Source organism: Ambystoma mexicanum, chromosome 2p (assembly GCF_040938575.1).
Source record: "Ambystoma mexicanum isolate Mex_15411 chromosome 2p, UKY_AmexF1_1, whole genome shotgun sequence".
Classification (NCBI taxonomy): domain Eukaryota; kingdom Metazoa; phylum Chordata; class Amphibia; order Caudata; family Ambystomatidae; genus Ambystoma; species Ambystoma mexicanum.
Genome location: NC_090923.1, coordinates 891,147,998 through 891,292,176, shown reverse-complemented (window position 1 = coordinate 891,292,176; position 144,179 = coordinate 891,147,998).

The following is a 144,179-nucleotide window of genomic DNA, read 5'->3' as shown; positions in this document are numbered from 1 at the left end:
AAATGGGTAATTTTGATGTCGCCCAGACCTTCGACTTGGGATGCTAGTGCTGCATCTGAGCGTGCAAGACGCAGGATTTCTTCCAAGTTGCACGGCTTCTTTAGGAGTCTCTTTCTGAAATCCGCACACTCGCAGCCAGCTATGAGTTGTGAGCGCAGCCCCTCTTCGTTCGAGTAGTTATTGAAATTGCAGTGCTTCATCTTTAGCCTCAGTTGCATGCCAAAGGCATCCATAGATTCCCCTTTGATTTGTTTGGTCGTGTGAAATATGTGTCTCTCATAGTCAACGTTTGTGTGTGGGGTGAAATAGTCCGTTAGGGTGGATTTGAGGCTTGCATTTGTGTCTGTCGTGTCCATGGGGAGCTCATCCACAATGTGTCTGACATTGGGGCCTATGGACAGCGTGAGGAGGCTGTGTTTCTTTTCGTCGTCCAAAGGACCAATTGCCTGGATGCATACTTCAAAATCCCTTATCCATCTCTTGAAGCGATGCCCGAGGCTGCTGGATTCTGTTAAGTCAATTGTGTAGGTATCTGAGTGATAAGGCTATCCTGCATTCCGGTTGGTAAGGTTGGTGCAGGTGTGAGGGGAACGGTGAGTGTGTCATCCCTGACATTTACTTGGTTTAATGTGCACACTCTCTCCTCTTCCTGTGCTCTTTTTAAATGACTAGGTACCCAGAGTCCAGTAATGTGCTTAACCCATTGGGTTGACTGACCTCGGTAAGGAGTTGCTCCACAATTGCTGTTGCGAGGGCTTCATGTGCGTGCTCTTTTCTTGGTGCAGCCACTTTCTCCTCAGGCCACGTGGTCGAGTGCTTTAGCGCACGTGCATTAATGATTTCTGTGAATTGTTCCGGACCGGCCTGGTCCTGGCTCCTCACCCAATGCAGGTCACTGCAGGCCGCTGCAGGTGGAGCGCTGGTCGGGCGCTGCATTGCTCACTAGAGCCTTTGAGTGTCCTGTGCAAACTGTTTTCGATCTGCCAATGACGCCGCCTCTGCTGCGTAATACTGTATACGGTCCCTTTGACCATTCTGGTGCAGCCCGCTCGCACGGGCGGAAGCTATGCTCCATGCCGCGGTGCTGGATTGGGGAGACTGGGCAGGATTGGATGCCTGCTCCACACACCTCTGACGGGCAGAGGTAAGCTCCATGCGGGCCTCTGCTGCCCGGGCTCTTCACTTGCCGTATTTCAGAGGCAGGCCGACGCTCCCGCCCTCCAAAAATGTTCATGCTGTCCTTCACCACAACTCGCGCCGCCGCGAGGAAGGAACACCGGCACCGTAGATTCTATGAGACTCGTCGCCAGTGTAGAATCTGGATCAGGTGCGGTTACCATGCACGCCCACACGGCCTCATTCATGCATTAAGGATGAGACAGAGACAGGAGGATAAATGCTCACCTCTTTATTCATTAACTCTTAAACTGTAACTTTACTTCCTGCCACCCGCCCCCCCCCCTTTACCATGGCTCTGTGTCCCTCAGCACGTGATGTGGTAGACCTCAGGAGGTGAAGACGTCACAGTGACTGTGTACAGGAGCAGGTTGTGGAGGCCGTGCTCCACACCTAGCAGGGGCTGCATTTTGGGTGCTCTCACCATGCTACACTTTTGTTGCATGTGACTATGTACAGGAGCAGGTTGTGGAGGCTGCGCTCCACACCAAGTAGTGGCTGCATTTTGCTAGGACATGTGCTTGGGGACAGTTTGGCCTTAAATACCCATTAGCGACTAATTGGTTGCACCTAAGCCTGGATTCATTTTTTCCCGCCTCTTGGGTAGTGGTAACTACACTGGCTTTTTGGAGCTAATTCCATTTTTTGTGGCTGTATTTCAGCAGTATTTCAATTTGAAATACAGTGGAAATATATTTTGTTTTTTTAGTGCTATTTCTGGCAGAGGATTTGGCACCAGAGGAATATACGGCATTGCTTGGCAGTTATTCCCTCTGGCGCTAATTAAGGGACTTGGAGTTTGGCAGAACAGTTAACCCTTTTTTACATTATCTCCAAACTCCTTATGAGGCCCAGTATTTGTTTACTAATGTATTTAAGACTACAAACATATACAACCCCATTCTCATTGTTTTGGTCAACTATAAGTGTGTTTGTTTCTCTACTGTTCCATCACAGCAGTAGGATTGTAGTAAAAAGGTCATTACTTCATTTGAATTCGTCTTGTCCTATTCATAACTACCCTCTCGGAATGCTTTGCCTTACTTAATGCATTGTTTTTAAGCTGATTTTCTGTTTTTCTTCCTTAATGATGACTTGATTGCACATATCTGCGAAACCCATGCGTGTTCTCTGGCCTGTTTGATCTTTTTGAGGGGAAACAATTTAAAACTCGCTTGCAAGTTTGCCCAGAATTTCCTCGGTAGTCTGCAAATAATTGCCAACAGCTGTTTCATATTTTGCAAGGTTCTTGTTCTCCTTCCGCGGATAGTTGCAATGTTTTCTGACTGCATTATATTAGCAATATTTGAATAAAGTATTTGTTTTGGTGCATAGAAGTAGAGTGTCTTGTGGGGAGTGGAATTCATTTCACCCAACTATAATAGAGTTGAAATAAAACGACTATATATTTCAACTATTCCTTAAATCTTGCCAGGATCTGGATTTTCGTGAAGATACGTTGTTTTCTGTAAAGTCTTTGGCTACTATCCTTGTGACTCATGGACCGTCCAGGGAACTGTTCTCCATTCCAATGCGCTTTCTCTCTGCGAAATTCTCTCTCTCGCTCTCATTCATGAAATGATTTGTAACCTCAATTCCCAGAATGCAGCGTTGGATGCGTGTTTCCAAACTCATTGGGCCTCATTACGACCCTGGCGGAATGGGTTAACGGGTGCCGCAAAAGGATGCTGACCCGTTAAACCCGTTCTGCCACATTATGAGGTCCCCTCGCAGACACGGTAAGCACGCCTGGTAAGATAAGGATAAGGATCCAATGTTGATAAGGGCACAGTTAAGTGGTTTGTTTTGGGCAGTGGGGGTGGAGTTGGTAGGTGAACTCATGGTAGGAGGACTCGTGGTAGAGGGAAGGTGCTCAGGGGTGGGGGTTGTGATGTCCGGCTGGATAGCTTGTTCAGTCTGAGGTAGGGTATAGGAGTTGTTGGAGGTCTGGGGAGTGTCTGAAAGTCCTGGTGCAGGTTGGGTAGTATTTGAACTCCTAGGGTAAAACCAGGCGTGCTTACCAGGACCCGTGAGGGGAAGAGGGAGCAAACAACGGGCCAGCTCGTAAATGGCCTGTTGTTTGCTCCCTCTCCCATTCCCATTCAGCCCTATGCGGCTGAAATGGGAATGGGGAAGGTCCGGGTCCTTGGAGGGAGGAATTACCGGGCCCTCCGAACTCGGAATGGCCCGGTAATTCCTCATTCTGGGAACCCGGACCCGGAGGCGATTTCGGCGGCAGCCACCACCAAGGTCGTAATGAGGCCCATTCTCTTTTACAGGATATTGTGTGCCTCCAGTTACCAGAAACCAGTGTCTTTCTCATTCACGGACCTCTGTGGGACACCGATTCCGATAATACAGCATTTGCTGACAGTGTGCCTTGGGACTCCAGTTCCCAGATATCGGCATTGTAGGTTTCTTTGCAGTGTTGTCCTCCTCTTTCACAGAAGGCTTTGACACTCCACTTCTCACTCAGAATGCAAGCTGGATTATTTTTTGCAATCTCTTTCACATTCCCAGAATGCTGAGGGACGCGTCTTCAGGATGCAGTTTCATAAGCTCTTTCTCATATGCAGAACTCTTTAATACCGCACTCGCCTGAATGGAGATTTTTTATGCTGAGTGTGCCTACCTGTATTGGAAATCTGCAGGTAAATTTATGACATTTTCATGGTTTTATGTAATTCGTCTGGTCAACCATCTCGGGGTTCCGTTTCTGTTTTCTTTCCGCTCCCTGAATTTCGCAGTGCTACTGCCCATTGGTGTGTCAGACTTGCAGTGTTCTCTCCATTCTCTATCTTGTTGGACTGGTCACATTAACTTGCACCAGAGAAAAGAGCAGCCCAATTCAAAAAGGGCATCTGAATGAGCGGACCTTGGACGCACACATTCAGATGCCACTACCCCTCCACCTCCCACCCCCTTTGTGCCTGGTGCAAATAAGGGGGCGTTTAGGGCATTTTAAAAGCACATCCCAAGTTCACAAACAGGATGAGCTTTCAAATGCCCTGAAATGAGGGCCATCCTCCTGCACCTTGGAACAGGCACAGGGGAGGCGCAAATCGTTACAGGGTCATTTCTGACCCTCCTTGTGATTTTTTTGTGTGTTTGTGACAGTCGCGTTTCTAACTCCTAAACATTGATGGACGTGATTTTATTGTTCAGCTCCTCCTGAACTGTCTAGGGCAGTGTAGAGGAGGAGCCAACTACCCCCACCTCAACAACTTCACCTATATTGCCTATGTTGCCTGTGGAGTGGAAACCAGAGTATGAGACCTACACAGAGCAGTTGAACCGACAGAAAGTAGAGTATGGACTCTGTGCTGGACCAGTAAGAATCCAAATACCTAAGAGAATTCTAGAAGCAATATTCCCATTGAGGAAGCCATACCTGCACACGAGAAAGTATGACAGTTGTTTAAATGAGATTCCTGAAAAAGCAGAGCAGATACACGGCAAAGATGAATGGTGATGTCACACAGAGTCGAGCTGACATGTATAGTATAGATGCAGGGACCAGAGAATGCAGACATTCTATAGGGTATCAAGAAAGTACTGAGGACAAATGAAATCTTGGGCTCAAGGTGAAGAAGCTTATGCCACAGAAGCGATGAAGATATCAAGTTAGTTCACACGTGTACACAGTGGAGTAACTTTGCTGAAAATGTTGGGGGGGACATGACATCTGAAGAAAAGGTGCCCCAGCCAAATTAATGGGGACAAAATGGTATGCCATGAATGTTGGCGGGGACAAACACCCCTGCCCCCCACTAAAATGATGCCCATGCGTGTACAGATGCAAGAAAAGCAAGCAGCAAAGTAATAATGAAGCTAGATTGCGGCAAACACCAATATATACATATATGCAGACGAACTAGCAAAGGATGGATGTTTCCACTACGCATTGCTGAACAGTAACAAGAATTTCAAGTGTGTCACAGTTAAAAAGTAGGTGAATTGACAAAACGAATCTCAGAAGGCAGAGATGGATGAGCCAAGAAGCCACGGTTTTATCAAAGTAGAACAATATGACTTTGGATACAAATTGTGTGAAAGAACAGGACTCCTGCTTTGAAAGCATGGACAAAAACAAAAGACATCAGAGGTCTATTAAGAATTAGTATTTTAAATGCACCAGAGGCTCGATTATATAGTGTCTAGTCACGTGGCGGGATGAAGTTGGACGAACGAGGTGGTCACACCTACGCACAAGAGCAGCATGTGCCTTCACTCCCTGAATTTCTCAGAGTTAAGAACACTCTCAAAGACGAGCTTCAAAGCCCTAATTGACACTGGACCATTGAGGTGATGATGGATTGATATGCTAATTGGTGGGAAGCTGGTGCTAAGGCGAGCTCACCAGCAGCTGAATGTTCAGCCTGCCTGCTGCTAGACGTAGGTGGAAAGTACTGATGGAGGTTAGAAGCTATCCAGTTATAGAGGACAGAGTAATTAAGTGTCCTATAGTTTTGTAGCCAATGGGACATCTCACATTTAGTGATGTTCATAGTGGCCATTTTGAAGGGAGGGCTTAGTTGCCCCACCTAATGTTAAGTACCCTATCATTTCCATTCAATGTCTCATGCTAGTATAGAAAATATACTTAGATACTCACTGAGAGCCAATCATTACTGTGCATAGGTTTTTATAGTTTGCCAAGTAGGATGATGTTGGTAGTGATGCAGGTTAACTTCATTGATGACTAATTCTGGGTACAAGAACCCAGCCTTTTATAAGATGCACTGAGTGAGAGGATCGAGCAAGTGCGCTGACGTTCGTTGTACTCCCTGTTTTAGATCATTGAAAATAAAACAGTCTTCCTTTTGCCAAATTACCTGAGTCATTTCGTTTATTGATGTATGAATATAATCTGCATCGTTATTCATCTTAAAGAGCTGGGGAGCAACCACAGTTCAGCACCATTGAGAGTAAGGTGACCTGAGCATTTCTAGAAGCAGAGAAAATGAAACTAGCACATTCTCTGCGCTCCTTTCATTTGCTCTGAGAAGGTGGACTATCTAGCACCTTCATGGGCTATATGCAGGAACCTGGTGGAGCTTTCTTCTGATCTGTAGCGACTGCAGAGTTGCCCAGAGTAAAACCCACAGTCATGTAAGTGGTGTAGATTACTCAGCTGGTAACATAGCTCAGGGGAATGAGTGCTGTCTGCTGAGATCTTTGTGTGATCTGCAGGTCTCAGGTTCAAATATTGGCAAGGCCAATTCGACCTGTTGTCCTTCCGAGATCGATAAATGAGTACCAACTTTGGTTGTGTGATATTGTATGTGTATATGTTCTTTGTAAATCACTTTGATGAAAGCGCTATATAAATGACACATCATTATCACTCTAAAATCTTTTAACCATCATTAGTATGCGGCTAGGGTGCAATCAGAATGAAAGAGCCATTCTGATTGGCCCTCGCCAAGTATTACCAGGCCGGGAATCCCTCTATCGGGATTCCATGGCCTTTGTCCCCAGCGGGGGGCGTGGCAGCCCCTCAGCCAATGAGGATGCTCGAAGCTGAGAGACTACCTTTGCCCCCGCCGGGGACTGAGGTAAGGCTTTTTTTTCCCCTCCCCTCCTCCCTCCTCCATCCTCCCTGCCCTCACCACCCCACTTACGTTCTATCCCTTGGTCCCCGGTGGAGGACGATGGCAGCCTCCTGCCGTGTAGAGACTCGGAGCGGGGCCATCCCCGCTCCGAGCCTCCACACGGCTGGAGGCTCCCATCGTCCCCCGCCCGGGACCCAGGTATGTTTTTATATATATTTTTTTTTTTTTATTTTTTTTATTTTTGTTTTAATTGTGTTACAATTTTTACAAAAATATGGCATGAGTAGTCTTCATACATCATACATCAAGCGTCCAGATTCCTTTTAATAAGCTTAGGCTTGAGGAAATTCCTCCTGCTCGAGCTTCAAGGATTTAAGGAAGAGTGTTACTCCTATGACACATCTGATATTATTCCCGTTCGTCAGGAGTGTCCAGAGGTTTTCCTCGTCGAGGGTGAGGTGGTTTTTCAGTGGATCTGCAAGGTATTTGTCTCTTTTTGTTTTGAGCCCGGAACATTCCATTAGCAGGTGTTTTGTGCTTTCTATGGCATTTATAGATTGACAGAAGCGACAGGAACTCGATGGTACTTGGTTGCGAATTGCCAAAATTTCGTTGGTTTTTATTTGGTTCAGCTTGAATCTTAGAAACAGACGACTTAGGTTCTTGTCTGGAAACCTCAGTAAGTAGCCACGCGTAGCATTTAGCTTCATTGGAGCAGTTGGTAGTTGTGCTGTGATGGAATACGACCAAGCCACTTCTTGAGTGTGAATCCAGTCTGCTTCTAAAAGTTTTTGCGACACTCGATTTGGATTGTGTATGAGTGTCTCAACAGGAAGATCCAATTCTTCCAACATTTTCCGGTTGAATTGTTCCCAATTTACAAGCGTCCGATTTTTTCCCTCGGAAAGTTCTTTCCGTATGAGGTCCAGTACTCTGGCTTCTGGATTGTTTATTACCTTACGGTATAGCATCAGGGTGGCTCTCAATTTTATTGCCAACAGTGAGGAAATACATAGCTCTCGTCTTATTAGTGCAATTGGAGTGGATTGGGCTAAACCAAGGACCCTTCGCCAAAAGAAAGCTTCCAATTTCTCCCAGATGGTGTTCGGAGCTAGCAGCATTGCGTCCATCCCGTAGATTAGGGCCGGAACAACCTTGGCTTTGTAAAATCTCACGATAGGTACAATCGAAAAACGGCCGTGTTTCTTGTCCACGGCCTTAGCTTGGGCTGTGAGATTTTTTAGCTTTGCCCAGAGTGTTTCAAGCATAGTTTTTCCCTCTTTATCGTTACTGATTGTGATCCCAAGGTATTTAAAGGCTTCCACTCTTTCCAGCTTCCTTCCGTCACAATGCCAGGTAAACTTGGAATTCCACTTTAAGGATCTGCCCAGAATGAGCACTTTAGTCTTTGCAGTATTTAGGCGTAAGTTGTTTTCCGACATATATGTTACCATATTGTCCAATTGTCGTTGGAGGCCTATAGGAGTTAAATCCATCAGAATTATATCATCCGCGTACAGTAGTCGATCTATCTTGTCCCCTCCCATTGTCGGGGGAAAATGTCTGATCGTGAGGGTGGAATCTTCGTAATCGGTGATATAAGAGTTGTACAGCGATGGGGCCAAAGGACAGCCCTGCTTGACTCCTCGTGCTGTTTCGATTTCTTCCGAGAGTCGACCATCTGCACTCAGACGAACTCGGATTGATGTCCCTTGGTGTAGAGCCTTGATTGGGTTTAGGATTGACTCCGGACAACCTTTAGATTCCAATTTCACCCATAGGCGCTCCCTATCTACCTGGTCAAACGCTTGTACCAGGTCGATAAAAACGATATAGATTGGATTGCCACTTTGAAGAACCTTTCCCTTTAGGACACTCATGAGTAGAATGTTCGTTGAAGTTCCAGAGTTTCTGATGAAACCATTCTGGAATGGGTCCATTGCTTTTGACGAACGCGTCCACTCTTGGAACGCATCTAGGGCCAGGGACGCAAAAACTTTCCCCATTACGTCCAAGAGGGCGATGGGCCTGTATTGGTTCGGGTCGTCGGTCGCACCTCTCTTGTAGATAGGCCCAATGTTGGCTTTGCGCCATGTTGGTGGTATTGCTCTTTTTCTGTTACAATTAGCGAAGAGCTCACTCATGATGTTGGCCCAGCACTCAGGATTTTTTTTCAGTTCCAGATTACTAATCCCGTCGGGTCCAGGAGCCCTCGAGTTGTTTAATTTCTTTAGTTTATCTAAGATAGACTCTTTATCATCAGGAATAGACCATGGGCTTGTCTTTTTGTGACGGTCGCTCTTAGAAATTTCAGTTACGTTCACTGCATTAATGGGTGGGAATAATTTTGAAAAATGGTCGATCCAGCGCGCCTCACCCACGTTGTTCTGGATACTCTCATTGGTGTTCTTTTGTGTTCCTTTGATCAAGTTCCAGAACTCTTTAGGCTTCTTGCCACAGATGGTTGACAACATTTGCTGAGAATCGTTCAGGTACAGCTGGTAACAGTGATTTTGAAGCCAGCTTCTGTAGTGCCGGGCCGATTTTAGCCACTTTTCGTAGTTCTCTGAGGATGGAGTTCTTTGTGCTAATCTTTTAAGTCTTCTGAGTTCCTTCCTTTTCACTACCAGATCTTTATTATAAGCATGGGGGTAAGATTGGTCTTTTTTCTCCGCCGATGCTTTTACTGGGTCCATTAGAAACCTGGTTAGTAGAGGTGTGTAGTCCAGGTCAAACTCTTTTCTTTTTGACGCTTTTGATCTTGGAATTTGAGAGCCAACAAATTGGGCTTCCAGTTCCCGTATACCCTTTGCAGATATTTTGACTCGCTTGCCTTTTTCTGTTGTCTCCAATGGCAGATTCTTCAGAGTCGTTTGGGGTTTGGCGGCCCATACTTCAGTCACCAAGAGATTGTGGTCACTAAAAGTTGTTGGCCTTATTGTAAAGGAGCAGATCTCTGGCAAGATGTCTCTCGAGACGAATATATGGTCTATCGTTCCTTTTTGTTCGTCTCGTTGCCATGAGGGAGTTGCCAGATTTGCCTTATTTCGCTGCCAGTGCAGGTTGTGCATATCTCGTTCGGCCATGATCTTGTCAAGAAAGATGCCTCTCTCCCGCGCGGGAGACTTTAGGTTTGGCGATGTAGAACGGTTGCCAATTCCTTCGCATATGGCATTGAAATCCCCGCCTATAATGGTACTATGGTCGTTCCATATCTTCTGTGCTTCCTCAAGAGCATTTTGAAGTTCATTAATGGAATCATCGTTGGTTGTTACCTGAGGGTTCCAGTAGACGTTGACCAAAAGAATCAAACTTTCCTTTTGATTCAGTGTGTAGGGTTTTCTTGTAAGAAGCAAGGCTTGTATCCAGTAAGGAGTTTTTAGTATTTTAAAAATTTCCAGGCCTGATCCTGCTTTGATGGCGGTAATGAGGCCTGCTGATGGTCTTCCCGATTCACCTTTTCTAGCACACGTGAATGCTATATCGTAGCCATCTAGTTGGGGTTTAGTAGTTAACCAGGTCTCCTGGAGGCAGAGTGCGTCAAAATTTCCCAGATTAACGTCGGTTTCTCTTGTTAAATGTGCAAAGCCTCTCGTATTCCAACTGCCAAGTCTTAGTGGATGTGGCGATGGAGTTTGTGTCTTCCGTACTTTTGGCTTTCCCAAGCACATAGAGATCTTCATTCCCCTCAATCGTTGCTAGTGGTTTTTTCGATTTGAAGCTTCAGCTCTGTGCCATGTCCAAGATTCCACTTCATTTGAACTAAGTCTACCATCATTGTTGGGAGACCGGTTATTACCGTTAGATTGTAGGGGACGTTTGTTTCGATGAGTGTTTTGTTCCCGGTGCGCGTCTTTTTGTGGAATTATCTCGGGTCTTTTTCTCTCTTTTTGATTATCCACTCCAGTTCTTAGATTGGGTGGACTACGATTCATCCAACCTGGCTGTGCGTGAGGCATTTTGCTGATATATCTAGTGCTCATTTGCGGGGTGGCCTTTATATTTCTCTTGTCTCTTTCAGTTCGTGTAAATAAATCCTTTTTTACGTGAACCTGTTTGGGGTCAGATAGTTCAAATCCCATAGATAGTAGATTTTCGGATTCTCTCAGTATGTGTCGTTTAGTATTTTCCGAGTGGAGATGTATATAAGAATAATCAGTTCTCCCGATGGTACTTGGTTCTACTATCCACAGGTCTTTATTTTCAATCTGCTTCAGACTTGTGATTTGGGTCAAAATTTTTAAAATATTTGATCTGTTCATAGTTATATCCTCTTGCTTTGAGTTGATGTTTTTCAGTCTTAACATATGGGCGGTTAGGATTTGTTTTGCTGCTTTTTTCCGTTCTTGGTCTTGTTCTAATGTGCTTTCTCCTTTTTTTTTCTGGTTCACCTCAGTAATGTATTGGAGGTAAGAGTCTGAGGTCTTTTTTTTGTTATCGTGGCTAAGTTTACGAGCCTTTTTCCGCTCTCCTTTATCCGCCTGACCTCGAGTGTGAGCCGGAGTAGACCAGATTTTGTTTTCCTTCCATATATTTGTAACGTGTCTACATCTCTCGTTTGATCTTTGTTCTTTCTGGATGTTAGGCCTTGAACTCGAAGTGGATGTGGAGTCAACTTTTTGCGGTCTTTGATTTTTCACTGTTACTTCTATTGGTGAATCAGGAATTTCGTACATAAAGACCTTGTGTGGTGGTTCATTTTTGGGAGAGTCCATGATCGCTCTGTGTACCTTTCTCTTTGACGATTTTGTTGGGTAATTTTCGGATCCTGTCTCATCCACGGTCACAAGACTCCCATCCGACTGCTCCAAAACCATAAGAACTGGCTCTTTTTCCTTTGCACGGTTAGATCGCTTTTCGCTCTCATCAGTAGTTCGAGTAGCTGTTTTCTTCACTGCTTTCTTTGCAAGACCGTTTTTCCTAACGGCAACCTTTAGCTGCTTCTGAGGTATTTGAGAAACCAAAGAAGTAGTTGGTCTATTCCCTTCCTTCTTCGAAGTTTGACTAACAATTGATTTTTGTTGCGAGAATATTCCAAATGTAAAGTTCTTTGGCTTTGCAGTGGTGTCTTTACTGGGGTTCCCAACTTTGTCCCCAGTCTGGATGTAGGAAAAGGGATTAGCTGTTTCTTGGTTTGCCCCCATCGTGACTGCTTCGTTTTCCGTCACCATATGATTCTCTCCTTCGTCGAGAATAGCTATAATAGCGTCCAGTGGCTCATCGCCTTGTTCGATGTTGAAAGTGTTGGTGACTCTATCATCATGTGCCAATGACCCAGCCGTTTCGTCCTGTCTGATAGAGGGGGCTATCTGATCTGTGTTGGGATTTTGTGATTGTTTGTTCTCTGGTTCCCCAACTGGCGGATGGGATCCATAGACAATACCGCAGCGACAGGTTTCAACCTGTCCTTTTTTTGCGTGCTTCTTTCCATTACAGGGTTTTGGGCCCCCGTAATGTAGCCTTCCAAGTATTGCAATTTAGATTGCATTACGGAAAGCATAGACATCTGGTCCCGAAGCGTGTCATTTATAGTCTCGTACATCTTTGTGAATGGCGCCATTGCTATCGTTACTGACGACATTAATGTTGATTGGTCCATACTTTGCTGCACGAGGTTTAATAAATGTGACTGTGACTGTTGAGTTTCCTCGAGACTCCGCGTCACAGATCGTGCGCGATGTAGTAGAATTGTTTTTCCCCTGTTGTTCTCATGTTCCTTTGGGGAAACAATTAGGCCTCGCTCAGCTGGAGGCAGCACTGCTCCGGCGTCCATCGCTAGCTTCTCATCTGCCTGTGGTCTCTTGTTCTTAGCGCTTTTTGGGTCCGTATCTCGTGGTTCTTTGGTGAAGCTGCCTTCTATAATTGTGGTTTCGTGTGAATATGTATTAGACTCTTGGGTCAAGATCTCTTCTTCAATTCTCTCCTTTTCTGTCCTTAGTTCAGCCTCCAGTGAGGCTTGGGAGCTTGTTTCAGTGGTCTTTACCGTTGATTCACTCAATTCAGTCATCTTCTTGTGATTATTAGAGTAGTGCCATCTTAGAGGAGTAAAGAACCCTCCTTGTGCTTTGGCTGATAGACTGATCGGTGGATCTGGACTTGCCGTGGCCTCTGCTGTAAGGCACTCAGATCTTAGTATATTTGTTTCTGCTTCACCTAGGCTCTCAAGGATTTCACAGTCTGACAGCTCATGACCTTGATTTAGATTTAGCTCCAGTTTCGTTCTAAAAAAATCGTTCATGGCTGCCACTGTGCAGCCTTTGATGGGACCAACTTTTGGCCCCCGTTTCTTTTTTGGTAGAGCTTTCGGTCTTAGAGTCGTTCTACTTCTCACTTTGTTATAATTATGTCGGTGCGGTTTACAGATCGTCGTTAAGGATGTGATATCCAGGCTCTCGTTATCCGTTCCCGTTTTTTCTTGTTTCTTTTTCGATTGGGTTTTCATTTGGAAATAAGCAACGGTCGGTTTTACCAGGGTCTTAGATGCAGTACCCGATTCCGTGATGGTTTCAATATCCTCGGTATTTCCATCCACTGAATAATCGAAAATCGCCGGATTTCGGTGTGCAGTTTTACAATTGGATGCGTCTCTAGATTTTTCATTGGCCCCGGATTGCATCAGCCGGGGTTCCTTTAAATTGCACTCTTGATTTTCTGGTGCTGATGCAGTATGGATTTGCGCAGCACATAAAGTTTTCGTTGCAGGCCCCAACAGCTTAGACGTAGCATCTTGGTCATTGCCTCTAGTGTTTGGGTGTTCTGAAAACTCGTCGTCGGTGACCGCTGCCGTCCTTGGACATTGTCCCACATATGTCTCAGATTGATTTTTTTCTCCCTTGGGGCTATTGCGGTTCGCATCAGCAGCAGGCAATACATCGCGAGCTGTACGGTTTCTAGCAATCTGGTTCTCCTCCCCCTCTTGGCGCGCACGTGCGGATCGGGGGGGCGACATTGTTGGTACAATAATTCTTCTCCGCTGAGTCTCTGCTAGCGAGTTGCCTCTCAAGTCCATCAAAAGCGGAGGCCTGCCTTGTTCCATTTCCAGTGTGAGGCAGGGCGCTTCGTCGCAGGAATTGTCCAGCAAGAGTCTCGCGGTCTTGGGTTTAGGTGTCACTGGAGGCTCGGCTTGATCAGAAGAAATAGTGCGCTTCGGCACCCGCTTGAGAGCAGTGCTCTTCTCTCCACGCTTCCGAGGAGGTCCTGTTCCAGGACAGGTCTCCTTCAGAGGTCTAAGCACCCGATGATTTGTTGCAGTCTCCACCTCCAGAATCGAACAGGTAAGGGGATGGGGAGGCGGTGGAAGGGTAAGGGAAGTGGATAGGGTAACGGGAAAACAGGTTTCGTGAAGGGGAGACTTTTCCAACATGGGAAGCGGGGAGAGTGGGCGGGCAGCGGGGAGGGCTAAAAAGTCACAGGCTGAAGGATCCTTTACGGGACCCTCCGCTCCCCGCAAGTGATAGGTAGGGGGTGGCGTACCTGATTGAGGTGACTCCACCATTGTAGCTGGCTGGTCATTCACAATGGTCGTTGCGAGTGTAGTCCTCTCAGGCTCACCTGTACACGAGTGTGTATCCATATCGATAGTTTTTCCCTTAGTCCACGCTCAGACCGCGGTCTGCCGCTGTCTGCAACCTCACTCTGCTGCTCACTCCGCGGCCGCTCCGCGGGTGGGAGGCCCCTTTGTAGACAGGTATGCTGGGAAAAGTGGAGAAACAGCAGAAAGACTCCGGTCTGCCGCTGTCTGCAACCTCACTCTGCAATCTCACTCTGCTGCTCACTCCTGCTGCATTAATATTTCCCGTTGGGTGTAGTATAGTCTAACACTGCACGCTTGGGGGTTTACAGAATGTTTTTCTTTTTCACTTATGCAGTTGTAAGGATGTTACCCAGCTGGCACACTGGATCCAGCAGTCCGGTCCACCATACACCATCCGCCGTACACGGACACGGGACACACTGCGATGCACTCAACTCGACCACTCGCCCAACAGTAGCTACAGCGCCATTCACTTGCCAGAGGGCGTTTTTATATTTTTTTTTCGTTTTTTTCCCCTCACTTCCGCCCTCCCAACCACACTTACCTTCTTTTTTTTTTGGGAACGGACGCGCTGGAAACGCTTCTGTTTCTAGCACGTCTGCTCCCGATGGCCACCATGGAAAGGGAAAACAGACTCCATGTTCCCTTTCCCGGTGGCCATTTTCTTTGTTGTTTTTTTTTCTCCCAAAACGCTGCAGGGTTTCGGGACAAAAAAAAAGCTTGTAGTGCCCCGGTCACGCAGTTTTTGTGGGCCGGGGTACTAATAGCTATATGCCCCTTGGCGTGGGGGCATAACCGACTCTGGTAATGCTAAGTTAAGCTAGTTGGAGGAACTGAGTAAGCGACTGTGCTATTTCTTTGTGATGCAGTGGCTAGGGTATGTGGGGCTTTCATTGTAGATGTAGAGGTGTGCTAATGTCAATGTTGTAGAGTCAATCCATGCTTTTATTGGTAGCCAATTAATTTCTCGGAAGGTGGCGGAGATATGTTCTGATTCGGGAATATCCATAGCAAATTTGTCTTGAAGCAGCTGTAATTTGGCTAGGTTGGCCATGGAAGTGCCTTTGAGGAGGGCGATGCAATAGTCTAGTTTGCTCAGGATGATGGCTCTAGATAGCGTGAGGCAATTGTTAGGGCCTAAGAATTTTTTGCTTAATGAAACGAGTTTTGCGGTGTGAGATGTGGCGGATGCCCGAGCATTGACATGGCCTTTCATGGTTAGTTCTGCGTCCAGCTAGACCCCTATGGTTTTAGCATGTTTGAGGACGGGACCGGTGGAACCCTCAATGATGAAGGCAGCGTAGGAAGGGTCACGTGATTTTAAGTGAGCAGGTGAGTCCACAATGAGAAGCTCCAGCTTCTCATCGTTAAAGCAGAGGTTGTGGGTCGCCATCCAGGACTGGATGGTGCAGAAGACTTTGTTGATGGTATTTGAGTCCTTGGCGTAGCTGCCTGAAAGGGGGATGAGGATTTGCTTTTCGTCTGCAAAGTTGGTGTAGGTGATGCCTATGGTGTTGAGAATATCAAAGAGGAGTTTGGTATAGGTGTTATAAAGGATAGGGGACAGACAGGAGCCATGTGGCACGCCAGGAGGAACAGGGACAGGGTCAGCGGAGTGGTTATCAATAAAGACTATGGAGGTACTATAACTTAGGAAGGATTTGATACAAAGGACTGCTATGGAGAGAAGTGGAAGGTCTCACAAAGTTTTGTCACAGTATGTCATAGTACACAAAGTCAAAAGTAGCTGAGAGGTCTAGGAAAAGTAGGATGGGTGCATTTCCAGTGCCTCTAATACTGTCAAGTTGAATTTTGTGACCGATAAGGGCTCAGCGCTATGTTTTGGTCCGAAGCCAGATTGTCTGACACTGAGGAGTGAGTGCTGTTCAAGGAATTGTTGGCAATGTATGTAGGCAATGCAGTCTAGAATTTTGAGCAGGACGGTCACTGTAGTGATAGGTCGATAATTGTTAGGTATTGTCGGGTCCAGTGAGTTTTTCTTTTAGTAGGGGTGTGACCCAGGCTGCTTTGATAGTAGTGGGTATTTCACAGGAGTTGAATGAGGCGTCGACAGATTCTGTTATGATGGGGGTGAGACTAGAGGCACATAGGTTGATGATATTAGCAGGGCAAGTATCTCCTTTGCAGCTGGAGGTTTTGAGGGTGTGGATAGCCTTCAAAACAGACCCTTCGGATACAGGTTGAAAGGAGAGATTTTGGACTGGTTCCTGAGGGGAGTGGAGGGACTATGGTTAGGCAGTGCTGTTGGGGATTGGTGAATAGACTTGGCGGCAAGTAGGGCTTTCTTATTCAATATTTTCTTGCAGAGTTGATTGATTTTGGTGGTGAGGGCATTTTGTATGGTGGTACACCATAATATTAATAATAATTTAGCGTTTATATAGTGCTACAAACCCTCAGGTATCTGAGCGCTGCTTATTACCCACGGTGTGTGGTGCTCATTTATCGACCTCAAAAGGATGAAAGGCTGAGATTGGCCCTGCCGGTATTCTAACCTGTGCCAGCAGGCTCTGCACAGATGTCAAAGCGAGTGCTCTACTTGCTGTGCTATTGGACCAGGCGGTATGCTTTGCTTTTCTAGGTTGGTCTAAGGCGGTTGGTGCACACAGGTTTTCTAGTTACAGCAAGATGGCGTAGAGTTCCTTAGTGTTAGAACTAGCCATGCTGATTCTGTTATCGTAGGAGGCAGCTTTAGTTGGGAATATGGCATTCTTGTAGGTCTCAGAGGTGGAGGTGAGGAGAGTGGCATTTTTGGGGGTGAGGTGTTTCTTATGTAGATACTCAATGGCTCTTTTCTGCCTACAGAGCCGGACTAATTCATCTGAGGACCAGATGTTAGTAGGTTTGGATGGTTTTAGGGATTTGTTTGTAAGGGGGGGTGTTGGTCTAACATGTCTGGGAGGTTAGCATGGTAGTGGTTTGCCAGAGCTCTTGCAATTGGGATGTTGTGTTTCAATGAGGGGGACAAAGGTGGGTTTGAGGATATTGTGGATTATCGTCTGTGTGCTTCTCGCTAGGATTTGGGTGGGTGGAGGTCTGGGGTTGCTCTCGTGGTTCGAGTGGTGTAGTTTAAATTCAAACAGAAGGTGATTGGACCACAGGACTGCGCTGTTGAGAGAGATGTCAATGGTCGAGTTGGTTGTAAGTATCCAATCGAGGGTACACCCTTTCATGTAAGTATGAGCAGAGACATGTTGTGGGAAGTTGATGTAATGTAGGGCTTGGGCCACAGTGGTAGCGTTATAATCTGTGGGATCATTGAAGCCTAGATTAAAATCACCTAAGTTTATGCATTTGTGGGCTGGCTTAAGAAAGGTTGTAATGAGGAGGGGGATTTTGGAGTTGGAGGCGTTAGGTTGTCAGTAAAGCAAGAGAATGTTGAATGATGTCTGGGGATTGGTTTTAAGCTTAAGTAGTAGTGTTTCGTATCCCTCCGTGGGTGGTAGAGGAAGGGTGCAGATCTGGAGGTCAGATTTGTAGATGACTGACTATGCCACAGATACCGTTGACACGGTCGGTTTTGTGGATCAAGTAGTTGGGTGGGATGGCTAGGCTGAGCATAGGGCCTTAGGCACTATGTAGCCAGGATTCTGTAATGGCTAAAAGGTCAATTTGGTTGTCGATGAAGAGGTTGTGAGATTCTATAGCATGGGCGCCAAAGGATCCGATGTTGAGAAGGGCACAGTTAAGTGGTTTGTTCTGGGCAGTGGGGGTGGAGTTGGTAGGTGAACTCATGGTAGGAGGACTCGTGGTAGAGGGAAGGTGCTCGGGGTGGGGCTTGCGATGTCCGGCTGGATAGCTTGTTCAGTCTGAGGTTGGCTGTGATAGGGTATAGGAGTTGTTGGAGGTCAGGGAAGTGTCTGAAAGTCCTGGTGCAGGTTGGGTAGTATTTGAACTCCTAGGGAGGAGGAGGTAGTTTTCGTGTATTTGGGCTTAAGGGGCACAGAGCTTGCATAGATAAAAGAAGGGCATGGGTGCTCATGTGTTTAGATAGCAATGGTGGCAGGGCACTTGTAGGCTTAGGTAGTGCAGGTAGCAGGTCACGCGTGGGCTTAGGTAGTGCAGGTGGTAGGTCACGCGTGGGCTTAGGTAGTGCAGGTGGTAGGGCACTTGTGGGTTTAGGTAGCACAGGTGGCAGAGCGCTCAGGGGCTTAAGTAGCACAGCTGGCAGGGAACTCGTGCTTAGGTAGCGCAGGTGGCAGGGCACTTGTGGGCTTAGGTAGCTCAGGTGTCAGGGCACTCGTGGGCCTAGGTAGCACAGGTGGCAGGGTATCCGTGCTGATTAGAAGGACTGGGTTGCTATCAGTCTTGGGCAGGGGGCAGCTGGGAAAGGTGGTGTGGGGCAAGAAGGGCGATGGCCTGATATGCGGGTCTGAGAGCATATTTCTTAGCGAGATGGGATAGATAGTTACAAGGCAGGTGGCAGCATCCTGAATAAATGGGCAGAGTGTATTGGGTAATGATGGGAGCATCTCGTATCTGGTGCAGGAGCATTGCTGATAATAGCACTGCTTATGTTGCAAAACCAAGTACATATGCAGGTAGGTTTATAAACTTCAGACATAGGAAAGGTTCAGCCAGCCTTGCTGGAATGTGCTCTTCTAATCTTTCATAGGAACACACATCTCTAACACACTGAGCTAACGTCTGAACCATTGTGGCACTCAATTTATCAATATGGATTTCAACTTTGGCTATTGCACATGATCGACATAATTCCCACAAGAAAGAAAGAATGCTACAGAAGTTGTGCAGTACGGAACACACAAACTATGTATTCCACAGTGAACACAGAAAGCATTATGTGATTAATTGAGCAAGGCAGAATGTACTTGTCAAAACAGACAGACAATAGGTTTAGCGCCTCAGCAGCATGTCATAAAATCTCCTGGCGTGTGCTATTTAAGTCTGGTGAACAATGGAATCTGTCTTTAGATCAGGCAGCCTTGTGGGGGCCCCCTCCAAGGTGGGGGCCCTGGGCAAGTGCCCCTTTTGTCCTCCCATAAAGACGTCTCTGTGTACCATGCATTTTGGATGGTACTGATTTTGACACGCATATTTTAAAGATTGATTTGGTTGTTGCCTTTTTGGAAATTGTAGATTGCTGCCTTAGTTAAATGGATAGCCGTGGACAGGTATGGTTCTGATGGTTTTGTTCATATTAACGTTTGAAAAGATGATTCTACCATTATGACTTTTTAAATATTTTTCTTAGACAGTTCCCTGATTAAGGATCAATGTGATCCGAAATGGATTGGACAAATCGTTTCTCTCCAATTTCTCTTAGATGGATTTCTTCATATTAAAACTGAATATTAACTGACAGAATTACTTTATAGTGATATTATACTCATTTGAAAATATTTGCAGTGCTAGGAACTAATGGGACGGACCCGGTACCTGGAAGATGTCTTCCTGTTGTTAAAAAGCAACAGTAACGGACAAGACTGCAGAGACACATATTTAGGGTCACCTAAACTTTTCTTTGCCAGTCTGTTAGTGTCCACTGAGGCACAAGTAGTAATTATTTCAAAGTGTTAAAACGATTTACAATATTCCAGTTCACTTAAACCCATGTTAAGGAAATTCAAGAGCTGCCCTTAAAATGCATGAGTGCCCATGATGAGTTGCATAAGAAAATCTTGAAACACTTGCTGTCGAGCCAATGTAATAGCATAGTGACCACAACAACCTGCCTCTCATGATTTTACGGTTATCAACAGTAACAAAGACACATACACATTTAAAAAAAACATTCACTGCGGATTTAACACAAGGAAAATCCCATAGGAAGAGCACTTTATGGGCGGCTTATAACTTCGCTCCCCCGGACGAATCCTCACCAAACTTTGCAAAAAAAGTATATGGCCCACTTTGAATTTTTTTGTAAAGTTTGGTGAGGTTTGGTCAAAGATGGGGCAAAGTTATATGGGGGGGTCCCAAAATTTATTTTTTTCCCATAGACTGGAGGGAGAGAAATTTTTGCTTACGCCTACAGCCCAAACCGCTGGACGTATTTTCACCAAAATTGTGGCAGGCGTGGCGGCTTGGTCTCAAAAGTGTGCTTTTGTATATTTGGTAAAAATCCATCAGAAGTTTTTTTTTAAACAACCAAAAAGTGGGTCTCAAAAAATTAGTGATATCTATGTCCGCTCTGTGGACATACTTCCCTGTTCGCTCAGCGGACAGGACACCGATAATTGGCTTGTGTCATGTCCGCGGACATGTGATGTGTTCGCTAATTGGTTGGGGTGAAGCATGAGGTGCATCACATTCTTTCGATGCGCCTGCCATATTGGATCAGCAGACATCCGCAGACAGCGCGGCGTGGAAGTGAGCATAAATCCAATTTTGGGGAGTGTGTTGGTTTGTAGGAGTTCTTGGAGAGGTTGGGGGAGTAAGAGATGGGTCAAATGATGTATTCGTTTAGGTGGGAGAAGGCCGTGAAGTGTTCGCGGTGTCTGCGGTTACCACGGTTGTCTGCGGACATACTAAACACTGGGCACACTACTGGTTATTTTACTTTACTATGATGTTGGTTTTGGGTCGTTAGTAGAGCATTGGGTGAAGAGGGTATGTATTGAAGAGTTTGTGCGTTGGTTGTAATTATTATTTTAGAATGTTAATTGAAGTGGATAGGTTTTGAGGTGGATGTGTTATGTTTTTAGGTTGTGGTCATTCGGTGGGTGTTTGTTTCTATGGGTGTACTATGCTGCAGTGGTTGTGGCCAGGGCCTAGAACCTTCAGCCATGCACGCAAGACTCTAGGTCCTGGCCACAACCACTGCAGCATAACACACCGATGCTACCAAATATTTTGACTGTGGTATGTGGGCTGCTTAGGGGATATGTTTTAAAAAATGTGAGTCCTGATTGGCAGTAGTGTAATAGTGTTTATAGGGTGGTGAGATGATGTGTGTTAGTTTGTTTGTAGGATTGTGTTCAGAATGTTGGTATTGAAGACTGTAGGCATTTTGGGTTGTATTTATTGGTGAGGTGTTCGTTTGCATGCCTGTGTTATGTTGTAGTGTTTGTGAGTCTAATTATTATATACTTAATGTTTCCTTTGTTGAGGCTGTATCTAGAGTTTTGGCCAGGCCATGCAGTCAAGATTGCAGTGTTTGGCAACAAGCAGTGCAGCATAAGATACCCATGGAAGCAAACATTTTGGATTGTGGTCAGGTGTTTGCTTGAATGGGTGTGTTATGCTGTGATGTTTGTGAGTCCAATCATTATATACTTACTGTTTGACTTTTTGTGGTTGTATGCAGTTTTTTCATGACATGGGTAGTTGGAGCAGACATTTTTTTCAATCACTGTGATAAAAGAAAAAAACATGTTAGTGTAGGTAGTTTATATTGCATTGCATAGTAGACATTTCTGTATTTTGTCGACCCTCATAGTTAGTACTTTAGAAGTACTATAGTTCAAAACAGTGTACTGTGCAATTTGCTCAGTGACTGTGTTTGTTTATTTATTTATTTATTTTTACATTTGTATAGCGCACATATAGCCCAAAGGCATTATGGCACTGTTATTTGTGGCATACTTAGTTTCATAAAGGTTACATACATGAAATGGATGCAGGTTTCAGATAATCCATTAACGGGTACATACGGCTACCTCATTACATATATGTAATAGAGGTAGGTTACAGATAATCCAATAGCAGGTGCACAACGAGCAACCAGTCATGGGTAAGGTTTAGATGAAGAGTATGATTTTAACCACTTTGCGGAATGCAAGGTGAGAGACTTCAGCTTGCAGGGGTGGAGGTAAGGCATTCCACTGTAGTGCAGCTAGGTATGGGAAGCTTGCCCCACCTGCTCTGGCTCTCATGACTCTAGGGGTCGTGAGCAGGTTTGTGTAAGGAGTTCTGGTAGGCCTGATGGATCTAGTGGGGTGCATCCTATCGGAGAGATATGGTGGGCAGTAAGATGGATGCATTTGTGTGTGATGGCAAGTGCCTTAAATACAATTCTTTCTCTTACTGGGAGCCAATGTGCCTGTTTTCTGGCCTCTATGATGTGCTCTTTCTTGGGTATTCCAGTGGCTGCTCTAAGAGTGCTATTTTGTATTGTTTGGAGTTTAGATATGTTCTTGGCGGACGTGCCCAGGAAGAGCGCATTACAATAGTCAAGTCTTGACCCTGTTATGGCTCTGGCAATTGTGATGCAGTTATCCTTAGATAGAAAGGGTCTTGCTGCTGTCAGCAGTTTGGCATGGTAGGCTGCTGTTGAGGCAATGGCGTTTACTTGTCTGGTCATTGTTAGATTGGAGTCTAGATAGACACCTAGTGTCTTTACTGCGTTTTGCTACTGGTATTTATATGCTGTCAATGGTGAAATGAGTGAATTGGGAGTCAAGGTTCTTGAGTGTCTCTTTAGAGCCCACTATGAGAAGTTCAGTTTTGTCTGAATTAAGGCATAGGCCGTTGGCTGCCATCCAAGCTTGAATTGTGTTGCAGATGTAGTAAGAATCTTTGAGTCAGTGTCATAGTCTCCTGTTAGAGTGTTGAGGATCTGGGTATCGTCAGAGTAGTTTGTGTATGAGATACCCAGGGAGTCGAGGATGAGAAATAGGGGTCGTGTTGTAGAGGGTGGGCAAGATGCATGACCCTTGTGGAACACCGCATAGGATAATAGTCGGTGAGGCTGATGCCAGGTCTGAGAAGACTTGCATGGTCCTCCCTTGTAGGAATGAGGCGATCCATGCTCTAGCATTAGTGGAGAGGTTGGCTGTGGTGGAAAGGTGATGGCATATGACTTGGTGGTCGACGAGGTCGAAAGCCGCTGATAAATCTAAGAGGAGGAGGAGAGCAGGTTTCCCTTTGTCCCTTGCGTCGTCCATCTGGTTTGTTAGGTCAAGTAACGCTGACTCGGTCCCGTGACCTGGGCGGAAACCTGATTGGCGTAATCCAAGAAGTCTATTTTCCTCAATGAATTGTTGTACTTGTATGTATGCTGCCTTGTCCAATATTTTAAGAAGGAAAGGGACCGTGGTAATGGGTCGGTAGTTGTTAGGTATACTTGGGTCAAGAGAAGGTTTCTTTATGAGAGGGCGGACCCAGGCTTCCTTCAGGCATGGTGGGACTTTGCTTGTGGCAAAGAAGGCGTTAACAAAAGCTGTGAGGAAGGGGGCGAGATGGCTGGTGCATTCGTTGGTGAGTGTGGCTGGGCATATGTCTCCTTTGCAGTTAGATGGTTTGATGGTTTTCATAATGCTGATTAGATCTGATTCTGAGATTTCCTTAAAGGAGAAGGAGTTTTGTGCCATAGGTGAGGGTGGTGGTGTGGTGTTGGAGGTCGGGATGTTGAGTGTTTGCCTGGTTGTTTGAATTTTGACTTGGAGAGTATTGAGCTTACCGTTCATAGCTAGTTGGATTTTGGCTTGGAGAGTATTGAGCTTACCGTTCATAGCTAGTTGGATTTCATCGCACCAGGTTTTATCCTTGGTGAAATTCTGTGGTGTTGGTGTGGGGGTCTTGAGGTCTCTGAGGATTGAAAAGATTTATTTTGTAATAGATTGTGCCTCTAGGATTCTAGCTTCGAAGGAAATGGCTTTGGCCCTGATTATAGCTTTTGTTATGGATTTGAAATTGAGTTTTGCTTCCTCTGTACGCATGGTTTGCCAGAGGGTCAATGCTGCCCGCTTCTCTGAGCGGAGTACGAGGAGGTCTGGGGTGAACCAGGCATTGGTGTGGCTTGTGGGTTTCGCCTTGCGTGGTTTAAGTGGTGCAATGGCTTCGACAGCTGCCTTAATGGCTGTATTGTAGGATCTGGCTAGGACCCCGGGATCAGCTGAGAAAGGGGGTCTGAATGCCGGTCCGGCTAGGAATGGGATAAGGTTGTCCTTGGTGAGTTGCCTAGAGCTTCTGGTGAGTGCTTTGGGCAGAGGTGGCTCATGCGTTTTGTTATTCCTGGTAGTGGGGATGTTAAAGTGACTAGCATGGTGATCTGACCATGGAATGGGTGTGTTGGCGGTGATGGAAATAGGACAGTTATACTGAGCTATCCAGTCTAGGGAGCGACCTTTTATGTGCAGTGGTGTGGTGATGGTGTTTATAAACCTGAGGGTTTCAAGTGCGGTGTCAAGTGTTTTGGCTGAATGACTGTTGGCATCATAGAGACCTAGATTGAGGTCGCCTAGTAGTATGGTTTTGGTGGTGTGTTTCAGGTTATCGGAGAGGAGGTCAGTGAGAGTGGTCTGCAAATCACCTATGGGACCAGGTGGTCGGTAGACGAGGTGCAATGTGATAGTGCAGTGGTCTGATACTTTAATTTTGGTGAGCAGGTAGTCACTGTTTTCGATGTTACCTTTGTCTATCTGTCTGATTGCAAGGGTATTTTTGGCTATAATGGCCACTCCACCGCTTAGGGTGGTGCGATCTTGCCTGATGATGGTGTATCCTGGTGGTAGGGCCTGAGGCTTCATGAAGCCAGGATTCAGTTATCATGGGAATATCAAGGTCTTGTGTAGATATTAGGTTGTGGATGTCTGGGGCATGAGCATTGATGGAGCGCGCGTTGATGAGTGAGCATTTGAGATGGCTAGGGTTGCTGGCAGTGATACAATTATCAACATTGAGGTAAGATGAGGCGGTGTCAACATTGCCTACAGCAGTACTAGGTTTGCAGGCAGTGGTACAATTATCAACATTGAGGTAAGATGCGGCGGTATCAACATTGCCTACAGCAGTACTAGGTTTGCTGGCAGTGGTACAATTATCAACATTGAGGTAAGATGTGGCGGTATCAACATTGCTTACAGCAGTGCTAGGTTTGCTGGCAGTGGTACAATTATCAACACTGAGGTAAGATGCGGCGGTATCAACAGTGACTACAGCAGTACTAGGTTTTCTGGCAGTGGTACAATTATCAACATTGAGGTAAGATGCAGTGGTAAAAACATTTCCTATAGTCATATCTGGTGGCAATGCATAGTGGGCAGGAGTAGACAAGTCATAGGACTGGCTTACTATCGTGGGGGCAACTTCCGAGGTGATGCTCATCTGGAGCGGCGCTCTAATTGGCGTATGACTGGTGGCGGGGGGGAGAGACGTTCATCATGTGTCTCCTTGTGGGTTTTGGGCTGTTTGTTCAAGCAGGATATTTTGCTGGGGTGGTAGGAGGTCCTGGTGGCCATATGGCCGTTGCGGTATGACAAGGAGGCGGGGATGCTGGGTCGCAGCATTGAGTAGCAGCGCGATAGTAAGCGCTTACGCCTGGAGTAAGGGGATGGCTGAAATAAACGTTTGCGCTCACCTCCGTATTGGTGGCCAGGATCAGCATAGAGTAGGAAGCTGGGGTGGGCCATATCGCTGGCAGACCGTGGAAGGCTTGCGTACCGGAGTGACTGGTGCAGGTAGGTGAACAATGGTACATGTGAGTGGGTGCTACAATTTTTGTATAAACGGGGGCACGGTAAGTCAATAGGGGTGTGCTGGCCTTATTGGGATAGTCTGTTTGGGTAAAGGACTAGCGAGAGCCTCATACCTTGTGAAGTGGTCCGTGTGAACGGAGGCGCCGATTCTGTAGCTGGAAGTCTGTTGTGTAAAGGGCAGCGTTTCTGGCCCTAGCCCCGGCAGTCCTGGGCAGGCACGGGCAGGCTCCAGCCTTTTGTGTTGGGCCTTTGGTGGGTGGGCCACCCGGCTAACACCTTCCGGTGGAGCAGGACGGGAGAAATACTCCTCCTGAGCCAATAGATTGCTTCGGCTGATGAAGTTGCTTAGCAACTGATAAACAAAACTATGGCATCTGCCATTTTAGAAGAAAGAACGCTTGTCTCGTGGCACGGCAATCTCATTTCTGGAGGGTTAGAGGGAGCATCACACATGCAGCAGGGGTACGAGGTGTGGGGGTGCAGATACCTCAATATGGTGTAGGAGGCACTCAGATTTCCTTCTCGGTGATGGATTCCGTCGGGTTCATCGACGGAGGAGGGTGCAGCTGTTCAGTTGCTGCGTCGGGTGGAAGGGGATGGGCTCCTGCCCTCCCAATGCGATCCGTGGGGGTGAAGTGAGCAGGCACGGGCAGGCTCCAGCCTTTTGTATTGGGCCTTTGGTGGGTGGGCCACCCGACTAACGCCTTCTGGTGGAGCAGGACGGGAGAAATACTCCTCCTGAGCTAATCGATTGCTTCGGCTTATGAAGTTGCTTAGCAACTGATAAACAAAAATATGGTGTCGGCCATTTTAGAAGGGAGAACGCTCGCCTCGTGGCACGGCAATCTCATTTCTGGAGGGTTAGAGGGAGCACCACACATGCAGCAGGGGTACGAGTTGTGGGGGTGTAGATACCTCAATATGGTGTAGGAGGCACTCAGATTTCCTTCTGGGTGATGGATTCCATCGGGTTCATCGACAGAGGAGGGTGCAGCTGTTCAGTTGCTGCGTTGGGTGGAAGGGGATGGGCTCCTGCCCTCCCGATGCGATCCGTGGGTGTTCATTAAATCATTGGGTCTGTGGGAAAAAAATCCATGCTGGATTAAAAAAAAACTTTCTACGCTGGAGAAATTGAATAGGTGTATGGTTTTTGATTTGGAAGTGGTGGTAGTATTGTTGGCAATTAGATAGCAGTTGGTGTATTCTATTTGTTTATTTCTTTTCCATTTTAGTGGTATTCATTTATCTGTTTGCTTGTTGCAGAATCTTGGGGGCAGTTAGATACCTGTTGGCATATTCTAACTGTTCATAGTTTTGAAGTTGAAGTTTTGTTTATGTTCATACACAGATTATTTATTAAACTTTGGTTTTAAAAATATTAAGTAAGCGTTTACAAGATTTGCTGGTACTCTCTCTTTTAGAGTAATGATAGTATCATTACATTTGAACCATACACAATTCATTTTTATATATGCAGTGTAGTGACCTGCATTGGTTGTGACTCCTGCATGGTAGATTATACCTATTGTTGTGAAGGTTTTCCTATCAAGTGATACTTGACCATGTGTGAATCCAGTCAGCTTGCAGTTGTTTTTGGTACCATCTGCATTGTAACAGAAAAGCATTACTATTACGTATTTACTATGTGTCTGTATTTGTAAGGTGGAGCGATTATCTGAATTGCAGGTAGTACATAATCTGCTATGGTTTGCATTTTGTACAAGTTGCTGAAATGGAATGGATTCACAGTTAGGTATGGATACATATACAAAGCGTTCATTAGGAACTTCTTGTGCGACATGGCTGCAAAGAGTGCATGTATGTTTCCACATATATGAAATCAGGAAGATTTCATTTATAGGTATGTTTTTGTTTTCTAGTACTTGTAGTAAGTATATTAGAAATTCTTGTGGATCTTCTTGTGTGTTTATAGTGAATTTGACCATTCCAGCACAGTAGTCCAATTCCTGCCTTATTTCAGAAACAAGTGTTGTCAGGATTGTTGGTTGCATTTCTATGAAGGACTAACATTTGCAAACACAATTGGTCTGTCCCGTGTAAGTAAATGTTGTCAATAATTGGTGGCAATTGGAATAGAATATTGATTGCTACATTTGCATAGCAATTTACACCAGTTGTATTTGAAAATTTGAATGGACCTGACAATTCTGTGTCCAAGCCATTTGCTCGGTGTGCGCGTTGTTCCTTTGAATAGGTAGTTGACTTTGTTTGTGCAGTAGATTCTTCTTTGGTTGTGGTTCTTGATGAAGTGTGAAGTAGTTTTCTTTTACAAAGTTTTGCTTTTTGCGGAACGGGATAGGTTTTTAGATGGGGGTGTAGAGTGAACAGTCTATTGTATTCTAGAATGCAAGGAATATCAGCATTTACTTTATTTGCATCAAAGTTGATTAGAAATGGTCTGTCAAGTGTACGTAAGCATGATAGTGCTACATAGCTCATGCTTTCTTTAAACACTGTGCTCCCAATATCTATCAATACTTTATCTTGGGTAAGACCTTGTGATTTGTGAATAGTGACTGCGTGTGGGAGAGTTAGAAAAATTTGTTCTCTGTGTACATACATGTCTTTGAAAAGAAGGAAGCGGGCTGTTGAGCGTCCTATCCTTTTAACTTCTGATAGTTTGTCAAAGAGAATATTGACAAACTGAATGCTGTTGTCACGTGGGTATGTTTGAAAGCCAACAACTGTACCAAAGGCTCCATTAACTAGTCCTTGGTCCATGTCAAGGTTACGTTTAAGCATTACTCTACAGTTTAAAGATAATTTATTATTTTCTCCAAACCAGCTGTGTTAGAGATAGGGCCTCATCACGACTTTGGCGGTAACCCTTAAATCCGGCGGTCGTGCTATTACCGCTGGATTTAAGGGTCCGCTGAATCAGGACTTCGGTGGATTTCGCCCCAGCTCTTGGCTGGGGGGAAATCCACTGAAAATGTGCGCTATTACCGCCGGCGGAAGAGCGTGAATTTTCCCCATTGAGCCCAATGGGGTATGGGGCATTCCCGAATGGGCTCAATGGGGAATGGGGAATTACATTACCGCCGAACTCGTGATCCGGCGCTATTAGCGCCGGGGAGTTCGGCGGTAAGGCTAATACCGCCGGCGGTAATACTGCCAGCATTACCGCCAAAGTCGTGATCAGGCCATTGTGTTTTCTAAGGTATTTAGCCTTGTTGTGGCTTGTTGACACATGGGTAGTGTCATACCATGTACGTCCAGTTTGTCCGTGGAGCACATTTGAAGTATTGGTTGCATTTTGTTTTTTAGCATTGTTTCATTCCATTTTGAACAGCTTGCAAGAGTTGGCATCAAGGACATACAGTTTACATTTTTGTGTGCTAATTGTTCCATGACATCAGTAGCACATGAGTTATGGCCATAGAGTGCATGGATGTGCCTGGTTTTTAATGGAGTGTGCTTCTTGAGATAGTACACCAACTCTAATACTTTTTAAAATGTTGGCGTATGTGAAGTCTGCAGACTGACACATGTTTTCAGTTAATTCTCTGTATTGGAAATGTTGCCAAAGGTTGACATTTCCTATGCTGTCAAGAGTTTTACGGCATAGTTTGTGTCCTAACGTTTTAAAAATAGGAATAGGTTGACCGTTAACTGGTGTTAATTGAAGAAGATCTCTGAAAACTATAACATGTTTTCCTCCAAAGAGTTCTTCATAGTCTGTTTTCAGGACCTCTTGTAATCTGAGATGAATGAAGTCTAACATTAAATACTAAGCCATGCTTACCTCCTCTATTAGCAGAATTTTCATTTATTGGAAAACTCTGTGTAGTTCCATTGCAGATTCTGGAGAAAGTTTGTAATAGTCTAATTTGTTTTGGTGTTCTACTGGAAGGTGTAGTAATCGGTGTAAAGTGACACTGCCTATATTGTAGGCAGCTAAACCTGTGGGGGCAGTTACAACAGCTGACAGTTTGTTGTTTGTCAATTGTTGGAGGAACGTGCTGATGATTTTGATTAAGAATGTTTTGCCTGAACCAGCTTGACCACTCACGTATAGCAGTATAGGTTTGCAGTCTTGGCAGGTACCATTTTTACTTTCATGCTGCACACCATGTTCAATTTGTTTTGTTATTTCTTGGAAAATGCTACACTGCTCATTGTTTAGTTGTGATTTTAGTAGAGCAAAGTCTTCTGTAGGTTGCTCATACTGACACATGGTGTTTTCTACTTCTGTCATGGCTAATTCTGCCTCATTTGCTATTAGTGGCTGTCCAAGTGGTTATTGGCTTCCTGTTACAGAAGGTTGAATACTGTCAGGAGTGTCCATATCTAGTTGCACCTGGAGTTCTCCTTCTTGTTTCTGTTCATTGTGCAACATTGTTTTGTACTGTGTAAAGTTTACGTCTGTTATAGTGCTTTCATTTGATTTGAAAGTGTCTTCATAGGAGTCATAGGTATCTAGTAAATCATCTTCTTTTCTCCATGGTTTAAAAGGTTGTATTAGGCACATGTAATATAGTTCTTTATGTTGAGGAGTTTTTAATGACAATTTGATATGATTAATTAAGCTTTGTTTGGTAAGTTTCACTAAGCTGCCTTCACAATTTTTCACTCTGTATCTACCTTTCTTCTAATCTGGTTTAATATTATTTTCGCATATGAAGTTTTGTGCTATGTGGTATAGACACATTGTTTCCAAAGTGGTACTCATGTTTGGGTAGTATGTGTCTAGTAAATTGTTTTTCAAAATGGCTTGGCTGTTGGGATAATTTTTAGCTATTGTTTTTGGCCTCATTACACGGAAGGCGGTAATCCAGGGTGCTATTAGCACCCTGGACCATGCCGGTAAATTACCGGCACCGCCTTGGCGGAAAGGGGATTTACCGCCCCATTCCAAGGTTGGAGGGGCGGTAAATCCCCCTTCCGCCATTGCCCTTCCCCATTCCCATTTCTGCCCCATAGGGCTCTATGGGAATGGGGAAGGCGCTAATTACGGCACCGCAATTTTGCGGTGCCGTAATTAGCTCCGAGGTCCCTTAGCGGGTTGGTACTTAACGCCTGCAAGAAGCAGGCGTTAATTCCTCCAACCAGCAAAGGGACCTCGTAGTACGGCGGTAAGGGTTAACGGTCACCGTTGCCATTAACGGTGACCGTTAACCCTTACCGCCGTCCGTGTAATGAGGCCCATGTCTTCATATGATTTCAGAACTCTTTTTCTAGATTTAGCAGGACCAAGGCTTAGCCATACTTTATATTCAGATTTCCCATACAAGGCAGTACCAGTTAAACGGTCTGCAGCTTCATAGCAGCCACATTCTCTATGGGAGAGAATTGTTATGCCTAAGCTGTACAATTTCTGTGATAGTGTTTTGTCAGATGATATGTCATCCCAGAGGTCTTGGGGCTCTGTTTTTTCTGCTTTGGTTAAGTAGGCTGAGACATATCGTGCAACTGCAGTGGAATTGTCTGCAATGTACTGCACATCTATATTTGCATTCCATAGGAGGGCAATGATTGCATTGTAATCATTGATGTATTTTGATCCTTCTGTTCTTTTTATGTAATATGTGTTCTTAGGTGATTTACCTTTGACACTATGTCTAACTGAAGACATGAAGTTGTTTACTTGACCTGTTGTGGAAACTGGTCTAGGGAAACCAATGCAGCATTTGGTGTAGTATTTTCATTTGTTTTTATTTTTGCAATGACAATATTTCCCACTTATATGTCTTTGAAAGTGTAAAATTTGTGCATGAAGGTCACTATGTGTCATTTGTGAAGGGATTTCACAAGTGACACATTTTTGGATGAACTGCAAAAGAGTGGCATCACTGTCCTGACCAAATTAAAGAGCATCTTTAATCCACAAAAGCATGTGGATGTGTGGTGCTCCTCTGGCTTGGTATTCTTTTCTCCAAAAGAAGTGTTGCACTTCTCAGAGGGGAGGAATAGTTTTAATACAAATGAAGTGTAGCATAGCAATGAAGCGATGATGAAAATATCTTGCTACATTTACAGGCTCTAGAGAGCAGAGTTCTCCTGGTGTTTTTATATCTATGTTTGTTTTGTTTTTGTTTGCTATGCGTAGGAAATCGTGTAACTCTTCCCATGCATATTCTGCACAACTTAATGTCACAAACCAAGTGGGTGGGCCAAGGTTTCTTATCATACAGCGTACATCTCTGTGACGTCGGAACCCGTATTCTTTCGTACCATGCACGTTTGCTAAAAAACTTGTAATGCTTGACTGTAAAACCTCATCTTTTTCTTGCACTTTTTGTAGTAATTGCGTAGCTGACATATTTTGAAAATTTGTACCTGATTTTAATGTGTGTGCAACTCTGTAGCATAGAGTTGCTAGTTCACTTTCAAAGAGAAGGTGGAATATGTATTCCACGTTTTGTCTGAATCTGGGGTCTTCAGAATACATTTGTAAAGAGCGATATTCTGATGTTGTTATTTGTTTGGGTCTATCATCGTACCTTCCTCCTTTTCCAGTAGGAAAGAGTAGAGGAAAGGCATGTGCTTCTATACTTTTTTCCCATATGCTGATTGGAGATCCTTTGGCTTGTCGCATTTGGTACGTTTCAGTGCATCATCTATGGTGTCTTTAGAGTGTAATGGGTGAATTGTATAATGGTCTAAAATATTGGATTCTGTAGCAGGATCTAGAAGTTGAAATTGTGACCAGTTTCTGATGAGTCTTGAATTATTTCGGTGGGTTCCGTCTGATTTCCTTGAATATTTATTTCTTTGTATTATTCATTGTTGTCTTTTAGACATTTCAGGGCTTGTCTAACTTTATGTAAGTCCACGAGTTGTTGCCAATTTTTTTTGTCTTTTGTAGGTATGCCATTTACTAAGATAATTAAAGATTGATCTATTGGACGTTGTACTCCCAGAGTGTGTACATTTTCTGTGAGATCTAATGGCAAATAAACTAATTTGCCACAAATGCCTTTCAGCAATTCAGAGAGGTTGTTTTGCTGTTTTTGGTTGAAGGTGTATTATTGCTTCAAATGGGTGCACTGTTTGAATTATGATGCTCTCATACAAGTTAAAATGTTGCAGGGGTTTTGGTGGTGAGAACAATTCCAAGTTATTTTTGATAGCACAAGGTGTTTGGTTGTTGTCAAGTTCTGCAGTGCAGTAACTGCAAAGTATTAAGGGGTCAGTCATTTTGTATTTGTTTTCTGCTATAAGATATAGAGCTAATTGGAACCACTTGGAATCTTCTTTGTCTTCTATTTTGTACATTATGTCTACAGTTTTTGTGATATTCTTATAAAAGGTTCTGTGGCAACACACACACACATGGTTTGGTAATTCAGCAGATGTACTTTTAAACTTTAGTATTTCTTTTTTGTATGTGTGAAGTAGAAGGTTGCCATCTGTAAAGTTGTTGCCAGTCTGTTGTAAAGCTATTACATTTTGTAAGTGGCTTTCACTTCCAAAATAGTTTCTCTGGATATGCTCTTTTTCTTCAAGTAGTTCTTAGGCTGTACCGTGTAGAAGATTGTTATTTAAATTGGCTAGTGCTAAAGCAGGACTTTTGGTATAGTTTGGTATAGTACAGTTTATGAACCAGATTTCTTATAGTTGAATGGTGTGTTGATATCATTTTTATATGGTGGAAGGTGCTTTTGCAAATAGGTCCAGAAATGCATGCTAATGAATGTCCTTGTAGTCCTGTATTTGTATTTAGTTTATTTGTAATGCGCACCTTGCCCTGGGGCATCTGGGCGCATGATTTGAAGGATTTGTTACACAAGTTACAGGCATAGAGAAGCGACTTTCCAACAATCGAAAGTGCAAAAATAATGGTACAGACAGTAGTACATAAAATAAGAGGACATAAGATGAGTTACAAAAGTACAATAGTACTGTAAAACAGTAGTTACAAAGAGGAGTCTGAGAATTGGTATAATACTGTGTAGGAGTCTGCCACTGCGTGTATCTAGATACAGTTAGAGCAGGCCCTTTAAGGGGGTGCCGGTGCAAGTTACATCATCCCATGGTAGGCCTGGGTGGTTAAGGGAGATGAGTCAGATGTATCAAGTTCATGAAGCCAAAGTTTGGTTTTATTTTTGAAGGAGTGAACAGAAGCTTCTGTTCTAAGAGTGTTCGGTAAGGCGTTCCAAAATTTAGTCACAAGGACTGGGAAGCTGGATCCTCCAGCTGCCTGAAGCTTGTAGTGAGGGATAGACAGTGTGTGTACATGGGCAGATCTCATGGGTCTAGTTGCAGCGTGTCACGAGAAGCTGGTGGAAAGGTAATCAGGTGCCAAGTTGTTCTGGGCCTTGTGTGTTAGAATGAGTGTTTTAAGAGATATGCAAAGTCCCACAGGTAGCCAGTGCAGGTTACGCCTTGTGTCAGAGATGTGTGATCTCCTGGGTATGTTAAGTGCAGCCCTGATGGCATTGTTCTTTGACTGGTCCCTAAGTAAAGGGCATTAGAGTAATCGATTTTGGAAAGGATGAGAGTTCTGGCGAGGATGATGCAATTGTCGGATGTCAGGAAGGGTCTGCAGGCGGTGATGAGTTTGCAGGTGTAGGATGAAGCTGAGACAACAGCATCGGTTTGCCTATTGAGAGATAGTGTAGAGTCTAAGTAGATGCCAAGTGTTTTTGTAACATTAGATACTTTGATAATGTTCCCGTCAATAGTAAAGGAATTGTATTCAGGGTCCAGTTTGGTAGGTTTGGTGGGGGAGCCTAGGATGAGTAACTCTGTTTTTTCATCATTAAGGCAGAGCACATGATGTGCCATCCATGCCTGGATGACTGTGTAGACTGTATTGAGTGCTTTGGAGTCGGTTACATAGTGACCTGTGATAGGGATGAGTATCTGGGTGTAGTCCACATAGTTGGTGTAGGAGACATCTAGATAGTCAAGTATATCAAAGAGCGGTTTAGTAAACACATTATACAATGTGGGCGATACACCGGATTCTTGTGGGACTCCACAGGGTACGTGTGCTGATTCAGCTGCTGCCGAGGGAGAAAAGACCCTCATGGTTCTATTAGCAAGGAAGGAGCAGATCCATGTTGTGTTTGCATCTGAGAAGTGGGCAGCTATCTTAAGGTGGTGACAGAGGATTTGATGATCGACCAAATCAAAAGCTGCTGAAAGATCAAGGAGAAGCAGAAGTGACTGCTTACCCTTATCTTTCACCCTGTGTATTTGCGCACTGGACAGGAGTCCATACTTTGTAATAGTTTTATTTTCAATTTGTCTTTGCCTTTCACATACTGATTACGGAACTGGCGTAAAGATCTGAAAGATTTTTTGCCTATGTTACACATTGATGTGCATGGCCATTTGTAGACTGGGCGCATTGGTTCAGTAGAATGGAGAGTTGATACTAAGTTTTCTGGGGATATTTTTGTGAGCAGCATTTCTTGTTCCATAATGGTATTGTTAAGTGTTTCATACCCTCGTCCACTGCTATGTATGGCAATTGGTTTTCTTTGCTTTTGTTTGTATGCTTCTTCATTGAAATATGGTTCTGTGCTGGTGGTGTGACTCCATTCACCTCCACAGATGGTTGCAAAGCTATCTTTGTTGATGTTCCGTTTATTGAGAAGTCTTTTTCGTAGTTTAGTACTTAGGTATGTTAGTGGTTCAATTTTGTTTAAACCTAAAATAAATAATTTCCTTTTGAGAAGGATTGCACTGTCTGTGAGAGCCTGTAGGATTCATTTTCTATGGTAGGTTTTAAGGGTTGTGTGTGATTTCTCTCCTGTTTTTATAAGGTTCTGAAGGCCTCTGTGGTGGAACATTTTTTGTAAAATCATTTTTTTGGTATGATTAATTGTGACTACATTGAGATTTATAGGTGCTGTGTTAGCACTAGTGGTAGCTGCAGTCTTGTTAATCACTTTCTGTTTGTTTTGTTTTACATTTTGAAAGAGGAGGCAACGTTTCTTTACTGGAAGCTGATTTTGTTTCGCTTAGTGACTGTATTAGCTGTTTTGTTTGAACTTTTTGTACAAATTCTGATAGAGATGGATGTTTATTTTAGACACTTTTATTTTGAATTTGTCTACTTCTGTGTTGCTTTCTACAGAGTTGCTTTTTGGTAGGCATTCTTTGGGGTCTGTTGGAGAAAAAAAGAAAGTGTGGGTTGGGATGTTGTGCAGTGTATGTGTGCTTTGTGCATGAGTGTCTGAGTATGACGGTAAGCATGTATGAGAGGTGTGTGATTGTGCAATGGGCTGTTACTTCAGATTGGCAAGGCTATTTTCGTATTTGTGTGTTACTATACTGGTGTTCAGATGACAATACAAAGTATGCAGTTGCTGAGGGGCAAGCAGTAATACTGAATGTAATGCTGCAGGGTTAATACAATTGTTTGTTCTACAAAACTAGAATTCTACAGTGTTTGAGTAACATAACAATATGGCAGTATTGCACTTACTTTTTTGGATGGAAAGAGTAGGTTTCCTCTAAGTTCTGGTTCGTACTTCAGACACTGCTGGTTTTCAGGAGAGTGGTCTTCACTGCAATTGTGAAAGAAAGAAGTTAGTAAATATATGTGTTAATAACTCTGTTGTTAATGTAGACATGAATTTGTTTGTTTTTACCGTAGTAGTGCTTTCTGATAACTGTGCATAGCATGTAGATGCAGTTTCCTTTGTCTATGTGCATTCTGTATATTTTACTTAGATTCTGTTAGTTGAACTTGTCTTAGAAATTATTACAATAGTAAGCACACAGAGCACACTTGGCTTTTTTAAGGTGGTATTATTGGATGTTAGGAAACAGGAGAAATAACCATATGCTTTTTTTATACAGGGTAAATGGCAGGAACTGTGGGGAAAAGCATGCAATGTATGTATTTGTGAAGGTGTGGGAAATAAAGCAGAAGGATTTGATGGGTTCTGCAGCTTATTACTCTCCAGGATAGTTGTAGTGGAGAAGGTTCAAATAAGAAAACCCAGAGAATTGGCAAAGGGACAAAGCAAGTTTACCAGACTGAAGGTGATTAACAAACTACTGGGTGATCCTGTGGTGCTTGGAGATGGGAGAGTCTGAAATAAAGTAAGGGTTGCAATGAAGAGTCTATTACTTGCGTTGCAGACTGAAGGGAAGGGTGGAGATGTTGAATGTGTTGGTTTACTGCACTGTTTGTACATAGTTGTACATGATGTGATAGACATGACTGCACCTGTGTATAGGTGAATGCTGTTGTAAATTTTAGAATGGAATGGGCAACCAGCTGGAATGAGAGAGCTGTCTAGATTGAAGAACAGTTGTAGAGGCAGTGGTGTTGTTTCAGCTGGGAGCCTTTCAAATGATATTGGATATCTGTGTGCATGAATAAAGATGCATGTACTCATCCTGGCTGCGTGTCACTTTATAACACACTAGAAAGCCTTCTCCCACAATTATACTGTTATTTCTCCCATCTTTTAACATGCAATGACACTTTGTTAGACGGCTGTGTGTGTTGTGTCTGATTACTACTATAATCATTCCTAAAGGAAGTTCAAATGATAGAAATTATGTTAAATATCCAGAATGTATAGAAAGGAAATTGTATGTACATCCTATGACTATAATGCATTAAATGTTATTATGGTTGAAATGTGCATAAATAGGTGGCAGTGGTTACACAAATGACAGAATGAATTAAAAGAAAAAAATGGTTATGGCGAAGGATCCGAATACAGTCCAACACAGATCAGTTTCATACTGAACTGAATGGATAAAATTCGACAATCCAACCGAAATCACCATCCTCCAAACTGAGAAACTCAAGAGCACCAGGCCCGGATGGCATTACGAACATTGACCTGAAGGCCTATCCTGAGGAATGGGCTAAATTTTTGTCAGAGGTCTTTACAAGATGTGCAGAGGCAAAATCAATTCTGCCCTCCTGGACCACAGCCATCTTGGTCCCGATTTTCAAAAATGGAATCTACAGTGATCCGGCCAACCACCGGCCTATAGCGCTGCTAGACCCGATAGGGAAAATCTTCGGCTCCCTGTTATTGAAACAATTTCAAAGCTGGGCCTGAAAAGCTGTATGCAATGATGATTTTCAATCTGGATTTAAAAAGAACACAGGTACAAATATCAACATCCTGCTAATAACGACACTGAAAAACAAAGTAATGGAGGTAGGACCTAGACTCTTCACCGCGTTCAGAGACCTATCCCAGGCATTTGATAGGGTAGAAAGGGATCATCTTTGGGAGAAACTGGCGCACTGGGACTGTCTGAAAAAAAAATCTGGAACCTATCATATCATTATACACAAACACCAACGTAAAAGTCTGTGTGAGCCAACAAGGATTCCTGTCAGCCTCGATCCCGTCATTCCGGGGAGTTAAACAGAGGTGCACCCTGGCCCCCGCGCTGTTCCTTGCATACATCAGAGACTACCAGCAATTTGAAGACTCTGTGCGCTCGTTCCCGCCAAACCTAATGCAAACAAAAATCAGCAGATTGCTCTATGCAGACGACCGGATTCTTTTCGATCAAACTCAAATTGGACTTCAACGTCAACTCAATAACTTACATGCCTACACTACGGCAAACAACCTTGATATTAACATTGAGAAAACAAAAATAATGGTCTTCGAGAAAGTACAAAAGAAAAGTAGAGAAAGTAAAAAACTTCATATATCTTGGAGTCACTTTAGATTCTACAAAAAAAAACAAAGCAATGCAGACGAACTTGATCATGAAGACCCGCAAACTGGCAGCACAAGGAAAGGCTATTGATAAGAAATTCTGTAAATTCTCCACCATTGCGGCCCTAAATTTTTACAAACAAAAAGCTCTCCCTACTATCACCTAGGCAATGCCAGAGTTACCTAATGCAATATGGGTAAAGCTAGAAGCAACTTACTGGAGAACAGTCCTTGGCCTACCTAAATCCACACCAGCTGCTCTAATAAGACGGGAACTCAGCCTGCTTTCCATGAAGGGTATGGTGAATAATACCTCCCTGATGCTCTACAGGAAATGCGTGATGCCATGCAGCACCTACTTTTACACTCTGATAAACAAAACCCTGGGAGGTTCTAACTGTGAAATGCTGGAACGGTGGAAAACCGAAAATCTACTTTTGTTGGAAACAACACTGTGCAGTAAAGACGATCTGCTCAGTGAGCCGGATAAAGTTGTGAAGAAACTAAAAGAACTGGACTGGATCGACACCTTAAAAGAGGCAGATGGATGTAAACTTACTACACACTTACCACCCATTTGGAAAAAGCTCAACGATCTTCAAGGATACATAAAGAAATTCCCAAGCAGACCAGCTCGTAATTTCATACTAAGAACTAGGCTCAATCTAAAAATAATCAGAGGTCTCTCAATGACGAATACCTGTAGAATTTGCAAAAACACAAACGAGAAAGAATCCATCTGCCATCTCCTCCTATCCTGCCCGGGTACAGAGTTGGTGAGATCCCAATACATCAAAGCCTTCTTTGCAAATCCGCACCTGGCAGATGAAGAAACACTGTGGTTCAGAATGATTAGCGAAGACAAAGAAACATGTCAAATTGCGACTTTTAAAATTCTACAGCATATAACAACAACTCTGCAAGAGATCGTGAATACTTCAATACTGGAAAGGCAAGCCGACATATGAAAACGATCCAGTCCTCCGGTGAACTCAACCTCTTCCGTGTCTATAGTTGACAACGATGTTGACTATTTAGTCGAGAACATGATCACGATTAGAAACACTTTTTAGTTGTAAAAATCAATTTGTTTGATTAAAAAAACAACAATAAAAAATGTTTAAAAAAAGAAAATAACAGTCTGCACGTTACAGTTAGTAATATGGCTAAATAAAAATGTGGAGAGCATACAGTTTTGCAAGTGACACTTGATCATAGCAGATGGGAGAAATGACAGTAAGCTTTTTTTACAAGTTACACAAGGTAAGTGGCAGTTACCCTGTTTACATGCATTTATACAAGAGCTGTAGATGTACTGTGCAGAAAATATTCAAACCTGTAGTTTGTGTTCACGCATGTGGATGTGCATGAATCTGCAAGCAGAAATCTTGGAGAGTTTTATGGTAGTTGTTGCTGTAGGTGCTTTCCAATCACAGCACAATTGTACTCAGAGTGATCAACAGTACATCTAAACTGCTGAACTGTGATGATGGAGTTAGATGTAGAGTTCTTGGGTGTGATTGGTGGATGCTTGTGTGACTGTTTAACAGTAGCCAATGAGGGAATAGTGCAGATAGTGAAGTGGAAAGGGTAGAAGGGCTGCCCCAGAGTCACACACTCCGCGGACACCGCAACTATCCGCGGACAGGCCATGCCCCATCCAGGGCTTCTGAGCATGAAATGGGAGTGTATTTTGGGGATTAGACAATTAGGTGTTGAGGTTCTGCTTTGTATTAAGAGTAGTTGTGTGTAGTGAAGAGGGCAGAGGTGGAGAAAGTCAGGGTGTCGGTGGTTGGAGATATATTTGTGAATGGTTTGGAGAAGTATTCTAAATCTAGGAATATGGCTAACAATTTTGACATGCAAGGAGTGGAGGGGGTGTGGTGCACTGTGCCTGGTTTTAATTTGCAGGCAATGCTGGAAGTTGTCAGGATATGACTAGGTTCAATAGTCCAGATGTAGTTGTCCTGCACTGTGGTACTGTGCTTTTGGGCTATGTCAGTGCCCCTACTTTGTTGTAAGATCTGCAAAACGTGGTTCAGGCAGTCATCAAAGTCATTCCAAATGCCAAGGGTATTTTTTCTGCTTTGTTACCTAGGGCAATATGGGCAATAGTTCTGTTTTCTGTCCTCAGCAAAACGTTGCTACGTGTTTAATTATCCAAGGCATGTTTGCGTTTATGATTAGAGCTGGGATGTTCTTTTGCAATAATGACAACATCTGGTAATGTTGTTTACTTTAAAGCAGATGTCATGTCTTTATCTTTCATGGGAAATACCATGCTGTTTTGGAATATAAGGATTGCTTTGGAGAAGCTAACGTGAAGATATTTGGAGGAAAATAAGATAAAAAAACAATACAAAATAAAAGGTGTTTCTGAAGCATCTTAAAAAACAAACAAAAAAGGCTTTTTTCAGAGCCAATCTCAAAGGGGAAATGGGGCACACTATTTAAATTTTCATTCCCACCACTCAGATTTTACGATTTGTCTGAGGACACTGCGGTTGCCCACGGACAGCGCTTATTACATACAGGGATTTTGAGGCTGAGAGGCATGCAAATGAGAATGTGCATGGCGAGGGATTGGTCAATAAGGTTTACTGGGTGTGATGTGTAAGGAGAGACTTTGGAAGAAAGTCTGTTACCTGAGAGGAGAGGAGAGCAGATAGCTATGGCTGTGACTTTCAGAAGGCAGATTGTCTGGATTTTGGGATACTCATGGATAAATTGGTTGGAGGTGCATGCAGATCGCTGTGGAGTGGCTGCACATCTTGGATTCCCTCATGTGGAAGTGCACTGGCATGGAATGCGGGGAATGAAGTGGCTGGATTTGGTACCTCTTTGTGCTACTTTGGTGACACAGCGTAATCCAGACATTATTATTATTATTCATTGTGAAGGGAACACTTTAGGACATGTCTCCAGAATCTCTTTGCAATTTGCAATGAAAGAAGGACTTGGGAAAGTCATGGACATGTTTCCAAACTCCTGAGTAATTTTTTCTCGTATTGTGCAGAGACAAATGTGGCTGCGTTCTTCTTCATTTGGCCACAAATGGAGAAAGCGAGGCGCAATGTCAACAAGGCTGTTTGTGCCTTTTTGAGAGATGTTGGCATGTCCTCTTTTCACAATGAAAATGTTATGTTTCATAGTAGACACATTTTTCGCAGAGATGGAGTACATCTTACTTTTGCTGGCAATCAGATATTTCTGCAAAATATACAAAATGCATTGCAACCCTTTTTGGAATTATAGCAATCTTTTTTACAGTAGGTGTTGACCATTTGAAATTTTCGAAACACAAAAAAACACCATCAAAAGGCTCTTTTCAGAGCCACCACTTTCTCCCACAGAAGAATACAATGATTTTAATAGGGCATCTCCCCAAAAAATGTCAATGTCCGCGGACTGTCCGCTGACTTCTAAAATGCACAGGGCCCTGCAGCATTTATTGGCACTTCTATTTTTGAACTGTGAAAGGCGGCTCTAAAAAGAGCCTTTATTTAGGGTGGTGTGTGCTGTTTTGCAGTTTTTTTTTTTTCAGACATGACACATAAGGAAAGGAAGGGAAGGGAGGGTAAGGAAGGAGCACCAACCACGGGGATAGAAAGGGCAGATGGAGAGAGGAAGATGTAGGGTGGGCCTTATTCAGGTAGTTGGCAGTCCTTCTCATGCTCCCGGACCGCAGCCTCAAAAGCACTTTGAAGGGCCCCCCCTGCGTCGCAGTACATGCACAATACAGTGACCCTCAAAAGGTAAGGGTCAACAGCATCACGTATGGCCTGTGAGGCAGCTGGAGGGATGCGCGGCCCCACAGGAGTGCCTCCTGTGGTGGCAGGAGCAGAAACAGAGGATGCTGCAGGGGAACTCAACCTACTACGTTTATTGCAAGGTACAACTTTACGAATAGCCCCACCGTGGAACGACCTTGGGTGTCGCTTCATTGAGGTAGTACTGTAGCTGTACAAACCCGGTTTACCATGACTCAGCACCAACTGGCACTGAGTGCAGCACATCTTGTTTGCACAAGCTTTCGGTACTCAATCAAGAGTGACAAACAATCTCCACACCCAAGATTCATGGTGAATGCTAGTAGTAGGGACTTCCACTACCTTATCCTCGTCATCCTCTTCATCTTCCTCTGCATCCTCATGCCTGTTCCCCTCTGCATGCCCTTGGGAAGGTGGTGGTGTTGGAGGGGTTGGGGAGGTGCTGATGTTGAGGCTTCAGGAGCAGGACTAGCCATGGTTGCCATCTTCTCCAAATGTAAAGGAGCACAGCAAAGCAAAAGCAGCTTGTTATCACCAGCAATCTGGAGCAATGCTCTGTTCTGGAAATCCAAAATCAGAATGAGGATCCGATCTGGGATGTGCCCTTTTATAGGGATGCTGTTGCACGCTTCGCGAACACCCGTGCTGTCTGCGAACACTTCAAGCACCAAAAAGGGTTCAAAAAGTTCAAAAAGGTATGCAGATCGCTAGTGACATAGTCTCGGACATGTGCAAAGGTGAACATTCACAGGAAAATGGTCATGATTCCTGCCCCTCATGTCCCCAGCCCTCCAAGATGTCAGGCTGGAGCCAGGCCACAATCACCTACATGGCCCTCAAGGGCCTCTCCATCCCTCCAAAGACCCACTTGGAGTCACACTTGGCGCTTGTGGCACCAGACTCACTCACTCCCATAGGATAACATTGGGGATTGGACTTCCCAGAACTGCATGTGCAGTCTAGTCTTTTGGGTGTGGATCAGCCCAGAGACACCTGGGATACCCATAGACTATTTAAGCCACGCCCAGGCTGAGAAACATGCTTTGCATTTTCTGCACCGGCAGCGTGACACTCACTGTGTTCGGATCGGTCTCCAGTAGGCCTGCATCTTTCTTCTGCGCTCAGCTCCTGCAAGAACAAGAACACTGTTAGGAACAGCCTTATCTTGCGGCACTTCTTCCCATCATTCATCGCTCCTTCTGTTCTGCCGGCATCTTCAGCAGTGTGATTCCCATCCCGGCACGCCGCTTCATAAGGAAAAGGAAAAAGAACAGAAAAAAGGCATTAGTAAGCATTCAGCCAATCTTCGCTTATTTTTAAAGACTGTACGAGCTTCAAACTCTTACCTGAATCCCAGCCGCTCTGGGGGAAATCTGTCTCCGGAACTTCTCATCCATCTGCAAGAGGGAAAAGACACTGCAGGTTAGCGTGGAAACATCTAGAGGCACCGCATACCGCGCTTACTCACCGCATTTCTTCTTCATAACCAGCATCCACGCTGAAAACGTTGCAGCACTATAAGACACAGAAAAAGAACTCAGTTCAATACAAATACGAAAGGGTTGCATTGCGCATCGCGCTCTCACTCACCTTCAGCGCTACTCATCTCATCAGCATGTCGCCATCCCCGGACGCGGGCCATCATCTAAGGAAGGAAAGGAATGAAGTTAGAGAACTGTTTTAAAGACTCATTATACTTACCTGTCGGACTCTTGCCAGTGAAGTAACTAGGCAGCAATGAGCCCGCATCATTCAACACGCCCCTGCGCTGAAAGCAGGACGGAGAGCACGCTTTGCAAGAAAACAAGGTGAGCTGTGGATCAAAGAGAAGGGTTGGACCCCGGGGAAGAAAGGGTTCAAGCACACAGAGACAATAGGGAGTTAAACTCTACCAATCCTGTCTTTCAGGCCCAGTCTCCAGTCGAGTAGACTCCAGGGAAGGGTTCGAGGTCGTAAGCGGTCAGAACAGGTTGAGTGACGTCCCTGTGGATACCAGGTGAGTGTTACAAAAATACCTTGAAAAGCACTTTTTTGATGTCCGGTGACCAGGAATGTGCTCGTGAACAAGGACCCACGCTTAGCGTGGGTGCAGTCACATGATGACGTTGCGGCCATGTTCGCGAATGGGACGGATGTCCGTAGGACACCAAATGTGCGGGGTATTGTGTACGCATGCGTGCGGGTGTTCTACAGACAGTGTTCGAGTCCCTGAACTAATTAAAAGTGTGACACATGTGCGGTGGACAGTTATGAACAGGCGTGATGTTCATAGGACCCAAGGGTGTGATACAAATGCGTGCAGGTGTTCTACAGACACTGCTCAGGTCCCCGAACAAATTAAATGTGAGTCACAACTTTGCGGACAGGCAGACAGGCTATGTGTTCTACAGACATATTCATTCTGGTAGCGGACAATGTGAACAGGGGGGATGTTCTTAGGACACTTTATTTTGAATAGTTGTGTACATGCGGACGGATTTAGTGTCTTGCGGACACCTCCATTTTGATTGCGGACAGTTTGAACAGGCATATTGTCCTTAAAACACCCCCTTTTTGGTTAATTACGGACAGGCGTATATCTTGTGTGTCCTGAGGACACCTCCATTTTGAATGCGTTCATTGCGAACAGGTATAGTGTCCTTAAAACACCCCCATTTTGGTTATTTGCAGTCATCCTGGACACCCGCGCTGTCCGTGGACACCCTAACTGCCTTTTTTTAAAAAAAAACAAGACACACAGGAATATAGTAACAGCACACATAATATTTTATATATACAAACACAGGGGAATTAGGATTTTGTACATGTTGGATGGTAGGGGTGGAAGGGAATGGGAGAGGTGTCCCAATGACAAATGTCTCGGTCTGGCACTTAAAAGAGCTATGGGGGCAGCTTGACCACCCCCTTGCGACTCTCCCGCTCGGTACTCCACTGCTTGGAGCCATTTGAACACAGGAAAACAACTTACTTTAAATCAGTCAGAATCTTGTAGAAAAGATCTATCAGTGCATAGACATATAAGTTGCTGTGCAGAACCCAAGTTTGCAGATATACACAGCATTTAAGAATCTATACCAATTATAATTGGTCAAACACTGCACTGCATTAACCAATAGTTTCTGCCTTTGAATGAAAGGAAAAATCAGGCAAATTGCTGAGATTCCAGTGAATCTGGTAATTTCGTCCATGGCTTTATAGTTGAGCTAGGTAAAGTCAACATAGCCCAGAATTTCAGGTATCAGGGGGTGATAAAGTCTGGTCTGCTCAAAGGACGTTGCACCACTGTTTTCATGTGTTATTGTAAATGTACATATAAATGTTGTGTGCACACAGTGTATGTTAGTGGAGGTCTCATCATAACGTTTTTCTTGATGGGGATTTTTTGGGGATGGTTGGCTGGGATATTGAGAATGGGTACAGGTACATGTGGGACAGTGATATTTAATTTTTTCCTTTATATGGTCCTCTACAAAGTTTTTCAAAATTATAAAATTCGCCATTAGTTGATACATTTTTTTCCCTAAACGCTGCAGATGATTTTCCAAGGTGTCTGTTTCAATATTATTCTTATTGTCTGTATGTTCTGTTTAAAAAAAATATATATATGTTAAGTAAACTTAAAATAATGGTTATTAATTGGTTTACTTAGAGAAGTGTAGTGTCTACCATTAGTATCACTGTTTTCACTCATTTCATCCTGAGGAAAATTTTCTTCTAGCTATTCCAAAGTACTAAACATTTCTGTGTAAAAAAAAGAAAATAATTTTTCGGTGCACCTTACTACAGAAAGTTTATAAATATAGGAATTAATGTAGTGTACTTACCAGTTTGTTTTTTTAGTTTTTCTGTTACTGCTTTGTAGGTGTGCTATTGATTTTTGCTGTGCAGTTTCTGTGAGGTAATTCTGCTGGAGGCATATGTTATTTTTTTGGTATGTTCCATTATGTTTCATATGCTATGTAATTGGACTGTTGGTGTCTTACATATACAGTTTACACTTCTTATTTATTTTTGAATATAATGTATTTATATGCTGCTCCTTGAACATGTTCAGTGTTTCCATTGCATGATACAACAATGTAAGATACCCCCTGAGTGTTTGGATAGTGTTGATGTTGACTGGGTCCGTCAGCGGACATGCGCACAGTCCCCGGACATCAGAATCACTAGTGTGGGACAGGGGGTTCAGTATGTTCTATGTAACATGTATATAAACTAAGGGAATCCTACTAAAAACCTATCAAATTCATGCTATCTTTATCTATATTCAGTGAAAAAATATTTTTAGGAGGATATTTTGGTTAAGTTGCACTCCAAAAAACCTATGAAATTCAGTGAAAAAACTTTGTTAATGGGATGTTATGGTTAAGTTGCGCTACTAAAACCTTATGAAATTCAGTGAAAAAACTTTGTAAAAGGGACGTTATGGTTACAAGTAAAACCGAAAAACCCTAAAATTCACCAGTTGTGGTAAACTAAGCAACCATAACTCACGCCACCACCGTGCACTGCTAAGACTAACACCCAGGACATCAAAGATGATATCACAAATGTCATTGATGACATCACTGATGACATCACATGTGCATTGACTTTTCATGAAAAGTCTGTACAAGGGATTCTTATTATAATGTTGACAAAAAAGTGTCAAGGATTATTGGAATAAATATCATGAGCTACGTAGTGCATTAAGCAATGCATTGATATAAATAGCATTCTATTATGAAGTTATTTCCAGTATACTAAGCTACACATGTAGAATCATAGGCATTGTGTGCAACATACATGATGGAGGTGCAATTTTCATAATCTTGCCATGTTGAATAGTGAAATGATAAATGCTTTCTTATTAGAGTTTTGCGTATTGTGAAACATGTAATAAGTAGCTAATAAAACCCACTTCATACATAATTGCATTATTACAGACAAAACACAAAGAGACAACAATGCATTCAAATATGAGCATATACAGGGAAAGAGAAGTAAGCAAAAAAGCAGCAGTACTACCAGAAAGTGTTCAGAACCTAACTGATTATCTTCATGCACAGACATGATTGCTCTGTTTCAAAGCTGCTACTTCCCCTTTGTATATTTATCACATGATGTGACTGGACCCTAAGGAAAGTAGTGTGAGTACAATGTACACAAATATGAGCATATACAGGGAAAGTACAGTAATAAAAAACATCAGAACATCAGAAAGTGTTCATAACCTTACTGATTATCTTCATGCACAGAAAGGATTGCTGTCTTTCAAGCCTGTGTCTTCCCCTATGCACATGTATCATATGATGTGACTGGACCCTAAGGGAATTACTGTAAGAACATATTAGAAGGATAAGTCTACAAATATAGTACCTTTTGAATTTTTATTTCCTGACTGTTACTGAAGAAAACCATGTGGTCTAGATCTGTCAGTAAAGGAAAAAAGAGGGAGCCAGACATATGATGTCATCAGTGATGTCATCAATTACATTTGTGATGTCATCTTTGATGTCCTGGGTGTTGGTCTTAGCAATGCAAGGTGGTGGCTCGAGTTATGGCTGCTTAGCTTACCATAACTGGCTAATTTCAGCAGTTTTTCCGTTTTCCTTGTATCTATAACGTCCCTTTAACAAAGTAACGGGGGAAAATGCACAATTAATGTGCAAATGAGGAAAGTGACCTTTTAACAGCATGGTATACAGTTTTAACATTTAGTTGTATATTCAATTAGCACAAACCTAGCATTTAAAAAAAATAAAACTGAGATAGTAACAACAATAACCCCTGTCCTGATAATTAATGGAGACTCTGGTCTCATTACATATAACATAGTTGTTTTTTTTTCTCTTGCGGATCTTGATTGAGAAGTTTCTATATCCATTTCGGACCGGGGAGATGTCAGAATTGTTCCTGTCTTTTCTTCGAAGGCTTCAAGGAAGAGGACTGGATCTAATAAAACCACTATACTGACTGAAGATCAAAATACAATTCTGAAACACATAGAGGTGGCGTATCAGTCAGAAAGCAGGCTTTCAATAGAAATTCTTTATGTAGCTGGCAAATGGAATGCCATAGTAGTGGAAAAAATGTTGGCATTCGCACTTAGAAAGTAGGCCAAGTGTGAAGATGTTAGACTAATTCTGCCCCACTCTTACAAGCCTAGCTGGAAATGGCTTATTGGCAAATTTCCCATTGCATCGGTCTTCTGCTCATTAAGATTTAGTATTATCCAAGAGATATTATCTTTCTAAGCAGAAGTCCGCAAATACCGATCATAGGCATAGCAGCAGTTACAGTGATCTTTTATTCAAGTCAAGTCTTCTAAGTCAACTTTTCGTATATATGTGCGCGCGGGTAGAATGGGGAGTGGGTGGAGTAGAGAGAGGGGTAGAGTGGATATGGGGAACCCCATGGGGAACCCCATTTAAAAGAAAAGTAAACTTACAAGAGTCGAACTACAAGACCATAAACTAGCTGTGGTCGATGTAATCACATAGAACTGTTCAGCAGAATTCCAGGCTTGCTAATAGATTGGCGGTGTGATCAATAAGTGCATTCGGATTCTTAGGCTATTTTCCTGTTAATGAGGCGATAGGACCCTGTTGGTAATGGCCAAGTTAAGGATCTGAGCGCCGCTTTAACATTGACGCCCAGTAAAAAAAGTACTCCTTCTCCTTGCATCGCCAAATCAGAGGCCTGCTGATTTGGATGTCTGGGGAAGGGGTGCCCCAAATAAAAGGCCCGTCCATCAGCATGGTGCGTGCCGCTCACTGTGCTAATGAGTGGGCCTCTGATTCATCCCCAAATCAAATGCCCTCTCACCAGAAGAGTGAGCGCCGCTCATCTTGCTGGTGAGCCGATATCTGATTTATTCCAAAATCAAAGGCTCACTCACTGCTGAGCGGACCTCTGATTTGCGGGGACCCCCGCACCTCTAAATCAGTGGCCGGTGAGCGGGGCTCTGATTTGGGGATTCAGGGTAGGGAGGTGCATTTTTTTCACTTATTACATATTCCATCATGCACCCATACACATTCACACTCTCACTCACACTTGCACCCACATAACATAGACTCATTCATGCGTGCACCCAAACATACACTCCTTCATCACACATACACATTTTTATTTTGTTTTACCTACAACCCCGGTTTTGAATCCGCTCCCCTACGTCCAGCGATGGTCTCCAGCTCCATGCCACATGAACAGGAACCAGGAAGCAGGCATCTGCTTCCTGGTTCCTGCAAATGCGCGTAGGAGCCATGGCACCTCCTGGAGAACACACTGGCAGCTCTGGAAGTGCTGGGAGGTGCAGGAGCACCCCTCCCACATTCAAAGCTGCAGCAGCCCAGCCTGACATCACCAATGGGTCATGTAAAGCTGATGGGAAGCAAAACATCCAAGGTTTGCATGGCCCATTGGACATGCACACAGAGGTACGAACTGTCGAAATGAAATAGCGTTTCGCTTTGACAGTTCAACCCAGACCAGGAACACTCAATCAGCTGCTTGTTGCAGCTGTGGAAGCTCTTTGTTTTTAATGGTCTGTTTTGGCAGCTCCTCTAAAATGGGTTGGTTGACGCCCTGTCGCCCATTTTGGACGAGCCGCCCCTGGGCTCTGTGAACCACGCAGAGGCTCTTAAAACAGGACATACTATTTCCCAGGCCACAAATGCAGAGAGCACCATCCAGTTATAACGACGCAAGAGATGAAGAAGAGATCGGCCGCAATGTTCTATAGACGCTGCACATGATGCCTGGCATGTTTTGGGAGACATAGAGAGGGTAAGAGTGTGACTTGCACACACAGCGGAACATGAGATAAGAGAGTATTTGCAGAAGCCTTCAGAGTTTAAGAAAGTCTTTCTTCTTTGCTGCTAAAACCTGAGGAGTCATAGACATACACTGCAGGAAGCTTGCAGAATTTTAGTGATTGTCAATTTGTACAACACAACGAATGCAGTGCTGGTTTTGCTGGATTGACAATTCATGACGTGTGAGAAAAGTGACAAAAATGGATTTTTTCAACTAATGTTTACATTTCTATTTTTGAGTTCATAAATCTTTGCATTTGTGAACAAAAGGTTAAAAGTAATATGTAACATATAGATTGGGTGCTATTATTAACACATTTTTGAAAGACAGAGCAACAAAAAGGAAAACAATAATTATATCATGTGTATGAGAAAAAGGACATGCAGATTTAAGGGGGTGGAGGTGAGGTAGAGGTGCAAAGGGAAAAACAGAGGATAGGCGCCTGGATTTTGGTCAAATAACCATAAGAGTAGTGTGGCTAGTGAAAGGGTGGGAATGCAGAAAATTCTTTTCAAATAACATCTCGCTAGGTGTAACGATATGTCTACACGCATCTTTGTGAGCATATGTAGGTACCTGAGACTATGAGACCATGGCGGGGTCCCTTTTATAGAGACCAATTCCCTGCTGAGGAATCTCGCCAAAGACTGTAAGCCTGGTCAGCCAAAATGTGAGTTCAGGACCCGAGCAAGCTGCCATGGGCCACAACAGCAGCATTTGGCAGTTATGCAGCTCAGCTATAATCCTGCCCTCATTAACCCCCTAAGTCTTCTGCAACCAAGTCACGTTCTGGTGCCTGCAAGCTGGGAAAGCATGAGATCGTGCCTACTGGATCTAGTTACCAGTCTCATTGCCTCGCTTTCTATCTTGCTCTAGTCTGCAGGGTTAGTGTCTGTCTGCAGAGAAGGTCCACCCACAATGCCCTCTTCAGTCCCACCACTCTGGAGAAAGACACTACCTAGGGGATGTGCCTCTCACATCATTACCCACCCCCAAATCCCTCAAAGCTCTCTGCTTTCTCTATTCAAGTAATATGCCTTATTCCTGTGCTGCCAGACCTCCCACGACATCGAATTGGCTGCAATCAATCCCTTCAGAGCTCAGCCAATCACTGACTGACACTTTCGTTTTATTTGGTGGGCTCCATTCTGCAAATGCAGTCTGACTGGTTGGTGGTCAGCTAGCTCAGACATATCAACCAGTATCCATGCATGCAGTCATACTGAGCTGATGTAGTCTCAGCTCAACTAAGCAAAACACATTTAAGACCGCCTTGTAGAAGGATGAGCAGGTGACAATACCTTGAAAATCTTCATACCGTCACTTCCTTAATAAGAAAGCACAGCCACATTCACCAACAGTTTAGTGGTTCCAAAGTTCACGCTCTGACTTCTAAAGCATTCTCAGAGTCCTTTGTAAGCCAATCTTTGTCGACTTTAAGAAGCACTGATGTCAAAGAGGGACAGGTTACTCGCAAAGGTCATCCGGGATCTAGATGATAGGACTGTATCGACAGCAGTCAGATCCAGTAGATCTAATAAAGGTACTCAAACTTCTTACAGTGGTGGGTCCCAAACTTTGGAATACCAACACCCCTCGACCTCAGACTTGAGCCCAATCCCCTTAGAGTCACGAGATCCCTAAAAACTCTTCTGTTTAAAACGGCCTTCTTGAATGAGGGGCAGTGGCCCTTTGCACTTATCGGACTGTCCTGATTCTACACTCACCTATGTAAAGTACTTTGAAACACCTTTCTCAACTGAGATGGGACTAAGCTGTTGGATATGTATAAACTGTTAAAATCTTGAACTTGCTTATTTTATCCATATATTTCCTCTCCCTTGCCCTAGCCTGCTTCTTGTGTGGACCCCGCTTAATCCCCCCATTATGCACTGCATTCTGATGGATTATCCATACATGTCATACGTTGCAAAACACCTGCTAAAAAAGTGGCACATAACCTGTGTAAAAAAGACCTGCTTATCCCATAAGCATTATATGGCAGTATTTCCTTTAGACTTCCGGTTGGGTGGGGAATCATTTTTCTACACAGCCTAGTCCCATGGATTCCCAGAAGAATCAGTGTTTGAAACGGACTTGAGAGATGCCACCATTTGTGACAAAGGCCTGTGTAGCAAACACCACAGGAGTGGGCCCTCCTGGCCGGAAGAGTGGAAACCTGTTGTAAGCGCTGGTTCCGCTGGAACTCTAAATCAAGGCCTAAATGGTCAAAGATTGATTTTTTCAATGATAAATATTGTTTTCCATTATTATATCATGAATGATACTTGCTTGATAAGATCCAGTGAGCTCCAAAAGGAGGATGGGAGAGTTGGGTGACTCAATAGTGATGGTAGAATGCATCGTTGCCAAAGTTACAGCGTATCTAAATTAGACACGTTCTGGAATAACCTGCATTAATCTAGGATTGTGTAAAGGCAGGGGTTCCATTCCCTTCCCCTAATTTGTGTTTCAGTAATATTATATTATTGTATTCTGTTTTTTTGTTTTTTTACTTCTTCCCATTTAGCCTCTGCTATAAACTGAATGTGTGGCATGGTAAAGAAATCAAGATGGCGTCCATCCATATTATACTGCAGATGGGACCCCACTTAATGGACTTCCCTCTCCTCATCCTTAGTTGCAAAACCTCCCCATGAAGGCTTCTATGCTATGTTCAACAGTCACCTCTGCTGACTCCGTGCACCGTCTTATTTGAACATTTCAGGGGCGTTGGGGCGTAGATGGGGTTGAAAAGCGAAAAACCAATTAGTGCGGCTCATGATTAGTGTTTCACCTGATAAATCACAGAAAACAGAAGTCTGCGCCAGCGGCAAACATAGTATGCTTTGTACAAATATCTTTCTGGTAATGATATGAGTAACTCAAAATAAAAATAAAATAAAAAAGGTAACCAGAGGAGAAAGGAATTTCACGGAGCCACTGTGTACGATCAGTTCACGCTTGATGGAACTTGCTTAAAATAGTCAAGTGAAAGTACACGAGTGGGCGCGTGCGAATAATTAAGCTTCACCCTCAGGTGGATTTTGCAGGTGGGCCTTTGGCACAGTGCGCTCAGTGCACCAGGCAGTGTGTTGAAATCCTGCCATCCATCCATTGGGAGCTTGCTATTGTTACCCTCACGACGTTATCTTAGAAACCCCGAAAAAAATAAATCTCCTCAAAACGACTTGTCCACAATAGATATGTCACGTGCATCAAAAACAATCACATTTTCGTTAAGAATAATCAAAATGTGATGAGTGCTCCAGTATGTTAAAAGAGAGATCCAAGAAAGTGCATCCAATCAAAACAAAAATCTACAGTGAGTTTTAGAACTGGGGGTGAAATCAGAAAACGTGCAATTTACGAACTTTGTTAAATACAGTTTTGCCTTCTATGGTAAGTTTTTTAAGAAAAGAAAAAAAAACAGAAGCAAGGCTTTTTTATGTAGGCTTGTTTTTGCTTTTCCCACATAGAGTTACGTCCACCTTTATCACGAGGTAAGTGATGGTATTTGGTGCACAGGCTATGTCTAAACCAGAATCATGGGGCGGTAAGTCTTTGTTGAGGGCTTGGGATATAGGGGGAAGAGGCTGGTTTTGTAGGATAAAAGGAAACACTGTGAGTGTGGGCTGCACCTGCCCATGCAATAATTAGATTAAGAGCTACCTGTGGACTTTGCTCCTGCTATGATGTCAGGATGTTGGGACTGCTGCAATCTCTGCACTTTGGCTCTAATGACCTCCCACCGCCACCTCTGAACTTTCCACCAGTCTCCACAACCCCTGCTGCTTGCACAGGACAGAACAGCATAGGAACAGTATGGTGTAGGAATGGTAAATTAAGGATGGAGGGGTGACAGAAAAGGCTGCAGGGATGTCTGTGAGAGTAGGGAGAGAGGGAGGCAGGGTGATGAAGTAACGTTAAGTGTTAGAAAACAGGTTCTTCAGAAAGAAGCAGGCGTTTGAGGTTGGATTTAAATAGTGATAGAGTTGGATCAGCACAGAGAGAGAGAGGACAAGCATTCTAGAATAGGTGAGTGAGGAGAGGGTGAGAGCTGAAATGAGAGAGAGCTCAGCATGCTTGAATAGGTAAGGTGTGCCAAAGACAATCATTATGAGTGAGGTTGAAAAGTGAGCGGACTGCAAAGTTGTGTGTCCAAAGGTGAAAATCATAGTTTGAAAGGTCATAGAGGAGACTGGCCCAGTACTCTGATATATAAAGGAATAAGGAGGAAATTAGCTGTGAGCAGTATTAAAAGAAAGAAGAAGATGGATTTTTGTGATATTGAGAATGTTGACTATGGCTACAGTGGCAGAATTCGAGAAGAAGAGCAAAAAATTGCAAGATCGGTCGAAGATGACATTCTGCTTGTTTTGAGCACAAGCAGAATAAGGAAGGCAGTCAGGAGAGACTAGAAGAAGGAGACAGGAAGAGATAGCCTGTTTAGATGGGAAGTGAAAAACTTTACTTTTAGTGGAGTTGAGCATTATCAAGTCAGATGCCATCCAATATTTGATGATGGCGAGACAGTTATAAATTGTAGAAAACAGCTCATTGGATAGGGAAGGCAATGAGAAGAAGATCTGAGTGTCGTTAGTAAAGAGTTGATAGGAGAAGTCATAAGAGAAGATCAGGGCGCCAAGAGCTGAAGTATAGAGATTGAGGAGAACTGAACAGACCCTCGGGGAACTCCAACTGTGAGGAGGGGGTTGAATGGGCTGTTCCAGGACACCTGAAAGTGTCTAGGGGCAAGGTATGAAGCAAACCAAGCAAGGGCCTCATCTCTGATGCCAAGAAGAGATAATATATAGAGGAGGTCAGAATGGTCGACAGTATTGAAGGCAGCAGAGAGGTTGGGAAGAATAACAATAGATGAACGGTTTGCATGATGTGCAGAAGAGATGTAGTTGCTCCCATTGAGGAGAGCTGTCTCTGTACAATGCAGAGGTTAGAAGCCAGATTGAAGAGGGACGCAGAGGTTGTGAGTATCAAGGGACTCAGTCGATTGAATATACTTGCTCTAGGATTTTGGAATAGTGTGGTAGAAGAGAGATAGGACGAAAGTTGGCAGGACAGTTAGGACGTGCCTCAATGCCAAAAAACAGCAGGAATCACACCCTAAATCAGGAGATTCTGAAATAAACCTATTGAACAGATGAGGCGAAACAACCACTGAACAAGGACAGTGATACAGCAAAATGCTCCGACATAACGGAAGCACTGAATCACACAGGTAATAACAAACCAATATGCCAAGCAATTGGTAACTGTTGATTGTGTATTTGCAAGCGCCACAATCAGATTCTTAGTCTTGAGAAGGACCTAGTGGTCGAAACGTGTGTCGACTAAGGATTGTATGGGCACAACATCAGTGTGACATACATTTTTGCACATACTAATACTGGATGAACTAAGGCCCTGATTCATGGAATTATTTGCGCCTAAAACGGGGATTTGCATGCTAGTCTGTCTGCAAATCCCTGTTTGAGGAATGGGGATTTGCAGGAAGAATGACACACAAATCCCTGTTTTGAACGCAAATAATTCCATGAATCGGGGCTTAAGACTAGAATAGGAAAAACTTCTTTCCCTGTCCATCCTTAGATAGGCAGCGCTTCACCTCTGCCTAGGGAGAAAATTAAACAACATAACATATCTCCCCGTTCTTGGACACATATAGGGACAGTTAGTACCTTTGCAGCAATCTGAGATCTCTTTCACCAGAAGACTCTCTCGTTCTTATCTCTAGTAATCCGAGATCTCTTGCACTAACAGGCACTCCCTTGCTTACCTCTAGTAATGTAATATCTGCTACACCAGCAGCACTCTCTTGTTTATCTCACCGTAAATAACGGTGCTTCTAATAGTGGCACGGGCGCGGGCACGCGACCCTTCATGCCGGCAATACCGGCATGGCGTAGACAGGAGGACATCACAAGTCAGGCGGACATGCAAATAATGGGCTACTGAAGCCCGAAAAGTACCTTACCGGCATGGAGTAAATACCGGCATCGCGGACCACCCGTAAACCGCCATGTGCAGTGTTCCCAACTGCCACAGGTGCACAAAATCAGCACAGGTGGAGACAATATAGACTGGGCCAGCACAAAAGGAGCACACCATACCCTTTCCCACACACAGTCACACACCAACATGATTCCAATACTACTAGCAATGCTGGGGCTGGTGGACATGATTGCAGTGGAACTCCAGCAACAACAACAACAACAACAACAGGCAGCACAGAAGAGATACAGGAGGAGAAGGAGGGTGAGGCAGGCCCAGCATGCCCCACCAGTGCAGCCAGTGGTACCACACAGGCAGCCCCCAATCCCTCGCATCAGAGCCAGTCCATTCAACCTAAACCATGAGCAGATCCAGATCCTGTACCATCTTGACCGGGACACCATCACCACCGTTGTGGACATGATACATGACGACATTGTCAGCCTCATTGAAATACGCACCGCCATCCCACCTCTACTGAAGGTAGTGTCTGTGCTCCACTTCCTGGCCACAGGCACCTACCAGCACACAGTGGGGCACATGCATGGCATATCACAGCCATTATTCTCACGTTCGCTGAGCTCACAGCCATTATTCTCTTGTTCGCTGAACCAAGTGCTCGATGCCCTCCTGAAGCACAGAGGCGACCACATTTTCCTACCACGGACAGCCCAGGAGATCTCCAACACCAAAGTTGGTTTCCATTCACTGGCCGGCATTCCTGGTTGCATTGGCGCCATCGACTGCACCCATGTTGAATTGGTGGTCCCACATGCCATGGAGGCAGTGTACCGCAACCGTAAGTTATACCACTCCATCAACGTGCAAATGGTATATGACTCAAACAAGATCATCACACATTGTTGAGCCCGATTTCCCGGATTCTACCCATGATTCAATGGTCTTGCAGAACTCCACGATACCACGCTATATGGAGCGACATGGAGGGCAGAGATCGTGGCTTCTCGGTGAGTTGCATGTCAGGCTCATGGCATCGCAATGTGGGTAGGTGATTGGGGGGTGATATGCATACTTCACCTGGCTGAGATGGGGGGAGAGATGCATACTTCACCTGGCTGAGATGGGGGGGAGAGATGCATACTTCACTTGGCTGAGATGGGGGGGAGAGATGCATACTTCACCTGGCTGAGATGGGGGGGGGATGCATACTTCACCTGGCTGAGAGTACCTGAGAGGATGGACCATGCTCATACCCCAAAGCAGGCCAGACTTCACCTGACACCTGACCCCAAAATGCATGACGTAATCTGCCCTATCATGAAAATGATGCAGTGTTAAAACCATTCCATAGCCATCAACATGTACACTGCACATAATCAGGCCGTAGCCCCCACAACACAATAATGCAGCGACAAGCAGTTAGTATGTCTAATGCACAGCACCAAATACCATCATCAAGAAGGACAGTTCTCCATTACTGCATACAAAGGAGTAACATGAGGGCAGAATACATGAACACACCCCAACACCAACACAGAGGCCCACCAAAGCAGCATGTCCACATCTGTTGTGCAGAGTGAGAACATCATGAGTCTTCCAACGGTGACAGGATGAAAGTGTTCAATTGACCACACGGCACCCAGATCATGGCAACAACCGGCGTGGACTACCACAGTCCATGGGCACTCACAAGGAATAGGACACCCCTGCACCCACTAGACGATGCCACGCAAATCTGTCGATCTGATGAATACACACATTGCAGTAACATCATGAGGCTCTATTGATGCATGGATATGTGGGTGCCAACAGAAAATAAATGCATGCTATGGTGTCATTGATACAAGTTCCATATGATGTGATCACTTACACATAACCATTCTTGCACACATGCAGGTGATGCAGGCTAACCCTTGAAGAGGTGGCTCCTTACACCAGTCCGGAACTCGCACAACAGCCACGAAGAGGACTACAGTTGTGCGCATACACGTACCTGTGTGGTGATTGAGCAGACATTTGGCCTTTTGAAGGCACGGTTTTGCTGCCTCAGCAGGTCTGGTGGGGCACTCCTGTATGGGCATGAGAAGGTGGGCAAGATCGTCATGGCATGTGTCATGCTACACAATATGTGCATCAGACGGAATGTGCCTCTGCCCCCTGACGCTGAACTGCAACCACCTGACGATGAGGATGAGGAGGGTGGAGATGGGGCTGCACTTCAGGTAGGCAGCAATGCACAGGAGGGACGTGCCATGAGTCAGACTCTGATAAACCAATGTTTCTAGCACACATGGATGGGGAGTGTGACATGGAGGTGGGACTCAGGGCACTGGGTGTGTCAGGAACATGGACACTGTAGACTGTTCACAAATAAAGCACACGTACACAATAAACAATGTCCGCTCATTCGAATTCTGATTTCACAACAGGTGTATTGAAAAAATGTAACATATTTAGTGCAGAAGCCCTCCACCCCACACACCCTTTCGCGCCCTCGCACTTCCCCCTCAACTTCCTCACACACTTGCCCACCTGCCTGTCCCGGACACTGGCCGATGTTGTTGGTGCATGCTGAATAGTTGGGCCCTCATGCATGCTCCCCATGTGGGTTGAAGCTCCCTGGCCAGTTCATCATCAGACACAGCTGCCGTGGCAGCTGTCTCACCAATGGTGCTGCTTGCAGTAGAAACTGTGCCTTCAGCCACTGGCTCCTGTGTGGATGTGGCTGGTGGGGGTGCTGTGGTGGTGTCAGTGATGGAGAGTTGTGCTGTTGGATCCCGCGTTGTGTTGGGCTTGCCCAGTAGTCCAGGTTGTCCTCTTCCCCTGGATGTTGACCGACGGTTTGCTGGCGCCATGCCCCTCGACCTCTTGGCTGGTGTCGCAGCGTCCTCCCTGGGGTCCTGATCTTCACTCTCAGAATGTGTGCCTGTGGGGGACCAAGAGAGGGAGTCCATTAGTGATGGGTCTACATGAATCAGGCATGCATTGTGGTAGCTGCATTTCTATGGAATGGCAGGTGATTGGCATTGGGGTAGTGACATACGGGTTGCTTGCCTTTTGGGTGGGTTATGCATGGATGCGTCTGGGATGAAACATATATGGTCTGCATCATGCATGGGAACAAGATGGTGCTGTGCACTGCCTGTAGGCAGTCTTGCAAAAATGTGTCTGGTGGACCCTTCTTCCCATCATTGCACTGTCACTTCAGGGGGACATCATCATGTAGACCTTTACAGTTTTTCAATTGGGACACCTACCTGCATCAGCCGATGAAGGGTGCTCCATGCTCCATATTCCCCATTCCTTCGATTGCCTCCATCCCAATGGTGCTTGCACAGTTCTCCTCCCAGGGTTGCATCTTTATGGGGGAGGCCGCACTACCACCTGTTGCCATCCCCAGGTTACGGTTGGCAGAGATGATGTTCCGCACACGTAAGCGTAGGTCATCCCAGCGCTTCTGGAAATCTTTAGCTGTGCGCGGGGTGGTGCCAACGGCACTCACTTTCTGCACCACCTCTACCCATTGCTCTTTTTTGCTCTGCACTGCAGGTCGCTGCATGTTAGTGGAGAACACGACATCTGCATTTTCTGCCAGCGTCTCTGCCAGCATGTTGAGCTGCTCTTGTGAGAAACGCTCCTTGCGCAAGCGCTCAGCACTTTTTTAGGGGACCTGGGCATTGTGAAATGCTGCAGGTATATGTTGGGACAGGTATGGTGGTGATATGGGTCCTGGATACAGAGGATGGCAATGGATTGTGTTTTTTAAAGATGGCCGCTGTGCTCTTTCCCGTTCCTGTGCGATGACGCTACTTCCGGTTCTGTTTATTAGCGGTCACCGCTAATAGCGGTCACCGCTAATGCCGGTGGCATAGATGGCGGTGGAGCAATCTGCACTTCGCGCCATGCCGGTAAAGGCGATTTGTTGCCTTTTAACAGCAGGGCGGTAAGGTTGTTACCGGCATGGCGCAAAGCTCGTGCCCGCCTCCTCGTAATGGCCCTCTAATAGCGGCCTTGAAGCAACACGGACACGGTATTTGCTCCATGCCGGTAAGGGCCGTTACTTACCGCCCACCTCGTAATGAGGCCCACTGTCTTCTTTATCTGTATTCATCTGAAATCTCTTGCACCATCAGGCACTCTCTTGAGTATGTATAGTAATCTGAGATCTCTTGTACCAGCAGACACTTGCTTTTATTTGTAATCATCTGAGATCACGTGTGTTAGTTTTATAATATGTGTCCACAGAGTGCCAAAGTCATTCACTTGCTAATTTGTGATGATGTTGTTTTTATTAGTCTAAAATGTATTCCAATGCGTTTTTCTTGTTTACTTCTTGGTGCTTTAAGTTTTTTGTTATTTAAGGTAGCCAAATGCCTCATCATCTAATCAGTGACGCGCATGAATGGATGAACGAGATTCCTACTGTCCTTACCTACTATCTAGCGAAACCACAGGCAAAGGAATGGGCTTCGCAGAATCAGCGGGGAAAGAATGACTCTAATCTGGCACTGTGAAGAGACAAGAGAGGTGTAGGATAAGTGGGATGCCCGGGCCGCTGGTGAAATACCTCTACTCTTATCGTTTTTTCATTACCCGGTGAGGAAGGGGAGGCGCGCCCCATGGGGTTCTCGCTTCTGGCTCCAAGCGTCCCGCCGGATGTGACCAGCTCAGGGGACAGTGGCAGGTGGGGAGTTTGACTGGGGCGGTACACCTGTCAAACGATAACGCAGGTGTCCTAAGGCGAGCTCATGGAGGACAGAAACCTCCCATGGAGCAGAAGGACAAAAGCTCGCTTGATTTCGATTTTCAGTATGAATTCAGACCGTGAAAGCGGGGCCTCACGGTCCTTCTGACTTTTTGGGTTTCAAGCAGGAGGTGTCAGAAAAGTTACCACAGGGATAACTGGCTTGTGGCGGCCAAGCGTTCATAGCGACATCGCTTTTTGATCCTTCGATGTCGGCTCTTCCTATCACTGTGAAGCGGAATTCACCAAGCGTTGGATTGTTTACCCACTAATAGGGAAAGTGAGTTGGGTTTAGATCATCGCGAGACAGGTTATTTTTACCCTATTGATGATGTGTTGTTTCAATAGTAATCCTGCTCAGTAAGAGAGGAACCGCAGGTTCAGACATTTGGTGTATGTGCTTGGCTGAGGAGCCAATGGGACGAAGCTACCATCTATGGGATTATGACTGAACACCTCTGAGTCAGAATCCCCCCTAAACCGTAATGATACCGCAGTACTGTGGAGAGTCGGTTGGCCTAGCATAGCGGCCTCTTGGCCGGTGCGTAGAGCCGCTCACCTCGGGACTCGAAAATCCCCACCTTGTGGGGGCTTAATAGTCAGCGTGGAAGTGTCTCCCAGGCCTCAGCCCGAGTGCGCATGTGGTTGGTGCCTTAAATCCAGGCAGGGCGGGGAAGAGAGGCGGCGGCATAAGCCCCCACCCCGGAACGCGGAGGTGGAACCTTAAGCCTGTGCCCCCAGATGGTGGGGTCAGGGCAGGCGCAGCCGGCAGGTAGCCGGGCCATCTGGCCCGGTGAGTCGGACCAAATGGCCCGAGTCGTGGCCAGTGGAACAGATGGCCCGAGTTGCGGCTGGCACGGCTGGCTCCTACATTTTTCTCTGGTCGGGTTCCATAAGCCCCCACTGTGTGGGGGCTTAATAGTCAGCGTGGAAGTGACACCCTTCTGCCTCCAGAGCGGACATTGCGCTGTTACCGGCCTCGGTTCCATGCCATTCATGTGCTGCTCCCGGCGGCGGTCCCCGGGAGCCCCGTCAGGGTCTCTGTCCCTCCCTGGAGGGAAAAGCTCTAATGTGGTGGGGGAAGCGCTAAGGCGGCCTGGGCCAGAGCTCCAGGCTGCTGCAATTCGTCCTTGGTGCCTGTCGACTGTCCCCCAGCCCGGCAGGGTGGTCCCTGGGGAGCCTCAGCGGGGCCCCCATCCCTCCCCGGAAGGAAAAGCTCTAATGTGGAGGGGGAATCTCTAAGGCAGCCCAGGCCAGAGCTCCAGGGAGGTGGCTGGGGCTGCTGCAACCCGGCCTTGGGCGCCTGTCGACCATCCCTAGGCCCAGCGGCGGTCTCGGGGAGCCCCAGCAGGGTCCCTGTCCGTCCCTGGCGGGAAAAGCTCTAATTTGAAGGGTGAAGCTCTAAGGCAGCCCAGGCCAGAGCTCAAGGGAGGGCTGCTGCTCCTGGGCTTGGGCACTGGGTCTAAAAAGGTCCTCAGGCCCAGCGGGGTCCCTGTCCCTCTGCACAGGAAAACAATTCTAAAGGGGCCGTGCTAAAGCTCCAACATGGCTGTGTGGGGGTGCTGGCCCTTGGCCTTGGTCGCCTGTCTCACGTCTGGGTCGATGGTCCCCAAAGCCCGGCGGCGGTCCCGGGGAGCCCCGGTGGGGTCCTCGTCCCGCCCCGGAGGGAAAAGCTCTAATGGGGCCGGAGAAACTCTAAGGCGGCCTGGCCAGAGCTCAAGGCTGACCGTCGGTGCTGGCCCATAGCACCTGCCGGCCCTCAGTCCTTTGTCAAAGGCCCCTCCTGTCCAGGCCAATTGGAATGAATTGCGCTACCAGATGGCTGCTCTCCAGGCCCAGCCTTCTGGACGTTGGCCATAGGAATGACTGCAAGGACCAGATGGCTGGGTTGCTCTGTAAGTCCCAATGGGTGTCAATTTGAAATTTGTCTCCATTTGGGTCTATGAGGAGCCCGGCGCTTTTGCTGAGAGGACCCCCTCTGTCACTCTGGGTACACGGACTACAAGAAAGCTTAGTCACCTTCCTCTGGATTACTATAGACAGGGTGAGAGGGACCTCTCTGCGCGCCTTTCCAGTTCTCGCTGCCTGACCCGGGCTCTGTGGTGAAACCACTGCACCTCCCTAGTCTGGCCAGGGACCGTGCCCCACGTGGCACCCCAGCAGAGACTGGCCTGCTAGGGCCGCTCTTGGGAGCAGCACTCCATGGGATCGATTTGGTGCACCTTGTCCATCTAGGGTTGGTTCAAGTAATTAGCTTCCACCCGCCTTGGGACTGTGTCAATGGTAGGCCACCCTCTGTGGGGGGCCCACTTGTGTGGGCAGCTCTGCCCTCCAGCAGAGTGAAGGTCGAGTAACACGGTAGCTCCCCAGTCGTCAGATCAGAGTGGACGGGGTCGGGTGGCGCTAGCCCCAGCGCGGGCCTACCGCAAGCCATGACTCAGCCCCTCCTCCATCGAGCACGTTTCTTCAGCAGTTCGGAACGCATGTTCCGTAGGGTGCTGATCCCAGCTGTCACCACTCTGGTGGCAGCGTGTGTGCAAACCCCTTACCGCTTCAAGTTGTGCCTGGGCCCAGCCTCTCCCTCCCACCCACCCACCCCGTGGCGTGGCGGAGCAGGCTGTGCCACCAGCGCCCATGTGACCGACCTTTCCACCTGACACGCAGGCGTCCGGGGAACCCCCCTTGACTCTTGGGTCCAGGAGACGGCCCCATAGTGTGCAAAGGTCAGCTCCGAAGTGAGCGCCCACCCCTCCAGTTGCCACCCTCCAGCAGGTGCGGCTACATGGTTGATCCTGCCAGTAGCATATGCTTGTCTCAAAGATTAAGCCATGCATGTGTAAGTACACACGGCCGGTACAGTGAAACTGCAAATGGCACATTAAATCAGTTATGGTTCCTTTGATTGTTCCATCTATTACTTGGATAACTGTGGTAATTCTAGAGATAATACATGCTGACGAGTGCTGACATCCCGGGATGAGTGCATTTATCAGACCAAGACCAATCCGGGCTCGCCCGGCCGCTTTGCTCACTCTAGATATCCTCGGGCCGATTGCACGTCCCTGTGACGGTGCCAATGCTTTTGGATGTCTGCCCTATCAACTTTTGATGTTACTTTCTGTGCCTACCATGGTGACCACGGATATCGGGGAATCAAGGTTCGATTCTAGAGAGGGAGCCTGAGAAACAGCTACCACATCCAAGGAAGGCGGCAGGCACGCAAATTACCCACTCCCGACTCAGGGAGGTAGTGATGAAAAATAACAATACAGGACTCTTTTGAGGCCCTGTAATTGGAATGAGTACACTTTAAATCCTTTAACGAGGATCCATTCGAGGGCAAGTCTGGTGCCAGCAGCTGCAGTAATTCCAGCTCCAATAGCATATATAAAAGTTGCTGCAGTTAAAAAGCTTGTAGTTGGATCTTGGGATCAAGCTAGCGGTCCACCATGAGGCGAGCTACCGCCTGTCCTACCCCCTGCCTCTCGGTGCCCCCTTGATGCTCTTAACTGAGTGTCCTGGGGGTCTGAAACGTTTACTTTGAAAAAATGAGAGTGTTCAAAGCAGGCCGGTCACCTGAATACTTCATCTAGGAATAATGGAATAGGACTCTGGTTCTATTTTGTTGATTTTCGGTACTGGGCCATGATTAAGAGGAACGGCCGGGGGCATTCGTATTGTGCCGCTAGAGGTGAAATTCTTGGACCGGCGCAAGACGAATCAAAGCGAAAGCATTTGACAAGAATGTTTTCGTTAATCAAGAACGAAAGTCGGAGGTTCGAAGATGATCAGATACCATCGTAGTTCTGTAGTTCGACCATAAACGATGCTGACTAGCGATCCGGCTGCCGGGCTGCGTTATTCACAAAATGAAGGTTTGCACAGTTATGACCCATGGTGTTGAAGTATGAGGAGAGAAGTACCAAATTAAATTAAATAATTTGAGGGCTAAATTGGTTTTGAAAAATTCTGACACTATATCCAACTCTACAAATAGAAAATATATTGCTGGAAGGAAATATCACCAGTTGTGAAATGGTATGCCTACGTAAGATTGTATTATTAGGTAGGAGATTCCATGAGCAAGAGCAAGGTTCCTTAATGTGTTGGTCATGGGAGGTGCATAAAAACCTGGATCAACCGATAAGACATAGTTGTATGAAACATATTGTAATTGCAATGGAGACCCAAAAGCAAAGTTTCTGGCAAAGGGGGGGCGTGGCTACGAGGGCCATGTAGGAGGACGCGATCTGGAGGAGCTCCCGAGATCCTGAAATGATCCTGGCGAAATAGTGCATAACAACGTGCCTATGATTGCTGAAAACACACATGTCGGTGTGTGAACGGACTGACTGCGCTTGGTGAACTTTTGGAATGCGTGGGAGGAATGGTGGTGGAGTTTTGTGTGAAAAAGATATGGAGCGCCGGAGACGGAAGACGAAACAAAATGGCCGATCAACGAATGGAACAAAGGAAGGAGCAGGCCGCACGGTGGTCGGGCGACAGGAGCGGACTGTGTGCGTATTTGTAACTTGTGCGGAACGCAGGTCCCCTATGTTGGGATACTAACACGAATCGGCCTGTATTTCTAGAGTGTTCTACTACTGGCGTAGGCCTTTGGGCATGTGATAGAGGGCTGAGGCCGCACTACGATGCATTGAAGTAGCGAGACACTGTGCATGGAAAGCTTGGTGTGAGAAGCTCACAGTTTGTGGACGTTGCGTGCCCCCCCCCACTCCGTGGAGTTGCCAGAGTGGGGCTTATGCGGCTACATGGGAAAGCACGACCCATGGTAGCGGACAGGTCTCGTCTGGGGGTGGCTGGAGAGTGGCCCCCTGGAACGTGCCCAGAGGCTGCAGAATCATGTCTAATAGAACCGTGAGACCGAAAGCGAAGCAGCCCATGTTGGACGACTTCGCCAGGACGTCCCCTGGTCCGGAAAATTCCAAGAGCAAGGATAAGTCGCCTGCAGGCGGCATGTCTGTGACGGGCACTAACCAGGAGGTCCTGGCTGCGATTGCGGACCTGAAGGCGGCCTGGGAGGCTAAACTTGAACTGGCCGTTACTGAGCTGAAAACGGCATTGGACCTTAAGGTCGGTGAGGTGCAGGAAGAAGTGAATTTACTTCGACAGCACGTCAGGTCTCTGGCGGAGCGCACTGAGACCCTCGAGAAAGAGGTTAGCCCGAACACCGCGTATTGTGCCTCCCATAAGGCCGAATTGCATGCCCTGGTGCGGAGAGTGGGCAACTTGGAGAACAGGGTGGAGGAGGCGGAAGGACGCGCCCGACAGAATAACATTCGCATCGTGGGCCTGCCGGAAGGATCAGAGGGCCACAATCCCATGGAGTTCATCGAATCTATGCTGTTGCAGGAGATACCCAGATGAGCTTTATCTCAGGGATTCGCAGTGGAACGTGCGCATAGAACTCTGACAAGGAAGCTGCTGTCGGGAAACCCACCTAGGCCAGTAATTGCCAAAATCCTTAATTACCGGGATCAGGAGAGGATACTAGAACACTTCCGCAAGGGTGGAACGATTAAACGAGGGGCGGCAAACATAACAGCCTACCCGGACTATACCCTGATTGTGCAGCGTAGCCGTATGAACTTTGGAACAGTAAAGCGGAGATTGAGAGAGGCGGGCCATAAATACATGTTGCTGTATCCGGCGAAATTGAAAGTTTTTCATAAACACAGGACTTTGTTTTTTGATACTCCGGAGGACGCCATGGGATGGCTCGACGCGCAGGGATGCCCCCAGGAGCCTGACGTTCGGAGGGGGAGAGGAGATGGAGGAGATAAGTAGTGCATGAGGAGGGCACTACAAGATGGCCCGAAATAGGACTCTGGGACTTGATTATAGTCATTTGAGCGACCTTAGGCAGAGAAGGCCAGACCGCTAAACAACATGTTATGAGCACTGATATGTGGGTGCCTGAGTTCCATGGATGGAGCTGGGTAGCAGTTGGGGAGTGTGGTGTTGGGGAAGGGATGGGTGGAGGGTGGGGAGGTAAGTGGGGAGTTTGGGGTGTACATAGTTATGGGGAGTTCGAGTTTGTACATGAGGCTACAAGAAAGAGCTAGAGGGTTGTATCTGTATCGCATGGGCAGGTGGGATTGGCTGCACGGAAGGGGGGAAGATACTTATGAGCTATGGGGGATCTTAAGATCGTAACGTGGAATGTCAGGGGACTCAATAGTTACTTAAAGAGGAACAAGGTCATGATGTATTTGAAAAGACAGAAGATTGATATTGCACTGTTGCAGGAGACGCATCTGACGCGGGAAAAGTTGGAGCTGGTGGGGAAGAAGTGGAGAGGTATTGTAGTGGGTTCTCTGTATTCTGCCTACGCTAGGGGAGTGTTGGTCTGGGTGGCACCGCACGTTCCGCTCCAACTTACACAGGAGGTGGTGGATACAGAGGGGAGGATGGTTATACTGAAGGCGCTGGTGGAGAATAAAGAGGTGTGCATTGTAAATACGTATGCCCCCAATCAAAACACGGCGGCATATTTTAGGGCTCTGTGTACCAACCTGGGTACGTGTGTGGGTGGGGCGGTTATTTGGGGGGGGATTTTAATTGTTTGCTGAACCCCAGGGTAGACAGATCTGATGATAAGATTGATAGGCCCACCCCAGCAGCCAGGACGTTGCAGACGCTGCTCGACGACTTCGGGCTGGCAGATGTTTGGAGACTGAAACATCCTAATGGGGAGCAGTATTCGCATTACTCAGCCCTGCAACAACTGCATACGAGACTTGATTATTTTTTTGCCACGCCAGATGTGGTGGTAGAGACCACCCAAATAGAATACAAAGCGAGGGTCCTGTCGGACCACTCGCCCCAGGGCGCAGATACCGACGTGGCGCCTCCGGGCTGGGGCACTCAAGGATCCGGTCTTCAGAGAGGATATCAGAGACGAGATTATACAATATTTCAAGGAGAACACTGGCAGTGTGGACTCAGCGGGCACGCTCTGGGAAGCCTTTAAGGTGGTGTTGCGGGGTGCTGCCATCGCTAAATCAAAAGGCCTGCAGGGTGGGGTCCTGACGGAGTTAGAGGGAGCTGAGGATGAACTGGAAAGGGAACTCAATAGTGGAGGGGGGGATGCGGAGCTAGTACTTAAACTACAGCAGCGGTGTGCAGAGCTTTGGGAAAGGCTCTGCAACCTTAACTATAAGAAGTATGTTGAGAGGCAACATGCAGGTGGGGATAAAACGGGCCGCCTCTTAGCGTGGCTATACAAGAGTGAAACCCCTAGGCCCCCGATTAGGACGATAACCAGAGAGGATGGAGAGGTAGCGGACACCCAAGAAGGAGTCAATGAGGCATTCTTGGATTATTACAGGGCACTATATGAGGACAAAGGGGGGGGGGCAGCCGAGAGGAGATAAGGGAAACTTTAAGAGATATTGGATTACCTAAGATTAGTGCCGAAGAAAGAGAAGAGCTGGATGCACCGATTACTTTGGAGGAATTGGATGAGGTGGTGAGGCAGCTGCCCAGAAGTAAGACCCCGGGAGCGGACGGACTTCCTAGCGAATTTTATAAAGCATATAGAGAGGAGGTACTCCCCCCATGCTAGAAATGCTTAATGAATCGTTTGAGGTGGGCCGGTTGCCGGAATCGCTTAGAGAAGCAATCATAATAGCGCTCCCTAAGCCCAACAAACCAGGGCATATCTGTGGCTCCTGCAGGCCCTTGTCAATGCTGAATCAGGACGGCAAGATATTGTCGGCGGTCCTGGCTAATAGATTGCGGAGAGTTATTAGTAAATTGATACATCCGGACCAAACAGGTTATGTCCCCAACAGGAATATAACCCACAACCATATTTAATTTTTGCCTAGTTCAGAAATGAAGGAGCACCCGGGAATGATGTTGCTGGGTTGGAAGATGTGGCGTAGAGTATGTCGAATGATGGAGGACCCGTACCCGTGTTCCCCGCAGCTGCCGTTGGTTGCTTTGGCAGGGGAAGACAAGCAGCTAAGGATGATAATCAGGACTTACTGGGAGTCGGTCGGGCTGGTTACATTGGGGGATGTTTGGCAAGAGGGGACCATTAGGGATTTTGAAGGACTAGGGGAAGAGACAGGCTTGCATAGGGGCCAGTATGTCACGTACCTAAGGCTGGTGCAGAGTATTCGTAAAATCTGGCCTGAGACTGTATTGGCGGAGGACCCAGACGCCACTATGGGGACAATATATGACATATCAGAAGGGGGGCATGAGATCTCTAGATTGTATGAGATGGTGATGACCCGGGTTGGAAAGGAGTTAACGCATTTGAGGTTGGATTGGGAAACAGAGGTGGGAGCATAGATGGAGGATGGGATGTGGGAGCGTGCTATGGGATACCACAAGAAGGTGTCAAGAAATGCTAGATTACAACAAATACAGCTGTATATAACGCACAGAGCTTATGTGACCCCAATGAGAATATCTAAGTTCGGCAATGCGGGACGACAAGCGTGCCCAAAATGCGACAAGGAAAATACTGATATGACACACATGTTTTGGTCTTGCCCAGTGATTGAGATTTTCTGGGGAGAAGTGGCGCAAAAACGAGCAGACAAAGGGGTCACGCTCATTATAGATACGGCCTGGGCCTGCCTGTTGGAAGGGTTTCCCAGACCATGGAAACTTAAACATGTTGGGAAATTGAAGGACTTGGCATATGTGCTCGCAAAACGGAGGATTGCCATGGGATGGAAGCAGTGTCATAAGCCACGGGTGGAGGTATGGTGGCGGGAATTGCTGAAATGGGCGGAGGCTGAAACGGTGGTATGGCAGGAGGCATGTAGCATGAGTGGGGAAGAAGAAGTGGGTACCCTGATGGCATGGAGAGTATTAATAGCAGGACTGTTTGGAACAATAACGAATTCTGCAGACTCAGAAGGAGGTGATACCCTGCCACACGTAACAGATACGGAAAGTGAAGGACAAACAAGCTCTTGAGGGGGGAGGGATTGGGGGAACAGTGGTCTTGACTAATTGATGTTCATGTGATTGTTGCAAAAAGCGCTGCCGGTTTGGTTTGTATTGTTTGTTTGTTTTAAAAAATTAATTAAAACCGTTTAAAAAAAAAAAAGTTTCTGGCAAAAATCGATAGGCAATTTAAGGTTCAAGACAATTTACAAACATGGCAACGTGAACAAAACATCATTGCACTAGCGAGAAGATTGAATAGTGGTGCCTTACGAGAATATTATTGTGGTCATACTGAGATCCATGCATACTTGAAATCTTATCCTCATAACTAGAGGACAAGGAGAAACTTGGCAATTAAGTTGAATTCTAAGCCTAGTTTGGAGGTAATTGGCTCACGCATTCATATTCCAAGACACACCAGGTATTGTTTGTTTGTGTGTTTGTTAGTTAGTTTGTTTGTTTAATCATTTATAATGCACACCAGACCCTGAGGTATCAGGGCGCGGCAGTTACAGAATATGCAAGGCTTGGTACAATGGTTACAAAAAATAAAGGCAATAGTAGTACAAAAATCAGAGCTAAAAGCATCAAAGAGTACAGTAAAGAGGATATATATATATATATATATATATATATATATATATATATATATACAGAATATGCAGATAATATACACAAGATACATACAGGATATACAGATTAGACTACAGTGCATAGACGTGGATCATACTGTCACGATCCATGCCCCTGACCCCCTCAGGTATAACAGCCCCCTGGCAGCAATGGGGCTAAAGCCCTTCACACTGGCCCCAAGGGCCTAAAACTCCATCAGAAACATACATGGAGTCAGTCCTGGCGCCTTTGGCGCCAGGCTCATTATCAGGAATAAAGCAATACCAGTTTTGGACCTTAATCCAAAATGGAGGCCTATTCCACAGATCAGTTCTTTAGAACCAAGCCATGCGGTCTAGTGTTTTGGGTGTGGCTGGGCCTGGAACTACTTGGCCTGGAACTACTTTACCTGGGCTATTTAACCCACACCCAAAAAGCAGAATACGCTTCGTGTTATTCTGCACTCCTGCAGCGTAACACTCACCGTGTCCAGCTCCTGCTGATCTGCTTCTCCGGCGGCCCGATCCTGAAGCCCTAGTTCCGGATTCCATTAATAACCTGGAAGAACAAGAACAGCATTAGCGAGAAAGAACACTTACCTGTGAAGTAACCGGTCTTGAATCCATCCTGCGCTTCGCTTACCTCACCTATCTCCAGAGTTCGCCACAACCTGCAAAGGTAAAGAAACAAGGACAGCATTAATAACAATTCTTACCTGGGCAAGCAGCAAATCCTGGCAGCACCCTTCGCTTCTCTTACCTCGCCCATCTCCGGGTTTCACCACAACCTGCAAGGGAGAAGGAACAAGGACAGCATTAACAAAGCACTTATCTGGGCAAGCAGCGCTTTGATCGCTCATCACTCCGCAACATCACCGCAACCTGTACAAAGAAGGGAAGAGAACACAGGTTAGCAATTAACACCAATAAACAGCGCAGTGCTCTGCGCATCAATAACTTACCGTGGTCTTCGCCATCGGCACGGCAACTCCGGGATTGCATCCATCCTTGTGAAAACAAAAAGAGACATTGTTAGGGAACAGCGTAGTGGAGCAAGACACCGAGAAGACAGAGAAAATGGAGGCACAGAAAGAGACAGAATAAAGACGGAAAAGACATTATAACTCACCTGGAAGACAGCAAGCAGAGTCGGAGTCACAGCCGGTCTGGACCCGACATAAGGTGACACGGACCAGTGAAGCAACTAGGTCCATGCAACGCCCACACAAACCACGCGCCCCTGCACAGAGACGCAGGACAGAGAGTCCAACGCACAAAAACCTAAGGTGAGACCAAAGGGAGGTGGGAGTCCACCCATCACAGAACCAATATCTTAACCCTCCATTCTCCTTTTATAGGCGCTACCCAATGTCTGGCACATAACCAAGCAGAGAGGAATCCGGGGTAGCGCTTAGACCTTCATCCAGTATTGTGTGGCACCCCCGTGGATACCAGGTGAGCGTAACACATACACATGCAGTACAAAATGTGAGTCATTCATGTGAAGGTCTTAAAGATCCGTAGACTTGAGCAGGTTGATGTAGCTGTGTCTAAAATTCAGATAAGGTTGGTCTTCTCTGATAAGATTAGGCAGGGAGTTCCATAGTTGGGCTGCTTTGACAGGGAACCTGCATCCGCCAACCTTGGAAAGCTTAAATCTCGGGACTTTGAGACAATGGGCCTCATTATGACCCTGGCGTTAACCATGGCGCTATTAGCGCCATGGTTGACCCTGGTATTTTACCAACTCCGCCATGGTGAATGGCAGAATTACCGCCCCATTCCAAGGTTGGTGGGGCGGTAATTCCCCATTCACCATTGGCCCTTCCCCATTCCCATTTTTGCCCCCATAGGGCTCAATGGGAATGGGGAAGGCAGTAATTACGGTACTGCAAATTGCGGTACCGTAATTACCTTGAAAGTCCCTTTGCAGGTTCCTTCCTTAACGGCTAAAACCAGCCGTTAAGGTCGGGACCCGCAAAGGGACCTCGTAATTAGGCGGTAAGGGTTTAACGGCGCCGACACCTTTTACGGCGCCGTTAACCCCTTACCGCCTGGGTCGTAATGAGGCCCAATGGTGTTAATTTGTCTCATGGGTCTAGTTGAGGTTCTCCTATGGAATCTATCAGTAAGATAGCGTGGGGCAGAATTATTCAGTGCTTTGTGGGTAAGGGATGCTATTTTTAGTTGTATTTTGTTGAAGGTTGACAACCAGTTATTTTGGTGCCTAATCACTGATATGTGTGATCTTTAAGCCACGCCAAGTGCTGCTCTTAGGGCATTATTTTGGAGGATTTGTATCCTCTGGATAATTGATTTGTTAGCACCGATATAGAGGTTGTTACAATAGTCTAGCCTAGAGAATACCGGGGCTCTGGCCAGGATAATGTAATTGTCATCCAACAGAAAGGGTTTGCCAGTTCTAATAAGCTTACAGGTGTAGGCAGTGGCAGAGGCCATGGAATTCACTTGTTTGTCAAAGGAGAGGGTGGAATCGAGGTAGAACCCAAGGGTCTTGACCTCCTTGGCCACCTTGATGAGGTTACCATCCATAATAAAGGAGGAGTATTCCTGGCCTAATCTCATGAGGTTGGTAGGGGTGCCCAGAATTATGTGTTCAGTTTTGTAATCATTCAGGCAGAGACTGTGGGTCGCCATCCATTCCTGAATGATGAGATACACTCTATTCACCAAGACCAAATCCTTAACATAATCCCCGGAAAGTGGGAGGAGAATCTGAGTATCATCTGCATAATTAGTGTAGGTGATACCAAGATGGTCCAGATCATCGAATAGGTCGCTTAGTGAATATATTGTATAGAGTGTGGGAAACACAAAACCCTGGGGAACACTGCACATGATAGGGATGGGTCTGCCGCTGCAAAGGGAGAGAAGACCCTCATAGTCATGTCACTCAAGAAAGACTCAATCCAGACTATGGCCTCTTTAGAGAAGTGGGTGGCCGAGTCTAGGTGGCTGCATAAGACCCCATGGTCCATGAGGTTGAATGCGGCCGACAGGTCTGGCAGCAGGAGGAGGGCTGTTTTTCCTTTGTCTCTTGATTCATCAACTTGTGTCTTCAAGCCGATGAGGCAGTCTCTGTATTATGTTGGGGACGGAAGCCTGATTGTCTCGCTCCCAGGAGTTTGTGAAATTCCAGAAATGTTTTAATTTGAAAGTAGGCGACCTTGTCAAGAATTTTTAGCGGAAAGGGTACAGTCGTAATGGGCCGGTAGTTAGTAGGTATGAGTGGGTCAAGAGTTTGTTTTTTTAGCAATGGGAGCACCTAAGATTGTTTAAGGTTGGCAGGGATAATGCTGGATGCAAATGAGGCATTGATAAGTTTGTAGATAAACGGGGCGAGGTCTCTTGCAGCGTCCTTTATCAGCTGGGCTGGGCAAATGTCGCCTTGGCAATTGGAAGGCTTGAGTGACAGAATACCTTTTTCTATCTCTAGGGTAGATGTTTTATGAAGTTGAATCGGAAGGGGTTTCTGAAGATGTAGCCATGCAGGGGAATTCGGGAGTGATGTTTTTTTGGTGAGATGGGGGGGTTAAGCACTGCTTTTCTTAGGGATATTTTATGTTGGAGGGTGGCACTTTGTTCGAGAGTGCCTGTTGTATGTCTGATCACCAGGTTTTATCTTCGGTACAGATATCGGGAGTAGGGATAAGAGACTCTATTTCTTTTAAGATCGTGAATAATTCTTGCATGCTAGAGTTAGCGTTGGAAATGCGTCTGTTGTAGGAGTTACGTTTAGCCTGGTGGATTTCCTTTTTTGCATTGGGATGAGATTTCTGTTAGTTTGGTTCTATTAACTTCTGATGGGAGTAATCTCCTTAAGGTTTCGCAGCTTCACTTAAGTTGTCGTAAGTCTTTTAAATGGGGGGTGAACCATTTATTCAAGTGAGTTTTGGGCTTACTAGGTCTGAGTTTCATAGGGGAGATGGAGTCAAGCGTGGTTAGCATGATTTTTTTATATTGGTTAACCAATGTTCCTGGATCAAGGTTATCAGCTAATGAGTTGAGAATAGGGAGGATGGCAGGAATCACTTTGTTGGCAGTAATGCTCGTTTTATTTCTTCTTGGGCAGGGAGGGGCAGAAGGGGAACTATAGGGAGAGGTCTGGTGGTAGAGACTGTAAAGGACAGGAGGAAGTGGTCAGTCCAGTGTTGCGGTGAAATAGCAGTTATGTTGGCAGTGCAGTTATAATCAGCCACCCAGTCGAGGGTTCGGCCTTTTTTGTGAGTAGGTTCATACATTTTTTGGGATAGGCCAAGTTCCGCTAGAATGTTGGCTGTGGCTATGGCAGATTTGTCCAGAGGGTCATTGAAACCCAGGTTAAAGTCACCTAAGAGTAGAACTTGAGAGGTAGTTTTAAGATTATTGGAAAGTAATGAATAGATATCCTCCTCAAAAGTTCTGATTGGGCCGGGCGGTCTGTAGATTAAGTAAATATTAAGAGTCTGGGAGTTGACTAATGGGAGTTTGACCGTGAGTATTTTGCAGGACTGGCAGGTTAGGGAGGGATAAAGTCTCATGGGAAGGCTGGACTTGGAGATAATGGCGATTCCTCCACCTCATGCATTATCTCTATCCTGTCTGAGTACTGTGTAGCCATACGGGATTGCTAGTGCCAGCATAGGTCCTGCTTCTGCATGCAGCCCTGACTGGGTAATGGCGAAGAAATCTGTATCGGGTCGCAGATGTGTTTTGCGTGAGCAACCACTAATCTGGCATTTATTAGGGCTCCTTTAAGAGGGTGGGCAGTGGTGTTGGGCGTGGCACAGGTAGGGGAGGTAGTTAAATCTACTTTCTTAGGTTTGTGCACTTTGTGGAACTTCCTGAAAGCTTGAAGGCCTGGGCTAGTAATGGCGAGGTTAGAGCTACATACTTTCTGGCTTAAAGAGAGGTTGGTGTTTATATTTGCCAGTGGCATAGATCTGGTGGGAGGTTCAAAGAGTTTGGATAATCTAGAATGGAGTCTGGAATTCCTGAAGCCTAGAGTTCAGGGATTACTTGGGAATATATTGAATGTGGAGTAACTGACTTGTTCAGTGGTAGGTGAGACTGTTGACATTTTAGACAAGGTTGGTAGGGCTTGTGTGCTTGGCGGTTGAACTAGACACCCAAGGACATTAAGTATGATTGGTATGCAAAAGGCACCAGGGTTATAAGATGTGGTAAGCATATTATCATAGGCTTTCAGTAGTGGTATTGGGGCAAGTAGAGTAATGCCACACTAGTGTGGATGAACATTATCGACTAAGCCGGTTTGTGTAATAGATTTTACAGACTGGTGTAAAAGGACGATAATGTGTGTGACAAGACTAAAGCAGATTGTGCAGGCTAGGTCAATAAGCTGGACAAAAGTAGGCTAGTTCAACATTTGCATACATACATACATGGTAGAATCAGCAGTGTGGGCTAATGCACAATCTCATAGTCGACTAGCTCAGTAGTAGCGGCAGGACAATGAACAGGTAGGCTAGTCCGCCGTTGTCTGATAGGGGAGTTGGCTACAAGGGGGATAAGCAGTACAGGCTGTGCATACTATTGTAATAAACGTACTGTGTAAGTAGTCTAGCAATGCAACAAAGCAATATTTACAATAGGCAAGTCAACAATGCTAATATAGGGATCAGTATTGGTTGATACTGAGATCGGGTTCAATAGTATGATCTATGGCATCATATTGTAATTAGCACGGTTCTGGCAATACTAAGATGCAAATCAGCGGTGAAAGCTAGGGCATCAAGATATGATAGGCTTAGTCAATCAAGATATACTAGGCATAGTCAAGCCAAGCCAAATGAAAGCAAAGAGCAGGCAGGCTACTCAAGGCAATGGGTCATACAGGCATATGATGACATTCCAAAGGGTGTTATACAAATAATCAAAGTTGAGGCACATGGACACCGTGAAATAGACAGTGGCTATGAATTACAGACCATAATATCAGTTAGAAAGCAAACAATTACAATGAAACTCAGGGGCGTTTGGGAGCTGTGTTTGTTAGTAGCTCACGACACTTTGTTCGGGCAAAGGGCGATATAATAACATTGTAGTAAATTTGTGTTGACGGTAGTGGCCCGCAGATACAAAGAGTGCAGAAGGTCTCTCAGCAAACGGGTCAAATGGTCTATTAGCAAGGTTGTGGTACATACACTGCTAGAGCACACTAACAGGTGCTAACAATTAGCCAAATTTAATGGGACACTGCCGTACCTTTTGGATTGCAGGACCAATGGAGTGGGCCATACCGCGCCTTCCATGCGCAAACAGGCGCTAACAGGGCCTTTGTATGGCCTCGGTAGATGGCCGCCGGCGTATCGGCGTATTGTCGGTTGTGTGGGGAATTAGTCTTAGAAATGCTCAAACACCTTGTACTAGAATGTGACTCGCTAAATTAATTGAGGTCACAATTCTTAATTAAGTATAAAACAGTATTGTTTGTCTTAATGTCCGAATGATATGGGAGATAGTTTTCAGGGGACATGATTTCGACTTGATGTATTATGTGGTTAAATTGTGTCATATGATTTTTGAGATTCTTAATGACTAGTACAATGTTTTGGCTGAAACATGGTCTTATGAAGTTATACACATTATGATGTATATTTTATTCATATGTGAAATATTTGTAAGGATGCGTTTATTATGTATTTGTGAATATTTCAAAGGATTGCGTACAAGGCCTTTAATAAAAGCTACATGTACGTTATTAATGAAAAAAAATACATACAGCTTCTCTATTTATCCATATGCACTGCTATTACACTATGGAAATCTGAATATTGTGCTAATTTGGTTTTGTTCGTCAGATTACTAAGGTACAGAACTGATCTGGGAGAGGTCATGTACCATTCAAAGGAGGTTTCTGTTTGGTGGTTTCACATATAACAATGAGTATAGAGATGACTCTGGCTTTGAGTGGTCTGCTCATTCTTGCCGCAGCCCCCCCCCTCACATTGACTAAATCTGCTATTCCTCTGATCAAATCTAGGTAGCGCAGAGCAGTAGCGAAGGAACGACTGCATAAGGCCAGGGCCTCTGTAATGACTATGGGCCTCATTCCGAGATTGGAGGTAGTTATGGAGCTATTTGCGCCATGACCGCCTCCAATAACGGTACCGGCACCGGTCTCGTTCAATGGGGACTTACCGGTGTAGTCCGACCTTTGCGGGACTGGTAAATCCCCATTGAAAAAACCATTCCCCATTCCCATTTGAGCACCCATAGGGCTCAATGGGAATGGGGAAGTAGCTAATAACGGTACTGCAATTTGTGGTACCGTTATTAGCTCTGAAGTCTCTTAGCAGGTCCTGTCCATAACGCCTGGTAAAACCAGGTGTTGAAGGAGGGACTCGCTAAGGGAACTCGTAGTAGGGCGGTAAGGGATTACCGGCACCAGTCTCCTTAACGGTGCCCAGTATTCCTTACCGCCCTACTCGTAATGAGGCCCTATGTCATTTTGACCTTAGGTCAGTTTCAGGAAGAGAAGCTGACTTGGACCAGCCATATCATACTGAGCTGCACTCTCTGTGTGTGGGCTCTAGTTTAGGTTGGTTGCAATAGCCTGGCAGCCCGGGATTGATCCACCTCATAATGCTTCTGCACATGTGGCAGATCGTGTGGACCAATTATGAAGCACTCCGTCTTCCTCAGCCTGCCATAAACTGCTCTCAGAAACATGTGGATTATTCCTCTGATAAAATGGCTAAATATGCAAACTCTTCAGGATGCCCTACTCATTTTTCACTCTTTGTTAATTTTACATATTCATGCTTGCTCCATAATCCAGGACTGGGATAAGGATTCATTTTGTCCATGTCTTTGTAAATATTGGTGTACCAACAGCACTGTTTATTAATTTTCTTTGTTTTTGTATGTAAGTATATCCGTGATCGTTCGTGGGAATATTATTGTATGAATTTATATAGTTAGATTATTTATTTTTGTGCCTTTTATTTTTCACTTCATGTCTGTAAATCATTCTCTGTTTTAAATACTTGAGGCCGAGGCAGAAATTGTTGGTTGTTGGTCTGATGTCAGAGGTATGTATTCAGGCCCGGCTCCAGCAGCGGGGGGCAGAGGGGCTAGGCCCTGGTCCTGGACCCCCTGGAAAGCAGGGCAGGACTGGGTACTAAAAGAGGCCCTGGAGAAATTGATAAATGTGGCCCCATATTTCGCCGCACGAGCTAGCAATATTAGTGCACAGGAAAATATTACTACTCCAAGGGGCACTATTACCTGGGCACCTATTAGCAGTGCCTGGCAAATGCTTAGTACTTACACACAAGCCAAAGCTGTTGGCTTTACCAATGTTTATTTTTAACAGGACTTAAGTGAAGGGCATGCATAGTGCGTATAAATCGAGTGGCTAAAAGTAGACCTGGTGAAGACATTTATATTACAACAATAGTGGGTTTACAACTCCAATTAAGTCCTTAACTCTCAGAAGGCTGCTTCAACAAAACACTGACAGGCACTTTGCGTGCAAAGTTTGATGGTAAGGCTTGATTAAAGCAAAGTCAAAGAATTCTCTGGAGGAAGTGTTTTTGGCAGGGAGGGATGGGAACTGGGTGGGAATAGCCATAGGGATTATCATGGGCAGTCAATGGGTGGGCAAATAACCAAACAACACCTACACGCTGGGTATCCCTCCTCATAGCCGATTTCTCCCCATCTATACTTTAATGCAGTAGTTTTGGTTTATAGCTGGTGCACGCGCCATTTAGAAGCCCAAACTAATATAAAAAACAGCAGAGAGATGAGGATAAAAGAGTGTGTAGTGAATGTTACAGCAGAGGAGTCTCACGGAATGGGGATGTGATGGCAAATGTGATTGTTAAAGCAGAGGGTGAAATATTACAGCACAGGGCTGGACGATTTTGGCGCAAATGCATATCATGTCCTTGTGGTTAAAAATCAATAATCACACTAGTACCAACACCGACAGCAGTCCCCTTTGTGTGTTCCTAACATTACTTTTGCCTGTTCTGCTGCCAGTCCATCAGGGCACCCATTTTTGTTTGTTTAATAATGGGTAGGTCATGCTACAGCACAGGGCTGGCTTTATGGAGGGCTAAGGGATGACATAATATGGAAGGGGTTTTTTCTTATGTGGAAGAAATATTACATTAAAGGCTAGGGTTTTACACACCAAGGTTCCATCAAGCAGTGGTGGGCTGGAGGGTTACACAGCATACACAAGCTGTGGGATGGGGTGCTCAGCGCAGCGAGAAGACAACTGCACAGGCAGGCACCATGAATTAGCCGGGCAGATATGAAATTAGCATCGGTCTCAGAGGATTGGGGAGGACAGAGAGTGTGTGAAGCAAAGGGGTGGGCAGGGCATAATGTACTAGCCGACGATTGCTGAGCAAGCAGAGATGTAGTGCAGGTGTTCTTGGGAAATCACACCACACTGATATATCACAGCACACATGGTGGGGTGTTAAAGTGCAGGAAGAGAGGTGCACACCACAGGGAGCGACTGCACCAGCAGAAGAGGCCAGAAGAGGCCAATGTTACAGTTGGAGGTGGATGGTACAGCAGACAGTGAGAATATTACAGCACGTGGCTGGAAGAGTACAGCACTGGGAGTGCACACTACCCCACTGAAAATGTTACAGCACAAGGGGGTAAGCACTTTGCCAAGGGCCACCTGCGGGCCCGATACATCATCTGCATGTCCTGCTGCCCCCCTCCACAGCCAGAGAAAGTCTGGAATAACTGGAATGTGTTATTGTTCTCGCAGAGACAGAGAGGCCCAGAAGCGCAGATGCCATGTTAAGGCACCCAAAATACAACCGGATAAGATAAGGGATTGGCAGAGGGGGGTGCGGGAACCCCCCCCCCCATACACAAACAAACAACTCCTCCCTGTTCAGAAACAGCATAACCTTAGACCTGTTTATCAGGGCCAACTCAGGGGACATGCAGATCTCACAACCTACCACCTACCACAAGCATGAAAGATCAGACAGCGGCTGGCCAGGATTGAGGTCCATTGGCAGAGCTTTGTTGGAGTGAGTGTGATGGAAGAAAGGGGGTTTCTTCTGGCCAGGCTTGAGTAACACTATCAGAGCTGCGTGTGAAGGAGCCACTGACTGTAATGGAACAACAGGAGGTGTTGCAGGCCAGGATGGAGGGTCCATTGGAAGATCTATGGGTTAGCCACTGTAATGGAACAACAGAGGTTGCAGCTAGCCAGGATTGAGGTTCATTGGTAGAGCTTTAGGAGTGCCACTGTTATGGAACAACAGGGGTTGCTGCTGGCTAGGATTGAGGTCTATTAGCACAGTTTTTTGAATAGCTGTAATGAAGCAAAGGGGTTACTGCTGGTAAGGGTGGAGTAGTAGTGACAGATGAGCTTTGCGTTAGTTGCTGTAATGGAACAGCAGGCGTCAATGGATGTCAGTGCTGAGGCACATTGGCAGAGCGGTGTATGGCTCTAATGTACTGGAATTGCAGGGTGTGGGAGGTCAGGATTAGGAAGAGGTGCATTTGCAGAGTGGTGAGTCAGCCCCTATAATGACATAGGTAGGGGATTCTTTAGGTCATATAAGGTACATTTGTTGAGGTGGGTGTGAGTAGAAGTACTGGATTAGCAGTTTAGTTTGGTCTTGAATAGCAGAGCTGAAGTGCATTTTAATAGGTCTACGTGTTGCAAGTATTCCCACTACACCCCGATAACCATCCCCATTTAGTTCGGGCTGGGGGATCAACACACAAGGTGCGGATATTGGGTAAGCAGGGTGCTGCTTTAAAGTATAGCTCAGGCAGGGAATATTAAAACACAGGAAGGGGAATGTTAGAGTTTATGGAGGACATATTACACAACCCCAGCCGGTAAATGATTACAGCACAGGGGGAACACATTGCAGCAGAGGTGGAGAATATTACAGTCCATGGTATCACAGTTAGAAAAAAGTTCAGCACTTGCAAGCAGTATTGCAACACAAGGAAAACATTGTAGCATGATGGCTAGAAAATATTACAGCACATTGGAAAGGATTTCCCAAATACGGTGAGAGTGAGGGTCAGAAGCACTCGGCAGAGGGGCACGCACGTACAAATAATACCTTATCTTTCAGGTCTGGCTACTGCCCTCAGCTGCTCTCAGCCCCAGCTACAGCCTCACTTGGGTCACCTGCTGCTGTCTATTGATGGAGGCAGTGTGGCCCGCCTCACCTGGTTGGTTGGCTATCTTTCTTGAATCTGACACAGCACACAGTGAACACAGGCACAGTGCACGGCATGGGCCCGGTACCAGACTCAGAATGTCTGTAGGCGGTGTCTCTCAGGTGGTAGTGGCATGTTCAATCACGGATCCAGCAACACCTGCGCATGCGACTCGACAGCACAGAGCATACTAGGGCACCTATGGTTTCAATGCGCACATGCCCTATTGCGACTAGAGCGCAAGCCACAAAATCCATGGGCACGGGTGGGCCTGGCAGGCAAACAAATCATGCAGTGAACGGCCACACTCAGGCTGGCCTGTATGGATGCATATCACCGAATGGCGAGTAATAGTTAAATTTTGAGTCCTCATGTATCCTTCCACCAAGAAAAGAGGCCCAATGGCCCGAGGCCTACCGGGGAAACCCCCGGTGTCCAGCTGGGTCAGGCCAGCCCTGCTAGAAAGTAATGTCAGTGGTGTGAGGTTTCCTTCCTTTTTTTCTTTTTTTCATCAAAAGGTTGAATGTATTTTAACTATACCCAATAAAAAAAACTAAAAACAAACGTTAACCACCACTGGGACCCGGGGGAGTGGAGGGGGAGACTAAGGAGGTAAAAATAGGCTGGGGGGATTTTGTGATTAGCATTCTGAGGAGATGCACTGAAGGCGACTCAATCAGGATTTGTTTGCTTGTAAGGTAGCTATTGTTTTAAACCAATCAAGTGGATTTCTGTAATTGAATGTAGGTTTTTATGTGTGGGAATATAACTGTTGCTCCAATCATGCCTAATAAGATGGTTAACTGTAGAAAACAATAAATGGAGGGTGATGATGCTTGGACACAGATTTGTACACTAGGTGCGTAAACGGCTGAGGACCCTGACTAGTTACATTCACTGGAACACAAGATGCCGCAAGCATTTTTAGGCCTTGTGGTCCAGCAGTTTGGGCTGGTTCGTAAATAATGGTATGGAAGCCCGACCGAAGCAATGGAAGTGGTTAAGATTAACAAGAAAAGAGCATTTGTTAATATGTTTCTGGCACTGTACAAACGGTGCACATCTGTGAAATGTAAAACGAGGGTATTGAAATATTTCCTGCAGAGTGCAATCAGAGGTAGATTTAACAGTTGGACAATGGACAAATATCCGTGGGGCACCCTTGTTCTGCCTTTCTCCCCTCAAAGTCAGTCAGGGCTGCACAGGTCCTTCCAGTGACGCCTTATATTTTGAACATGTCTCAGATGCATATTATTTAAGATAGGAAGTGATTAGTGTTAGGAGAAAGAACTTTTTTATTTACTGTTGGGTGATTAGAAATGATGGGGGAACAGAACAAGCTGTGTGAAACAATGGTCGATTTTGCCTATGTTTTGCTATTTACTTTTCCAGTACTTTGTGGAAACAATTCAAATTGCCTGTAGGGGCCCTTTTGCAAAGAAGTGCAAACAGTAGCAGTTCCTTCTATGGAATTTAGGATTAAAAACAAAATTGCCCCAATACTCTTTTTTCATCAACCTGATTCTACAATGATGAACACATTGTCGCGTTGGTTTATCGTGTGACTTGTGCATTTTTAAAGTAATCTGTATAAAAGTGAGTATTATTATTTATTATTGTGTATGTCTTATTACAAACCTTTACAAAAAAGTTAGCAAAGTAAGAAAAAGAAACTAAATAAATGGAAAAAGAAAAGTAAAGAGAAAAATCGAATACAGGACCTTACAAATAAAACAACATTTTTATTTTCATGGCTTACAATAATTGGTATAAAAGTACGCAATTCATAACAATAAAAAAAGTTTTCCTATAAATCATTCCTATCACTTAAAGTTTATTTTATATACAGAGTAACGGCTATGGTAAGCAGGGTATAAGTACAATTTCAAAATCTGTACAAAAAGTGACGCGTGCAAAGGCCCAGAATTGTAATATTTTAGGTATTTAAAACCAAACCTCAATACATATTTGTACAAACTTTAGCTGGGAAGATGTGTGGTCAAGTACCTAAATTTCTGGCTTTACCACTTAGCCAAAATGTGTAATCTTGGGAAAATCATTTAATCTCACTATGTGTTTCCGGCCAAAATTAGGAGCCCTAGAAGTGATCCAGCTTGCAGTATGGTTTAATAGATGGGAAGTGAAGGGGTCAGGGCCAGCCAAGAAGACATACACACATCTTACTTTGGGAAATAAAAGGCCACATGTATTGATCAAAATTATGACATTCAAAATAGCAAAGTAAACATGTCAAATAAGAAGTGATCATGGACAATTGTATATTATAAACAGCATGGAAACAGTATGTACCAGACAATGATGTATAGGGCCTAGCAGAGGAGTGACGGCCTCTTCTCCCTGCCGCATCTAACCAGGAGTGATGCCAGGAGGCCAGAAATCCTTCAATCTCCTCTTTCTACCTCCTGATCCCACTCTCTCCCACACACCCTCAACTCAATTAAAATTAGCTGAAAAATTGCAACAAAAATACAATGTTGTGCTTTAAAATGTAATTTGTAAGAAACTAAATATCCAATTCCTTGCGTCAATATGTATCGTGCAGGAGGAGGCTGTCTTTTATAACAAAATGGCTGGACCACAAATACCTCCTATGTGGCCTCCTGGGAGTAGCCACAGTATTCAGGGAGGTATTATTGAGCGCACACTATGTTAGATGGAACAAGAACTGGCATCCTCGTTGCTCAGCCGCTGCAGAGGAGGAGGTGCCATCATCCTCAATTCTCCACAGCCAGGCGAAGAAGACGTGATGGGGGAAGGGTGGGGTAGGTGGGAGTGATTGAAAATGGGAATGGTAGTCAGGGGGAGGTGATGAATGGTGACAGGGGGTGATATTGCCACACTATGTTTTCTGCTTCTCTTTTGCTCTGTGTTTTTTTTAATATCTCAACTATAGCACTATGTTGAAAAAAGGTACAGAACATATTTCTTAGGGCACGGAAAATTGGGATTCATCTCTCAGACTCTAGTTAAGGGCAGTATACAGCTTTCATTTTTGGCAAATGCTTTCCATATGGAGATGGGGGAACTTATAGAAGATGAAGTGAGTAGCCAATGGAAGGTCAAAGTAGTGATGGATCTTATGGAAGGAAACAAAGAAGCAACTGGAAGAAGAGAGCAGAAGACTTTGGAAGGGGTACTGTAGAGCCTGTGATTTTGGAAGGGATGAGGAGGTAGAAAAGCGAAAGCAGGTTTCCCATTTGAACAAATTGAGTGAACCTGGGAAAATCACCTCATGTCAGCAAAACCTGGTGAGGTGAACAGGCAGTTTCCAGCTAGAATCATACCCCTAAACATACAGCTCCAATAGTAGAATAAGACAACTTAAAAATAATGTAACATGTGTTGCACTCATGACAGTGATTAATGACTCCCACCATAAGCTCCACACCCATGCCCCACCTACCCGGGACCATCTGTCAGCCTTGCCAAAGAATTAATTTGGCTTAAATCTGCCAGGGAGTGTAATCCCAACATGCATCTTTATCAGACATTCAAGTAGTCTTGCGGGTAAATATGTCTACCCTGGTCCTAACAACCTGGGTTTGAATCCAGGCTTCTGCACCTTATAAAACAGCCTAACAGATTAAAGAAGCTAAGGGCAAATTAAGGGCAAATGGATTTTTCAGATCCAGGAAGACATTTTTTGCCAGATCACGAAACTGACAAAAGTTTGGCCCCCCTGATCACAAACCTAGTCCACCCAGATACAAATTCCTGGAGCCGGGCCTGATTCATGTTGTGCGCCTGTGTGGTGTGGGCCATTTCACCTATGTTTGAATCGTTATCAGTCGTAATGCATGTGCTAACCCTATTGTAGACTGTTGTATCTAACAGGACTGACTTCATTTTGTGAATCCTGTCTGCAGTGAGAAATGCTTGTGTTAAGCTTTATTTGCTGAATAAAACACCACCGCGAGGTCTCTGCTAATGCTTTTGTGGCTGCAAAGGGACATCACTTCACCGAAATGCCCTGTGACATTGCAGAAAACGTGACACCACCTGATTGTGACCCCTGCCCCAAGATGTCACAGCAAGTGGCATCACAGATGTAAATAAATAAATTTCAAATGGCAGTAAAGCAGATACGAAATCACACAAAAGGCTTTTTAAGTTAGAAATGTAATATAAACTGGGGTGTCGTGATATACCATAAGTGCAGTCATAATATGACAGGCAAAGCTGTAGCGCTATCATAGGCCAAGGGTAATCCTTTCATATCCCAGTAAAGCCTGAGATGATCAACTACCACCATCTTTTAGCCGCTATTGTCTCACATACCAGGTATTGGCATCACTTTCTAAATGCAGCCGCACATCCATGTGTGCTTAGATGTTATGCTACACACAGGCACTTCCAGCTTCTGCCCTGCATGGTCTCATGAGACAGCATGCGCCATCCTATTCTAGAAGTAGGCTTCAATTGCAAGGTATTTACTAACGAGCAATGAATGTAATAGGGGTGCACTTGTATATGCCCATGTCTTCATGAAACACACATTGTATTATACAAAAGATGTTACATCAATTTTGGAGGTAAACAGGCTGCATTTTATTAGAGAGAAATTCTCACAAAAACTGACGTAATAATTCTCACAAATACTTACGGGGACCCCATGTGTCTTGTACATCAACCATAATCGGTTACCTTGATCTTGACGCTAGCAGCCCTGCTGACCCGCCAGCTGCCAGTTTCACCTACTAGCGGTCTGAGCTGCCCCAGGGTTACTTGCAGAGCCCAATGTCCAGCCAGACAGTCCAACGCCCAAGCCTGGGCTACATTTTCACCCAATGGGCAACCCGAGGGTCAGCCTGACTGTCCACGCTGGTTTGGCCAATTGGACACGAGAGGACCGCTCAACTCACAAACCGGGTAGCAAAATCTAGTTCATCTTAGTTCAACATTTTGTTCATGGTTTGAACATTTTCATAATCTATTGTGTAGGATCCCGTGAACAGCACCAACAAAATGCATCACTTAGATAAACACACAGTATAATCCCACACTCTGATCTTCACAACACAATTTTACATGATCAATAACCCAGTTCATAGCTAACAATAATACTGCAAGGAAAGAGGATGATGGCGGAGCTCTCCCCCTTTCTATACAACGGCCCCACCAGATTTAGGTAAGCCAGATCCTAACCTTCCACTGCTGCATTTCCCCATTATCCCTCCCCAACCCCCGAAGCCACATCAGTAGTGACATCAAAATCCCTGTCATGGCCCACGAGGCAGCCCCTAATGGCACCGCTCTTGTAGGGCCATGGTGGTGCCAGGGGTGGACTGGCCTATAGGGAACTCTGGAGATTTCCCAGTAGGCCTCTGCACCCTGTGCCTCTTTTGTGTGGCATTTCGAAATGTTCCCATAGGAAAGGCATTGCGCTTGCTGAAAATGTATAATATGGGGCCACTTTGAAAATTAGTTTCAGGGCCTCTTTTGGTTCCCAGTCCACCCCTTGGCGGTGCCTCCAGACGTCTGAAGTTCTCTTGTGTCATGTATGACTGGTTCAACTAGGTACTTGTTTTTTACATTCTGGTACTTGTAGATGTAGCTTTGCATTAAAACTACAGACTGACAAGTGCCAGAATACAAAGCTATAAACAGGACTGGCGAAACTGAACATCCCGATATGACGCCATCTTTTCCAGTTAACATCAAATCCCTTCCCCAGCGCTGAGAGCGCCCTACGCGGACAGTGCTGCCCCCTCATTTCATTGCTGTGGGACTTGCATCTCTGAAAATGCCCCATTCCTTCGCCACTAGCAGGCTAAAAAAGACAAAAAATAAAAGGCAGCCACACAGTACCCCTCTGCTCCATATTCACTGTGATTGAAAATGTCTTTCACTGCAAATCCCGTTTGCTACCCAGTGGCGTAACACAAGCTCTGGGGGCCCCCCTGCAAGCCATGCTGAGGGGGCCCCCCCCCAACTCTGCAACAAATCACGAATCGCGCCACACTCTGGCCCGCCATAGATTACCACACTTGCGCAATACGCACAAACGTGTTGCTGCAGAGGTATGCCACACACTGCACTAGGAGAAAGATATAAATATGTGTTTTAATGCAATATACAGCACACTTTCTGAGAAAAATTGACTAAAAGCCACAGTGTTTGCTATTGTTGTGTAGGGTAACAGCAATCCAAAACACGCAAGTCACCAACCGTGCACATGAGCATTAATGCTTTGCTATTAAAAATGCCAAGCCACAATAAAAACATGTCCAACTGGCTGCACAATGTAGACCAGTGTAGACACATAATAACATTACAGTAACATTTAGACATACCTAGACTGGTTGCACAAAAATGCCAGTCGAAGCAATAAGACTCATCAAGAACACAGCACACATTCAAGCCTGCATCTCTACGGCCTCTGACAACACAGCCGAACTCTTTAAAATCTGCAAAGAACTGGCCAATCCTGTTGTGGTTTCTACCTCTCCTGTTCCCTCCCAGGCCCTATGCACGGCTTTGGCCTCTCGCTTCTCCGCTAAAGCTCGGGACATCCTGTCCACTATCTCCTCTTCCTCTCCCTCTTCCTCTCTCGGCCCCCTTTGGCCATCTCTCCCTCTCCTCCTCCTTTCTCCTCTTTCTCTCTAACACCTGACAAGGTTTCTAGACAAGTCCCATCCATGGAAGGGTCATCAAAACAGGTGCTCGCCTTCTCCCCCAGAACCATCAAGGACCACATTGACACGATCCAGCCTTGTCCGATTTCTGTACTCATTCTTTTGGCACTGGAACTTCCCCTCTCCCAAATTCTTGGAAAAGCCGGCCAACTTCCAGTTTACACTCCACACTGAATCTGTTGGTGTTCTACATGACCATCAGTCTGGCTTAAGAGCTGCCAGAGGCACGGAAACTGCTCTCCTGAACACCTTTGAAGATCTGATCTCTAACCTTGATTCCAGCATTCCTTCTGTCCTCATCATCCTGGAACTTTCCTCTGCTTTTGACACGGTCAACCACGCCATCCTGATCAATTGACTTTGTGAGAACCTGGGCATCATGGATCAGGCCCTGGAGAGGCTGACCTCCTTCCTCTTGGACCGCCCCTCCTTTTTTTGATGAAGAGGAGAGCATGAGCAAGTGTATATACATCTAGGGTGACTCACTCTGAACAGCAAGGGAAGGAAGCTGTATTGCGGGATCCTTTTGAATCCGCCCCTCCCAGGTCCAACTTTGTCCCGTGCACTCTGCCACCTCTCTCTACATGTGGCGTTCTCCAGGGCTCTATCCTCTCACCCTGGTTTTTCAACCTCTACTTGGCTCCTTTGACCCACCTGATCTCTACCTTCTCCTCTAACTTACAGTGTTGTGCGGATGACACTCCGCTTTCCTTCAGGCTCCCCTCAGCCTACTCTCCTCTCTTGCTCATTCCTGGTGTCATCTTCAACTCCACTCTCTCTTTCTCTCCTCACATCTCAGACATCACCAAGAAATCCCACTACCAGCTGCACCTCCTCAAAGGGACTCTTCCATTTCTCACTTTCCCCCAGATGCTCACTGCCTCCAGAGCTCTGGTTCTCTCTAGGCTGGACTACTGCAACAGCCACTTTCTCAATCTGCCGTCCTCTACTCTGCACCCTCTGCAACTAATCCAGAACAGTACTGTGAGACTTGAAATCTCTCCACTGGCTCTCGGTGGCTGCAAGGATCAAGTTCAAGACCCTTTTGATTGTCCACAAGGCTTTCTGGGGCTGGTATCTGCACTACATCCAACGCTATCTTCCAAAATACCTTCCTTCTCGAGCCCTAAGGGTTAGATACTTCACCAGGCAGAGAGTGGGGGGTAGATCCTTCTCCTCTGCAGGCGCCTCCCTCTGAAATGGCCTCCTTGACCCGAGCCGGACCATCTGAAGTTCCAGAAGCAGCTCAAAACGTTCCTCTTCTCCTCTGCTTTCTCTCTCTCCCTCCCCTGCTGACCTACCTGTCCGCTGTAGCAACTGGTTGCTTGGCTACCCTCTGTCTCACTGAGTCCAGGCTCTTTCATGATCAGTCACCCTTGCACTGCCTCCAGGCCTACCACGCAGTTAGGGGCTGTAACTGTAACCCTACAGTCCCTTGTTCTCCTTGCACTACCCAGAGCTGCGCTGCCCTGGCAGCACTTACTCAGTGCATTGCTGCCCTGTTTTCCCCTCCCCTTTCCCTTGCACTTCCCCCCTCCCTTTCCCCTTGTACTTCTCGTTCTCAATCTGAATGACACAACGCTTCGTAAGATCATTTGTCTTGTCCTCCCTCAGTTTTCCTTCTCTTGTCTTGTCGTGACTAAAAACACTTGTGTACAGGTGCGTTATATATGACTTATCATATCATAACATATCATTTTATCACAGATGCCCAGAACAATAAACAGTGCCACAGTAAGAAACGGCTAGACTGGCAGAACCCAAATGCCAGTCTAGCCAGGTAATTACACTTAGCAGGACCGCTTTATCAGAAATGCCCAGTTAAAAAAAGTCATACCAAACTGAGGAATGACTAGACTGGCTGCACCAAAATGCCTCTCTAGCCACTAATACCACATTTCATGCCTGCTTAGCATGGACATGGACGACCATTATGATTTATTGCACAACCCTACACGCCCCCCCACACATCTCTTCTCCCTGCCATCCCCTACCCCAACCACCAAAATCAGCTCATTGGCCCAGAATTACCTCCACGTCCCTCTTCCTTGTCCCAGTGCTTATCTATGAGGCTCCTTGCCTCACTGGTAAGTACTGGAGGAAGAGTGGGACTAGGAGTAATGAAGATTACAGGTAGCTAAATCAGGCATTACCTTCATGTACCTCTACCTTATCCCAGTACTTGTGTATGAGGCATAGTGCCTCATACACAAGTACTGCCTCATACACAAGTACTGGGATGAGGAAGAATAGGGCTAGGTGTAAAGAAGATTACCAATAATTAACTCAAGGCATTAAACACAAGTAGTGGTGGAACACCATTGAGCTGACTGGGCTTCAGCACCCCCCCCCCCCGGACCCTCACCTACTGAAATTGTGGGCTATGTTGACTTGACCTGGCTGACCTTCAGAGCAGTTGCCAGACAGAAAAGGACACAGATGTTAAACAGCACCTGGGTTTTGCCATTAACAAGGGCCCAGCCCAGCAATTACTAATGTACATCATTTCACTGTTAGTACCTGCATTCAAATGCCACATTTTTTAAGCAATTGAAATTGTGATGTGGGTTTAGTACTTGCATGCCAGGGGAGTGATTGGAAGGGTAGAGCGGAAACAGGAGACCAGTCATTCTCACAGCAGCCCACAAGTGGGTGCTTTCAGACCTATAGGAGAGAGTTAACTGCTTGTAACATTGAAGCTGCACTAGAATAGTCTCATTAAAATGCGTAAAGAAGTTAGATGCCCCCACACAAATAAGTTTGCTCCTCCCCACCACACGTGAAGTTAGCACCTCTCCCAACATTTGAAAAGTTAGCCCCCCTGAAATGTAGGTTTTGTTGCGCCCCTGAACACAAGCACACACACCATTAACCATATATACACACGCCCACCCAGCCATCCATATATTTAAGTGTGCACCCTTTCACCATACAGGCACACCCAGGCAGCCACCCGTACATTTAAGTGTGCAACCTTTCATCACACAGGCACACACACCCAGGCACCTACCCATACATTTAAGCGTGCACCCTTTCACCATACAGGCACACCGAGGCAGCCACCCACACATTTAAGTGTGCATCCTTTCACCGAACACGCACACCCAGCCACCCATACATTTGTGTGCACCCTTTCACCGTACACTCACACAGGCTGTCACCTATACATTTAAATGTGGACATTTTCACCATACAGGCACACCCAGGCAGCCACCCACACATTTAAGTGTGCATCCTTTCACCATACACTCACACATGCACACGTCATGGGTTGAGGGGAGCCATAATACTTCAAAAATACATTGGGCCTCATTAGGACCCTGGTGGTGACGGTATGAACGGTGCCGGTAAGGCACTGGCACCGTTCATACCGTCCCGCCGCATTACGAGTTCTGCTCGCGGGTTCCTGACAGCTCGCCAGGTCTTACCTGGCGGGCTGTGTGGCACCCGCGAGCATAACTTGTAATTGCGCCGGCACCGTTATCAACGGTGCCGGCGCAACCATGCTCCCCACCCCCATTCTGCCCTATTGGGCAGAATGGGGATCGGGAGCCCGACAATACCGCCACCCGTGAATGGGCAATTACCGGCCCATTCATCTTGTAATGGGCCGGTTATTGCCCAACCACGGGAGCTGGTGCCGGTAGTGAGCATGGCGGTAGCCGTGCCTGCCATACAGGCTCAGCTAGCGCCATGCTCATAATGAGGCCCATTGTTTCCTTTTGAAGTCACTCTTGCTTCATAAAGAAAATATTTCCGTTAAGGACTGAACCATAACGGAAATAATTTCTTTAAAAGGCAGAGTGACTTCAAAAATAAACTATTTATTTTTGAAGTCATAGGGCTTCCCCCGACCCCATGACATGGAGGACTCCAGCCTAGGGTCTTCTTGTCATGGGGTGGGGGTAGCTACTGGACTTTTTGTATTCACTCTGCCTTCATAAAGAAATTATTTCTGGTACAGAAATCATTTCTATAGAAATGCAGAGTGAATTCAAAAAGAAAATGTAAAAAAAAATTGTCATTTTTGAAATTTTTTTTTACTCCAAGAGGGGCCCCCTTCCAGAACATGAGGTCGCGGGGCCCCCCGCACTGTGGTGGGTGCGGGGGTCCCTGTTACGCCAGTGTCGCTACCTAGCATTTGATATTCACGCTCTATTGCTTTGTATCAAAACATCGTCTCTATTAAAAGTAATAAAAGTTTCTCAACAGAAGAAAGTTGAAATGCTGATTCCACATTTTCCGAATCGCATCCAGCATCAGTTACATCACGGCATGAGCCCCCACCATTCCCCAACCCCAGGAAAGGCAATCTGGTTGAAAGTTCCTATACTTAAAATGTGACGCCCTGGAATGTTGCCCGCTGGCACCAAGCCCCCCCAAAACCAAAAGTCTACTCCCCTGGACCCCAGGCAACTATGGGCCTGATTTACAAAAATGTTTTAACATGGTAAAATCACATTGAAAACATTTTTTTAAATCAGGCCCTATGTATCTACGGTATCAGGTAATAAAATCGCGGCAAAAATGTTGCTGGTAAAAAAAAATCGCTGCAAAAATGCCATGGTTTGACGCGGTAAAGGTGTACCCCATTATACCATTTAAGGGCAGCAGGGGTTGCAGTGTTGTCCCCCTTTCCACTTAAATGGTATAATGGGACTGGGGGTTGCAGGGCTGTCCCCTGCATCCTTTACATGATTGTGGTGCAAAAAACCATGGCATTTTTGCCGCAATATTTTGTAATAACAGCCATTTTGCAGCGATTTTAAGACATGGAACCGTATCTACCACCTACCTTGAGTGCACACGGCTGAATCTATAGGATGTGAAAGAGTAGTCGGTGGGAAAATGGGCTTTTCACTGCCAATAAACAACCGGATTTACAGAGAGTGTGCAAAGTGTATATATAATGCAAAGTCAGTACAAAGTCAGAGCAAAGTCACCCTGCACCGTGCTAAAAATGTAACTTTCTCTCTCCAAGACCTGAGAAATTGCCTACTCTTAACAAAGACTTTGTTTGAAACACCTGTTGGCTCTTCTCACATGCAACTAGCACTGTATGTGCTATGATAAAGGTCACAAAATATAAAACTACAAAATAATAAAAAAACAATTAGTGGACCGTCCTGACCTTCTTATCTAAGGAGGCCTATCCAGGATGTGAACGTAATAAAGCGGCATTACCAACAAGGTTTACCCACCCACTCGTGCATACTCTACCTTTGGGAATTTCTGAGCTTTTTCCAAAGCGACCATGTACCAGGCTACAGGAAATAAACGCCCAACCAGATCAAATAATAGCGCAGGGGGCTGCCGTTCCTCCAAGCTCTCAACCCATCCTTTAATATTGGAAGTATGTGTCCCATTTGAAATACTAATTCAATATGGTAATGTCCATGTCCCATCTGGGAGTATCCCATCATTTACGGAGGACGACTTGGCACAAGTACCAGACTGTTTATGAATGAGTAATTCCCCAAGAAGTAGGGCTGTTAAAGAGTGTGGTGGCAGTGCACATTACCCAGGATAGCAGTACTATCAGAGCAGTGGTGTCCTCTTTTTTATAGGGTGGCTTGTGGATGAAGACAGAAACTGGAGTATGCAAAAGAGAGTCCATAGAAAGCTACCCCGCTTTTCACACCCATGGAAATGGGTATTAGGAATCAGTTCAAAGTAGAGCTACTTGTTATAAGTAGATCAATGAAGTCTGTTTATACTTTTTCCATATTTTATTCAAAACACCAAGTTCAAAACCACTAAAAGGTGGAGTAGTATACCAATTCATTGTAGTATCCATGATACATATATACCAACCACTTGTAAGGTAAATTATAATATCATCTGTTTTATCTCATTCAAAAACATTTACAAGCAGTGTGATTTTAGTAACACACGTGAGAGAATAGTTAACTGCAATAATTGTGTGATAGCTCTTGTTAAATGACTACAATCAAGCAATCCCACTAAGTCAGTGCCTCGTCTGGGACGCGCAAGGGAAGCCCTTATTTATATATTTTTATGACAAGTTATAATCTGGATGACAAACCCTTATAAAACACCCCTCTCTTTGAATCCCCCTGACCTCACTGAGCCAAGAAGGAGGTTTGTTTTGCAGTCCCTTTATGCAATATAAGGAGATGGAAGTAAAGCAAACAGTTTCCAGGGATACAATCAACATGCAATTCAGTTCCCGTTCCCCCCAGCAAGCTTAGAGAAACAGGGATGATTTTAAACACAGGCAAAAGTACTTTAAATGTGGTATGCAAAGAAGGGAAAAATATGCTAAAAATGATTTTAATTCCCTATAAGAGATTCAGGGTGGGTGATAGCTACTTTAAATTAGTTCAGGATCACTTTAGCAATGCTCGCTTCTAGCACAAACGGTTCAAAAGATATGGACGATTTCGTGAAGATAGATTTTCAGAAATGAAATTACAGTTTCAGAATGACAGATGACAGTTTTGCAGCTGTGAACTCACAGAATAGACACACGATTCCTTATGATGCAGTTCTAAGAGGTTAAAATAGTTTGAATTAGATTATTTTAAACTAAGAGATTGGTTTTGCACAGTTCTGGCTGAGTACTCACACTATGAATTCGAAATAGGCCGTCAGGGTCTGGTCAGTTTGGGACTGGACCCCGGGCGGTTGGTTCTGAAGTCACAGCTATCTGGGTCAGCTCTGCTCTGCTGGTCTGGTCTGGATCTCTGGTTCTGCTCACAGCGATCTGGTCTGGTCTCTCTGGATACAGCACTGCTTTCTGGGTCTGCTACCGGTTCTGGCAAAAGTTCTTGGCAAAGAATTCAACAGCTCGCCCGGCTGTAGAATATTTTGGTTGGATTGTTGGATTCTGAAGGCCTGCTGAGAAGAGTTCTCAGCTTGTGGGTTAGGCCTTTGCTTTAAGTTCTGTAGTCTATCTGGAGTCTAAGTTCTGGATCTCTGGATGTAAAGTCTGGAATCTGGATGGGAAGTCGTCTGTCAAAATGCTCCGCAAGAAAGTGGAAAGTGAATCTCTGTCTGTCCAAGCAGTCTCTTTTTATGTGTTTTGAAAGTGGGTGGGTCGGCTCATTCTGCATGCCCAACCCTCTCATGATTTGATAGGTCAAGGATTCTCTGTGACCTGATTTGAGAAGGGATAGTGTGTTAGAGTGAGTCAGAGTCTTACAGTCTATTGAAGAAACGCCCCTTTGCGTTTACTTAGAAAATGAATTTTTTATAACTAACAGGTTTCCCAGATACACACGTCGTTGAAATTACATACACATACATTTCACAGATTAATTTAAGATACACTCTCGCCCAACTCTGATCCCCCTCAGAGCCTGGGTTCACAAATGGCAACATTTTGTGCTTTTTAGTGACTTTCGCAATATTGGTTTTTCCTCAAATTTTACACAGACCTGCACCCCTTCCCTGAGCATGTTACTGGAAATTACTATGTCTCTATCCTAAACACAGTGTCTGCAATATTAATAAATAGCAGGCTTCGGTCCCAGAACACCGTACAAAGTGGAATTTGGGCTCAAATCGTGAGGGCATTTTTCATTTTCAGGATCCCCAAATTGTACATTTCTCTGAGCTTAATACAAGATTTTAGAAGCATTTAACTTAAACATATATTTTCTGCAATATGAATCCACAGTCCTGTATGGCCCGCCCCTTGGAACTGGGGGAGTCAGGGATCACATGTCTCTCCTTTCAGGCAGAGCTCTGTTTACAGTCCACACCCAAATCAGCATACTCCATTCAATTGAAAGGGTCTATTGTGTTGGGTCCAGCAGGCTGCAGGGAAGTCCCTTCCCTCTCATTCAACAGGGCCATGTGATATCCTGCCTCCTGGTGTGGGTCTCTGGGGTGTTAAGAGTTCTCAGGAAAGATATGTCTTTTGAACTTTTAATTACATAAGACCCCCTTCTGTTCACTGCACAGTTCTGCAAGACAGCTCTCCAGCTCTCCTGTCAGGATTTATAGCGCACCAGCGCCGGTCAGTGTCCAATGCCGGTACTGCACCTATTTTTGACAGCTGTCTTGAATTAATACATTTCAAAAGGAAAGGATTTTACTTGATAGTATATGATCCTTGCTTGACATGGCATTGATGTGGATCTGTAGTAGAGTAAAGTAAAACACTCAACCATAGTTGGATTTTTGTTTGGTGGTTCCGGGCCCATGATCTTAGCAATTTTTGACATTAATAAAAAGGGGTTTTGAACAGAACCATCTTTCTTTGCACTGGTGGGTGGCAGGTCAGGGGACCATTTTGGTCTGCGCAAAACTGCACGGTTCTCCTGGATTCTGGCGCAAATGTGGGATTTTCCGCCCCTCTTGGATTTCCTAAATCCACAGCACCAAATGTTGCAGCATAATAGTCCAAACGTGGGTTAGGACACCCAACACTCTCCCTATTGGGTGTCAACACTATTGCGTGTTTCTGGATAAAAAGACGCATTGTTGGATAATTCTATTCCTTTTTTCAGTGCTCTTCTAGATCCGTCTTCAGGACACGGGATATAACTAGTGTATATAGATGTTTCAAAACTACTTCCAACACATATTATATTGAACACAGGACACTAAATGAAACAAAGAATAAAAACAAATATTTAAAAAACTAACCTTGTGAGTAACCTTTTAGACTAGACTGAGCCTTTGCCCTATTTTACCAACCTTTGATTTCCTTATGGTGTGTACAGCTGAAATGTGTATAGGGGCATCGTTAAATGAAGCTTTTCTCAATTTATCTGTTTCATTTCAGACCTGGGATGGAGAAAAACATTCGTTTTTTTCTTGTATTACTCCTTACACGGTTACTTATTAGCTGGAGCTCCATTAATCAATAATCTGAGTTATGCCGCATTGTTTACCTGAGGTATCATGTGCCATTATATTTCTCTTCCATCTTGAATATTCAATTATATAATTTTGAACATCCTGGAATTTCGTGTGCCGATTGTCCACTGGTGTGTACGCTGATGGTGCGTCGACCCTAGAGAAAAAAGAGTCGATATATGTACTTTTCTTTGTGCCCAGAAACCTTAGTTTAATGCTCTGCGCCGGCTGGTATTTACATTGGTCTCCCAGTTGCAACACTAACATCTAGTCATGTGTTATTTCACGGGGGTATGATAACGGTGTTACGCACAATATGTCAAGCCCAAGGGCTGTAAGAGAAACATACATGGCGGCTTTCAGTCGACTGATCTCATATATATTATTAACCTACTTGATTTAAAGTTACACGTGAGCGTTGATTTACATGTCTTAGCACAGGCTCCTGGTGTAGTTTTCCAATGGAGGGAGAAGTCTTGTCCCGCCTGCTGGTTGGCAGTTGTAAAACAAACTGTTGATCGTCGATGATCACGTGATATTGTGTTGCTCACAGATGCTAGACCCGGGATCTAAATGTCGGTGGACCCGTCTAGGGCGCCATGTTGGTAGTTATTCTCGCATATAGGATTGTGCTTGTGTTTAATCATGTCTTATGTACCATAAAATCATGACCTTGTACACAACTCGTTTTGTTTTTTGTATAGATGCATGCATATTGACTGTGGCTCTATAGTTTCATACTGTGCCACATTGGCACATGGATCAAATGTTGCAATGTTGATGTACTATATTATCCCCTCTGGGGGTGTGTGTATGCAATGGGTCTCACTTACCATTCAGACATAGATGGTCATATTGGGTCCGACCATATTAGTGAATGAACAACTTCCATTTGATGGACACATTTAGACCTTTCTTGACAGTGTTCGAGTTAAACATCCATTTCTGTTCTAATTTTCGTAGGGCAAGAGGCACATTACCCTCAAGCCAGGAGCCATACTACCCAGAGTAAAGCAGTAACCACTGTCCAAAGAGGCAGATGAGGGAATATTTGACACAATCACAGCATTATTACACGAGGGCAATGTAGTGCTCTCAGAGACCCCATTTAACACGCCCATATACCCTGTCAAGAAATCAAAGGGGTGTAGTTGGAGGGTGATTCAGGATCTACGCCCCTTACAAATAGTACAAGATGAATTCTCTGTTGTACCAAACCCAGCAACAATACTTTGCAACATACCTATCACAGTGACTCATTTCACTATCATTGTCTTAAAGAAGGCCTTTTTCTCCATTCCACTGCACCCCAATTCCCAATACCTCAACGCGTTCACATACCACAAGATGAGGTTCCAGCACACTTGGCTCCCACGGGGGTACTGTGAGTCCCCCAGTTTTTTTAGTAGGGTACTCCATGATGATTTAGGCAGCATGCATATGCCCAGTTTCATAATTCAATATATCCACCGTTTGTTGGTGTGTAGTGTGAGCAAACAGCAGTGTAGAGAGGACTCTTATCACACTACTGAACCTGTTAGCAGACAAAGGATACAAGTTGGACAGGGCCAAAATGCAATACTGTCAACAGGAAGTGCTATATTTAGGACACCTGATTTCTGTTGATGGCGAGAGAGTTACACCCGAATGTGCAGCCCACATACAGTGACAGTTAAAGAAATGCAGATGTTCTTGGGGTTGTGCACTTACTGTATGCATGGATAGTTGACTACGCAACATACACAGGCCCATTACTACAAGGACTGAAATAGGCCTAAAAAGAAAAGAACCCCATAACATGGACGGAAGAGATGATTGCCTGCTTCAAAGAGCTTAAAGAAGTTATCAGTAATGCCCCCATTTTAGCAACCCCGATTACACACAGGAGTTTTATTTGTTCTCTCACTCCAATGGAAAAAGCATGAGAGCAGTGTTGACACAGAAATGCACCATGGGTCACAAACCTTTAGCATACTACAGTTGGATGTTGGACTCAGTGATGCAAGGTCAGTTTCCATGCAAGTGGGCTCTGGCGGCGGCAGCTTTTGCCATTCGGAAATCTGTCACGATTATGATGGGGTGCTCAGTAACTGTATATGTGGAACAGACAGTTTTTGCAATTCTTGAGAGGTCCAAATCCACAATTACTACACAGAGGGCATCAGCATACAAAGTGATTTTATCAAGCCCACCCATCCAATTTGTGAGGTGTAGCATTGTTAACCCAGCCACATTTCTCACTGAACCGATTACTGAGGTAGACGAAGTGCATGACTGTACTACCTATGAGGGCCCGCAGCATCACATACCCAAGGCAAGGGATTGTGCTCTTGATGAAGGGGAAGTGGTCTTCATTGATGGCTCAGCGACCATTGACCAGGACACAGGCAAGAGGCATACGGGGGCGGCAGTGGTCCACCTTGTGGATGGGCGGTATGAGGTATTGTACAGAAAAGATTGCCCATGCACTACTCTGTCCAAGCTGAAGAGCTCATTGCCCTAATTGAAGTGCTGGAAGCATCCCAGGGGTGCAGAGTGACCATATATTCTGATTCAGCGTATGTTATCACCACTGTACACTCAGGATTATCCTGATGAAAGAGGAGGGGGTTTTGGAGGGCTGATGAGTCTCCAGTACAACATGCGGCCCTACTAGATAGGTTACTCTATGCTCTGTCATGGCCTACACTTGTCACAGTGGTCAAGTGTGCCGCCCATACTAACAACACAGACCCAACTTTCCTTGGTAACGAGGTGGCAAAAGAACAGCCAAAATAGCAGCATACCTCCCAGTGACAGGCATCGTGGCCTGCCCAGAAGTTGCAAGGTTGCAAATACAATTAGAGATCCCATGCACTGCAGTACCAATCACCCAAATTATCGAATTACAAGCACAGGCACCCCAGGAAGAGAAAGAGTTGTGGCAAAAAAGGTACTGATCTTATCTGGAGACAAGTAATCACAGGCAAAGTAGTGATGCCCTGATAAATGGCAATGGATGCTTTTGAGCAGCTGTATCACCTAGCACACGTTTCTAAGCAGCATATCGCTGCAGATATTCAGGAGGATTGGTTTGTTCTAATCCTCCAAGAATTATTGAATGTTTTTGTAGCAAATTGTACTACATGTCACCTCTACAACATGGGCAAACATTGAGGACACTGGTATTTAATGACACATTATCCCACCTCCAGTGGGCCATTCTGTGAGCTCCACATAGGCCGACATGGGGAAGAGGTGTAACGCCTATAGGTATCTTATTGCTATTGTATGCCAGTTTTCCCAGGGGTAGGAGGTTGAGACAGGGCCATGCGCACATCCAGATGCCAAATCAGCAGCCATATTTCTAGTTTGAGAGCTGTTCTCCCGCTGGGGTGTGTGCGAAGTACTTAAATCCGACAATGTTACCCACTTCTTTAATAAGTTATTCAAATAGATAGTAGAAGTATTAGCATTAGGACACGATGTGTTCCATTTAACACCCTTAAGCAAACAGGATTGTTGAGCAAATGAATGCACTCCTCAAGGGGACATTATCTAAATTGTGCATGACCCATCAAAATAATTGCGTCCACTGTTTGCCCTTGGCCCTATTAATTTTGAGAACGCAACCCTGCAAAAATCATCACCTCTCACTTCACAAGATCATGACGTGTAGGAGAATGTACACACCACTTTCACCTTGACATAGTGCGTCTGATACTCACAGGGCTGCAAGCATTTTGGGGGAGCAGATTACAGGGTATTTGCGTCAGTTAACTAGATGCATAAAGGGTCTCTCTCTACAGATTGCACCAAGAAGAGACGCAGTGGAAGACAGCATGGTGTCCAACAATGTAAGCTTGCCACCCCTGCAACTGCTGCCCGGAAACACCATTTCCGTCAAAAAAAGCTTTGTACGACATTGTAGTCAACCCAGATTCAACAGTACCTTTAACACTGTCTATACCACTCCTTTTGCCCTCAAGGTAAAGGAGATGCAGTATTGGGGTCACATTTCTGATGTCCGATGGCACCTCATACAACTCCCCCTTTGCCAGACTCGCAGCAACTTCCGGAATAAAGAGTAACTTCCAGAATAAATATAACACTGTTTAGGAACCATCACCAGCATTTGGTGCTTTACAGACAATGTTTTCAGTTCAGGATGTGTTTTCCTTTTAGGACCGCCTTCTTTTGGTGGTATAACACGTTTGTTTTAATGCTACAAACAACTATTATTACTGTGTGGGTGCCTCATTATTCTCAACCCCTGCAGCTGTACCATCACAAGCAACATGCAATATTGCTATATTGTATATATGTTTAGGTTTTGTGGTAGGATGTTGCATATATTCTTTGGGTCAGGTCGTATGGTTGGGGCATATAAATGGGGGTGTACATATGAAATGATATTTTTTAAAATGATTGGGATATGAACAACAGATAACAATAGCTGGTTCAGAAAACAATGCATTAGGGGTGGGAGGCTGAAGAAGAAAGGGCATTCGACCAATACAAATGGGTGGTGTTTGATGCAATGACCAATGTGCACCATCCAGAATTCAGTAATCTATGGCATATTCACACATGCTCAGTTGGGAAGGAGAGGTCAAATTGGAGCTGCTATGTCTGCTCTCTCATCCCTCATGCATCAGCTGCACCCAAGATAATAGTAATCCAGAAAATGCCACCTCTGGTAGCCCAGTGTTTAGTTCATTTGACACTGTGTCAGCTACGAAGTATGTTTCAAGGGCAAGAAGTAAAGTTCGAACTGATGGATAGAGATGATGGAAAATGTGCAATGAATGAAAAAAGACCACAGTGCAAGACACGCCCATTGCTAAAGATGGAAGGAGTGTTGTTCATGGCCAACAGATGGAAGGAAACAGTGGTAAGCTGTGCAGAAGGGGGTTGGCAGGTTTCGATGCAGAAGTAATATGGAAGGTGAACAAGAACGGCTTTGCCATATGGGGCACATTCATGTCAAAGCTAACGTGAATAAAAGCAAATGAGACTCCAGTGAATGTACAAGCAGCAGCAGAATATGAGTTTTGCTTTTGAGGAAATGGCACCGTTCCTTTAGAAACCAACATCAAGTGCAACAAGATATTGTTCATCCCTGACCTCAACAAAGGAACAGCTGCTCTTCTGGACATTATTAGGGCCAGCAAGCATACATGCATTTCTTACAACTACCTGTCCAAAGGATCCTCCAAACTGTTGAAATCAATTTCAGGCAAATATCACCTTTATAAGCAGACAGAAGTGTTCTTTGCCTCCTTTCTAATGCCAGGCATCCAGGCTGCAGCCAATGCTAAGTGGCTGCAGATAGTGTGGTGGGAAATGATCCAGTTGGCGAACAATACAGATCATGGTCTGAACTTGATGAAAATTGTACTGTGAGCTATACGGCTGACGATCCTACAGAATAGGTACATCTTAGAATTATTGACAGCCATGGAAGGAGGCGTGTTTGTAAAGATGGGGTTTTTATGTTACACATGTACACCCCCAAATGATGCAGAAAATTGATCCTTGTCCCATATAATAGGGGCCCTACACAAGTCGAAGAACAGCATGGAGACAGAAGCAGGAGTGGAAGCTGGAGACTGGTTTGACGGCATGTTCTCCTGGGCCTCAACTTGGCTAGAAATAACGCTGAAGATATTGATCGCTATCATGCTGTTTCTGCTGCTAATATTCATATGGTTCTTTGATGTTGCACCAAGGCCCTCCCAAACAGTGCCATAATGAGGTTTTTGATAACGGCAGGAGGAGCTCCTCCTATCACAAAACACCAGTATACAAAGACAGTCCAAATAGACCATGCATGGTGAAAATTGAACACCCTATAGACCCCTGGGAACATTAGTATCACCTCCACCGGACCCAGAAAACTATGTAGGGCTCTGGGTAGACTGGGCTAGGATAGGGAATCCCTTTACCTGACTTTTAACCCAGAAAAATATGCCCAAGATGGGGGAGGTTTACGTCATGTGTGTAGGGTATGGGTGCTCAAAGATGATAATTATAGCTGCTGGGTTAGTTAATGGAGTGAATGCTGGGATGCACGTACAGCTCCCATGCCTGCCCAAATGATTGAGGCTTAGAAAAACCTATTAGCGCACAAGAAAGTGAAAGTGCGCAGGTGTAGGGGGCAGAGAGCGCCTATGGGAATAACAAATGTATAGCTTTATATAATAGTTATAGAAGCATCGGTAGGCCCAGTTATAGGGCATGAGGATATTGTGAAGCAATAGTGAAATATAAGATGTAACAATGGTGATGTAGACACAGGGCCTGGGTTTGGAAAATACTTAAGCATCACCATATTGGAAGGGAAGCCTAGCATTTTAGATCCCTCTTGGAGGTGTAGCAGCTTAACACAATGAAGAGTTTGAATAATGTTCCCTTTCACAAGCCCCAGTAGTGAAGCTGAGAATAATGACATTCTCGCCAAGCAGATAATGGTTTAATTGTATCGAGCTTTAGGCTTACAAGACTAGAATGGAATGTGAATGGCATAGCAAGAACAGGGCTGTGTCTATCCTGAAGGACAAACCCATGGCAGCCAGGTTAGAGGTCTCGATCTGCTAAAAGTTTGGTCTAGATTTAGGGTACTAGCACCCCTCAGAACAATGGCTGTCTTATTTGAACTGCCAGACGGCTGGAAAACAGAGTCTATCAAAATTAGGCCAACTAATTTGGTTCTCGTGAGAGGTAGGAGGTGCATTTGGGGTGGGCAACTGATAAGGGGAGCGAGGAGCAGAACATCTAGAGGTGATACCAACAAATCTAGTCCCACGCTAGCGAAGGCATGGCTGGGGCGCCAGCGTGTCTGGTATCAAGAGAAGTAAACTATTAGCTGAAAGGACCAATTTGATCTCGGAGTGGTCCACTGAGCTCATGTTAACAACCATATGCACACCACGTGACTAGGCCGATGGGGCGGGTAACATCCCAGGTAACTCGTCAATCCAGTAGCTGGGAACCAAGGTGATGGAGTAGGGGGACCATGTGTTTGAGGGTAGGGGTAGAGTAGGATGTGGCCAATCGGTCAAGGGACTATATGGAACTGGTAGTATGTATATAGGGGGTAGTTACTAAGGGTGGGGGTTTAACGCTGTATATTGTTTGCATCATGAGTTAAAATGTCTTCCTTTAAAAACTTCATACCAGTTTTGAACAAATGAAGAGATCCATGTCAGTTTGGTTCTATGGGACCTTCTGCCACCTTTTTCCTTTTGTATACATAATAAATCTTGTTTTCCTTGCAAAGGTGTGCACCAAGCCTTTTTCCTCAGAGGAGTGTTTTTTATTGTATGGTTGTCTGGAGGTCTTGTCTTACAAGGCCAAACTTCAGGCCATAGAATGCGAAGAACAGCAGGACTGGGTTAACACCTCCAGAAAGGCCTTGGGTGAATTGGCATGAATGTGATGGTTCCCCAACAGTAGTGATTGTCCCAGCAATATTCATTTACCCACATACATAGTGAGTCACCCACAGCATCAATTATTGGCCACAGCTGTGATCACTGACAGACCTTCTGCATTAGTCTTCAACGCTCCAGTTGCAATCATTCCGTCCTGAAGTAATCACCCCCTCTCCACATAATAATATTGCATGCTTACATAAAGCTTCATGCCAGACTACTAAGTGCTTTAATAACAGGTGTGGTTATTATCCCATTTTGAACATTGCTTGATTTATCAATCCCAGAAGGATAAAGGCTGATCCTGCCTCAGGATTTGAACTCATGAAGTGCAGCATCCTTTGTGTCAGTGACCAACACTTTACTCCTATAGCTATCCATTGTTGGCATAATGACAAACACACATCAGAATTCTTCTTTTTGCCATGTAGAACAGGGTTGAAGGCCTGAAAAAATACCTGTCATATAATATCTCACATTTACACTTTACATTAACATTTTGATTTCCCAGGCCGTCTTTAGGGACTGGTCTTAGCATTTAACCCAATGTTGAGGGGTTCCAGAGATCCCACCTTGTTCCATGTTAGGTTTGAGTAGTATGTCAAGTTTTGTCTTTTAATTTGCATTCTGGTGCTTGTAGTCATGCCTTTTTTATTTCAAAAATACAGGACTAATAGGAACAAGACAGCAAATAATACCAGTGCATTGGACAGGTTTAGCGCTCTAGTTGTATGGCCGTAAAGCTAGTAGTTGTAAAGCTTTGCCCAGGTTCACACAATTAGTCTGAATAATACTCAACAATGGAGTATTCAGGTGCACCTCAAAACCCAGTTTTATTTAAACAATGAATCCTCGCTGGGACAGCATACATGCATCTCGTTCCCAAAGCACTCAACTTTTACATTGATTGCAAGGAAGTTTTGTACCAAAACTTCATCAACAATGACGTCACATTACATTATCAGTTTACGAAACCTAAGGGGAAGTTGGGTTGGTTAATTGTCCGAGCTACATATAGGCATATAGGGGTTAGTTACTTTATTGGTCAATGTCTGTCTGAAGGCTCTGCCTAGACCCACCCTACTACTGATATACTTCAATATTCCATTACAGGGACAGCTAATTGGTTGGCATTGTCCATCATAGGTGGTCTGGCAAAGGGACTTCTCATTGGTAGGCATCTGGCTTCCCAACATTGGCCATTTTGACTAGGCGTCAAGATCTGTGCGAGACACAAGTGGGGGGGGGGATCAAATTCCATCATCTGTCATAATTGTAATGAATAGCCAGTGGTTCATGTCTGGAACGTGTTAGGGCAGCCTGTGTGAGATTGCATTTCCTTTTATTTATTAAGATTTTAGCGAATACTAACGGGCATGTTATATTCCTCATGGTCTCTTGAGACTCCCTTTCCCTATTCTCTATGGAGCCTCTTGGCATAGTATTTCCATGCACCTAGACATCAATGGCTGGTTATTCCTATTGATTCATTTAACTTGGAAGGTTACTGTGTGGTCTCATGGGAACTGCTTTCTCGTCTTTGCTCGCTCTGTACGCCCACTGCTCCCTTCTGTGCCTAACCTTGATGGGTGCTGCAGCTGCTGTTCTGGGCAGTTAATAGCCTATCAAATAAATGTGTTTTTGTAAATTCAGCATCTTTCTGATGCCCTAATACTTGTAGGCCCACTGTGGCCTGTGTGCTAGCAAAATGGCTGTAGAAATCCCACAAAAAAGCCCAAAATGAACACCATCAGCCAAAAAGGTAGAAGACCAATTCCAGTTCTTTTTAGTCACTCGGTAAAAGAAAACATGGTATTACGTGTTTCATAGCCACTGGCTACTTGTTCACATACCATTCATTAAATGCACAGATCGTGTTTTTAAAGAGGGTAGTTCACAGTCTCTATGGTTGTCAACATGCAGTCCTTTCATTATTTCTGTGGATGCAATGTGCCTAAGGCAATGAAGGTGAAATGCCCAACACTAGCTGGCAATATAAATATATATTCCAGATTACTGTGCATAGTGCAAACACATTAGATCTAGTTTTCAAATAAGAGCGCTAGTGCCATTGAAAACATAGATGTTTGGCATAGATGCTAATCTGAATTTAACCAAACTCGCAACCATAATAGAAATAGCAGCTTTGATGTATAAAGAGCGAAATGTTGTGTCCGACCACTATGAAAGATATCACCAACTTTGACATTAATGGACAAAAGCATCCAGAATTAAAGTGCATATGCAAATTAAGTGCACAATGCATTCAAGATACATGAGGACAAGATAGTCGAAGTGCATAGGGCATGAGGTAAAGTGCGTAGTGCATAGTGCCTGTTGGTGTTACGAAAACAATATATGTTTCCTTAGGACTGTTTTGTCCCGGTGTACCGTGCAATTTTATGCTTTAGAAAACAATAAAGTTTCCGCAATATTTATCCACAGGCTTTTGTGATGTTTCAGCATCTCCAGACCTTGGAGTGCGGTCCGGCTGCTTTGTGTGGCTTTTTGTTTCTGTGTTTATACATATATAAATATTCTCTGTGTTTGCATGCAAGAATGTTCTTCATGTCTGCATGAGAATAATCTTTGTGTCTATCTCTATTCAACATGTACTTGTGTCTACTACGTGTACTTCGTGGGTATGTGAATAGCCTCCTAATCTTTCTCTATCTATGGGCCTCATTACGAGTAGTGCAGAATGGGTTTAACGGCGCCGGTAATGGTGCCGGCGTCGTTAAACCCACTCCGCACTAATACGAGGTCCCCTCACAGGACCCGCTCTGGACGTTTGGTTTTTCCAGACATCCATAGCGGGTTCCTCGAGGGAACCAGGGAGCTAACAACGGACCCATAATTGACAGGCCCGTTGTTAGCTCCTTCCCCATTCCCATTGAGGCCTATTGCCGCTCGAATGGGAATGGGGAAGGACCGGGCACGGGTTCCCTGAAGGAGGAATTACCTGGCCCTCCAAACTCGGAATGGCCGGGTAATTCCCCATTCAAGGAACCGGTCCTGGACACGTATTTGGAGGCAGCCATGGTGCTAGTAGCGCCATGGCTGCCTCCAAAGTCGTAATGAGGCCCTATGTATATATTGTCAACAAACTGTTACTCTACTTATCACACCATCTATTTTATTCCTTACTGCAACTTCATGGGGCCTCATTACACGGAAGGCAGTAATGGTTAACGGTCACCGTTAATGGTAACGGTGACCGCTAACCATTACCGCCTTACTAAGAGGTCCCTTAGCAGGTTGGTGCTTTAACGTCTGCTTTTTGCAGGCGTTAAAAACCAACCCGCTAAGGGACCTTGGTGCTAATTACGGCACCGCAAAATTGCGGTGCCGTAATTAGCACCTTCCCCATTCCCATTATGCCCTATGGGGCAAAAATGAGAACGGGGAAGGGCAGTGGTGGAAGGGGGAATTACCGCCCCGCCAACCTTGGAATGGGGCGGTAATTCCCCTTTCCACCAAGGCGGTGCCGGTATTTTACTGGCATGGACCAAGGTGCTAACAGCACCTTGGTCCTCCGCCTTCCGTGTAATGAGGCCCATGGTCTTAGTTTGTTTCGTCTTTTACTCGTAGAATCTCGTGGTGGTAGGGTTGTATCGTTTCTCACCTGGACGATACTCATGAGCGGCCGGGGCGGGAAACTGTACTTGCACACTCATCTGAATCGGGACAGTAGGTGTTACCTGAATATTTGACCCATTACATTGTTTTGTTCTTCTCATGTGACCAGGAACAGCTCATTAATGAAAAAATGAAGATACAAACCCGCACATTTTGTTGCCCGTGTTTCACTGCATTCGGTGAAACGGCTGTTTCGCCAAATTTGTCTCCAGATATTTTTAGGGGTGGGGCAGGCTAAGGGAATATATAGGATTGATTTTTATATTAGTTGGGCATGGTGGAGTGTTGGAGCATGGTGGAGTTAGTTTATATTAGTTGGGCATGGTGGCGCGGTGGGGGCGTGAGAGGGGATTGTGGGGGACTGACCTCCCATAAAATCCTATAAAAAATACTGCAAAAAATGCCCTTAAACGCTACCAGAAGAAAGTGTCCCAGATCTCAAATGAACAAGTATGGAATTTACTGCAACTGGTCAACTGAGGATGGGCCTCTAGAAATACTAGTAGTTTACCATCATAACATCCAATGTATTTCTTTTCCTGAAACATGAGTAAGTGAGGGTCACCAAGGAATGCATATACTCTCGTATAAAGTTCGCCCCACTGATGTTTGAGGCGCGCTGCTGGGAAGTGCTTTTATTGCAGCAGAAATGAAAGGCTTAAGCGCTGGAAACAGCAGATAGTGATCTTTAGTTTATGTCTGCCCCTTGGAAGATTAGGAAAGGTCTACCCCAGAGCGTTCCTCACACGTTTCAGCCCCGCAGCAAGAACATAACAGCCCAGGTCGCATCTGATAAGGAGGCCCAGCCAGCACCTGGCGATCAGCCTGTGACGCCAACAGATATGAAATACAGAGTTCATGAGTCATATGTTGGAAGTGCTCGACAGTCGCTGCTGCAGTGGCCACTTCCCAGCATTTTTGTTAGCGAGGACCCAGGGGTGGGAGATGGTCCCATAGAATCACATGAACTCACGCTTAAAGCCTACCACTGGAACATGTCATGACACATGTCACCAGCATGCGCAGCACACACTGAAATGCTCGACTGGGGGACTGTGCAGGTCTGCACCGGACCAGCGGGTCTCCTCTCTTTCCCCTCTTCTTCTCTCCAGTGGTGCAGCAAGGATTTGCAGCCAGGGTGGGCCTGCACATTAGACACATTTATTGGGCTCTTTGCATGCTTGGTGGACTAGGCCAACGTTTGAATTATTCAGCGCCATTGCTTACATATAACTAGTTTAAAGACACAATTCGTCCAAACGCCCACTTGTATCTGCAACATAAAGTAAAGTAAGCTAAATAAATAATCTCCTCTGAGTTTTATAACTGTACGTTCAATCCACAGAACACAATAAACTTTGATAAGAGTACTGGATTGTAGTCATTGTTTGTCAAGGGCATGCAGGTTGTTGTTTGTGATGTAATTAAAATGTGAAGTGCTGTGAAGGGGTTTACTTTGTGATTCACTTCGCTGGTTTAGAAGGTTAGGCTGCTAAATGGGGCGAGGGGTTGGGGGTGGTGAGACAAGATGAGCCTACCTCAGTGCAAATGACTCTAGCATTCACACTTACCAGATATAATTGCCACAGTCACAATCACACACAGGGGACTAAAATGCATTGCATCACAGTGAGTACCAGTAGCTTCACAACATTTGAAATAATATTTCCTGACTAAGGGCCTCATTACACGGAAGGCGGTAATCCAGGGTGCTAACTACCCTGGACCATGCCGGTAAATTACTGGCACCGCCTTGGTGGAAAGGGGAATTACCGCCCTATTCCAAGGTTGGCGGGGCGGTAATTCCCCCTTCCACCATTGCCCTCCCCCATTCCCATTTTTGCCCCACAGGGCATAATGGGAATGGGGAAGGAGCTAATTACGGCACCGCAATTTTGCGGTGGCGTAATTAGCACCAAGGTCCCTTAGCGGGTTGGTTTTTAACACCTGCAAAAAGCAGGCGTTAAAGCACCAACACGCTAAGGGACCTCGTAGTAAGACGGTAATGGTTAACGGTCAACGTTACCATTAACGGTGGCCGTTAACCATTACCGCCTTCCGTGTAATGAGGCCCTATATGGCGTTCATTTATCGACTGAGTGGAATCAGGCCCTTGCATGTTGTTTATTCTGGCACAGAACAGTAAAATGTCTGCAACTAACTACTAAATATGAAAATGCATCAACCTGCCAAAGATAAAAATGATCCACTTTTCTCACATAACTTCAGTCCTTCAGGCACATGTTTCTTCAAAATAGGCCAAAACAGAGCTCTCACATCATGTTCTATAAGTTCTTACATTTGTATCGCATGCCAGTTTGTATTACTGTATATACATTATAAATGCATGAATACATGTACCAGTATTCAATATGAAGTGAACCTATTTATTTGTTCATTTTATTTATTGTGCATCTGTTAGGCGCTTATACAACAAGTACATTGTGTTTCAAAGCGCCCAAAGGGCAATAGGGAGGGAACATAGGATTCAGAAACATATATACGCAGGAAGATAGAGACGAACCTACTAGGCCTTGTGAGTATTTAGAATGTGCAAGTGCAGAGAGAGAAAAAGGGAAGAGGGAGTGGGGGTAAGCGCTGGAGTGTCTGTGTTCGTGGGTGAGCAGCAGATGTAAGTGCCAGTATAGTAAGTGCTAGGGAGCGTTGAGCTGTAATAAGAGGGTAAGTGCAGGCCTAGAGTGGCGTAGGCCAGTGGATATCGAGACAAGTGCTGTGTGTAGGCAGAGGCTGAGGTGATTGCATTGTGAAAACAAAATCAAAATATCGAGGCTGAGTACCCCGAAAGGAAATACACCGGACACCGGTTACAAAGAAACATACAAAGTATTTTAATTTATATTGAATTCAGTTACAAAGAACAGAACAAAAGCAGATAGCTATCGGCCCTCAGTGCAACACAGCGAACTCCAGCGTGGTTCAGTGTGTTCAGTGAGAGACGCTGTACATTAGAATTCATTGCTCTTTTATACTATTTGCGAACACGATGTCCAACCCTACTACGGGTTAATATTCTTCTAATACATCACTGATCTAGGGTTCATGCCGAGTTCGCATATCCACATCATCACTGATCTAGGGTTCATGCCAAGTTCGCATATCCACATGTAACTGGTTTGCTTTTAATACATATATCAACAAGCCTACACGGCAACTGTGTGTTTTGGGATTCTTCATACAAGTCTTCTCAAACATTAATACAATGTAGTTAAACAAGTGTTCTACGTTCAATATTTTGAATACATTGTTCTTAACATATGCTCCGGATTAGTTTCATTGACGCGAGTAATCCTTTACACACAGGTCAACGAAGGACAAGGTCTCAGTTCACGACCTCAACAAGCGGCCTGCAGGCAAGTTACATATTAGCTACATGCAGAGGTCAAGACGGCCATGTTGTATTTTGGAATGACGTCGTCCACCATTTTAACTCACAGAGTGACTTTACAAAACGAACCTAAAATGGCGGATTGACCTAAAATGGCGGCTTACATTGATTTTAAGGTCAAGACCTTGCAACACGGATTTCTTCGCAAGTGACTTACAAGCAGCTTGGCGTAGGCCAATATACATATATTCATTGCAATAGGAGGTACGATATAATTTCTCATTTGACAAACCCTCCTTTTGGCCTATGCCAAGTGCTAAACTACTTCTGATCTCCTTGCAAATAACTCCATGCATCATCGTCCATGCACCCTGAATCGCTGTCGGAAATATCTATTGCCATTAGGTCATTCGCTAGAATTTCTTTCAACACATATTGCTTTGAAGTTTTATCTGGGGCATACACTTTATGTCCTATCATACCTATCGCTTGTGCGCACCATCCCCCTAGCATCGAACATATACTAGGTAGACACTGAATACAACAACAAAGGAACAACAGAACTCCCAAAATAATCAGTAAGACCGAAAGTACCTTCCAACCCCAAGATCGCAAGAAGTCCCAGAACCAAGCGCTAAGATCCCAGTTTCCCTCGGAAACATGCACTTCTGAACTAAGGACGTGCAGATTCTGTATTGCCTTGAAGATAGTTGGGGAGGAATCTGGTACGAAAACACAGCAAGCGGACCCCACTAATTTACACACTCCACCACGTTCAGCCAGAATGACATCTAATGCCATCCGGTTCTGAAGCGCTACTAGTCTTATCGCCTTCTGTTCTAATGTCATATTGTAGAGTATGTCTGTGGTCCGGTTGATGGTTCTCTCCAGTACTCTCGCTAGTCTTCTGATATCTTCGGAATTCGCTATCTGCCCCCAAAATGGCACAACTGATTTTGCTATATCTCCCAAGATTTGTGCTGGAGTGTCACCACTCTCATCCCGCTGTGGACGAGCCTTTGAAATTTCTATCGTACTAGCTATAAAAGTAGCCGGTCAAGTGGCACAGTGAGTAGAGCGCTCGCTTTGACATCAGTGCAGAGCCTGCGAATGCAGGTTCGAATCCCGGCAGCGCCAAACTCAGCGTTTCATCCTTCCGAGGTCGATAAATGAGCACCACACACCGTGGGTAATAATAAGCAGCGCTCAGATACCTAAGGGTTCGTAGCGCTATATAAATGCCAAATTATTATTATAAACATCTCAGGTAACAGAATCCCTAAATAACAGGTCCCTTGCCAATGACTAGGCAACCATGGAAATGCTACATTACCGCAGACAAAGTAGAAAGGTTCGCCTACATACAAGGGTCTGTTTTCCCCAGTCAAATTTGCAACGTTGGCACAACCTAGAAAATCTCCCATTGACTTAGTGCCATTCCTCTGTATGCAGAAAGAAACTGAATCGGGGCTATGGTTGACAGTGTAAGAAGGAGGCATGGCATCCTTATTGCCTATCGGAGCCTTCTTAAAGGAAATCAAAGATTGGAAAGGACGGGACAGTCTATCAGAAGGCCTAATGGAAGCAACGTTAGGTTTACTCCTATTTGCGAAAAGCAAGCATCCCAGGGGAGTCAAAACAAGTTTCTCAAAACGATTCCAATTAGTGCCATCAAAGTTCCCCGAGATGCTATCGTTCCAACGGCCAAAGAACAGTGCTCTAAGAGAAGCATAACAAGCAGTTGTCAAAGGTAAAGGATGAATATACCAACCTAGCCCTTTATCCCCGTGTTGCAGTAAATCTGAGCAGACCTAACAGTTAGACTTATTAAAAATGGCATGCGTAGCATTCATGATAAGTAGCAGAGTATTATTGTGGTACCTTTTGTCTATGCTAAGAGTCCCTAGGGGACAGAGTATGCAAATGTACGATGGGAGTAGGAACAGTAGGTACATTTTCAGTAGGCAACAAGGATTCTAAAGGATGCATTTCCTCGAGGTACCACAAACCTAAGACAGTGACTATTATAAAACCAAATATCATTATAAAAACACAGCAATACATTTTTGGGGCCCAGATGCATTGTCCATTCTCCCGGTTGGTCACACCATCATTTACAAGTCCCATACGAGCGGTAGCGGTGGCAGGCATTGTAGTTTTCAGACGGAAACCCCAATGTTCGTTTCTGGCGACCTCCCGGCCGCGCGACTTCTTAGTCCTTCCACAACCCTAGCCAACAGAATCCCCTTTCTCAAATTTGGGCAGAAACAAGCCCTCGATTATCCTTTCCTTCTCCGGATGCACAGCCGAACCGTGCCGTAAGTCTATCAGATGCACAGAAAACCGTGCCATAAGTCTATTTTCTTGGACGTAGATTGTACCTTGCTTTTCCCGGTACTGATTGATCCGGAAACAATATATCGTCACTTCCCGTTGGAAGCAACGAATCAGAGACAAGTGAAGATGCCGAATTTGAAACAGCAGTTTCCGGATGCAAAAGTTTTGGAGAGTGTCGAGACAAAATGGCTGCTTCCCCAAGCCCCACGTGCTCAGAAAGATTCTCTGACACACTCTCGGTGCTATTTACTGCTTTGGGATCGTTGGTTGCAGCGTTAGCGAGGGGTTCTGTCTCTTCTGTATCGTGTGGCACTGGGTGAGGAGGTTTCTTGACCTGCGACGCATGGATCCAATTCTTTCTTCCAGAAACCCGCACTGCTGTTTGGGTGACCAACAGGACTTGGAACGGGCCCCGCCAGCGAGGTGCAAGGCAGGAAGAGCGTTCAAACGCCTTGAGGAGCACCCAGCTTCCAGGCCGTATGCTGTGGCCTGGGCCCTCATATCACACAGGTAAAGCCTCTCGTACCTGGTGATAAATCAAATACAGGTTTGTAGTCAACTGGCTGCAATAATCTGAAAGTAATACATTTTCAACATCTCTTAATGATCTGCATGTAGGAAGGTCCCAAATATTGGCAGGTCTCCCCATTACCACCTCAAATGGAGAGAGCCCAGTCTTAGTTTGAGGGGTTGTACGCATGGATAATAACACGATCGGTAAGGCGTCCGGCCATTTCAATTTAGTGCCGGCACACGTCTTAGCAAGCTTGTTCTTGATGATACCATTGTGTCTTTCTACTAGTCCGGAGCTCTGAGCGTGTCTGGTCGAATGGAACCATTTGTCGATCTGTAATGCCGCACATATCTGCAGAACTACAGCAGCGACAAAATGTGGACCATTGTCCGACCAGATGACTCTTGGTAGCCCGAACTGTGGGAAGTACTCCTTTAACATGGTTTTCGCAGTAGTCATGGCTGTAGCATCTTTGACAGGGAAGGCCTCAACCCATTTGCTAAAAGCACAGATGACCACCAGCATGTATTTCCTATTGTTGCACCGCTCCATTTCAATAAAATCAAAGTGGATAACTTCAAAGGGGACAGAGGGTGGCCCAAAACTTCCCCTTGGAGTTGCTGTCCCCTTTCCCACATTATGTTGTAGGCAAATCATGCAATCCTGAACAAAGCGCTGGGCAATTTCCGAATTTTTGTCATTTTCCCAAATTTTCTCTAACATTTTTGTCACTTTCTGGGCACACACATGCGTAGGACGTTGGCCATGATGACCATCATCATTACATACGCATCAGGGAGTAGCCATTTCCCTTCAACTATGTCCACCCAACACCCGTCATCATCAAGTTTCCCCACGCCTTCAGCCCACCTCTTGGATTCTTCTAACGTGGCATCAGCTTGGATATCCCGTACAGAGCCAATATCCTCATCCATTGCATAAGCATTTACAGTCTCCCTTGAAACATACATCTCCGTAAGGTTTGTCTAGCTATCTGATCAGCGAAAGCATTCCCTTTTCCTATGTCATTTATAATCTTTCAATGTGCTGCACATTTCATAACAGCTAACTGAGTAGGGAGCGCAAGCGCTGAGAGTAGTTGTACTATTAGGGAGCCATGTTGGATTTTAGTGCCATGTGAAGTTAAGAACCCTCTCTCTGACCAAAGTCTCCCAAAGTTGTGAACCACCCCAAAGGCATACTGACTATCAGTATATATGTTTACTGCAAGCCCTTCGGAAAGTTCACAAGCTCGGGTCAATGCTATAATCTCTGCGGCCTGCGCAGAGTTATGCGTGATTCTCTTGGTTTCCACGACTGTGCTTAATGTGGTGATAGCATAAGTAGCTGTGGATGTACCATCCGGAAGTTTAAAGCAGGAGCCATCACAAAACAGCTCTCCTTGCGGATTATCCAAAGGAGTGTCTTTCAAATCAATTCTACCCTTTGTCTCTTGTTCGGTAGTATACAGACAGTCATGTGACTCTTCATCGCCGCAAGTAGTATCTTGTGGGAAAGGTAAGAGTTCAGCTGGATTAAGAACACAATACCTCTTAATTTGGATGTGCCGTGCGGAAGTGAGGTGTTGCGTTTGGGTTCGGTTCAGTAGAACATCTACAGAGTGAGGCACCATCAGGGTTAGATCATGGCCTAGGACCATTCCCTCACTCTGTTTTACAGACGCAGCAGCAGCAGCGACAGCTCACAAACATCTTGGCAAAGCGCATGCTACAGGATCAAGGGCGGAAGAAAAGTAACTGCACGGCCAATTCTTCCCTCCATGTTCCTGCGTTAATACAGCCAAAACACATCCATCACATTCATGCACAAACAACACAAAGGCCTTTTCATAGTTTGGTGTGCCCAAAACTGGTGCAGAGCATAATGCAGCCTTGAGCAAGTCAAACGATTGCTGGTGTTCCACGTTCCACGGCAATGGCGAAGAAATGCCCTTCTTTGTCAAAGCCACCATCGGTTTGATCCCTAGTGAAAAATTTGGGATCCACAACCTACAGTAAGAAGCCATGCCTATCAAGGCTCTAACTTCCTTCTGTGTATTTGGGACAGACATGCCAGAAATGTGTTTTATACGTTCAGGTGTCAATCTTCTTCCCTCCTTTGTCAGGAGATAGCCTAAATAGGTGACCTCCTGGCAACAATATTGAAACTTTTTAAGCGAAGCCTTGTGACCATGCTTAGCTAGATGAATAAGCAATAACACAGTGCCCTCCTTACAGGCGCTCTCAGAATCAGCAGCTAAAAGCAAGTCATCAACATACTGAAGCAATGTACAAGTAGAGGGCAATTCAAGAGTATCAAACTGTTCTTTCAAAGCCCTACTATAGATGCTAGGACTCTCTGTGTACCCTTGAGGTGCACAGGTAAATGTGAACGAGCGTCCCCCTAAGGTGAACGCGAACAAGTATCTACTATCCTTGTGTATAGGAATACTAAAGAAAGCATTCTGCAGGCCCACAACACTAAAGTAAGTAGCTGTAGCTGGAATCATTGTTAATATTGTCGTCACATCAGGCACAATTGGGAATTGCGGAGCAACACTTTATTAATGGCACGTAAAATCAATTATGAAACGGAATGGAATTGCATTATCGCCTTTCTTGTACACGGGTAAAATCGGACTATTGCACAAACTTCCTGAAATTTCCTCAATCACCCCGCGATGCACAAAGGGCCTCATTACACGGTAGGCGGTGAGCCATGGCGCTATTAGCGCCATGGCTCATGCCGGTAAAATACCGGCACCGCCTTGGCGGAAAGGGGATTTACCGCCCCATTCCAAGGTTGGAGGGGCGGTAAATCCCCCTTTTGCCATTGCCCTTCCCCATTCCCATTTCTGCCCCATAGGACTCTATGGGAATGGGGAAGGCGCTAATTACGGCACTGCAATTTTGCGGTGCCGTAATTAGCTCTGAGGTCCCTTAGCGGGTTGGATTTTAACGCCTGCAAAAAGCAGGCGTTAAATCCCCCAACCCGCAAAGGGACCTCGTAGTAAGGCGGTAGGGATTTACCGGTACCGGTATTTTACCGGTACCGGTAAATCCCTACCGCCATCCGTGTAATGAGGCCCAAAATCGGAAACAATGCATTTCAAAGCTCGCTCGCCCTCAACTGAAATCTTATACTGGGGATTGCCTGGCAGCTCAATTCCATGTTTCAAAACTATCTTAAGAGGCTCATTCTGTAAAACACCAACATCGTTGTCGTAAACAGCCCATAAACTCTCTGGTACATCAATGAATTCTGGCGGCAAAGGTCTAGTCAAGAATTGCGAGACAGAAAATTGCTGTGGTGAAATCGTCAAGCGCACTCCCTCAGAAGAACAATAAATTACTGCATTTAATTCTTTTAACAGGTTCAACCCAAGCAAATTCTCTCCACAATTCGAAGTCAACAGAAATGGACAGTGGTCCGTAAAGGGACCCAAAGAAATGGGTACCAGTGAAGAAACTGGACAAACAACTGGTGTGCCAGAAAACCCTGCAGAAACATTCGTTTGCCCTGACAGTGGAATGTTTGGAACCCGTGAATGATCAATGGAACACTTCTGTGCTCCAGTATCTATCAAAAACTGATGTTTCCTATTTCCCACCACCATTTCAACATAGGGACCTTTCTGATTGACGGTAATAGGTATAGGTTCCAAACCCTGCTTCGGGCAATCCTAACGAAACAGAATATCATCAAAAGGAAGCTCTTCAGATAGATATGCAGCAGAAGGATGATCAAATATGTTCCTAGTGTTCACACTCGAAGTCTGATTATCCTGTGAAAAAGGTTGCTGAGGATCCTGTACAAACTGACCTGTACCAGGGACCCCTACACCTGGGCGACCTCTGGATCGTCTACCCATATTCCCAAATGTGTTGTTCGACCTCTGTCGAATGACGGGGAATTGTGCACGCCAATGACCCTCTTGTCGACAATAGGCACACTGGGTAATGTTCACAGGACCCAAGGGCACATTCCCTTGTGGGACATACTGACCTTTAATCTGAGAACTGCCCCCTCTGGGGCCTCTAACAATTTGCTGTAATAGTACTTTAGTCTTTAAATCACCTTTTTGTTTTTCCACTCTATCTTTTTCATTATTGACACGATTCTCGTAGTACTGAGCCATGTGCAGTACTTCTGATTGGGACTTCGCCTGCCAAGCACTCTCAGAAGACATAATTTGTGAATGGATGTCAGGCAGCAATCCACGCACAAATTTGTGCACAAATAACCTTTTCCCAGACTATGTGCCTAAGTCTTGTCCGCTGAAATCCGAGAATACCTGTTCGAACCAATTAAAGAACTTGGTAGCACCCTCAGACTTCCCTTGGACACAGGCCGTAAATTTGTCCCAAATAATTCTTTTCTCTGGAATTATAGTTTTCAATTTTGCAATGATTCTATCAGGCAAAGTTAGTATTACCTGAGACGGTCTTTCACCAGCTGGCCTTTCTCCATCGAGTTTATTTATATTCGCCCATGTATCTCCCAACCCTGGCACGTCATCTATAGTCCTAACTTGTTTCCACAAATCTACGGGCAGGAGTATAGGAAATAATAAATCAATATCTCCTAAGGTGAACACTGAGGACTGCAAGACGGACTCTATTTCTTTATAGAATCCTGTCAGATTTTTCCTAATATCAGGAATAGATTGTCTAATAGTATTCACTTCCTGTCTTGAGAACGGGACATGAACAAACTGCAATACATAATGTGCAGGAATGTCCACAGCGACTATACCTCGTGCAGCATCGGCCACAATCTCAACCTTCGGGACAAATGTTGGAGGAACCTCTCTCGTAGGCAACTGAGAAGTAGGTGACTCCGAACGCTTACTAAGCAACAGAGCTAGTTCGAGCGCTAAAGCAGTCGAAGAAGTGTCAAGTGAAAAAGCTCTCTTATAAATACTCAATAACTCTGTGGGACAACTAATCTTTCTTTTTACACAATCACCCTGTAGGTACTCTATCATTACCTGTATCACTTTCCTCTGCATTTCTGGCGTATACTGACTATATGTGTCATATACCTCAACTGGAGTTATCAATATATCTGAAATCCATCTAAGCGCGTCCTTCGTACAAATTTGTGCTTCCTCAGATACCGATTTTCAACAAGGAAGGAACCGTTTCTGTACATACATACTTTCCCCCTCGTCATCCTCATTCTGTAACCTTTCCAACTCCTTTCTATACCCAAATAACCTTGCGACATGCTCATTTAATTTCTCCACAGTGTCTCTAGAAAACGCTAAAGTATTTAGATCCCTACCCCTGCAGGAGATCTATTTTATTTAATTTTCCCCACATTAGACATAAATGAATCCCTAAAACTTCAATAAAAACATTTTTCTCAGGAAATCTATCCATATTATGAAGTGTGGCAAAGACATTAGCTTGATCATCCCTCTCCATACAATGCTTAGCCCAGGCAATCAAATCACGTTTCTTCTCTGGCGGTACAGTATTGCGAGTGACAACCTTCGACCCCGCACTCTGATCGGCTACAAGCGGCATAGGACCACTTGGAAGAGAGGGGGCAGGCAAATTCAATGGAGGTACTGTTATAGGTGCGATAAGAAGAGGTGGAAGAGCTGGAGGAAGAGGAACATTGGGAGGAGCAGGAACAATGGGAACAACAGCAGGTAGAGCAGGAATAGCAGGAGGAAGATGCAAAGCAGCAGGAAGAGGAACATACGGAGGTGATGCAGAGACACCAGGCCTTCGTTCATATAACAATTTGTCTATGAATTCATCGGAAACACGAAGGTCTTTAGAAGGATACATTTTCTGTATTCCAAGTGAGAAAGCCCTATCCATATTCCTAGTCGATTCAGACTGTTTATCTTGGTCATACAATAAAGCTTTTTCGGCATTTGTCTTACTTCGGCGCGCATGCTTTTCTCTACTTTTAAGTTGCTGCAACGCTTCTTTTTTACAATTCTGCAAAACATAAATGCTGCAGGTCTAGCCTTTTTCTTTAATAGAATCGACTCTAAATATTCAATACGAGGGATTTCAAAACTACCATTGATTGGCCATTGAAGTTCAGAGGCATGTCTGGTTTGTCTGTGCCAAATGTCATTAAATACTATACTTCCAATGTCATGCTTACAGTGCATAGTACATGCTGGCGACCCCTCCTGTGGTGCGGGATGGCTAAATTCCAAAGATTGTCTATCGCTGCGGAACAACACCCTGAAGCAGGTAGACAATTTCCCAGGCATATCAAATTATTGGTGTTACCTGGTCAATAATTGTGTCTGCAGATACAATACGCCAAAATCAAATTATCAGGATTATATTAAGAGTCGGGTCACGACTCACCTGATCAAGCCTAAGGAGGTCCGATCGGATTTCAAAGAATCTTACCTAACTAATCTTACCTCGTGTGTGGCGATTTCAGCAAATCTGCCCGCCTCGATAAGTGGACCCTCGTCAAAATGCCGTTCTCGGACCACAAGCTAATCGTCCAGGGATAGGCTCATGCAGCGCTGCTGAGGTGTCGCGTCTCGTTCAGTGGGGCCCCTTTTTGTCACACCGTCCGATCCCGGTCCGATAGCGAGGGTCATCCTTCAATAATCCGGCATCAATCTTGAGGGTCCATATTCGGGTGCCAAATGTGAAAACAAAATCAAAATCGAGGCTGAGTACCCCAAAAGGAAATACACCGGACACGGGTTACAAAGAAACATACAAAGTACTTTAATTTATACTGAATTCAGTTACAAAGAACAGAACAAAATCAGATAGCTATCGGCCCTCAGTGCAACACAGCGAACTCCAGCGTGGTTCAGTGTGTTCAGTGAGAGGAGCTGTACATTAGAATTCATTGCTCTTTTATACTATTTGCGAACACGATGTCCAACCCTACTTCGGGTTAATATTCTTCTAATACATCACTGATCTAGGGTTCATGCCGAGTTCGCATATCCACATGTAACTGGTTTGCTTTTAATACATATATCAACAAGCCTACACAGCAACTATGTGTTTTGGGATTCTTCATACAGGTCTTCTCAAACATTAATACAATGTAGTTAAACAAGTGTTCTACGTTCAATATTTTGAATACATTGTTCTTAACATATGCTCGCGGATTAGTTTCATTGACGCGAGTAATCCTTTACACACAGGTCAACGAAGGACAAGGTCTCAGTTCACGACCTCAACAAGCGGTCTGCAGGCAAGTTACATATTAGCTACATGAGGAGGTCAAGACGGCCATGTTGTATTTCGGAATGTCGTCCACCATTTTAACTTACAGGTGACTTTACAAAGCGAACCTAAAATGGCGGATTGACCTAAAATGGCAGCTTACATTGATTTTAAGGTCAAGACTTTGCAACACGGATTTCTTCGCAAGTGACTTACAAGCAGCTTGGCGTAGGCCAATATACATATATACATTGGAATAGGAGGTACGATATAATTTCTCATTTGACACCATGTGGGAGGTTAGGGCTCCGAAGGACACATAAGGGCCCTGGTAACCAATCACAGCGACTGTGAGATTAGCAGAGGAGGGAAGAAGGGAAGGAGGAAGTGAAAAGGAAAGTCTTGAGGAGCTTTCAGAATTTGAGGAGGTCCGGCTCAAGATAAATACGGAGTGGGAGGATGTTTCATAAGAGGGAGCCAGCTGAAGCAAGGGATCTGCCTCCAGTCCTCTGTTTAGTGAAACGCTTTACACATAGCGAGTTTGTACCAGAGGAACGTAGGGGTGTAGAAGGAGAGTATTTAGTTAGAGCAAGTTGCAGATAGCATGGTCCCCAGCTCCAGACAGCTTTGTGGATTATGCAGAAGGATTTGAATTTAATCTGTGCAGCAACCGGTCAGTGAAGTGCTTTTAGAGCAGGAGAATGCAGTCCCTGGGTTTGAGGCCAAGGATAAGTCTTGCTGCGCTATTCTGGATTAGCTCAAAGGGTCATTGAGAGGAAGAGGGTAGATTCAAGAGAATGCTATTACAGTCGTCACGCCTAGAGAGAACCAGGGCTCGGGTAACATTAAGCTTCTGGGGAAAAGTGAGAACAGGGAGAATTCCTTTGAGAAGGAAGAGTTGAAAGTGGGACTTCTTGGCAATGGGTCTCATTCCGAGATTGGTGGTAGTCATGGCGCTATTTGTGTCATGACTGCCACCAATGACGGGTCCGGCACCGGTCTAGTTCAATGGGGATTTACCAGTGTAATCCGACCTTTGTGGGACCGGTAAGTCCCCATTGAAAATGCCATTCCGATTTGAGCCCCAATAGGGCTCAACGGGAATGGGGAGGGCGCAAATAACGGGCTTGCGGATGTCACGTCTGTTATTTGCACCCTGGTCCCTTAACGGGTCCCATACATAACGCCAGGTCAGACCAGGCGTTACTGGAGGGACCCGCTAAGGGACCTTGTACTAGGGCGGTAAGGGATTACCGGCACCGGTCTCCTTAGTGGTGCCCGGTATCCCTTACCGCCCACCTTATAATGACCCCCAATGTCTTGAATGTGAGGGAGGAAGGAGAGAGAGGAGTCACAGTTAACTCCAACGTTTCTGGCTTCAGATGAAGAAGAGGCCATAGAGGATGGCCAGAGTGAGGGGAAGAAAGAGGGTGCAGGGGTCCCAATAGGAAGGATCTCAGTCTTGCTGGAATTGAGGCAGAGATTGTTGGAAGTGCACCAGGACTGGATGGCAGATAGGCAATCCGGGATGATGGAAGAAGTAAGAGGGTCAGCAGGGAGTTGGAAGAAAAATTGTGTCTCATCTGCGTAGCACTGGAAGTTAAGAGTGAAGGTGGAAATGAGGAGTCCCAGTGGTCCAAGCTACGTGTTAAAGAGCCACGGGGAGAGGATGAAGACCTGCATGACACCACACGTGGAGAAAGAGATAGGGGAGTAGAAGGTCCCCAGAACAACCTGGGATGGACGGTCAGTTTGTAAGGATGTCAGCCAGTCCAGTGCCCACTCCGAGATGCCCAGGGTGTCATGGAGCCATTTTATGAGGATAGAATTGTTGACTGTGTCATAGGCAGACACGAGATTAATAGAATGAGGACAGCTGGAGAGTTAGAGTCTAGAGATGCGAGCAGTTCTTCACAGGTGTTCAGAAGAGCAGTTTCCGTGCCTTTGGATGCTCAGAATCCAGATCGATGATCATCGTGGAGACCGGAAACAAGTTCAGTATGAGAGGTAAGTTGGGGGAAGGCCAGTTTCTCCAGGAGTTTCCCAAGGAGGGGGCTGATAGAGATAATGTGATAGTTGGCTGGGCAGGTGGGGTCCACTGAAGGTTTTTTCAGGAGAGGGCACACAAGGGAGCCCTTGAGGAAGGAGGGGAAAGATCCAGTGGCAAAGGAGTGGTTGCAGAAGTTGGCAAGTGCAGGGGCAAGAGAGGCAATGTTGTCCTTAATGGTTCTGGAGGAGCAGGGGGAAACCTTTTTGGAGGAGACCTTCATGGAGCAGAAAACTCTGGTGACTTCATCAGGTGTGACAGGGTAGAAGGAGGAGAGAGAGGAGGAGGGAGGGTGGGAAGCCATGGGAGGCAAGGGGGTGGAGGAAGATTTGGGGAGAGGGAAGCAAGGGTGCTCTGGATGTCCTGGGTTTTTGTAGTTAAGTGAGTGGCCAGTGCATTGCAGAGGCCTTGGGAGGGTGGGGGTGAGGAGGAGGCTGCGTATGGGTTGGTGTGATGTATCAACTTCCGGGAAACCAGTGTTCATGGGATGAATATTGGTTTCTAAACCCTCAGCCCCACACCTCTAGTAAACCAGAAGGGATCTGAATAAATTGGAGCACAAGTGAATTATAAACATCCTTGTCCAATTTTGGTAACATGGACGGAACGGCAGGCTTTTCTCGGCAAGGTCGTGGATCATTGGTTAGTTGCAACACAGCGAAAATACAATTATTACCCAATGATAATAGGGACTGTCCAGTCAAGGTTGTATTACAAATATCTACTTTATTATTATTATTATTATTAATATAGATAGTTCTAGCACACTACAAATTACAACTCACACTGTAAAGGAACACAGGTGACAGACAGTTTCACGAAGGAAAGGGGAGCACTCTGGATACTGACATGAGGCTAGTTGGTAAAGTAATCAGTCTTACAGTTCAAGGTTATTTGGTTTCAGCACCTAGGGGCATAGGCTCGTAACTGTCTCTAGGGGTGTTCAGAGAAGGACCGGGAGAGCAGAACCACAATGCACCTGATGCTTAAGAGGTTCCTGATGCTCAACATCATCAAGGCAGTTCCATGGTGTTTCGCAGCTCGTGTAACAGAATTAGATGCGGGAGACAGCTGTGGGTATCAGGCGGCAGGCAGTTCAGCAAGAGAGGCTGAATGGACAGTTGCAGGCTGGCCTACACAGTGGTTCAGGGCCAAGAATCATCGTCTCTGTGCAAGTTGGTAGATCTACAGCGCTAGTCGAGGCATCTCGGACGGCTCTGACGACTGTGGCGTGACAACAGTCAGCAGTGAAGCTGGTTGCGGATCAAGGACTTGACTGTCTCGCAAATGTCCTTAAAAGATGGATGCTGGTTGATGCTTGTAGGGGCACTCATCCTAGCTTCTTCGCAGAGCTCATGTCATCCTTTCAAGGTGGATAGCCCAAAGCTTAGTAGAATATTTGCAGGCAACAGCCTTGTCCTTTGTTCAGATACTCTATGGCACTTCCCTCATAGGAAGCTTGTTGGCAGAACCTAGCAGGACACACTGTTTTCTGCCTGGGTACTGGTTCTGGAGCTGCTGGATGGGTCCTTTGAGTCTGGTATCTCCCACTGTTCCCTAGGAGATGTTTAGGGGATGGATCTTGCTTCCCTCATGGAACTCTTGGACTTCCTTCCCTGGCAGAAGATTTAAGGTAGATGGTACCTTCAGCCTGGGTCCAAATGAGTCCTTCTTACTCTTTTCAAAGTCGTTTTATGATCTGCTAAGTGCGGACTTCAGCCCCTTTTAAAGCCAAACAGGCCCCAGTGATTGGTGCTGGCTAAGCCCGCCTTAATGAACCAATCCTGGGTCCCCAACAACAATCTTCTGTTATGCATGTTATGCATGTGGTCAGGACCAGCGTGCTCTGCAAAATGAAAGGTCAGGGGTGACAACATATACTTAAGTTCCACTCATCTTCCCGTTTGTTGTAGATCAAAGTGTCAAAGTATTTTTGGTGGGTTTAAGCTCAAGACTTGAACCATTCTCGTACCTAGAAACACTTGTGTACAGGTACAGTATAAATGAGTTATCATATCATATCATACTGATGGTATTTAGTTTTCTTAAGTAGAGTTTTCTGGTGCAGGTATCAGAGGCATAGTCAGGATTGTCTAACAGGTGGGGCCTGAAGCGAATGTAGTTGGGCCCGCTGCAGTGACATTAAAGTCTGCAAATGCCCACACATCGCCGCTGAGTGGGCATTTACAGATTTTGAGTGGGTCTTGCCCGCTCGGGTCCTACCCCGTCTACACCTCCGACAGGTATGTTATTTTATAACACATTAGGTGTTACAGTAACCAACGTTTACATGCTCAAGTTTACCTACCTCAGACAGAGGAAAGGCTTGTCAGTATTTGAACTGTGATCTGGCACATGAACAAGTGCTTGACCTCCTGGTCTATCTTCTGAATCATCCTGGCAATCAGCTCATCAACATGCATTTCACATGTAGTTATTGGATGTGACTAATATATTCCCCAAAAACATACATAGGTTGTGCTATTGCGAGCACACAAACTGTATGTAACGCAGTGAATACAGAATACATTACGGGATCATTTGATTAATTCAGATTTTAGTAATCAAAAACAGCCAGACAACAGGCTCAGTGCCTCAGCACTGATTTGTTTGTATCAAGCAACCAGATGGGCAGCCACTCCCAGTTTTTAAGTGTATTCGCCTATCTGTGACCACTATTGCAGTTAGTTTACAACAGGAAGCGTCTTGTTCCAGAGTCATCCTCTCCTGGTATTACATGTCATGGTGTGGGCCCTGATGAATAGAGGGTGGGCTTTGCCCCTCAGGCCACGGCCTGTCTACGCCACTGCTTCTCCTTCACATCGTACATGCAGAAGACGAAACGGGGTCCAACGCCTGGTCCGTGTCCTTTGCCCCCAATCAATGAATAAGCGGTTACTTGTGGATCTCTTACCCTCGCCTACTCTTAGCCCCTAAGCAGCCTCCTATTTGCTGATGAGCGGCTTGAGGAGAGCGATGGGGTTGGAACAACATAATGTACACATACATTGTCGTCCTGTCTGCCTTATGTCTGTTGCCCTGCCGCTTCAATCTCAGACCAAAGAGTCGCAAGGCCAGTTCCAGGTGTCAGGACCAAAGTGAAAGCCAGGGCAAGGGCTACTACTCCTACTTGTAGCCATCATATCATGGGACATAAATGGAGTGAGCAACTCTGTGTTTTCAGTTGTTTTCAGCTCTATATATTGCACAGAAACACAAATGTGAGGCCTGTGCTAATGCAGTTGAAATATGTCTGATGTAGATGTTCTGCGTTTGCAACTACTTTCCAGCTATATTTGTGTGGCAACAGTGTGGCATGCATTGATGTGGTGGGGGTCTGTGCTAAGCATAGTGTCAGCCGCCGCTTTTTCCACACCCGTAATGGTTTCTTACATCACTGGTCATTAAGCCAAGACAGGCTGCTGTTTAGCATTTAACCATAGCAAAAAGACACCTGTATTGAGGAGTTGCCTTCCCTCCACCAATACATTAAGTACTTCTTTAGGAGATGTTTTCTCATGATTATGTCCAACTAAAATGCATTGAAAACCGAACTTAGATAGATCATCAGAAGAGTGGAATTACTAGAGAGACGCATTGAAAAATGTAATTCAGATTTCCTTTATCAAGCTGCTAAACACTGGCAAAGAAAAACAACAGGACAAATGGCCTCATTAAGGTAAATCCTCTGAAATACCACCAAACGGATTTACGGTTACCACCACTTGGTCCTGTGGATTTACCACAGGATTACAAGTGGTGGTAGGTGGTGGCTGGGATTTGTGTCATTTCCTCCAGTATCTCTGCCACTTCCCGCCAGAACTCAGTGATCGGTGGGCATGCCCAATACATATGATATGCGTCCGCCATGGGGTTTCCGTATTTCTGGCAGCTTCCGGTTACATTATTTAGGAATTTAGCCATTTTAACCGGGGTATAGTGGAGTTTAACACCTTGAACTGTATTAACCTAAGGCCAGCATTTAACTAAACCTTTTTAGAAAGGAGGCAGTATCTTTTCCATTTTTCCTCCTCGATAATTATGCCCATGTCTGTTTCCCATGATGCTTTGATCTTATTCAGTGGTTGCGTCTGGGTTTGTATTATAAAATATATTTTAGAAATACCAGTACCAGTTTGTGATTATAGGGATTGAAAACATGCATGTGGGGCTGGTTCCTCTGGGAATTATGGCCATCTTGCTTTAAATGCGGACTTCATGCAGTAGTATTGTAAGGTGGCTAGCTGGCCCCCACCCACTGTGGTTGCAAAGTCCTTCGGTGTAACAAAACTCCCATTCGGGAACATATCTCTCATTTTAATCTCATTTTCCGGGACCCATGTCCTGTGTATACTTTCATCGTATGTGGGTTTAATATCTGGGAAGTTCCACAGCAGGGCCTGTGCATCATAGGGTGCATTGACTTGTACCCTTTTACAGATCATAGCCCATGCCGTGACGGTTGCCGGGTCATACTTGCATGTGCCTTTGTGATTTTTTGTAAATATTATGGAGCGCAAGTCCGTTGGACAGACTGAGTGATGCTCAACGGGCATATGCGGCACTGTATCAGTCGGGTCCTGCCAGTATTTAGCGTATTGCGCCTGGGCTACCAGGTAATATAGTTCGAAATCCGGTGCAGTTATACCACCCATCTCATGTGGTTCCACAAGTTTTTCCCATTTCATCCTGTATGCCACGCCATTACATATAAATATTGTCGCCATGGAACGTTGGTTATCAAAGAATTGTCTACCAGGCCATATTGGGACATTGCTAAACACATATAGGAGCATGAGGAGGATCACCATTTTAAGTTCGCAACATGGCCAATGAGTGAGATAGGGAGTTTGGCCCATAGTTGAAGCTTGGCATGGATCGTTTGTAGGAGTTGCTCATAGTTGTCAATGTATAGGGACATCTTGTCTTTACATACAAGGATACCCAGATATCTTATGTCTGTAGGGGACTATCGAAGACCGTGCGTATTTGTTGGGCAGGTGGTAGCGGGTGTTAGTGGGAAAATCTCGGATTTAGAAGTGTTTATTTTGTATCCTGAGTATGCTGCGAGTTTGTCCATGACTTCCAGCAGGGGGACAAGATTTTTCTCTTGTTTGCGTATGTATAACAACGTGTCATCCGTATATAGGGATAGGGACGGGGTGCTTCCGGCCATCTTTATACTTCTTTGCCCCTGTCCTTGTCTGATAGTGGCGGCTACTGGCTCTATCGTGAGGGCGAACAGAACAGGGGAGAACGAGCAGCCTTGCCTTGTGCCTCTACCCAGGTTGAAACTGCTTGACAGAGTGTGATTGGTGAGGACCTTTGCTTCCGGAAGAAGCGTATAGTAGTATGATACACCGGATAAAGCATGGTCCTAATCCAAATTTCTCAAGCACTGCAAATAGATATGACCAGGACACTGAGTCAAATGCCTTCTCGGCATCCAATGACATAGCAGCGGCTTGAGCCTCAGGTTTGATCTGTGCCATGACTCTGAATAGTCTGCGTAAGTTTAACGCTGTGGATCTAGTCGGGATGAAACCACATTGGTCAGGATGGATCAGGGTCGTCATTTTGTGGAGTAACCTAGTGGCGAGTACTTTGGCATATATTTTGGCGTCTGTATTGATCAACGAGAGAGGACGATACGAGGACATTTCATGGAAGGGACGCTTGGTTTCAATAATACTGTAATGATTGCCTCCCTCATTGTGCCCGGGATTAAGCCCCACGTCATTGCTTCCTCCCATACTAGAGACAAGATTGGGGAGAGTTCTGAGGACTATTCTTTATATAATTCTGCACCCAGTAAATCCGATCCCGGGGCCTTACCAGATGTCAGTGATTTAATTGCTTTAGCGATTTCCTCGCTAGTTATTGGTTGTTCAAGAGCTAGGGCACTGTCCATCGACAGTGTTGGGAGCGTGATACCGTCTAGATAATCCCTCCTTTCTGTTTCCGTGCATGTATCGTGGTTTGAATATAGGTCGGTGTAAAATTTGGTAAATTCTTCGTTTATCCCTCCTTCATCATTTATAACTTCACCAGTCCCTGTTATAATACTTGTGATTGGTGTACGATTTTGTTCGCTCTTTAGCAGATTGGCTATTAAGTTAGTAGTTGCCCCATCTTATTACCATCTCCGTATCTGTGTGCTCTAATGGATGAGATCATATACTGTTGTTCCCTTGCTGCCAGTTCATTAAATTTCAAAAGGAGAGTATTGATCTCGGCTGGGGTTCCCTTATCATGTGTTGTGCTGTAATCACTCTCAAGTGTTTTTAGGTGTTTTTCCATTTCTGTTAGTTCTGACCTGACTGTTTTCAGGAGTCCCGTTGTTTTCTACAGTATGGCCCCCTTATCCACGCTTTGAAGGTTTCCCATAATGTTGAACATTTGTCCACCGATCCGTTGTTTATGCTAAAGAATTCTTCCATTTCAATGTGTAGTTATTCTACCACATTCGGGGCCTCATTCTGAGGTTGGCGGTCAGGGGTTAACGGCGCCAGTAATAGTGCCGGTGCTGTTAGCCCCTTACTGCCGCATTACGAGGTCCTTTAGTGGGTCCCGCTAAGGGCAGCTGGTTTTTCAAGGTGCCCTTAGTGGGAGCCGCTAAAGGACCAGCATGCTAATAATTGGCCCATTAATAACGGTCCCGTTATTAGCATGGTCCCCATTCCCATTGAGCCCTATGGGGGCTCAAGTGGGAATGGGGAAGCACCGGTTCCGGGTTCCTTGAATGAGGAATTACCGGGCCCTCCAAGGTTGGAATAGCCCGGTAACCCGGGAACCCGGACCCGGGCCTGGTATGTGGTAAGGGGGTAGCCATGGTGCTTATAGCACCATGGCTACGGCCAACCTCGGATTGAGGCCTTCGTCTTTGAGGATGTTTGAGGGCATTCACCATCTTTTAACAGGAGGTTTGATGTTCTGCAATGTTACCTCTATAGTGATTGGGGAATGGTCCGATAATGTACGGGGGTGTATGTAACAGTAATTTACCAAGTTGGCCAAATGGGAAGAAATAAACCAGTAATCTATCCTTGACTCAGTGGGCCTCATTACGACCCAGGCGCTAAGTGGTTAACGGCGCCGTAAAAGGCTGCGGCGCCGTTAACCACTTAGCGCCTTACTAAGAGGTCCCTTTACGGGACCCGACCCAAACGGCTGGTCTGAACCAGCCGTTAAAGTAGGGACTCGCAAAGGGACCTCACAGGCAATTACGGTACCGCAATTTGCGGTACCGTAATTGCCGCCTTCCCCATTCCCATTGAGCCCTATGGGGCAAAAATGGGAATGGGGAAGGGCCATGGGGAAATGGGGAAATACCGCCCGCCAACTTTGGAATGGGGCGGTATTTCCCCATTTCACAGTGGCGGACTCATTACAACACTGGCACCAACCATGGTGCTAATAGCGCCATGGTTTAGCGCCGGTGTTGTAATGAGGCCAGTGTCATGTACCGATGAGTAGAATGAATACTGCATCTCTAGTGGGTGTAGAACTCTGCATGCATCAACAAGGGATAATTGTGCTAAAGCCTGGTGTAGAAGGTTTGCAGTTCTGGTGAGACCACTCTGTTTGTCAGAGGACCTGCAAGAGACACATCAAGTATAGTGTTGAAGTCCCCTCCCCACAATATACATGCATTTTCCACTAAACCAATTTCAAGAATCACGTTTAGAAAAAACAGGGTCGTCAGTGTTCGGCCCGTAGGTATTCACTAGGATCAGCTCCTCACCCGACACTTTGCCCCATATGATCACATATCTGCCTTCAGGGTCAATTTTACTTTTCTCAGTTTTAAAGCCCAATGAGGGGTGTATCAGTGTGAGGACTCCTCTATTTTGAGATGAATATTCAGTATAATATCTATAGTTACCCCATTGCCGTAGGATACCATTGGTTGCATTTTGCAATGCGTGTGTTTCTTGCAAAATGTGAGGGTGATGTCTGTTAATGTATGCCCTGACTTTGCTGGACTTCGATCTATTATTAAGCCTGTGGACATTCCACGTGAGAAGTTTAAGCTTCAGCCCCGCATACAATTTTACATGTCGTGCCATTCATTCATAATCGAGTAACCCATAATGAGGGGTGCATTTCCCCAGTATGGTACAACCTGTGATGGTGTGATCCCAAATTTTAAACATTTCAATTCAGACTTCCGGTGCCCAACGGGGAACCTCTCGTGTGGTCGTCTCCTCCTTCCGACCATATAGCATGTATCTACCCATTCCATGCCAAAACCCCCTTCCCCAACATCCTGAAAAACAGTACTCTGAACCCTGTCCCCACCCCCTCCCACACCATCAACCTTAACCTGATGATGACCCCTTATTTTTAACTTGTGGAACTTCCCGGGGGAGTATACGTTACGGCCACAGCCCCTGTAGCTAAACGCATCTCATCCGGTTGATAACCATTCTGGAAACTGTGCCCTCCGAGCACCCATCATTACTTACGCATTAAGTTTGTAAAGGATGTTGTAGTGCTGTCCTTCAGTCATTGGGATCTCTCATCTCACCGACTTGTCGCTGGAGATCATTTTGATCCAGGTCACCCCTTTGTGGTGGCATGGGGATGGAAGATTCTATATAGGCCATTGCCGCTGACGGATTCTCAAAGAAGTGCGCACAGCCGCTGTGCTGTAGCCGTAGTTTTGCAGGAAACAGTAGAGCGTATGGATCCTTCCTCAGTCTGAGTAGTCTTTTAATCGGTTCATATGATCACCTTTGCGTTTGAACTCCTGCTGCGAAGTCGGAATCTATGTGGATATTGTCCCCACCGTGCCGCAGAGGGCCTATTTCCCTGGCCAGCCATAGCGCCACATCTCTGTCTCTGTAATTGAGCAACTTGACGATGACAGTGCGAGGAGGGGCCCCCGGCTTGGGTACCGGGGCCAAAATGCAATGTGCTCTTTCCACGAAGAAATGTGGTGAAAAAGTGTTCTCGACAAACAAGGATCTTAGCAGCAATTCGATGTGAGGTTCCATAGGGCCCTTACAGAAGGATTCGGCAAGCCCCACTATTCGTATGTTGTTGCGGAGCAATCTGGATTCCAAATCGGCACATTTGCCGCAAAGCTTAGTCATCTCTCCTTTCAAGAGGGTTAGGTCGTGGGTGTTTTGACTTATTGAGTCTTCGTTAGTGCTAATTCTGTTTTCTGCCTCTGTGATTCTAGCACTTCTTTATCGACACAGGCTTTGAGTGAACCAATTGTTGAGATGATAACGTCTAGTTTAACATTTACCACCAGGAATCCATTTTGTACTGTAGTGAGGAGATGATTGAATTTGGTTTTACCTGAGGAAGCCGAGGAGGCTACGACCGCAGGACCCGGGACACCAGTCGGGGTCTGGGAGCTTGTATACGAATCCAGTGGACCAGTCTTCTTCTTCTTCACACTGGCTCCTCTTGGCATCTTCCGGGTATCAATAGTGTGCAGTAATGACTGTCTAGTTGGTCAGAACAGCCTGGCCGGCACTCCAGGTATGTTCCCCAGCGTCCGAATATAATCTCGTACTTAAAGGAGATGCGTGCTGAACAGGGAATCTATTCACGAGTGCTGTTTATGTCCTTGTCTGTGTATGCGAATTCCGTAGTATCTATTGTGTTCAGACTGGTATGCACAGCCACAAAGATCGCACTGTACCATGTATGTTGCAGACTACTTCCTGGGTTTGTGGGAACTGTGCAGTTTAAAAGACCTATGCTGTTTGTTCAATTGATTGGGCCTTTACTTCTTGTGCAGTCCAGTTACTTCACAGGATGGACTGTGACCTCCAACATATCTTAATGTTCCAATCTCTAGATCAGGAGAGAATGGAGACTCTCTCTGGAAGGCTCCCCCTATGGCTAGCTGGCAGCCTAGTTGGTTAGCACTCAAGTCGTGATATGGGTAGAGATGGCCCTGATCAGGGCGGCTAGTAGGTTAGCTTTGGGTGACCCACCCGGTGTATGTATTATATTGACCGTGTGCTCAGGAACTAGGAGGTCCACATGTATCTCGTGCCTGTCTGGTGTGCCAGGAAACTCAGTGCCCCGCCGCCATATGATGTGCGGCCCTGGATGCAGTGCCCCGCTGCCGTATGATGTGAGGCCCTGGAGCCCCCTCTGTGTGTCCGTTCACCGCGGGTCGGGTCCCCCCTGGGACACAGAAGCTAGGATCGGGTGGTTTGCACACGCCTCACTTGGGTTTCGGCCAGCATCAGATTATGTATGGAGGAGGTCAGGCAGTAAGGGGTAAGGCCATCCACAGTCCGACTCACTGTGGGCCGGTGTCCTAGCCTGTCTTCCAGTGTCTCCGCTGCTCCACAAGGCCGCTAGTGACCCTGGGGCGGCCCGGCGGGCCGGCGGGCAGAGTCGGGAGACTCAGGTTGCCATGGGCTTGGGTGGTCCTCGGGGGGGCGGGGCGCTTTTCTTATAGAGGAGCTGTAGATATATGGCTTGTCCTCTGGTGCTCTCCTGCTACTCGTGCAGTCGTGCACGTGGCTTAGTGGTCTCCTCTTTATATTTCAATGACTGCTGCTCGAGGGGTGCCCCGGTGGTGTCCGGATCATGTCTTCAGCATAACCGAACGGAATGCTATGGGCTATGGTCTCAGTAGCTTGCAGGTGGGAAAATAGGCTCTGCCCATTCCAGGGCCTTTGTGTTCTATTGGAGTCGTGGTCTCTTTCAATGAGCTGCTGGTTCCATATGTCGGCTCGCCCCAGGGCCTCATGCCTTGTAGTTTCGGTTTCTGGGACGTATGGGGCTGATTTTCCTTGTTCTTTCTCCCTGGGGTTCCTGTGGATGTGAGAAGGCAGCACAGCGAGTGTAGGTAGCTCGAACGGCTCCGAAATTTTATTTATTTTCAAAAGGATTGCCACCGGAGAGGAGCTCAGCAATCAGGCGGCCATCTTCGTTGCGCGCAACAGCGCCCCCTGATTCCGCCGATTTTTTCTGAAAGTTAAAAGTGCAGGATTCACCGCCAGAGTCATACTGGAGGTACATCCTCCACTTTTCCTCCAGAAATCAACGCAATTACCACTCATTTGGCCTCATTATACGTTTGGAGGTATTTCAGAGGCAAATCCTCTGAAATACCACCAAACGGATTTACAGTTACCACCACTTGGTCTTGTGGATTTACCACCAAATTACAAGTGGTGGAAGGTGGTGTAAATCCCCATTTTCTGGAGACCATAGGACTCCATTGGGGATTTCTGGCAGAATTACAACCGATGTAATTGCAAGTGGTAATTCCGCCAATTGTTTGGAAGAAAAGTGGAGGATTCCCCTCCAGCATCATACTGGAGATACATCCTCCACTTTTCCTCCAGAAATCAGCAGAATTACCACTCATTATTCCACCATTTGTAATTCGGCTAAAACCGGTGTAGGAAAAATTGAGGTATCGGAATTCCCTCCACTTTTTTCCCACACTGTCAAACTCGTAATGAGGCCCATTATTCCACCACTGGTCATTCTGTTAAAACTTGTAATTTGGTGGTGTGGGGCCTCATTACAAGTTTGTCAGTATTTTGGAGGTAAATCCAGCGAAATACTGCCAATCAGCATTACTGTTACTGGCACTTGGCCCTGCGGATTTACCTCGGGATTACAAGTGTTGGTAGGCAGTGTAAGTGCCAATTTTTTGCAGTCCATAGGACTCTGTGGGGATCTCAGGGGATTTGCCTCCGGCGGTAATTCCGAAGGTAGCAATTCCACAAATGTTGCTTGTTTTTTTGCAGTAAGGAGGAGAATTTAATTTAATGCTGGAGGAAAAATCCTCCACCTTATATCCAACGTTGTAGTAGGGTGGTGTGGTAATGCCTTACCACCATTGTTTCCCACACCGGCATACTTGTAATGAGGCTCAACGCTTTTGGGTTCTTCTAGGTGGATTTAATGGGAGCACATTTTGCTTCCCCTTGTAGTAGAAGAAGGCAAGGTAAGGACAGGTGTGCAGACACCGTGCTGATTTCTGTGTGAAACTCACATGGCCATAACTGGGGAATGACTGCAAATCCACCTATATGAAATCAAAATTGGGTCCACCTTTCCCACCAGAAACATGTACCCTCTGTCTGTCACCCTCTCCAAGTGCATCTTTAAAATACTCTTTTCTTAATCGTAGTGGAGAGTTTGCAGAGGTGGAATTGGAGTGAGGAGATAAGGTTGGTGAAATAGCTGGATTTATCCTCGTCCATAATGGTCCAATATTCTATCCTTCCAATGGTATCATGCAATATTGTACCCTTTTACTGTAGCCCCTTGTACAAGGCCACGTTGCTTCAGAACTAGGCTGGCACAAAATAAAACCCAGCACATACACATTTATACCCTGATTGCCCATCCTCGTCCCTTCAAATTACGCCCCTGCCTTACTGGGTCACTCACTCTTCCTCCTGCTTACTCCTATCTCACAGAAAACTGAATAGCCGTCAGAGGCAATGTGACCACCAAGCAGATGCATCAATACCAGGTGCACCATGGAAAGAGAAGAGGCCTCGTGCACTTTGATTGGCTGGTGCCGCATCAATACCAGGTGCACCATGGAAAGAGAAGAGGCCTCGTGCACTTTGATTGGCTGGTGCCGCAACAATACTGGGTGCACCATGGAAAGAGAAGACGCTTCGTGCACTTTGATTGGCTGGTGCCGCATCAATACCGGGTGCACCATGGAAAGAGAAGAGGCTTCGTGCACTTTGATTGGCTGGTGCCTATGCGTTGTCTGAAGCAACTTATTCATATTGTGCAGAACATTACATGCACATTAAGTTCTCCCGCTCTTTGTAACTCCATTTGGGAGGACAAAATCCTGAAAATTCCCTTGTTCCAACCAGACATTGACTCATATTTTGAGGGCCTATTACCTCAGAGCTCCACAGTCTTGAAGCTTTCCGGTGTCAGTGGTACAGATTTAAAGGGCAAAGTAACAGACGTTAGGCTCAAGCCATGATTTCCTGACAAGGACGGGATTATGCAATTACTGCGCTGCGTTTCCTGCGACCACCTAAAATGCTGACTTTTTATTTCAACCCCCTTTTTGCACCCCATATATATGTGGGGGGATGGGCATAGTATATAATGGATGAATGGGGGGGCTTCAGGGGTCTACCACTGGGTACAGCACCTGCTCCTGGCTTTGTGAGACATGCAAATACGCTCTGCTATCCCTTGCACTTTACAAATGGAGAAATGGGGACCTGGTTTTCTCAGATCCCTGGGAGCCCTTTCTCTCAACCTAATCATTCATGCCCCCTAGAGCCCCTAGAACAGCACTTAAGGAAATGCGAGGAATTCCTAGGCACACAAACTCCCCTTGGTCCTAGTTGAACAATGTGGTGTCCAATATGTGAGAGAGAGAGAGAGAGAGAGAGAGAGAGGGAGGGAGAGAGGGAGAGAGAGAGAGAGAGAGAAGAGGTATTTTTGCACATGGACTTTCACACGCACCCTCCATCATTCAATATGCCATGATTTGCGTCGGCATGGCATGCCCTGCTGTATTGTATTATTTCCAGTGGTCGAAGTTGGTGGGAATTTTTAAATAAACGTGGAGGAATAAGTTGAAACTTGAACTTAGTCCCCTGAAACAGCAGGCACATGTGTGTGTTGCATGGGGATTTGAACCTGGGACCTTCTGGATCAGCTCCAACCTCACATCATGGTGGGCTCTCAGAGAGCTACAGAGTTGATGTTATTTTTTCAGTGGTCTGCTTGGGACAACGCCTATTCGCAAGTCCCAGTTTAGCCCTGCTGTGCAGTAATCCAACATGTTCTTTTGCATTTAAGCAACGGAACATGAAAATATTGCAGGCACAGCTGTACATGTAGTTAATGGGTAGGTGGGAGCAGTGGCTTTAATCTTTAGCATGCCCCATAAGAGGTGGGAATGGTGGGTGATTAAAAGGGGGAGGGAGTGTAAAGATGCGTGCAGTGGGGGACAATGAAGAAAGGTAATCCGAGTTGTTTAAAATGCATTTTGCATCATCTGTCACTGTGTTTCTTTCAGACTTTACACAGTGATGGGGGTGGAATGGAGGAAAGGAGGGACCCAGGTATGGGGTTTGTATTGTGCATGGGAAGGCGTGTGACAATGGGGTTTGTGGGGAGCAGGGGCAGGGAAGCAGGGAACATATTTCCATTACTTCTTTTCGTACACTTCGACCACTGATTATTTCATACAATGTTGGCAACTTTATACAATGTGTGGAAAGACTTACTATGCTTACGAAACGCTGCTACCTGTTTGGGCTTTTTGTAAGTTTTGCCACTTTATTTTGCGTCTAGAAAATAACTGCCATCTGACTATACCCAGGACCCCCCATGCCTTCACACAGATCTGGGGGACAGTTTTGGCAGAAACTTATGATTGTTTTCACGTGCTTTTGACTTTATTTACTGCATAATGAGCACACTTACAAGTGGCAGTTGCAATCACTCTGTTAGTGCCAAGGAAGAACACTTTCCCTGCATGAAGGAGTCAGGAGGTATCTCAGGGGCAACTTGCTTGTCTTGGAAACAAGACAACACAGAGCAACATAGGTTTGAATCCAGGTCCTGTGTTTAGAGACTGGTCTCCGATATTCAGAACGTTAAAAGAAATTAATTAATTAATGTAGAGAGAAATGAGGGACCTCTGAGAATTTTTTGCGAGTGAATTTGCTATGCGTGCGTTCGCTCATTGCCTGTGAGTCATTCTCTGAGTTAAATCCCTGAGGCAATTGCTGATGTTATTGGGGCTTGCCCTGAACTTACAGTATGTCCTCATAGTGCATGATCTGTCTGGAGTGAGGCACTGCAACTGTGCCTTCAATTGCTTTCTGCTGTATTTTCTCCATGAAAACACAACTGTGAGGCCTGTGCTCATGCTGTTGTGGTCTGTCCTGACCATTGTGGTCTGTCCTCATGTTATGAGGCAGGTCTGCAGAGAGCAATTCTGCTTGTGTTTTCAAATGTTCTAGCTCTACTTTCTGATTCAAAGCGCATATGTGAGGCCTGTGTCAATGCTTCTGTGCCCTGTGGTGAGACTGGTCTAAAGTAAATCATTCTGCCTGTGCTTTAAATTGCTCCAGTTGTTTTTCCTGCACAATGCACACCTCTGAGGCCTGTGCCAGCGCTGTTGTTGCCCATCTGTTTGGAAACACAAAAGAATGAGCTGCCTCACATTCAGATAGTTCAGTGTATCCCTAGTTGTCCTTTCATTGTGTGGACAAGGCACCCCTCCAACGGGCAGTGGCAACGATATGGATTAGCTGGGATCATAATAAGGAACAGGAGTTAAAAGCAGCTCCTGGGTATCCAGCATCAGTCAATAAGTAGGAAATGCCACTGGGGAATGGGAAACAAGCACACAGTGAGTTGTACATCTAAGATCCACATGAGAGTCAAACCATATATGACCCATGTTGTTTAAATGACTTCTACAGGTGTCCACATGCTCTTTTAGACACATTCCCAGGCGCCCATAGTTAATGTTACATAGGTATGTTTGTATTGCACCAGTTGGCCCGGGGAGTCAAATGTAGCTACTGGCAGCTGTTGGTGTCAAGCTAACCAGGGTCTCTAGGCTTCAAGCATGAGCTAAATAACTCCTGCCTTCAGGCAATTTTGAACCCTGGATTCATGGCTGAAACCCCCTGCAGCAAATACTGTGGCTCCCAAAGAACAGATTCTCACAAATACTAGGTGCATGGCTTATCACTATAACCGTCATGATGGTCAGAGATCAGGGTGTGTTATGCGAAGTTTCTTATCGTTTCCTTCTGTGTATAGGTCTATAATCAGGATTAAGAACTTTATACAGAGTATACCTGGGGAACATTTATGAATATTTAAAAGGGCATATGTTTCAGCTCATTTGACTGTCATCAGCACTTGAGTAAAAGGGGAGAAGGGAGAGAAGCTGAGTGTATGGAATTCGACCATCCACATGGTGGGCATGCGCTCGCCTCGGCTTGTTTGCCATTTTTAAATAAATGGATGATGGTAGACCAACCTCAGGAAAATGTGCAGGGCTCTGCCATGTTCACACCACAACAAAAGCATAGACATATGTACTCCATACTGGCCACCGTCTACAGATACCGTCCACCCTTGTCATATTTAGTTGGAATGTGATAGCAGAGGAGGGCACAATAGCAAAAGGTACATTGTGGTTCTGCCCCCCTGCCTCTTCCCCGAAGGCCCCTAGAGACATTTTAAGACACGTTCTCCCTTTTCACTGAACCAAGAAGCCTTTAAAAAACTATTATGGTTATCAACCATACCAATTCCACTCCTGTCAGTATTCAGAGTGCATCCCTTTTCCTTCTTAGAAAGTGTCTGTTCTCGGCATTCCTTTACAGTGTGGCTTGTATTTAGTAGTGCTATTACATAGTCTGTTGTTATAATAATAAAGTAGATATTTTTACACAACCTTGACTGGACACTCCTTTTATCATTGAGTAACAATTGTATTTTTGCTGTGTTGCAAATAACCAACGATCCGCAACCTTTAGAGGAGATAAGCCTGCCGTTCCCTCCACGTTACCAAAATTGGACAAGGGGGTTTATAATTTTAACTGTGTGCTTGTTTAATCCAATCTGTTCGGATCATTCTGGTGTATTAGAGGTGTGGGGCTGATTCATGGTTTAGAAACCGATATTCACACCTGGACCACTGGTACCCCAGAATTTGATTCGTCACACTGAGATATTACATTTATTTTTCTAATGATGGTACTGAAACTGCACCCAGAGAGCCAGAAGGAAGTTACAGGGGTGCCTGAAATATGGGTAACTAGATCATTTGCATTTATTACCTGCCGAATCCCAGCATCTATAAGCATTCGGTGTGCCCTCTGTGGACAGATGGAGGGAGAATTTGGATGGCAATATAAACGGGCACATAGACCTTGCCTAAACTATACACAGACCTGTATATTGAAATTGCTCTAATCAGGGCGGGGTTGAGGTATGACCACGAAGGATCAGGCATCTCTGCTTTATTCCGAAAAAAATCAGGGCACTCTGCATTATAAGTAAACCCCCAGTAGCCAGTTTGAAATGTAAACAGATGTTAAAAACTAAGGTTTAATTGCAAGTGATTTTGAACGCTTTGAATGTGAAGCAAATGGCTTAGTTGAAGGGTGGGGTGAGGGCTTGAGCACTGCCTTCATCTTATAATGGCAGAAATGTAGACAAATCCATGAAGCATTAAAACAAGGCTACTATTGGATGTTGGTGGTGGGACGGCCAACACCCGGCCTTTCACGCAGGCTCAATCCTTAGGGGAACACCCTTCCCCAGTAAGCAAAGTTAAAAGCCTGGATGTCTAATTTGATCCATCATACCCTTGTCACCCAATTACATCCAATTGCCAAGAATGCTTTCTTCTTCACCTCCAGCAACCACCATCATCTACAAGCACCCACTCCCCTCACGGCCTGTACACTCCTGGCTCAATCCGAGCGACAAGCTAGGTAAGCCCTGCAGGGCCTTACTTATCATTTTACTGCAAAATTGGATTGCAGTTTGCATAGGAAGCTCCCAGTGCTTTATTCATCCTGCACATGTTGTGTGCTGCCATCATGCCCGCAACCCTCACTGCAGCTTGGGGTGGGGGTTGGGGGGGTCATGGCCCAGAGTGGTCTCAAAGTGCTGCATCCTGTGCACATCTTGCCCCTGCATGAACTTGGTCGTCAGCATCTCCTGAACCATACCTGTTCCAATCCTATTCTGTCTTTCTTCCTTGATCACCTAGTTTTCTTCACTGCACTCTGTGTTCTACAAATGTAAATTCTTTCAAGTTGTGCTTCTTCCTTTTCCATCTCACATCCCTGTGTGCACTACATTCATTTGTGATCCTTTTTTAAAAAAAGTATCTAGGTGGGTGTGCTTTGCAACTTGCATCCATTGTGTGCACTGCATTGTGATCCTTTTGAAAAATGGAATCCTGCATTGTGATCCTTTTAAAAAACATATCTAGGTGGGTGTGCTTTATAGTTTGCATCCATTTTGTGCACTGCATTGTGATCCTTTTTAAAATCGTATCTAGATGGGTGTGCTTTACATCTTGCATCCATTCCGTGCACTGCATTGTGATCCTTTTTAAAATCGTATCTAGGTGGGTGTGCTTTACATCTTGCATCCATTTTGTGCACTGCATTGTGCTCATTTTTATAAATCGTTTCTAGGTGGGTGTGATTTACATCTTGCATCCATTTTGTGCACTGCATTGTGATCCTTTTTATAAATCGTATCTAGGTGGGTGTGCTTTACATCTTGCATCCATTTTGTGCACTGCGTTGTGATCCTTTTTTAAAATTGAATACTGCATTGTGATCCTTTTTAAAATCGTATCTAGGTGGCTGTGCTTTACATCTTGCCGTCATTGTGTGCACTGCATTGTGATCCTTTTTATAAATTGTATCTAGGTGGGTGTGCTTTACATCTTGCATCCATTTTGTGCACTGCATTGTGATCCTTTTTTTAAATTGAATCCTGCACCCCACTTATTGCTCTGTGTTTGTAGTTGTTCCCTCTTTAACTACTGGACTGCCTTGGAGTAAGTGCCAGGACTGTGCAATGCAGACCCCCTCCCCCCTTATTTCCTTCTCTCATCTATCCTCTGTCACTGAGATAGCATCCACCATCTGGATGAATAAAGCACAAAAAAGACATTCTGGGTGCAAGTCCTGGCCTTCCTATCGCAGACACCTATGTTAGTGCATCTTCCAGAGAGATCTTCACTGATATTCTTTTCTCTGTCCCCTCTGCAGACCTATGGACTTCTCGTCTCATCTCTACTCTCTCCCCTTTCACATCCTCTCCCATTAATGGTGGCACAAAGTGGGAAGTGCTCTTGGCGGGCTTCTTCTCTTCACGCTGCATCATTAATGTCTACCACATTGGCACTATCTTTGTTCAGGGGCCTCAAGCCAACCTCCTTCTCTTTGACTGGATCCTGCCATCCCTCATTAACCTTCTTTCTTCTCCTGCCTCTCCCCCTACCATTCTCTCTGTGCCCGCCTCTGACTGGAGTACCACGCCCCTGTTCTCCACCTGAGAAAATCTTCAAAGGCACAAACCGTCTCCACCTGGCCACTCTTAACGTCCGCTCAGCGAACAAACACTTTGCTGACATCTGCCTTCTTCTTCAAGACAATGACCTCGACATTCTTGCACGCACTGAGACATGGTTCAATGCCAGGTCAGTCACTACTTTTGACTCCCTCCTTCCTGACGGCTTCAAGATCATTTTCAAGCCGCATCCTCACTGTGCTGGCAATTGGGTTGCCTTAATCTTCCCTGAGTGGGTTCCTTCTTCCATCTTACCCACCCAGCTCTACTCTTCCATTGAGAGCCTGGTATGCAAGTTGGTCATCTCTCCCTCCATGCCCTGACCATTGCTTCCATTTACCGGCCTCCAGGTTCTTCTTCCCTGTTCTTCTCTGAATGGGCTGATTTCTGTTCCTCCTTACTCCCAACCTCCTCCAATCTGCTCCTCTTGGGTGATTTCAACATCCACTTGGACTCCCCTGGCACAGCATCCACTATTTTCATTGACCTCTGCACCTCGCTATCCCTCTCCATTCTCCCGTCTGGTCCAACCCACTCTGCTGGACACACTCTGGATGCCCTCATCCACTCTGACCTCCCTCTCTCATCACTTCTGGTCACCCCTCTCTCTTGGTCAGACCACTTTCTTCTCTCCTCCCACCTGGGTCCCTTTGGCTCGCTGACCGCACACCCTAAAGTCCTGCCAACCTTGTTCACGAACATCCATCCGATGAAACGAGTGTCAGCTGCTGCCTTCACTTCCACTTTTATCCCTCCTTACCCCCAACTCAGATTCAACCACTGCCACTGCTCTCAGCATCTTCCACCTGTCCATCACCAACACTCTTGACATTCTTTCCCCAGTCATGAGGATCTGCCTGAAACCCGCCTCTAAACATAAGACCTGGTACGACTCCAGACTTGCAGCCCTGAAACAAAAGTGCAGAGCAGCAGAATGGAAGTGGTAAACTTCAGGCTCACCCTCTGACAAACTGGCCTGCCGTTTGCTACAAAGGCAATTCAGACTCTCCATCAGGGGTCAAGTCCTAAAAATTAAAGTGGGGGGACTCATCAACAAACGCAATGGAATGTGACATTGCCAGAAATTAGCATATCAAGGTGAAATATGCACATTTCATTAAATTGGCTTTCCATGACAACCCAAATTGCACAGGAAGAACGGCATTTGCCTTTCATAAAATCAACACACACAACGTTAAAAGGTGTGCATGTTTTAAACTCCAAGAACCAATACAAATGTTTTCCCCTAGAACTTGCAGTACCACAATGGGACATTTCACCTTTAGTTGTTTTATTTTGATCAGGTTATGCAGTGCAGTGGTGAAGTGTCTGGCCTGCAAATCTGACAACCGCGGTTCAATCCCTGGGTTGGCTTTAATTCATAAATTCAAAGAGGACATTCAATGTTTCTCATTTTAGCTGGGCGAGACTGAGTTCAACCTCTCAAAAATGTGGGTGGACTCCATCCACCAACGTGTACCCTCGACTTGAGCCCTGCTCTCCATCCGTGCCAAGAAAAGGGTCCACAGTCAGGCACAGGTATCTGGTGCATCCAACAACATGGCTGCATTTTTTTTAAATCTGCAGGGAGCTAGCCAACCCTTCTGCAGTCTCCTCCTGCCCTCTTCCTATGCCTTCTGTGACACACTGGCCACCAACTTCACAACCAAAACTCAGGACATCCTAAACAGCCATTCCACACACCCTTGCCTCTGTTGGCCCCTCAACCTCCTCCTTCCTCCTTCTCCTCCTTCGCCCTTGTCACACCTGAAGAAGTAACCAGAGTAGTCCGCTCCATGAAGGTCTCTTCCAAACAGTTTCCCCTTGCTCATCCAGAACCATCAAGGACAACATTGACT